The following is a 144179-nucleotide window of genomic DNA, read 5'->3' as shown; positions in this document are numbered from 1 at the left end:
TGAGATGAATATGATTATCCCATGAGTGATTGTGGGTGTTACGAATATTAGTGGGTGTCAAATTGAGGCCTTTCTGGTTTCTCGACAGTGTGACATTATATGAATTACAGCAGCAGATGAAACAGAACTTGTCAAAAGTGGTTGTTTTAAGGGTTTTCCTTCACCGAATATTTCTCAGCGAAACGTGCCGCTGTCGGGCTACATGGTCTAATAATATTTTTCTTACTAAAGCTGCAAACATTAGCTGAGCTATTACAGGGAATATTATCGCAGTCATTTCATCTCTCTGTATGTGGCGGCTCAGGTAGTAAATGGACTCAGATTTACAGCCAGTGCCCTGCCCAACTCATAAAAGTGGAACATTAATACTGATTTAATAAACTTTACATCACATGCTTCACTTTAGAATGTGTGTGCGCGTGCTGGTGTGTTTTTTTCATGCTCTCTGTCTCCAGATCTCTCTCGCACACATCACATTCTCTTTGATTCTGCCCTTTATTCTCTGTACCATGGAGCTCTGACAGGTTGTCGGGGTGTCTGTGGATGGCTTCAGATGCGGCTGTGTAAGAGGTCTGGGATGAATCTCTCGGTTTGCCCTCGATTCCTCACCATCTGGCAGACGACCTGTGGAGCCAGTACAGTGCAGGGGCCTAATTTAATCAGACAGTGGTATCATCACCACACGCTCACTGTGGCCCCTGCCCTGAGAGAGCCTTTTAGCCATACAAAGAATTTACCCACATGCCATTTAGTTTACTTTGCAGTTTTCTAGCTGTGTAGCCATCAAACTTTGTCTTTTTTGTTTATTTATTTGTTTGTGATGCCCCACATTGCTGTATAAATCATAACCACTTTATGTGTCTGGTTTCCTGAGTGGAAGCAACTGTAGATGTATTTTTAGCATTTAGCTTTGATTGGTTTAAATCAGACATTCATATTCTGTTAATGGCAGAGCTTAAATGATAAGTAATGGTGAGGTTAGCAGCACTGTTGGACTAGGCAATCTCCCATGATGCTTTGCTCCATCCAAAAATCTGTTTGATGAACATGACTGCTCTAGGTTGACGGTGTCTGAAGATCCTATTACATATTAGAGTACTTAATACTCAGATTTATTTAAAAAAATATATATAATTTTAAATATTTATACATGTACAAAAAATATTTAGACCATTCTAAAGTTTTGTTTTATTGATTAGATTTTCTATTGATTTAATTATTGATTTATTTATTTTTATTCATTGTTTATTTCATTAATACTTTCATTAAGCACTGATACATTAAATTAATCAAAAGTGAAGAAAAAACATTTATAATATTACGAAATAATTAGCAGCATAACTGTATTCAACTTTGCTAATAATAAAATGTTTTATGATCATCAAATCACCATATTAGAATGATTTCTGAAGGATCATGTGACACTGAAGACTGGAGTAATGATGCTGAAAATACAGATTTGACATCACAGGAATAAATTACATTTTAAAGTATATAAAAAGTTATTTTAATGTTACTTTAAATTGTAACAATATTTTACAGTATTGCTGTTTTTACTATATATATATATATGATGAACACGAGTTGCATTGAATAGGCTATAGGCTGCTTTGTTGATTAAAATGGGAAAATTTTGTTGTTTAGTTTGAGTTATTGTTGTTGTACCGAAAAGTTATTCTCCATGGTGCAGTTCTAGATGAGCCTACATAATGTTAGCGGTTCCTAGACCACATGATCAAGAGTGATAAAACAAAGGAAAAATTCAGATAATTATTTTTTAAGAAGACAGTCAAGGTCAACAAATGAAGAAAATGGCTTATCAAATTAGCGTAAAACCACTGGTGAATTTCTGAAGTTGATCCTGGAACCCAAATAACACGAGATCTTAGCTTGTGCATTCTTACTGGCAGCGAGAGCGGGAATCGACAGGGCAGGGATGTCTCCCATTTCGGATAAAAGCTCTCACGCTCCTGGCACTGAGCCAGAGAGCTTCAGCACACAGAAAGGAGAACACGAGAGCACTCTTCAGATCATCATTCAAACCTGTCCCACCAACACAAGCGCATGCTGGAGACCCGGTCCCGACGCATGCTCAGTGTTGCACACCTCTCTTGCCGAACTCTCTCTGACCTCTCCGTCAGCTCCACACTCACTCAGTCATTCTGTTCCAGGACAAAGGGGGCCACCTCACCCTCATATTGTGGATAAACTTTTCCTCCGGATTGCACCACAGAGATCCCTGCACGCCTCTGACCTCCACACTTTCCTCTGTTCTCAGTTATTTAAACGTATGCAAAAATGTGCCCTGAAAAAGAACATTCCTCATCAATTGGGTGCATAACGTATAAAATTAAGTTACTCTGAACTGTGGCCAACCTGAAAGAGATTAATCTGAATCAGAAGTTAAATAAACAGCACACAGAAAAGAAGTTTGTCTGGTTTTGTTGTTGGTTGAATGAGCCGTATACTCTTCTAGCCTTTGTCTTCTATATTCGGCTATTCATGTGTTTGTCGATACAAGAACAGTAACCCTAAAATAATAATTCTGTAATTATTAACTTTGCTGTAGTAAAGAGCTGTGTGCAAGTTTTTCAAAAGATTTTTGAAAGACATGAGGGTAAGAAAATATAAATATATCAATCATACAATGTTTTAGGATATATAAAATATATAATGTATAATAAAATGAGAAAATCCTGACAAAAAATGTTGTATACATTAAGATATATACAATATATAATAATGTATATAATGTATAAAATCACCAGTCATGTACAATATATAATCTATAAACATTTATTTATAATATTTTGTCCTTTTCGTATACAATTAAAATATAAAATAAAAAACTAAATTATTTAATATAATTATATTAATAGTAATAATTAAATGTAATATTTAACATTTATGAAATTAAAACATTACATTTTTTATAATTATAATTAAGTTTTTTTTATATATATACGTAATATTAGAGGGGGGGCAAAAGAAAACCAGAATGATCTTCAAATGAAGATCATCTGTTGTCTGTTGTTCTTTTCCCCCTCTAAAAGTAGCATATACTTTTAAGAGTGTGTGTGGTGTCTGTTAGGTCTTTGTAATGGTAAAGGCCTGTTTGTGCTACAACACAGATGCTAGGAAAACAGTCGTAATGTAATCAGCCAAACGCCTTTGGCTATATCAGGAGCACCAAGCCTGGAGTTTATGAGCAGGAGATGAGAGATATACCTGTTAACCCTCACACTTCACACTCACATCTTCTGCACACCAATGAGCATGATCAGTAATACAGTATGCATATAAACCACTTCTGTGTTCTGCACACAGACACAAAAGACTTCCAGTTGTGTGTATGCCGTTGCAGCATTCCACCTTTATTCAATGTTAAATGTAAGATGTGTGACAAATGACATTCTTGCAGCTCATTAGCTATGGTTCCATCCAAATTGCTAATTTAATTTATGCCAAAAATCTCTAATATCACAAAAAAATTTACTTCCTGGGAAACATGCACAAAAGTTGAGTTGTAGCTACTTGTGAAGCTACGTTTTTATTAAATGTAATAAATTATTTGCACACAGACAAGCTGCTCTGAACATGTAATGTAGCAATTGTGAAAGATATCTGGATGGAAATTTCTGATATTAGCCAATCATCTGAGTGAATTATCAGTCACGTGACAATGTTTGCTTCGTAGTCCATATGCATGACCTCTTACCAAATAAAATATGTATCCGCCACTTTTATTATTCATTTTGGAAATTTTATCCCCGTAATATTCTGAAAATTCACGTAAAATACATGGATGGAACAATCATTTTATCACATCTTTTTTTCCAAAAACATAGACTAAAATTTGACAGCATTTTCTATTTCTTAGTTATTCCATTCCATTTCCTTTGAAGCTACTTCTATATTCCCCTCTCTTTCTCTTGCTCGTTTGTTCTCATGTACTCTCATTCCCTCAGATACACAGTTTGTGGTTGATTTGTTTCTGAGGTAATGCTCAGCTGGCTATCAGCACAAGGAAAGATAATACTCTAACACTCTAACATGATTCTAATTTGACAAGTGATGACTGACAACAGAGAGCGACTGAGAAAAGAGCTTAAAAAAGTGGCTAGGAAGCTCTTTGGGTGTGGAGAGACTTTATTCCCCTCCCTTTCTAACTGCAAATATTCACACACTTGGGAACTATTTCCCAGTAGCTAATGCCCTCTCTGCCTTGCCTCAGGGTGACGTCTACTAAATGAGATTTCTCTCATCGCTTGCTTCGTTATTGTGAATGGAGGGAGCAGATGGAACAGAGGGGATGAGGAAAAGGAAATTTTTGTTAGACGTCACGTGACCGTTGCAGTCAGATTCAAGGCTGAGGCGTGATCGAGAGGCAGCCATTTTGAGAGACTGCTTGATTTAGACTAAGCTTGAGAATCATAGTTTTTCACAGTGTAAAACTTGTGAAAATTACTTAAACTTAGCTGGATTATTTATAAACTGAAAAGGTTGGTTTGGACCAGTTTGTATGTGTGTGTGTGTGTGTGTGTGTGTATTGATATTATGCTGCATGTCAGCCATTTTAAGGTCCCCTGATTCAATTCTCACGCTGCCAAATAAATCTGCTAATATACTACTCTCAACTTCCAATCATATGTAAACCTCAGTATCACTGATCCCCTTCAATCTGTAGCATAAATTGCTTTACTTATGATAATACTGCTTAAACAAGGATTAGATCTCTTCTTTATACCAGTATGTAGTTTGTGTGTAAATAAGATAATCGTGACTTCTGATTAAAACTTCATAATCTGGTGTGGGTTGAGATAAGGATGTAAGTCTGGAGATATCTATTGACTAAGTGTATTTACACAGACACACACACAGAGAGAAAAGTGGTGGCAGTAATAACCACACAACAATGAAAGGAAACTCAGTCTTGAAGAACTTTTGAAAGTCTGCTCGGTGTAATTAATGTTGTATGGTCCATATGACCCGATTGAGACAAAGAACTTATACAAACTCTGAAGATGTACAGGTCACCATCCTCCAGCAAAAGAACTAAGAAAATTGCAATGTTCTTACATTTTTTGGGTATAACAGAAAGCCAAAATAGTTCGCCATGCCCAGCGGCCTCATTCAGCACACACCTGTATGCCGGACAGGTGTGCTGGCACCTCAGTGTGTTTGTAAACTGCTAGTCGACAACTATACCTATTGTTAGAACAGGGTGATCCAAGACAATGACCTTTTCTTCCATTTATTAATTGACCAACTTTACAGCTAGATGCTGATCCAGGACCAGTCTGCAGTTGACTTGTCTTGAATTTCAGTTCTCCGCTGTACTTTTCGTCTGCTCTGATAAAGGGCGGTGGCCATGGCAACCGTTTGGGTGGCCCCTACGGGGCCAAGTCAAAGGTGACGGCGATAACCTTTTAACCCTTGCTGCCATCGCCAAGAGTTCGGCTTTGCACCTTGGAGGCAGGGAGCCTCTGAGCTGTCTGAATAGCAAGGAGACTGAGTCTGTATAAGAGAGGGCAAGTGCGAGACAGAATGAATGTGTGTGAGAAACGATGTGTTTATGGGTGTGCGAGCAGAAAAGAGAGTGTATGTGTGTATTTGAGGGAAAAAGAGAGAGAAAGATACAGGGTGAGATATGATATCTATGTGACGAGGGGGCAAGAGAGGCAGTGGTGAGATAACGGAACCACACTTCAACCATTTGGTTCTTTAGAGGCCACTGTGATAAGATATGAGAGGGAATGACGCCTTGAAGCCATTAACACTCAAAACACACACTTATTTTTCATTTATATATATAGAGAGAGGGAGAGAGAGAGATTTTCAGCCATTTTATATATAATATATTATAAAATTCATGTTTATATTAATGCACACAAAAAAACGTTTTGCCCGCCATTGATCTCTATTAAAGAATACTAGAAGAAAACGGATTGTGTGGAATCTGTTTTGAACTTGGAGACAAATCATGGTAGTCCAGCAGCCTCTGCACAGCTGTAAAGTACCTTACCCACTCTCTCCAGGGCTCACATAACAGTGAATCACAGAGATTTCTCCAGCAGGCTTTAGTCATTCACCTCAGTGTCACTAGGGGGCGAGCTGCACTGCCTCAGAGTTTTGCTCAATACACTCTGCCCATTAGCACAGAATTCAGAGGTCTGAGAGAAAGATTTAAAGGGGACTGAACAATAATACAGCCGACACTCTTCCACTTAAACATGTCATTTCTGCGAACTTCGAAGCACTTTTCTTTCTTTCTGAAATGGACAGCTCTGAGTGCTACCGTGTTCAATCTTTAAGACATTTGTTGAGTTCTAATACAAATCATATGCAGTGTATCTTATTACAGTCAATGTATGATATTCATGTTCTTTGGTTTCCACACACGCTCACTTTCTAACAGTCGGGAGCATTAAAAAAAATATGTGTTTTCAGTGTAAGGTGATTGAAAGGAAGTCTCAGCCTTGTCTGCATATTCAAATACTGACTAGCACTGGCTGAAGTTGTCAGCTATAATCTGATTGCCTTGCTTTGAGTAGTCTCACCTTGCCAGACTTTTGACTGAAAAGCAATAGATCTGATGCACATTGCAGCTTCTTCTGGCTGCTCCTTCTGACTGACTGAAATGTTGTTTTGTTTTTGTGTGCCATAAGTGGTGGGTTTATCTGTCTCTTTTGATTCATCTTGTCTAATCTAGAGTTAAGCCATAACCTTAAACGTAAACTTGCTTTTGAATAGACCCAAACTAAAAACTACCAATGTTGTTAAAACTAGTCAAACAAAATGAAATCTCTGGTTTAAAAGTTTGTCATGGTTTACTCTCTCCTAAAAATATACATAAATGTAGTCCATTCAAGTCTTCTGAATGATAAGCATAGGATGTATGTCATTATTCACTGATAATCTTCACTTCCTCCTAAGCTCTGAAATCTAATTTGTGTCTGGGTTTAAATTCAGAATTGGTGTGTTGACGTGACATGCCAAGATTGATATCATTGACACCAAAAGCCATTGGTTCTCTTATGTGTCCTAACCAAATAGCAAGCACCAGTTTGAATATGTGCCATCTGCAATGATATATTCTATCAAGAGGCTATTTAAAATCCTTCTCTTAAAATTCCATTTTAATCGTTTAAATGTAACTTAATTGTTCTTAGCAAAATTGAGAAATCAAACATAAAAAGTACCCTTATTGCATTTTTTTTAAATATTACTGCAATAGCTGTTTGTGAATGTAAAAGGTCTGCAAAGTTTTAAAGATCAAAGTACACGACAGATTCTGAACTACCAAAACGAGTCATCAGCAATTTCAGCCTTACTTCCCATTACATACCTACATAGAATTGTAAAGCATTTGCATAATTCCAGCCAGCCTATAGTCTTCATTGGCTGCCCGAGAACACCGTCTACTTTGACCTGCCCTCAAGCACTGTAGTTGTAGCTGAGTTTGCTTTGCACTGTCGACATTTCCAAAAGAAGCTTTTTTTCTGCGCTACCAAAGCAAATCGACTCTGTATGCAATTCATAAGGATGAGACTGAAATCCGGAGCTGAAATTCAGATATGATAATGGCCATTTTGTTTCCAACACATGCTGTAAGCAGTAGACCAATCACAACAGACTGGGCCATCCAATCAGAGCAGAGTAGGCTCTTGGAAAAGCGGGGTTTAGAGAGACTGAATCCTTTATCGAACCGTTTCAGACACTGTGAGAAAAGAAGTGATACTGTAATGTATATTATGAGAAAATTAAAATGTTATTTGACCTTGGATGTATGTAAACCTTTTGTAGGAGACTTCCAAAACAGGAACCGTTAATATAGCATAATAGAGGAACTTTAAGGCAGCTCTGGGATTCAAATTCCACCAGATTTCAGGTCATAAAACCATTCCTCAACTCAAACCATGCAGCAAACCATCTCCGACTCTCCCGAGACTTCGATTAGACACATGCTAAACCTAAGTACAAGGACCTAGCCGAGTGTTAAATTCATTCCTGCACAGTGAGGCAGTTAGCTGTGACATGCTCTCTCCGTCCAGTGGCTGGGCCATTAAAACAGCGGACCCGTGGTGTCTGCTGGGAGAATGGAATAGAGATCACACGTAATGGCCCTGCTCAGACGTGATGCCTCCCTCATTAGAATTCCCCCTTCGTAGACCCTCTCTTTCCCCTCGCTCTCCTTCTTTTTTCGCCACAATCTTAAAAGAAAATTAAGACTTAAGTGGTTGCCTGTCAATTAACGCTCCCTGTGCGACAGAGCGGCAAGAATTCGATTGCCAGGAGACGCGAGCCATTACAGCCGAGTCGCTCTCCTCTCTTCTCTCTCCTTCTCTTTTTCTTTTGTCTTCCCTGTGTGTCTCCTTGGCCTTGTTTCCATCTGTCTTTACCTCCACTGAGCGCTCAGTCTCTCATTACACTCTGTTCTCTTTCATCCTGTATGTTCTTTCCCTCAAATATCTGTCAGGCTCTCTCGCTCACTCATCTTTTTTTCTTTGTTTGTGTAGCCTTACCCATCTGTATGTCTGTGATACAGAGGAATTCATGATTTAATTGCTTAGTGAAATAACTATGTAAATGTAGTACTGTATGATATGGTAAATTAAAAAGACCCTGGTCACCGGTATAATGGGTGTAGTGTAATGAAGTACAGCAATGATTGTTCCTAGATCTGCTGCCATCTGAAGCGCTGAGACTGACAGGGACATTTAGTGATCTGCCTGGACACCACCGCACCTGTCATGGTGGTCTCTCTCTCTCTCTTTCACCCTTTTCAGCCTCAGTTCATCCGTCACTTTCTGTAACACCACGAGGGACATGAGCTCGGTAACAGAATGGAGAGAGAGAAACCAAGATGGTCAGATTTGCTAAATATAAAGGTTGAGTCCTAATAAAGGTATATTCAGAAAGTTGGGATGGATGGATGGATGGACAGACGGAAATATAGATGGATGGATAGATAGATGCAATCAAAGATGAATGGTTAGATGGATAGACAAATAGATGCACAGGTGGACACAGATTCATAGAAGGATGGATAGACAATGATGGATGGATGGATGGATGGATGGATGGGTGGATGGATGGATGGATGGATGGATGGATGGATGGATGGATGGATGGATGGATGGATGGACAGATGGACGGATAGATGGAATCAAAGGTGGACGGATGGATGGATAGATAGATAGATAGATAGATAGATAGATAGATAGATAGATAGATAGATAGATAGATAGATAGATAGATAGATAGATAGATAGATAGATAGATAGATAGATAGATAGATAGATAGATAGATAGATAGATAGATAGATAGATAGAGAGATAGATGAGATAGATGTTTTTATTGAATGGTAAAAGGATAAATGGATTGACATAGGTGGATATATGGGATGGATGGATGGATGGATGGATGGATGGAAGTATAGGATAATGAGAAGAAGGGAAGTCAAGAGAAAAGCATTTAGAAACAAATCCCTCTGCACATTACAGGTTTCCATGGCAACGGATGTAGCAGGTTCTGACCTGGACAGGCTTTCAATTGTGTGTGTGTGTGTGTGTGTGTGTGTGTGTGTGTGTGTGTGTGTGTGTGTGTGTGTGTGTGTGTGTGTGTGTGTGTGTGTGTGTGTGTGTGTGTGTGTGTGTGTGTGTGTGTGTGTGTGTGTGTGTGTGTGTGTGTGTGTGTGTGTGTGTGTGTGTGTGAGTGAGTGAGAGACACACAGAGATATGTATGAAAAATATTTTTACAAACATCTCATCCCATTCCAGATTCCAGACATTGCAGCTGCTTGTGAACATGATCTCTGCTTACAATCCTTAAAGCAAGCACCATTCACCAGAGCCAGCACACATGCACTCAGCCTATAGTTCCTTTAAGCATTGATTCAGCTGTGAATTGATTGGCTTGGTGGTGAGTCAAAGCCACCTCTGCAAAGACGGATGACTCGTGTGAATCTGAATCACAAGCCTTAATTGACTCTTCCAATCCAGGCTTGAATCAATACAGAACAAAATAGGGCTTAGCACCCCAGATCTCTTACTAATCAGGGTAGATTCAGGATTTTTATGCTAGACAAGTCTCGAGTTGGGTTGTAAATCTGGTGTTCCCTCGGTGTGTGTGATCAGGGTTTGTTTTTCTGTGGAGCTCGCAGCATTAGACACAGCCAACAAAGCATTGACTCCCTGGATGGATGGTTGAGCTATTGAGTCCCATATGAAATAAATGGACCTTCACTCTGGTGCTTAGTGAACAGGTGTTCAATGGGCTGAACGCTTGGGCCATGTGTCTCCAATAGAAATGCATCCTTTACGTTTGGGCGCTGATCTGCAGAGAGACTCTGATGGAAAATTGGATACGAAGAGCTGAAATCAATTTGTCAACGCAGACATGTTTCTGGAAAGATTTTTTCAAGCTCACCTGCACACACATAACTTTTAATTGGGGTAAAAATCCCAGTAGGATACACTGTTATTGTGTTCTGAAAGATGTGTACTAATGAGATGAACCCATGTGACTTTGTACTGATTGGATGGTTGTGCAAAATTCAGAGGAATTGGTGCTTTTTTTTTTTATTCATGAGATGGAATTTGAATGAATTGGACACGCCCAACACAGTGATTAATTGAAATTTGAACGGGAAGAAGAAAATTATTTTACCAAATTGTATTCAAGTTAGGTAATGCATTATACACATTATTAAATATATAAAACTAAATACAAATAAGTAGAATTTAACAACCATCCGTCTGTTTATCCGTCTGTCTATCTATCTATAGTTCTTTCTATTGTTCCATCAACTTCAAAAACTTCAAAGTTTTATAAATTTATTTCAAAACTTTAAATCAAGTCTATGTCAAACTAACATTCAAGTTTTTGTCTTGACAAACTTAAAAAGCATTAAAAGACATTCTCAATTTCTTTCTGAATGATGTACAATCCTGACTGATTGCTAAAAGGTGTCTCATAATGCTTTAAGCAAGGGTTAAACTTAAGTTGGGTCAACTGTCTGCACAATAAAACCTATGCTGAAATTCATGTGCGATTTCCACAATGCATGCACCAATTAATACTCAAGCAATCTAATTGTCTTTAATTCCAGTTTAACAATTAATTGCATTTCTATTCCAATGTAATGTAAAGAACATCAGTGTCATTGAGTTCATTGGGTTTTGATGTAGCATTTACGCGCTAAATTCGACAGGTACGGACGTGATTTTCAAAACATGATTACATAAACAGTCATCCTGGCCATTGCAGTGGGAGTGTTTGCTGTAATTGGGTGCCATTCTGAGGTTCCTCTCAACATTGATCCAGCCCCAAAACAATCACCCAGCGGCCATCGCACAATTAGCATGCAAATTAAGGGCCATTCGTTGCCACGTCGACACCAATCGGCTCTCATTTTCCGAGGCGTCACTCCACTGAGCCGATTGTGCAGGATAAAATACAGAGAGAGAGAGAGGGAGCAATCATCCACACCACTCGTAAAGCATGTGTCTGTTCAATGACAAGTGAAAATTTCACTCAGATCAAATCTGGTCTCCTTTCCCCACGACACTTTGATCCACTGTCTGCTGTCTTTTCACCAATGCAAACCTTTTCCACCAGTATATAGTGCACTCAAAATATATATAAAAAAATATATTTTGAAAACATTTATTTTGTCAGTGCAATGAAAGTAAATGGGTATTAGTGTTTTTGTTAGTGCATCTTTTATTAAATGGACAAAACCAGTTGAAACATTCTAAAAAAAAAAATGAATTAATAATAATAATAATCATGCAGATTTGGAATCCCATGAGGGTGAGTAAATTCTCATTTATATGTGACCTGTCCCTGTAAGACAATTGGTCGTATTCACATTTTCTTTAACTAATAACTATCCATGAGGCCCAATAAACCTTTAAACTTCCAGAACTTAAAAACAAAGCCTTGTCAAGCTAACATTCATGATGACAAACTTAAAAGGCAAATAAAGGCAATCTCAAGATTCTGAATTATGAAGAATCTTGACTGATTGTCTAATTTTGACAAATTTATTTTTTCAATCCAATGACAGTAAATTGGGTCCAATGTTGTTGTTTTTTGGGACTCCACTGACTTTCATTAAATAGACCAAAAAAAAAAACATTCTTTATCAAAAAGGTTTGGAACAAATGTCAATGACGACCAAATCCTTTTAAGACAGTAAAACTTGTCCACATGTTTTTTGACAAATTACAATCCTAGACTCATTCTGATACAGCAGTAAAAGGCTTATGAGGACAGTCCGTGTTGTGTGTGTGTTCCTCTCACACAGACACTCGTTTAAGCCTTTCTGCTGTTGTATTTTTTCCGGCTCTCTCTCCTGAGCATCACAGACCAGCGCAGCTTCTCCAATTGGTCTCTGCGGAGCCCTGTCATGAGATAAGGTCCGCCTCTCCGCTGTCAGGGCAACGGTGCCGGCACGGTTCCTGTTGGCAGGGCGAGCAAGCGAGTGAGAGCGACAAAGACTGTCACCAGCGAAAATGAACTGTCACCTCACATTTTTCAGCACTGCACAGACGCTGTATTGCAGCCCTGAACCCTCATGACCCAGCTCTGATTGAGTTCCGCTGTCTCTTCTCTCTCCCCGTCTCTCTCTCTCTCTCTCTCTCTCTCTCTCTCTCTTTCTCTCTCTCTCTCTTTCTCTCTCTCTCTCTCTCTCTCTCTCTCTCTCTCTCTCTCTCTCTCTCTCTCTCTCTCTCTATTTTTGTCTCGCTTTTTCTCTCTCCCTGTTATATTCACAACCTCTCTTTCTGGGAAATTTATCTAAACCTAGGTGTCTTATGACGGTAAAACTTTCTGGGTCAATTTAGCCTTGAATATGAAGAGCGGATTTGTGTGATGTTTATCCACGGGCGTGTGTGGGAGTATGTGAATATTCACCGACGTGTTCAGTGCTTGTAACATATTGCATTGCATAAATCACAATGGACAAATCAATGTGGCCATTTATGCACGCAGTTCCACTAAATCTCCTCTGCGTCATTTAATAAGACTGATCACTTATGCGTGTGCATTTCTATCAAAGCGCTGTTTGTTTCTCCTTTCTGTGTTGTGGATCCAGGAGCGAGGGAACCGAGCATGGCCGCCGTTCCATCCCAGTGCTGCTCGCTGTGAAGGCCAGCGAGTCAGTTATTCAGCTTCAGGGAAATGAATGTCAATGCCTCTGTGACCCATAACACAGAACTGTGTTTGTTATCATAGTGCTGGACCGTTAGCGTGCTAGCTGTAGCTTAGCTGTGATTTATCACCTCCAGTCAGTATATTAAAGCTCAGAGCAGCCGGCTCACAGCTTCAAATCAATTTGCATGTCTTTTTGTGCGGAGGATCCCGGTTAAAAACAGCACTTTTGTCAGGGGGTAGGCACAGAAAATCCTATAATCGCTAACCCATAGTGTCAAAAGCTACTAAACACAAAGAACATGACCACAAAACACTTGTCATTTGGCTATTATCCAGTGCGCTCTTGTTACCTCGTCACCCTGAGCAAGATTACAGGTCTGATGAATGTGGGCTGATGAATATGTTTTGTTGATTCTGCTGTAAGTGGTTTTACTTGGCAAAGCACAGAGACAGTTAATGTGGTGTGCGCACCTTTGACTGCATAAATAACGCTGGTACAGTGGTTAGTTCTGTTTGGGGTTGCACATTATTAAAGTTTAAAAACACATTGTTAATTGGCCAGTAAATAAATGATGTTCCTAACATTTATCGAAAGCCAAGCACTGAACTGAAGCAGGGTATTTATATTTGGGCAATAAATGTGGGCAGTAATCTCAGGAGTTTTAAAAACTTTTTGATGCAAAGGACCTCCAATGTGATCCAAGTTCCCAAACCCAATGGTGTCTAAAATTGAATAGCTGGCTTTAATATTGTTTACAAATGATTTGAATATTATATAGAAAATATTTACTTGTATTAAGTTGAATGAATACTTGTACAAATTTTATATTTTTACAATTTATTAATGTTATTTATATTAAATGTTGCCTGGAAAACAATTTTACTTTGTATTAAGTTGACACTGTTTCTTTTTCTTCCCCTTTTCAATTCAAATGTATTTGTATAGCACTTCCCACTCTAAATATTGCTTCAAAACAGTTTTAACTTTGACAGCCCTAAAATAAATTTTGTCATTTTTTCCCCTCTTGTATTCTCGACAGACCCATTGAACCCTCTTACAGTCCATAATCCCAGTTTGAAAACCCCTGGTCTGGCCTAACAAAGAGCCAGACTTCAGGGTTGTGAAATTTCTATTATTTAATTACAAATAATAATGAGTATTATTATTTTTAGTATTATTATTATACAATTTCACTAGTCTTACTCTGAATGTGCCTCTTTTGAAAAGTACTTTTATCACTGTATCAAACAAATGCTACATTTCTTATTGCATTTTTAGCGTTCCCTGGTGTGAATTGCAGATGCAGAAAGTTATCTTTGACTTTCTACAATATTACTGCTAGAGCCAGATGATGACCATATTAGATGCAAGAAGAGAAGACATGCGTAACTGTATCCTTTTCCTTATATTAAATGGTCACTTTTCCTTGTTCCCGAACTTGGCTATTAATAGTGATAAATGAGCATGTGAATTGCACCAGCCTACTTGCAGAACGTAAGCACAACGTGACCCTGAGGAGCCATACTGGGGGCTCAACTGAATTTTTAGCACCCTCTGAAGATCTCATTATAATACACGTTAAATGAGTGAGTGTGTTAGATCCAGGACGCAAAAAATCGCACTGTCTACTCCATTAATGCAGTTAAGGCACAGTGGTTTAATATTACTGAACAGAAAGGTCTAAAGGTCTAGCTCTATGTCCTAACAGAAGAATCTGTGGGCCAAGAGGAGGGAGTTTGATATGGGCCACCCGGCATGTTCTTCCTCCTCTTGGGGCCTCCACACGTTCCTCTGAAGCAGTAGGACACTGTTTAAAATGTGTGTGTGTTGTGCCTAAACATATTAACTTTGTGGTGTAATCCTAATAAATGAGGGCCTTTGGATCAGGCGTTTCTGTGTAAATGTAGGTTTTACTACTCTGGGTTCCTCCTGTGAGATTCTTTCACAGCGCTACTGTGTTACCACTCTTTGAGCATCAGGGTCTCAGAGGAACAATCATCTCCACACAGCGCAACCTTGTAAAAAGTGAAACGCTCACAGGCTAAGAAAACTCAGTCTCACGCCCGTCAAAACCCTTGTAAAAACGTCAGCCGCTGACTTAGAAGAGCATACTGCTGAAAGGAGACCACAAATAAGATTTATCCTCTTTCTCGGTCGATCTTCCTTCCACAACGAGAGCCGGCATTATAAAAAGTACAGGGATAAATACGACACACACAGGAGTACCGCACTGCTCCAAAAATCCCAGTGCAGAGCTCGTAAAATAAAGATTTGTGAGACGGTTTTGAAATCAACGCCGCGTTTAATCTCCCTGGCTCATCTGGCTTCTGCTCAATAAAACATTGCCATTGTCTCTTTCACATACAGTAGCATTCGGCTTGAATTAATGGGTCTGTAAATTGAGTATTTTCCCAAAGCTTTCCATTGCCAGGATTCAGTGTTGGGGAAGCTACTTTGAATTTGTGGCTTGCCAGATTTAGTAACTACAATCAACCTACTTTTTAAAGATAGTAGCTGCACTATGTGTTTTCAAATTAGGGTCCAGGGAACACTCCAGTGTGCTCAGTAGTCTGCAAAAAAGAGAGAAAAAAGATAAATTATAAATGTGGATAAATGTTTTATTAAAATGCTATATTAGGGCTTTCAACGTTAATGTTCATCAAATAAATAAATGTTCAAACACATATTTTTTTATAATATTTTAATTATTAATATTTAAGAGTATTTTTAAAGTATTGCTTTGAAATTATATTTATTGAGAAAAAATCAATAAATCTATAAATTGAATTAGAAATGTTTCTCTTATGCTAAGTATATATATTTATACATACTAATATTTCTCTAATAGTCATTACTTACAAAGTACATATACATATATACAAAGTAAATATTTCTAAATAATATTTTAATTATTTGCATTGGCTTACATCAAATGACAACATAAAGCCATTTAATTTAAGAAAAATCATTTTTTCTTTATAATGTCAAACTGTTTTTTTCACACGGTAAAAAATTCTTCTTACATAAAAAATATATAGTTGCCTTTATATTTTAGGCGACTATATATAGCTCTACATATTTTCCTTGCAATGAGATTACCATATTTTGGGAAAATTTGCATCAAAAAGCTTGGAATCTGATCAGCTATAGTCAGGGGCGGACTAGCCATCTGGAGCACCGGGACTTTTCCCGGTGGGCCGCTGGCCAATGTGGGCCGGTCCACCCGGTACACAAATAGATATTTTTTTTTAAAATGACGGAAATCATAATATTACATCTCTACGCAAATGGATGAGTGAGTCGATTGCGCGGGCGCAGCCGAGGGCGACAAGGAGTGTGTTTTGTGTGCATGTGAGAGTATTGCCCTCCCTCCCTGTTAATTAGTTTGGCCTACTTCATCAAGTATAGGTCTCTGCAGGACAGTAATAGGAGTTACCAGATCAGTGGGTGAGGCCATAAACAGAGGGGCATTTTTGACCGTGTTCTCTGATTTGCCCACGTCACAGTGTGGGTAGGGTTTAGGGATTGGGTTGGGTTGGGTTGGGTTGGGTGAAGGCCATCATTTTCATTGCATGATTTATATACACCCACCAGTTTGAAAACACCCACTTTTGTTCCACAGAGACCCCATACTCTACTCCACTGCGTATCTTGAAATACGCCCCCTTTCACGTCTCATTTACAGAGAGAGAGAGATTGATCCGTTACAGCGAATTTCTCTGAGCAGACAATTACAAATAATTGTCCATGGATGAAAAGGTGGAAGAAAAGAAAAGGTGGAGCTGAAAAGTTACGCGTAAAAAAAAAAGCATCAGTTTAATGTCACATGATAGCCTAATAGTATGCCATGAGGATTCGTGTTAATGCAAAATAGTTTCAATCTTGATTCAGGAGTTGTACAGCTGAGTAGTATATCTTACACTGCACCAAGATGACACCCCCTCACTAGATGATTTGCTGTCTTGATAGTTTTATATTAATAATGTTGTATGTCTTAATGTTTTTCTGTCTGTTTCCCTTTGTTTTACAAATATGACCTAATATATGTTGTGTTACTTAAATGTTTAAATAGCATTTATTTTTGTATTGTGTTATATAAGTGGTGTTAAATATTATTCTGCACATTAATGAGCCAATGTGTTATGATGTGGGATGTGGTGGGCTGCTGTGGGCCAGAAAGTCCAGGGCCACTTTTTGGTCCCAGTCCGCCCCTGGCTACAGTGTACTAGCTTACTTATACTTTACTTATACACTGAAGCTAAATAAGGGAACAAAAAGTGCATACCTATCTGATTATACTATAAATAATAAAATAAATTGATAAACGCTTAAATTAAATTAATGCAAAACAAATAGTAAAATAAACAGCAGGGAAATTAGACCAATGGAAAGTACTACATACTATAATTACTAATGTACACAGCTTTAATGATCCTGCATTTTTACTGCCTTACAAGTAGTGAGTTCATAAAAACACTGTGTAACAGAGCCCCTTGGCCTGAGATCATAAATACTATGCTATTACAGCCAGTTTCTCAGTCAGTGAGCAAGCTCAGACTTGTCTGTACCTTCTGCCGGCTGCCTCTTAAAATAATCTCCTCGCTTTACGATTATAGCCCTCTCCACTCAAAACAGACATGAATCACTCCAGCACTCTATTCAATGCTTGAATCAAGAGGGATTTCCTAACAATATTTGGATCATTCGAGATCACAGTACATGATCTGACATTTATATCCTCATTGAAGTATGACCGGGGGCCCAAAAGGCTTCTCAGAGGAAGAGTGCAGGTCTGAAATAAACTCTCCGTATTGAATATAAATTAGATTCATATATTACGACAGCTGAAAACATGTCTGTGGTCTCGTGAATTAAGGTTTTAGTGTGCATTTCAGTAGTTGCTTCCTTTGAGTAACCATACTTTTATGATTTCATGCCTTGATGACACTCTCAATCTGGCTGCAGCAATCACCAATTTTCAGAGCAAGAAAGTCAGTAGCTGTCGGTTCGTGCTAAAAAAGAATTGGCAGGCTTTGGTTTCAGTATAAATGAGGTAATGCAGCTATGATTCATGTAATGAAAAAAATGAGCTTCCACATGGTACAGATTTAAATTTATTTATTAATGGTAATAAAAAAAAGGTGTCCTTCAGTTCTGCACACCTAGCCTATGATGTTTTTTTTTTTTTTTTTTTTTTTCTTTACATTATTAATAGTTTAGTCTTATATTTTTTTGTACTGCTAGCACTGTTTTGTATTGCCAGGCAACAAGTTTAAAATCCTTCTAATCTCTTCTACTGTACGTTGTTGTGACGTATAGTTGTATTGACAGCCGCTGTTGCGATTCAGTATTCTTTCTTTTGTTTGTAACACCTGCAGAGTCAGGCAAAATAAATATTTTTTTAAGCATCATGTGAAGAAGAAAGGACACCCTTTTGAATTCTATGGTTTTACGGATCAGGACATAAAAAAAAAATTATTTAACAAAAATAAAGCCAAAATGGAGAAGCCATGTGTGACAAACTAAGTACACCCTATGATTTGGTTGCTTGCAGCAATAACTAGAAGTAATAATTTTTTGTATGCCTTTATCAGTCTCTCGCATCGTTGTGGAGGAATTTTGGCCCGCTCTTCTTTACAATGTTGCTTCAGTTGGCAGACGGACAGATGGCCTCACATTTGACTCTAGAATACTTTGGTATACAGAGGAGGTCATGGTCTACTCAAAGACTGCAAGGTGCCCAGCAGGTCCTGTGGCTGAAAAACCAGCCCAAATCATCACCCCTCCACCAGCACGATGGACCGTTAGTATGAGGTGTTTGCGCTGATATTCTGTGTTTAATTTTCACCTAACGTGGTGCTGTCCATTAAATGGCCAAACATCTCCACTTTGGTCTTGTCTGTGCAGAGGACGTCTTGTGGTTTGTTCAGATGCAACTTTGCAATAAGCTGTGCTGCCAATGTTCTTTTTAGAGAGAAGAAGCTTTCTCGGGGCAACTCTTCCAAACATGCCATACTTGTTCAGTCTTTTTATAATTCAACTGCCTTGAACTTTAATATGTAACATGTTAACTGAGGCCTGTTAGAGTCTGAGGTGTATTTCTTGGGTTTGTACGGAGCATCGTATGGTCTTAGGGTGAATTTGCTGGGACGTCCACTCCTGGGAAGATTGGCAACTCTCTTAAATGTTTTGCACTTGTGAATAATCTTTCTCACTGTAGAAGGATGGACTTCAAATTGTTTGGAAATTGTAACCCTTCCCAGATTGATGTCAGCAACAATTGCTTCTCTAAGATGATTGCTGATGTCTTTCCTCCTTGGAATTGTGTTTTAACACACACCTGAACACTCCAGACCAGCTAACTTTTTTTTCTTTTCTTTAATGGTTATTGCATCATGTCTTCAAGCAATGTTAATAGGGAAACATGGCTTGTATCCAGATTAAGAATAATCAATCAATCAATCTGGTCAATTTGGCATGGAAGCAGCTCAGCGAACATGGTATGTATGGTAAGAAAGGACTGTCTTCACGTTGCGATCTCAAAATTCCGGCCAGTTGATAATACCTAGCATATCAAAATCGACTGCTGGCGGTAGATCCTTTTCCTATTTATCACCAAAACTTTGGAACAGTCTTCCTAACATTGTCCGGGAAGCAGACGCACTCTGTCAGTTCAAATCTAGACTAAAAACACATCTCTTTGGCCTAGAATACACATAACACATTATAGACTTCTATAATTCAATGTTAGGCTGCATAGTTTAGGTCAGCCAGAACCGGGAACACTTCCCATAAATCCTGATGTTCTTGTTACATCATAAGACGGATGGCGTCTACGTTAATATTAGTCTCTCTGTTTAACCCGAGGTTTACCGCAGTCCGCCAGATCCAGGCTGTATCCAGATCTGATGAAGGACCTGCGCCTGGACACGACGACAATGCAGTCCTGAAGTATCAACTAGGCTCTCCCCTGTGAAGGCCTCCTTCCCTTTACCTCTGCACAGATAAAACGTTGTCATTTATCTGTACAGAGTCCCCACGTATTTATAAATAATTCTGTATTATAAATTTTTAACGCCAGACAAGTAGTGTTTTGAGGGTTGATTTGTAAAAAAGGACTACACGCTTGCGCACATATATATTCAAACGCGCATACCTATGGACTGAACACGTGATGCGTATGTGCGTGACGTCTGTGTTTGCGCAGAGGTTGCGTAGGTTTGCACAGGGATAACTGATAATCGTTTGCACCTTGGAACATATTTCAGGAAGTGCGTTCTCGAACCACTAGGCACTGTTTTGTGCGGATGGGTGGCCGGAGTGCGTTGAGGGTTTTTTCTGTTAGAACGGTGTCGTGTTAACGGCCCCTAAGTTAATAACTAATGATCTTCGCAACGGAAGTGAATCAATCAATCAAAACTAACTTTAGCCGGACAATAACTTTATCCTAGAGCTGCTGTAAAGTCAAAACAATCTCTGTTACTGTAATTTCCTATTATCCTGTAATTTCCTATTATCACTGTAAAGCTGCTTTGAAACAATTCATATTGTTAAAAGCGCGATATATAAATGAAGGTGACTTGACTATTTTTTTTTTTGTCCTCACTCACTGTTTATTGGAACAAGAGCTGCGGTTTTGAGATTAGTGTGTGATATCAACAATATCAGGTGCATTAGCAATGTGTGAACAGAGCGTAGATCATCTCTGAGATTGTGTAAATGATGATTTGTTGCCACTAGGACAGTGAATGTTTTAATGCTTTTAAAATGATTGTTTTTCTATGAGATACTGATCAAAAACAAGCAATAGATGCCACTCAGATTTGATATCAGGTTTCGTAAGCAGCAGCAAACAAATGACTATGATCTTGAGGGTTTGTTTTATTGGTGTGGCATATGCTGATGAATCACTGAGGAATGCACTGCGGTGGAATGAGGCGTGCTGCCAGACTCTCTCCACAGGCAAGAAAAGAGCTAACGTTCAGCACCAGTGAAATATTCTGTGATTGGGTATTATAGAAGGCACTCTGAAAACCACAGGATGTGTGGGCTCTTTTACTGAGATGTGGGCATCTGCTCTGTTCTTGTCAAATATCTCCATTTTTCAAAAACGAAATGTTCATTTGTGACCGTTTTACAGTGTAGATGAATATTCCAGGTTCAATACAAGTTAAAGTCGGCATGAAATCAAAATTGACCCTGTTTACTTTGTTAGTGCGCATTACTAGTCTTGTGGTGAACAATTCATCCATGCAAGTTGATTCACGGCTTGGGAAGAACTTCCCCTCCAACTGTCAGTCTGCTGCAAGCTTTGACAGCAAGCTGAATGAAACGTCCCAGTTTTATAGATCCAGTCGATTCCCAGTGGGAAAACACAAGCCATGCCCTTATTTTTCTCATTCAATATTCCTTTTCACTTGGAAAATATGTCACAATAAACCCTATGTAGCCACGCCCCTTTTCAGTTCTACGCTTCTTGTGTTCTGTCTTCCAGGTTTGTATTTCCACAGCATGAAGGTAAGATCTTACGGATTTATGAATGAACCGTTTTATAATCTTCCCCTTCTACTGACATTTATAACATCTGCTTCAAACATTATACAATGCTCATGATAACTTTCGTTAACTCTACAATAAGTAAATCCACTTCACCTGCTAATTACTCTAAGTCGGTTGCAACTTCCGGTTCACGGTGACTTTGAGCTCAATCAACAGCACTTGCTGCATAATGTGATAACAACACAAATTTTCCGACTTGTCCTTCCACCTTTCAACTTTACAGCTCAAATAATGCACGTTTTAACAGAATAATTCATGTAAGTGCGTTTATAAAATTATAAGCTTCACATTTCTGCTTTTAAATTCTCGAAACATTGGCCCCTTTCATTTCCATTATATGTGGCTTATTTTTAAAGAAAACTTGGAACGAGTAGGATTTTACTCGAGAAAAGTAGTTTAAAGAGAAATGTATAGATCCATGGCATCATTTCTTGGTTGTCAAGGTAACGTCAATGAGAGTCTGATTGGTAAAACAGCCCACCTGGACCTGCTGTTGCTCACAAGCACCTCTGGAGGGAACGAGAGATGCAAAGGAAGAGGGGAAGGAAGTGAGGGAGGGAAATAAAATGAGAGACAGAGTGGAAACGGCAGCCAGGAGCACGTGCCAACAAACCCTGGAGACAGAACTCCGTCGCCAGATGTTACGTCGTTTGGCCTCGCGTCGCCCGGCAAAGAGAACCAAGCTGACGAACCATTTTTCACTGTCACGCTGTGAACAACGAACGAGAGCGCACAGGGAAATTAAGATACTCCACAATGCTTCCACACAGCAGATAGAAAACCGGGGGGGGTCTTGAGTCTGTATCTGCGACAGCGACATCTACAGATCTTGGAAAACGAGAAAGAGACGCCACCTGGTCGCTGACAGCTCTGTCAGATCGCATCAGGACTCCCACTGTGGGGCCGGGAGGTTTCCGGTCCAACACGTGGTCTCACCGGCGACAGCGAGGGATGGGATGGAAGGATCTACCTGCCAGCCAACAGAAGTGTGACCTGCCTGTTTAACTGTTGTGCTGAGAGAGCAGAACCTTGTTAAAAAAAAAAAAGAGAGATCCAAGCTATTTTTTAACTGGGTGAAACACTTACTGTAAGCAGAAAGTCTACTGTTTCGTCAGAGTTAGTGATAGTAATCATCATGAAGTAGAAATGTAGCATGTTATTGTGATAACTTTTTCTAACTGAAAGATTTAGTTAAAGGATTAGTTCACCCCAAAATGAAAATTTACTCACCCCAATGCCATCCAAGATATCCATGTCTGTCTTTCCTCAGTGGGAGAGAAATGATGTTTTTTGAGGAAAACATTTCTGGATTTTTCTTCTAACAATGGACTTGGACTAACAATGGACCATCGTTTTTAAGTCCAAATCAATGCAGTTTCAAAAGTCTTTGAAGTGTTTAAACGGGCTGTACGCGATCACAGCTGAAGAAGAGGTTGTTATCTAGCGAAACGATAGGTCATTTTCAAAAAAAAAATTATCATTTATAGACTTTTTACCTTCAATAGTTCAGATTGAGCTGATCAACAAACGGACAGGGAACTACGTCATCACGTAACCAATGAAGTCCATTGTTGATTCTCCACAGCTCAAAAATATTTGTAACTAATTTAGTTTCCTCTTCGGGACATGGGGAAACTATGTAGAATAATTTACTTCTGTATTTAAAACTTATAAATGAGGCACATTCATATGGGTCTTCTTCACTTGCAGGACATAGAAATGGCTGCAATAGGATTTTATGAGATTTTTGCCCTTGACTCTTTATGAAAAGGATCAATATCCAGGATATAAGATTATGAATGCACTGATGTCAGTGATAATATCATTGAAATCTGAAATACTTTTATCGGTTTAAAGTATGGGATACTGTCTGCAGAATTATGAGAGGTGCAGTAAGTGTTTTTATTGTCTTAAAGGTCCAGGTAACAAAAACTTGTGAAGTGATATGTCTGGTGAAGAGAGATGATCACTTTATAATGATGTCCAGTCTTGCTCCTGGAGGGGCACTGTCCTGCAGAGTTCAGCTCCAACCCCAATTAAACACACCTGAAGCAGCTAATCAAGGTCTCACTAGGCATAGTAGAGACTTCCAGACAGGTGTGTTGAGGCAAGTTAGAGCTAAACTCTGCAGGGCAGTGGCCCTCCAGGACCAAGTTTGGACACCCCTGATTTATATGATGAACAGATTAATTGAATCATTTAGGCCTTTATTTACACCTAAACAATGATTGACACAAATAGGGCACATCACATAGGTCTAGATGCGAATAAAAGCCCAAATTAAATCTGGTTTAATTTCATCATATAAAGTGATATTATCTCTTCACCATACATTGATTAATTCACTTGATTCGAATGGATTCGTTTTAAAAAGGCTTTATGACCTTTTTGGATCTTGCTTACCTGAACGCTCAGTGGATGGACAGAAACTTCTCAGGTTTTTATTGAAAATATCTTCATTTGTGTTTCAAAGATTAAACAGATTTTTGAAGTCTCATGGGTTTGGAATGACACGAGGGTGAGTAAATGGTGACACAATTGTAATTTTTATGTGAACTATCCCTTTAAGAGTAAAATTCCCTAACTTATCGACTCCATGCCTGACACAGACAGATAAAGATTCCCATTCTCTGCCCTACACAAAACCATATCACCTTCATTTATTCATGATATACTCTTATCTGCACACCTGCAGGCTGCCAATAAACAAGTCACAACACACCAAACCTACATCATATCCTTTAACACACCTAGTTGCACACATCATACAGTACAGTCTCCCGAACTCACACACAAGGAGCGTATAATACCGAATCGCAATTTCCACACATGCACCATCCGCACTCACTCTATCACGAACAGTTCCCGTCCAGCTGTGTGGTATTCATGACCCCCAATAAGGGAGGGGGATCTCCATTGCCATCCTGTCCCATCAATAACTCACTGCTGACAGGGAGGATAGGGGCCTGAGAGGGGGACAGAGGCAGTCCCTCTGGCCTGGGGCTTGTCCACCATGGAAACACACACTCACAAAGGCCCGAGACCTGTCCACTTCTCCCCCACCCCAACCGCACCCCCTGGACACAACCTGTCCCGTACAGCAGTGTAGTGCCTAAAACCCCCATCTAAAAGGACCTCATCCTATTCACCCTTTGGTCAATCAGTCTTCTCAAAAACTAGCCGCCATTTTCTTGTTTTGTGCCTCCTTTAGATCTGCAATCTGTCAAGGATGAAGCAACAAAAACCAAAGAGACTGTTGACTGTCCCCAAAATGCCTGTTCACACCAAGAACAGTAACTATAAATATAACTTTAACTTTAACGTTCTGTTTATTATAAGCATGTGCTGCAGATTTGTGGTATCATTCATCAGCTGAATTTTTTTTTTTTAAGTGATTCCAACAATAGTGTTCCTCTGTGCCATAATTCTTAGTTGTGGTATGGCCTCTGCTATTCTTTCAAATTTAGAATGGTTTTAATATCCTTCTCAGTATAGTTATCGTTCTTGGCGTGAATGGGCCTTTACACATGCTGTGCGCTTCAAATTTTGGAAGCTTACATCTTCTATGAGACGTCAGCATTTCATATGAATGTCAATAACTGAATGAAATGTGATTTTTATAGTTGGTTTAAAGTCATGAAGTTGCGATAGACTTTTCTTCTCTATTGTGACGTATATCCGAGTGAAACGGATTCTCAAACAAGAAAAAATACAGGGCGGGACTTGATTTTGTCGTTATTTGCTATTGCTGTGATTTCATGTGAGTGGCAGGTTGTCCCGCCCTCGCGCCAGTAAACACATCATCAGAGAAGCAAAGAAATGCCACTTCAAGAGGGAGGGGACGTTATTTTGATTAAACATTACAAGAGCAATTTAAAAATATAGCTGTGTGCATGCAGCAATTATTGGGGTTCAAGTGCTTTAAGGCCTTTAAGTACATTTGTAAAAATGTTTTATTTAGCAAGCATAAAACCACTTAGATCATAGATGGAAAAGACCATTTACAGCCAATACAGGCAATTTATTAAGGACATATAGTAGTTTTAAATTTTTTAACAATTATCAAGGTTAAGCCAAAAACCTAGAACTAGTTTGCTAAAGAAGGTTTTAGAAATAATATCCAATATTTAACGAACGGTTCAATTGACAGCGGTGGTCTTAGGCAAAGTTGCTCAGAATGAGGAGTTCTACCATATGGTGTGAATGTCGTGGGCATGTGCAAAAAATTGCGTTATAGCAATTTATTTAGAATTGTTGATATTCAGACTCCAGAGAAACTTTCTGCACTGCGTTTGTTCCGATCGGGCGAAAAACCTAGGACTAGTTTACAAAAGTAGGTTTTTCAAAAAATCCAAAATACCCGAAAGTTTAGGAGTTTTGAGCCATTATGTACTTTTGATCGCTGCAGCGCCGCCATCAGGCCGATCTGGGCCAGCCTCGACAATGTTGTAGACGGGGTGGGTACTACCATCCCTCAGAGTTTCAAGTCTCACGACTTACAGTTTGGTCTGCCTGATCGGTTTTAGAGGAGAATGCTGATCCTTGGGAATTCTAACAATTACAATAGGGTTTCAGCGCTACACGCTTTAACCCCTAAAAAAAGTGTGCAAGGATAAATAATTTAACAAGCACTGCAATATCTATTAAAAGAATTTTACATTTTGATTTCATGGTGACTACCTTCTGTGGAAAGGTGAGATGGTGCTTGAGTACGAATTTGAAGAAAGAAGTTAAAAGGGAAAAGTTTCTCATTTCTTTTCTTTTGTCATTACTTTATTCTCTCACAGAAGTTTTTCCTAAAATGCATGAATCATTTTGTACAGCAAATTGCAAAACACAAAATTAATAGCTGTTGACGAGTTAGAAAGGTCTGTTTTGCATAATGAATCAACCGTCTTTTGTTGTAGCAAGAGCTTCTTCCATCTCTTTCTCTCTTTTCCTGTCAGCCTTGCTCATTGCTGTCTGTCTGTCTCTCTCTCTCTCTCTCTCTCTCTCTCTCTCTCTCTCTCTCTCTCTCTCTCTCTCTCTCTCTCTCTCTCTCTCTTTCTCTCTCTCTCTCTCTCTCTCTTTGAATATCTGACTTTGATTCCAGCTGGAGATGAGTGTTAGAAAGCTTCACCTCCTGTTGGCAGACGGGCCAGTCTCTCACCAAGCAACATCTGGAAACCAGCCATTGCTCAGAGACATACACTCACACGCATAAATTCACATACAATCAAGAGTATCCATGTTTGACGGCATGTACGTACATTTATAAATTACATTTATGAGGGATCCTTTAAACAAAGCCCTCTGTGGCAAGTGTGGTTAGTTTGTTCGAGTATAACACGCTGTAATTAGTCCATCTGTCTTCGGCTGGGAACACAGCCTAAGTACTTCACACGGACAAGGGCAAACCCAGGTGCTGCCCACTTGTATGAAAGGATGTGTGTAATTGTGCATGAGTGGATACATTTGCTGATTTATTTGTTTATTTGTCTTTGAAAGTGCTATCAAAGTGGTGGGTGTTTATGTGAGCGTGTTTGATTTGCATGTTTTTGATCGGCCCGCTGGATAAATTATTTGGATCACAGATCATTTTGATTAACCCAGCGGCTGCTGCACAGGCCTTAGCCTGCGTGAGGCTGATGATTCTCTCTCTCTCTCTCTCTCTCTCTCTCTCTCTCTCTCTCTCTCTCTCTCTCTCTCTCTCTCTCTCTCTCTCTCTCTCTCTCTCTCTCTCTCTCTCTCTCTCTCTCTGAAAACCATCAGCCAATCATTATGAATCGCTTTATGTCAGAGGACACTGAACACAAAATCGGTCTTTACAGTACTGCATTGTTGTCTCACTGTTTATCTATTAAGATGCACATAAAAAGCTTTCAAGTTATACCAGGTAGAACTGCAATTGTCCAACTATTTGCAATATCTCAGGCAATATCATGATAAAACTTTTAAATGGACTTTTTCATTTCATATGGACACTAATTGTGTCTTGATCAGTCATTCTTGCGAAAACCTGATCCATCCTTTCTATCAAGATTCAATGGTAAATGGTCAACTGTATACTGTTCATATACTTTGTTTGCATATATTACTGGATGACAATTTATTTTAGCTCAAAATAGTCTGTTAGGAATTTAGTATTTAACATTGGTTACATTGGTTACACTTATTTTCTTCAGCATTTTTCTTTATATATATACTGTTTTTCATGGTTAATTTGTTCACAATATAATTTAGACACCATAATTTGTAATTTATACTTGAAATCAATTTAAATATTTAAAATGTTTTAAATTAATATTAATCAAGATTAATAAATGCTTTAAAGCATTTCTCATTGTTAGTTAATTTTACTTAATGCATTAATTAATCAATACCACTTTAAACCTTATTGTAAAGTGTTACTAAAAACATTTAATCTAGCAATGTTTTTATTACAATAATATATGTAATAAACGATACAACAAAAATTGTGATAGTAATATGATTACTGAATACTTTGTCAAGCAGTTTTAGTGCCTGATGTATCCAAGTATACTGCAAACCCTGATTTCAGTTTAATTGAGATGAAAAATGTTTCATTATTTAAAAAAATCCATATCCTAATTCAAAAATATGCTTTCTCTAAATATGAAATTATTCAGGTTAATCAAAATGTTTTTTTTATATTGTGGTTAAGTCATAATGTTGCCACTTATTGTATATGACTAAAAATCTTGTATTGTTAATATTTAAAGGGATAGTTCACTCAAAATAAAAATAAAAACAGACATTTCTTAGAATATGTTAGTTTTTTGTTCTGCAGAAGAAAGTAAGACATACAGGTTTGGAACAACGTGAAGGTGAGTAAATGATAATAAAAGTATCACTTTTGGGTGAACTATCCCTTTAAATATGGCAGTAACTCGAGCTAAAACCGAATTCTTTGTCAAGATGAACATTTGCAATATTTGAGAATCATAATGCAGTGTATAGTCATGTCCAAGGAAATGTGCGAGTAAATCTGTGTGTGTGCGTGTACGTGTCCGATGCATAAAAAAACGTGTCCAAACTATCTTTTATCCCCCAAGAAATTTGATTTTTAAATTCTTCTTCTAATGTTGATTGATGGTCAGCTGGTCTGGTTATCCTAAATTAGATTTATTTGCTTTAAAGTATTGTTTGTATATGCCAAATGTGATTTTTTTTTTTTTTTATGTCTGTGTGAGCTTGCTGCAAACTTATTTGCCTACAGTGATAAATAAACTTACTACTAAACTTACTACTAGAATTATTGGCACCCCTGGTAAATATGAGCAAAGGTGGCTGTGAAAATAAATCTGCATTGTTTACTGCTTTTGATCTTTTTTTATATATATCACAAATTTCTAACCTTTCACTGAAGTTAAACAAATGAAAGGGGGGGAAACTCACATTATGAAATAAATGCTTTTCTCCAATGCATGTTGGCCACAATTATTGGCACCCCTAGAAATTCTTATATAGAAAATGAGTGGGCTGAACTGAAGAGAAGAAGCGCCAACATGGATCTGGGAATCTGAAGGATCTGGAGAGATTCTGTATGGAGGAATGGTCTCTGATCTCTTGTCAGGTGTTCTCCAAACTCATCAGGCATTATAGGAGAAACCTCTTATCTAGCTGTTATCTTGGCAAAAGGACGTTGCAATAATTGGGTGCCAATAATTGTGGCCAATGTGAACTAGAGAAAGGAAGAAAGGACTAGGATAAACAATGTACATTTATTTTCACAGACGCCTTTGCTCATATTTAACAAGGGTGCCAATAATTCTGGAGTTGACTGCATCTCCAGTGTGTGAGTGTGTGTGTGTAGTCTGTGGCTGCCCTGGGCTCTCCTGTTGATAAATGGTGGCATGTGTGTCCCCAAGGCAGAGCTGCACCATGGGGCTCACCTGAGTGAACTGTGTGGGCTGGACACTGCTGAGGCAGGGGATGGTGAAGGCCTCAGGACGGAGCTCTGTGTCAGGGTTCATTAGTGGAGCTGGTAGAGGGCCAAACACAAGAAAAGAAATGGAGCCACATATTTCAGATAAGAGCCATACCACACTATGGTTTAGAAGTCTTGCACAGCCAGACTTCTCCAAGAAGCTTAGTCTGGCCAAGAACCACCCACTTAGACGGGAAGAGACTCTCAGACTGACATGTCTGACCATGTTTGTTTTGCTGTTAAATTTGAACTATATTTTATAAATACATATTGTGAATATGTGTATATATGTGTATGAATTATGTATATGTCTTATGTGAGTGATTTAAGTCTTATACTTACATTTATAAATAATGAACAAACATGAAATAACAGTGAACAATATTAATTATTGTTCTTCATTGTTCTTTCATGATATTTAAAGCATTAATGTTATGAATAACCTTGTGTTATCATATCTACATATCCAAAATATACTGATATGGGGGGAAAACTCTTTAATGCAAAGTCAGTATACTTATACAATACTCTATTTGATTCAAAGATGTCCTGGCAAACTTTGGCAAATCCAATAATTGGTTGTTCTTCAAATGTGCTCATTGCATCAACCCAAGACCTTCTAAAGATGACTTGGTTTTCTATATGGGCTGATTAAAAAAAACTCTGCCCACAGGATGTTGCGTAAAGCCAGCCAATCAGATTAGAGCCTGGCTTTTTGAAATGAACAGACACTGTGTGTTCCCTCAGGCTGATGCTGAGACTGTGTTAGTATCGTTAAAAGCTTGGGTTGCTCTGAAATATATGAGGTCTGTGTATTTGATGCATTTTTGCCCAAATCTTAGTTGATTGTATGAGATATTCTATACTTCTATACAGCGCCAATGTTTCAGACATGACAATTGTGTATTTCAAGCCATGAAAATTATAATGTCTGCACATTATAGCTGGATAATGTCAGTGCTGTGTGTGTGTGTGTGTGTGTGTGTGTGTGTGAGAGAGAGTTCAGTCAGAGGTTAGCTGTCATTGAGATCCAGGCAGTGTGCTGTGGGAGACTAAAGTAAATCTGAGCTCTCAACTGGAACCTCCCTCAGACCATATGAGCCGATCACAGAGTGACATTAACCTGGCTTCACTCTGCTGCTGTGAACCCCAGACACAGCAGGCCGACTGCCAAGAACATCACAGCATGTGAAATCTAAAGCGGCACGTGCATATGTACAAATGAGACTCTGTTTTATAGGATGTAGAAAATATTCCGAATTTTAATCCATCTTTCTCTTTTTCTGCCTTTCTTCATGTAAATTTTTAATGCCCTGATTTTACCAAACTTAATTGGATTTCACCTGATTAGCTCATGAAGAGAAAGAATGAGTATGTGTGGGTAACCCCTCCCTTTCCTAACATCCAGGCAAGAGCTTTTATGGAGAACTACAGTTCATCACACTTCCAGTAGGGTAATACAGGCACGTTCAGGAAGAAGATGAAGGAGGGAGAAAGAGAGAAGTCTAATGAACAGCAGCAAGGCAAACGAAATTAGACATTTTGTGATATAAACATGAATATTCCACAATTGATTGATTAATTATCACCATAGGCAATAATAGAATTAAACTGACGTGCAGTCGCGTGTGCATGTGTATTTGTCTATTAGCTTGTTTTTTTTAATTGCTCTGAAAATGGTTTGTCTAATTCAATATTTTGTGTTTAGAACTTATTTATTTGCTTTGGTACTATTTTTAAATGTTTGTAAGTTGAAAACATTTAGTGCTAATTTCCCATCAGATCATAACTGCATAATGCAGTTTTTCAAACATTTCAGGATATTTTTAATTGACATCAAAAGTAACTTTTTAACCACACCTAAAGAATGTTTAATTTACACACATCTTTTAGCTGAATGCCTTTTCATAATGCACTTACTTTACTTGAAATGTTTCAAATATTTGGAAAAAAAACTTTTATTTTTTTACATTTTGAATCTTTAAAATGTTTGCATTCATTTGAAAGCATCTTATTATCATTTAATCCCACTGATCTTGGTGGTAAATCAATTAATCATTTACTTAAATATACAATTTTTCAAATTATAGTAATTTTCTAAATAACATTTAAAATTGGATGATCAAGCGTAACGGATTTCTAGTTGCAATTTTATCTCCAATGGTAACCTCAGTTGTTTATAATATGTGACCCTGGACCACAAAACCAGTCATATGGGTACATTTTTTGACATTGAGATTTATACATCATCTGAAAACTGAATAAATAAGCTTCCCATTGATGTTTGGTTTGTTAGGATAGGACAATATTAGGCCGAGATAACAACTACTATTTGAAAATCTGAAATCTGATTGTACAAAGAAATTGAAATACTGAGAAAATCGCCTTTAAAGTTGTCCATTTATGTTGGCGATTGTGCTGCATTCACTCACAAAAATACATGTTTTATATATTTACGGTAGGAAATTTACAAAATATCTTCATGGAACATGATCTTTACTTAATATCCTAATGATTTTTGGCATAAAGAAAAATTTATAATTTTGACCCATACAATGTATTGTTGGCTATTGCCACAAATACACCCGTGCAACATTTGAATGGTTTTGTGATCCAGGGTCACATATACGTTTGAAGTGTGTGAGTATTTGCAATTTGTCAATATAGAGCATGATACAATGGTTTCATGTAGAAATGTGAACATGTAACCTTTCCATTGCACATAAGGTTCGTGGATAAAGGTTGTTCAGATTATTAAAATGTTCTTTAAAAAAGTTCTCTGGGGAACCAAAAATGGTTCTTCTATGGCAGGGTGCCTTCTATGGAAAAGCCTCTTTTGGAACCTTTATTTTTAAGAGTGTGGATTGCCGGAAGGAAAACAACAATGACTTAATATACCATAAAAAGTGGAAAATATACCACTTCGAGATTTAATGAACACAAACATCATATTAAATTAGAGCTACATAATAAGCTACAGCTGTTCTTTGGATCAAATTTTTCACACTTCCAGGACCTCGACACTCATATTGAGTCATACACACATATATAACAACTTTTGTCATCAGTGTAACACATATTGCCCTGTTTCAGTGGGGGTAGTGGTGAAACAAGGATGGAGGGAGGGGAAAAACACTTTTGACCTTTGGTGTCACATGGAGTGTCTTGTTGAGCTGACAGTGAGGTGCCAGTAACCTTGAGTCTCTGATTACTTTTAAACACCAAGCTGGTTTTCGATTGGTTGTGCTAAAAACATCAGGGTTTGGATAGTTGTGCGTTCACATGCTCCTGCACTAGCCCTACTGTAGTTCAGCACAATATGCAATTACGTGTGAGTGTATATGTGGTTGGAGGTCAAAGGCTGCTGGTGTGCCCTTGCTATGAACTGCTGTGATGGACAAGTAATGATGTCTACGCGATTTTAAGAAGAGCATATACATGGACTGAAGCCAGGTCCTGTTTGAGATTAGGTTTCCATCCTGTCTTCAGGTCATCACTATCTCATATACAAAAATACACTCCTACATACTGAATGTCAGAGCATCTGAAAACGAGAAGTCCCCCTCACACAAACACTCCTTGGTCATCAGTCTCTGGTTTGGTTTAAATGTTCCACGTGTCTGTCCTGTCCTCACCATCTCATCCAGACCTCTGATCTCTGGACCCACACACACCTGTGCAGACACACACAAAAATAATCTTGAGTCTCCACTGCCTCTTGAACCCCCTGCTCTGGTTTCTGACAGCTCTGAAGAGTTGCACATGTCTCTGATGAAAGGAAGGCCTCGCTGAGTCTTGAATTTGAAATCCTGGAATGCGCGCACATTAAAGTCGGCATGAAACGGAAGTTGCGACAGTCTTTTCTCCACTGTTGTGATGTATATCCAAGTAAAATGGCTTCTCAAACAAGAAAAAATGCAGGACGATGCTTGATTTTGTCTGTCAGGAATTGATTGTATGGTTGTGGTTTGCTATTGCTGTGATGTCATGTGAGTGACAGGTTGCCCCGCCCTCGCGTCAGTAAACACATCATCAGAGAAGAGAAGAGATGAGCTGCAAGAGGGAGGGGAAGTTATTTTGATTAAAGATTATGAAGGTGCATGAATTTTAAACAAATAATGATGTGCACGGATAAACAATTTATAATAACTGCAATAATCTATAAAAATAGGAATAATCCATTTTGATTTCATAGTGACTTTAACAGGTTTTTTTTTTTTTTACTAAATCAATAACTCTGAATGCCACTTTTTTGTTCCCGAGCAAGACAGTGTTTTAAGTGGCAAAGCCTGTGACAGGGGTGTCCAATTCTGCTCCTGCAGAGTTCAGCTCCAACCTCAATTAAACATTCCTGAACCAGCCAATCAAGGGAAGTTGGAGCTAAACTCTGCAGGACAGTGGCCTTCCAGGACTGAGTTTGGACACCCCTGGTCCAGAAGGTTCTTCACCATGTCCTCTTTTAGAAATGTCTTTCTGGCCTGTTATACGAGACTAAGCCTTTGTCCATCTTCACGCTGTCATCAGTTTCACACAGGCATCGGTTTCTGACTCATTCAGCATTTGATCACGCTGACACACACAGGCACACGTACTCCTGATCTCAGGTTGTGTTCTGGCTGTTGCAGAAGAGTTTACAGTGATAACAGACACAAGCAGAGGGAAAGAATGACTAAGAGAAATGTGTGTACTATTTTTGGAGAAAAGAAGTGGATGATAGAAAAAACAATCGTCATGGATACCAACAAACCTGTCAGACTTCTGCTCTATATATGGATTCCTCATGTTACTGTTTGACTACACACACATACACTAATGAATAGACAACTAACACATTTTGTATCACAAATGTCCAATTTGTTTGTGAGGAATAACTTAGATCAGCTGTAAATTACAGTAAACTAACCGCTATTCTTGTACAGAGTTGTTGTGCAAATGAAATTGTGTGTGTGTGTGTGAGAGAGAGAGAGAGAGAGAGAGGGGTACTCTAATCTCCATTTGAGATATAAATACCTCGTGACAACATGCTGTGTTTATATGAGGTAAACTGGGCTATTGTGCAGGTCTCATTCAACACTCAGTCTGTGTAAAAGACAAGGGATGTAGGGCTACTCTTATAATCTAACTAGATTTGGACACCGCACGCAAAGGAAACAAGACAGAAAAATGGGGCGGAATCATGCAAAATAACATAACTGACGCAAATTCCTAAAATGGCCTCAGATAGCCTACGCTTATCAACAAACATCTGATTCTTAGATGTTAGTCAAATAAAACGAATCCCGAATTAACTAAACATTCATAAATCTGTTTTATGGTATTTATTGCTGGTTTGCGCACGGTTGACACTGGAATCTAAACAAAGATTCAAAATCTAAACAAAAGCTATAATTTGGCTCGTAATATTAACGTGGTTAAATATATGAAATTATAAATTTATTATAGCCTATAAAGTTCATATTTTATCAAATTCGCAATTTTATAAATACAGCGTCCCTATAGAAGAGTTTGTAAATTTGTTCAGCATTGTGTAACCTGTTAGAAGATTCCTCTGCTTCTGTTTGGTGGCCTGCTGGCCTTTTCTCTGGCCTTCCTCAAGCGTGAGGGAGGAATTTTTCTCGCAGATAACCTTTTGCTCTGAATTCAGCCAAGAATGTGAGAAGAAGCAGAATAGATGTCCTCAATCCTGTTTTCACCAGTTTTGAAACGGGCAGAACCCAATATCGTTAATGTTAAAAATGTGCTTTTACATATTCATGTGATAAAAAAAAACATTCCAGAACGATTATTCGACATGTAGCATATTATTATTATTATTATTATTATTATTATTATTATTATTATTATTATTATTATTATTATTATTTGTTAGATTCTAAAAAGCCGCTAGTTGTGTTTTAACATTTTGCTTTAACACCGGTAAATTGGCGAATTGTTGGCATAAGTGAAGTTGTTAAATCGTATAATATTTTTCCATATTTAGTCTATTAATAATTCCACGTTATACTGAAGAGTTTCGTATTAACGCGTTATTTTTAATCCAGATAAAACTTACGCAACTTTCGTCAGAATCCTAGTTTTCGGGGTGTTCTTGTGCGTCTGGTCAGCGCAGGGTCATGATAAGTTCACCGGCATTTTTTAACACATTCAGTTGCATGAACCCTGACGGCCTGCTGAGTGGGTTGCGCTCCTATCCACTTTTGATGGATTGTGAAGAAAAGCGTGTTTTTTTTTTTTTTTCTTGGTCTTGCACCATATTTAACTACAAGGCAAACTTTCACAAAACTGCGCAGAGTTCAGTGATGCGATGTAATATATATCTTTACGCGATGTTCTAGTGTCAAAACCACATTACATAACATTAATAATTTAATAATTAGGCTATAATAATAAAAACGTGACTGTTAATGATTATATTCTATTCTAATTGTAAACAATTAAAATAATAATAGTAATAATATGCTAATTGATCAAATAAAAATCGATTTTTATTTGGAAATAATTGGTATTGTTCAATTGAGACTGAATGTAAGCTTTAACATGCGGTTTTTTAAAAGTTTAATAAAGTTTTTCCCCATAGCTATTCAGAACAATTGTATTCTTATCACGAACAATTGTAAATAATACTAATAACATCAGTATTAGGCTATAATAATAATCTATTTTTCAAATGCAATTGAAAGTAGCTGAATAAGTTACCTGGATAAGTTATCTGGATAATTTGTTCATTTTTCGTTCATTTACCTGCCATTTAAACACTTTTAGGCTACTTTATAACCGTGTTTGAGTAGCCATTCGGAATCTTATTAGAACAGATTTTAAAAAATATATCCTAATATAGGCTATGTCAATATGTTTTTCGACCTGAAAATAGTTTTCTGTAGCTAATTCACGAAAAATAGCGATTAAGCTACATAAAATGCCAATACTCTAAATTGTTTCTGAATCGAAAGTCCTTCTTGAGGTTTTTTTTTTTTTTTTAAGCATGTATTTACAGTTTAGTGAAAAGATGGGTGAATCAAAGGTGCTGACCGAGGGAGAGGGAAGACACGGGTGAACAGCTAAAAAATTCTAGAGAGACTATAAGTGAAGCCCCAGAACGGTGCTCGCCGCTCAAGACCTGCGCGTGACCCCGGCGAGATGGAAGCCCGTCCGCAGCTCCTGACAAGCTGACCTGCCTATTTCGAGTATTAATTTGGGCCTGAACTCTGGGTGAACCGAGGCCAGGGGAGAACAGGGGATGTTTGAGGCAGGGCCCAGGGCAAACCTGTCCGCCTGAGCAAATATTGGGGTAGTCCGTCAGAGGGTCGTGGATGAAATGGAACTGTCAAGCCCGCGTAAACTTTGGGGAAGAGGTGAGGCCACAAGAGAGAGAGAACAAGGGGGGAAAAGTTAGGCAAACTCGTTTCCTTAAATGTTCGAAAAACGACCCCCAAACCTTTCCGACCCCCCTCCACTAGTTCTCTTCAGCACTTGTCAGCACCCTCCAGCTCAGAGTTCATTCACCCAGTTCTTTCACCGGAGTTTGCCCTCTCTCGCTCACCTGCTTTGCTGTGCTTGTGTTTTTGAGGTGGCACAAAAGTAAACCGAGAGTTCCTCAAGTCTGATGAGTATAATTTGAACGAAAGTCTGGCTATAAAAGACATGATAAAAAGCAGATGGTTATGTGATGCTCAAAGAGAATTTTTTTTTTTTAATTTTTTTTTATATACAATCAGCACTGACTCGAAATTAGGTTATACCCATTAATAAAGAATAATGTCCAGTCTTCGTGACAGTGCTAAACAAATCCTGTGGATACTGTATAATTTGCAAGAGGCAACAAGTCTACACATATCTCAATAGCCTACATATTAAGTAGCCCTATTAATATGAGGGATTAAAAATTATAGTTAGTCTAACAAAAAAACGACTGAAACGAATCGACTGTGTAATTAAAACACTTTGCTTTTGTTCATTTTTTGAGAATGTTATAGGTTACAAGCATTTTGCTTTTCAAATGTTTGTTAATGTATTCTTGCTATGGGACATTGAAGTCATACACTCGTCTATTTGCAGGGTTTTTTTTTTTTTTTTTTTTTTTTTTTGGGTAAAGAGTTCAGGTAAAGTTAACGGTGACCTCTATTTAAACCCCCTACTGTAAGCATTACTTTACGTTTCAATGCAGAGCAGGGAGGTTGACCGCGGGGGTAGCGGCCGGATCAAAGGCCCGTTCAGGGGGCTACAGGACAAACGTCCTGAACAGCGTGAGTGAAATCTGTACCAGCAGATGGTCCAGAGCCAATCTTACAGAGCAATAGCTGTATCGTCTTTATTTCCTCTGTGTTGATATATGTTGAGCCAACTCGTTATGATTGTGTAGGCTATATATTTTGTAGACAAGCTAAACATTAGCTCATAAAATACAAAAAGGAAAAGTGTCTTTATTTCGTAATATTAAGGATATTGTGAATCGTATGTGGCAGAAACTATTCTATTGATATTATATCTAGTAATCAAATATGATTATATGTTTTTTAACATTTCTTTAGCGTTGTTGCAGGAGTCAGTCTGTTGTCTTTCTTGCCACAAACACTCTGCGTTTCATTAACGGAAGCACCCAGTGAGCTGGTGTGCGTGAATGCCACTGCAACCCGGCATTTTCTTCCTCTGAAGTGGACCTAATGCTACCACCTATTGCAAAAAACAAACTTGTCTGTCATCATGGCACAAGTTTAATTCTTACCGATTTTTTTTTTTTTTTTTTTTTTTTTTTAGTGACTTTAATGTCTTAATGTCTTTGTCAATTACAATAATATTTCAGCAACCCATTTGGAGAGCTATAATGTGAATTGTCGAAGTCGATATTTTTTCCCTTTTAAGAATGCTTAATTTGTTGCTAAGCCCTCGTGAATGATAATTAAATGCTTGTAAACGACTATTTTTATGGTTTTGAAAGTGTTCAATGTTTTAGGCAAGTAAGATGTCAATTAATTAAAAAACTCAATAACTAAAATGCGCCACCCACAATTCTGTTCCGTTTCTTGAAAGCATGTCTTTCTTTTAATTTGCTCAGGCCCAGTGCTATTTGTGCCACCCCTAAAGCACTCATGAGCGAGCCTGTTTGTATGTTTAGATATCCCAGAAGCGCAATGAGGTAAAAAGGTCATCGTGAACCACCCTGATTGCTCACCAACATTCCGTTCCGTGCCGTGCTCCGAGCATCCTATAACACTACTGACTGGTGTTCGCTTTCTCACCCTCCAAGTGAGGAGAAGGGCTGTTAAACCCATGTCATCAATTACTCCTACTTTTTTTTTTTCTAGTATGTTAATTTTTATATTTTATTATTTACACACGCATAGGCTACATATGCAATCTAGAGACTGGTTCAGTAAAATATTGTTTTTATTTGAGGTAGATAAAGAACTGACAGAAACATTTGATTGAGACATTTAGATTACGGAATCATGCAGACAGTAACTAATAAAACTCAGCACGTCTGCGCATAAAAAATACTAGGCTAAAAAATCTAATTCTGTAAATGTTTTAATAAAGAAAAGTAACACCCTGCATTGTCCTTTAGTTCTACAAACGGAACGGAACTTTCCCAAGGCGCATGTCACATGTTCAATATCCAAATTTAAGTAGTAAATTAGGCCTGACTGGCAACACAGTATTAATTATTTGTCGTTGTAGTAATGGAATATCACAGTGTACATTGAGAGGGAATCGTTCACGTGTTCCTGTAAATCGTGCTGGTGTTCAGTAAAGGCATACCCTGTAAACGCATAGTGCAAGGAGTCCGAAAACCCTTATAAGCTACAATCCAGAAATGTGTACATCAAATAAATCATCATAAACGCAACAAAAACATCAATACATATTTTGACAACACAGTAAGCTCCCTGTAAAGTCAGTTAGGTTCTTTCAGAGACATGTAAACATCGTGAAAGTGCATTATTTTCATCATCTTTGTAGAAATACCCTGTATAACACACACAAACATTTCCAATGAGTTTTGGAAATTTTGTTCTAGCAAACGGTGTAATATGTCCATTGTTGTTCTAAAAGTCTCTTTGCTTTTCACTTTTTTTTTCAGTTTCCTAAAAACCAATTGTCCTATATACTAAATAACACGAGAAAGTCTTTCTGGCACATTTTGGAATGCTTAAATTAATAGACTTTACGATATATTTCGAATATGTTGTTCAATGCACCCAAAGTTATTGTCCTCGGTTAGGAATCCGGACTTGGAGAAGCTCCAGGAGATGTTGAAGTTGAGTGATCAGAGTGATCCTCGAGGTCTTTAGACGGGGTGGATGAAGCTGGGGCGAGGCCCTCCTTCTCTCGCTTCTTCTGCTTCATTCGGCGGTTCTGAAACCAAATCTTGACCTGTGTCTCGTTCAGCTCGAGCGTGGCAGCGATTTCGACTCGCCGCGCTCGCGTGAGATACTTGCTGAAGTGAAACTCTTTCTCGAGCTCTGTGAGTTGTTTGGTAGTGAAATTCGTCCGAATTGTGTTTTGCGGCCCCAGTCCGTATTCGGCCACTTTAGCTGCGAGGAAAAAGTAAAAGGATGATTACATGACTGTTTGTCAAACAACTGAACACAGATAAATTAATCATGATCATAATTAATTGCTTTATATTTATATTACAAAAAACGCCAACAACAATCAACTGTGCGGGTGCTGGTTGTTATTATCCTTAATTATATGTGACGATTTGAAACTGCAGTTCAACAAGTTATTCGGTATTGCAAACTTTGCTGACCTTACCATAATTCCCCTGTCTGTACTTATCAGTTTTGAAAGAACTCATAACGGAGTCTATGGAATACATGCAATTCAATACTCCCCAAATATGGCTTTATGACCACTCAATTTGTACAGTATGTCAAAATGGTGGCCCCTTTGCGTAAAAGTTGGTGCACTAAATCGTTGTGAGGCAAACACGACTGGGACAGGAGAGGGAAGCTTAAGAACACAATGGAGGCCAACAAAAACGAATGTTGCGCGGCGAGAACCGGGACAAGCTAAAGATAACAGTGCTATTGCATTTCCAATGGCGAACGAAAGCATGTATGTTTGATGCATTAACGCAGGGGGAGACGGGCTGAAACTGAAATGAACAGGCCCGTTTTTAAAATGCATTTCATTTTTAGATATCTTAGGTAAAAAGTATCTAATTTTGTGTATGTTATACTTTGGTTATGTAGATCTGAAAACTTGTTCGCTTTTATGTAAGGCATCATTTCTGTCGGTTTGAGTGTACAGCACTATATATTTGCTTCAAAGAGGCAATTCAATCCACCTGTTTTAGGGGGGTTCCTTTTGACTTTCATCCAATCGAATGTCTTCCCAGGTGGCGACTGATCCGTGTCAGTCTCCCTCTCTTGGGAGGCCGATAAGTCGGCATAGGTGCCTTGTGAGTAGCCTCGCTGGTGGTCCTGGCCCTCGCACCCATGATGCTGATAAGGTGCGGCTGGAACGGCTCCCTGCGCTCCGCAGTAGGCACCAGCCATGGAGCCATAGTGAGGACCGACATTTGAGGTAGAAAACCCCGATGAGTGATAATACATCCCATCCTGCTCGGGGTTTATAAAATACTGATGTTGAGCGTAGTCCGGGTTAGCGCAGGCCTGGGTCCCATAACTAGTCCCCGTGCCACCGTAGGTGACAATGCCACTCTGATGCGTTTGGTGCTGGTGATGCACGTAAACGCCGCTCTGGTGCTGATGTTGTGCTGTTGCTGGCTGGTTGCTCCCCCCTACGTAAAGTCGTCCATCAGCGTTATAGCTGTCACTTGCGTGTCCGGTGAGGAAGGGGCCCGAGAACGCTTGGTCCGTGTGGTGGTATCCAGCCTTGGGCGAGTAGGCGTTCGTCCCACGGTTACAAATTGTGTACTCTAAGAAAGAGTTCATTCTGGAATTGTCCATGCGCTATTAATGGCGGAGGGTCAACCTGAGAGATCGGGAGAGCCTCCTGTCCTGCAAGCTCGTAACAGTATGTCATGCGGAAGGGGGGAAATGCTTACCTCTTGAGTATTTGCTCGTGCTTCCCTATAACACATCTTTACCTCAGCTGCTGGTCACGTGAGACGTCACGGCGCCAATGGTGAAGGGACCTCCAGAAGTTTGTCAGCGCACGGCGACCATCCATCACGCGCTTGACATTTGCATGACAAAGCCACTTCAATCAAACTAGCCCATCAATCTGATAACAGCTAGAATATGTCAAACCCTGCGTGAAAGGCTCTCCGAATGAGAGAAAGAGAAATAAAGAAAGAACGTTTCAGACTTTTGCATTGAGATTTAGGCCTTCATCTCCTCTCATCTCTTTACTTACATCTGCATTTAGTTTCTAGTTTTAATCGCGCGAGTTTAATGAAGAATGCGTTATCTTCCTACAGTAATGTTCTGAAGTAGCCTAGGCCTGTGTGATCTCGATTGTCCTATTTAATAAGAGTAATGCTCACTGTTGCCTTTAAGACTCGCCGAACGCTGAGTTCATTATGTGTGTTTAGAACGGAAATCTGTTTAACACTCGAATTGGAAGTGACGCCACGGTTCGCAGATCAGTGCTGGTTGGCTTTGGATCCATCTAATTAAATCACTGAACTGATCTGTTACCTAAACGAAATTAGGTCGACAGCGAGCCTTCTGTTGAGTCCAAACAAGCAGGAAAGGAACGTCAACGAGTTATATTTTTCTCTCTCTCTGCCTGTGGAAACGAGTGTTGCTGCTTTGCTGGCTGGAATTGTACTCGATTTTTTTTTTTCAACTGCTGGTCAAAGTGTAGAAGATAGTATTTACAGTTTGTAACTTTAGTGTTAAAACTGTAAGATTATAAATCACGCGTTCTAAACCTAATCTCCCAAACTTTAGGGTTATACGTCAAACTAATGAGTTCGTCTGGAACATTGACTGGCGTTGGTGGACAGCAGGAGAAGAAAGAAGCTAATTATTAATTAAGATGACAATGCTGAGCAAGTCCTCCTCTTCATATAAAGCCCACGCTCAATATAGGGGGACTGAAGAAGTTCGAATATATTTGTTCATTAGTACATGGTGGTACAAGAAAGGGTAACAATATAACGCCCACAGCGATTTGTTATCTGTCGATTCACGTGCCAAGTGATTGTCTAGTTACGCAGCCCACGATTCCAAACTACTTTGAGCAGGTTTTTTTTTTTAAGTACTGTTGCTGCTCTGTCCTAAACTCAAGAGTCCTTGAGGCTTCAGGTCCCTTTGTTTTAAACGAATTCATCAGTTGATTGGTTACAGTGTTTTATACAGGCGAGTACCAACGTCATCACTAGGCGAGCAAGGCAAACATAGCCTACCAAAACAAACAGCCGTTTATGTTTCCACTTATCACAAACGAATGATTCAGATTTAACGACTCTTGCTAATGCATTTTGACGCCAAGATTTTGAAATAGATGTGAGATAAAATAATTGTGACATACAAAATATACAAGATAAAAAAACGTATAAAGGAGACTCTGTTAACAGTTGTTAAAATAGAAAAGAGGCATTAAAATGTACCAATTATATAAATAATAATTATTATTACACAGCGAAACATTGTTTAGTCTATGTTGGCAATGTTAATTTAACACTGGCAGTGTTTATTATTAGCCTATTATTACGTATAGAGTTGATACAGTATTAATAAATAAATTGTCATTAATTTAATGTATTTAATATTTAAGCAATTTAGTATTAAATCTGAACTATTATCAACTAGCCTATTTGCAAAAGCTTAAACGTTCTTCTGACGCAAAAAAAGGCGCACCCTTGCGGCTCGCTAGATGTAGGCTATTCCTGCGTAGGCTAAGTGCGTATTAAAACTCTAACCGCTATAAACTTCGCAATGGCTCCATTTGCATATAACATTTCAGTTCTGGATAATAATAAAAAAAAAACTCTGTAACTCAGGAATGTCCTTAATTTCTGTCGTTTAACTTTTATTTAGTTGTAGCATAGCCATGGCTTGGTCGAATGCACATGTCACGTGCTTAATGTGTCTGACCCGTGGAAATTGTTTGACTGAAATCACTACATTAACCAGTGAAACGTATGCAAACGTATGTCATGATACACCACCTTATGTAATGTCATGTAACAGTTGTGAATAATGTTTGTGATCATTGCTATGCTGTTTAATAGCCTACATATTTTTTCTTCCTCAATTTATACACTCTGGCAGATATTTTACTATTTTGCTAGGCAAAACCTAAAATTGCAGCATGAGAGAAATGGACCTCCCATCATAACAACCTTTGAATTTATTTATTTTTTTTTTTTTTTACTTTTTTTTTTTTTTTTTTTGCATGACCAAGTCATTAACTTGCATAATGAATGGCCCTTGAAGCCATTCAAATAGCCTATAGTTTTCTTTCTTCATTCCACACCATGTGCTCAACATTGAGAGCTTGTACATTTAGCTGCACATGTTAACCTTATAACACCACAGATGACATCTTGTTACTATAATTAATTTTACTATTTAACTTACAGTTCCTCAGCCCAGGCCTTTTAATATTCTCAGTTCTGATAGCTGGCTCATTTCCTTCACCCTCCAACCCTTCTTCAGTGTCTTCACTTGAGCAGCTGATGTGCGGTAATGCATTGACACACACTGGCTTATCAACAGCATCATTTATTCATGTAGGTGGAGATTAAGATATTTTCCATTGCACACGTAAAGTGCTTGGGTATTAAGAAAATCGCTATACAAATTAAATGATTTTACTCATGTATCCATCCTTTGAGAGGTGACACCTACCCAAAGTCAGTCATGCCCTCATTTTCATATGCTACTCAGAGGTTAAATGGGTCATCGGCTTTGTCTCCTAAATTACCCAAGTCGTTATTATAATAAACAAACTTAGGACATGCCGATTGTCTGAATTTCACTTCCAAATTATTCCAGATAATTTATCTTAATCCACTGGTGCAAACAACCAAATGGGTGATGGAGCAGTAGAAACAATGGCATCGGTTTGGTTTTTGCCAGTTTACCCGACTTAAGTGTTCAAATGAGATTGCTAGAACTCAAGCACCCTCTCCTCAACATGCATGCTATACTATACTTCTCTCTCTAGTTGTCTCGTCTGACTTACTTTCTTTTCCAATTTTTTCAAACATTCAGTGTAAATATGTGTGCGCACGTAATTTGCTAGTTCAAACATATTACAATAGCATTCAATAAATCAGATTTTTAGCAGATGCAGGCACAATTATTCATCTTAATGTCCTCTTAGACAAACTATGCAAAAGATCTGCTGACATGATTCAGATACCGTGCAATACAGGCGTATCTAGAAAGAAAAATAGGAGTTTGTGTGAATACAAGCTGTTATTCTTTGTCATTCTTTGTTATTCTAAGAAAACAGGGCCATGCAAGGTCTCCACAAAGCACAGTCTATAGGTTGACCTTGTTTAGACTGTCACAATCTGTTGTGTAAGGATATGGCCTCGTTCAGGTTAGTGTCAAATGAATGCTTACAGTCGAGCTTACGCTTACGTCTGTCTATCTATCTATCTATCTATCTATCTATCTATCTATCTATCTATCTATCTATCTATCTATCTATCTATCTATCTTCAAATATTTCTTCAACTAAGCATTTCAAGCTCATTACCACCTTAAAAAAATTCACAACCGTCTTCAATATGTTAGCATTCCATTGTAAACAATAACCCCCCCCCCCCAAAGTTATTTTTGTCTTGCATTCCAGTAAAAAAAAAAAAAAAATCAAATACATATAATTTCACTTGAGGCAGATTGTTTTTATCTTGTTTATACTTAAAACGAGTGGATAAATCTAAATAAAACAAAATACGCTGGTATTGATGAGTAATTCTCAAAAAAGAAGAAAAAAAGGGGTAAAGTTACTTTGCAAGAAACTGAAAAATATATTGTTTTAGAATTTTTAACTGGAAAATAAGTCAAAAATACTTTTTTTGTTGTTGTTGTTGTTGTTGTTGTTGTTGTTGTTGTTGTTGTTGTTTTTGTTGTTGTTGTTGTGAAGCATCCACATTATTTTTACACTTCTATGCTTTACACAACACATCTTTATACATATACTATTTAGTGTTTCTCACCATGCAGCTATGTAAAATTAACCTCTCGCTGTCAAATCTCTCACAGGGCACTCTATCTTTGTCAACTATATGCAAATCAGATGTAAACTTTCTGGCCAGGTGTTGTCATTCCAGGTGGTTGAGTAGCAAAGTGGAGGTTGCCCATGTGTGACTAAATCTTAAGTACTTTTGCTAGATATGTACACACACATTTTCATAAAGTCACTGGTTTAAAGTTTCATGTCATGGGGTCACAGACATATATGAGGTCTCATACGAGTAGCATGCATTAAACGTGCATTATCATGTTAAAGACCTCTATTCTCCTAATCAGTGTGAAGACTTTTTACATTTCTAATCTAACTTTAAATAAAGGCAAAACATTGTTTTTCAAACAATAAATTATTTAATAAATTATAAAATTCAATTTTTAGGCTCTTTAAATAGGCCTACGTTTTACAATGCAAGAAAAGGTTATGGTAGTCATATTAGCATATTAGCTGCTCGGTTATTGAGGGATGTAACATGCACTGTTCCAAAAAAGCTGTATTTGATATTTTGATGTACATGCATTACATGCTTTGATTAAAATTTTGCATCACAGGCCTGGTTTCTTGACAGCTGGGGTTTAAGGGTCAAGTGTGTAGATGGTCTATGCTGGGTCAACTGATTTTGTAGCTCACAGTACCTAAAGCTCAAGTTTGACTGTTAAAGCTATTGATAAGTCATACATGCCTCTCCTTCACAGAGTCACCACTGTTGCCATTACAAGATGAATTGGTATGTGTGGCATCCATTTATGGCTGACACCATACATGATTAATACTTGAAATGAGATAGAATATACCACCACTAAAACTATGCTCGACTGTGAGTGTTTGGCGTGCATTCAGTTACGATTTGCAAGATGTTTATATAAATATTGCACAATGTTCAGCTTCATGGAGTGGCCTAAGGGTAAGGCTGCTTACTCTGCACCTTTTGCTTTATGATGAATTGAATTTTCTATTAAAAAAAAGATCCAAAGCCCTTATCTCTCATTCAGCATGATTGATATATTCTTATCATTGCATCACTAGATTACAAACCGTCATGTTTGTATAATGTCAACAAACATCATTCAAGTCTGTTATTTACTTTGTGTGATTGGGACACTTTCAGTGGCTCATTCAGGCGAAACAAATTATGAATTTTACATGTCGTACGTAGCTAAATATGATAAGTGATGGACACTATGCTCACTGTGGGCTAAAGCACTCTGCTTCCATTCCATTGCTTTCAGGAGGTCACATGACATTCTATATGTTGTTCATTACCTCTTTACCATATTGGTTGGCTGTCTGAGCAGAAAGCCATGGAAATCGATAGGCACTCTCTGAGTGGATATTCCATCTCCCACTTTTTAGAAGAGAGTGACAATTGCATTATTGCAGTGCACTTTTCGATCCCATAGAAAAAAAGAAGCTCAAAAATAGTTTTTGCACAGTCTTTTCCACATACTTTGCAGCAAGGTTGTTATTTGATCAAAAAACAGTAAAAAAAAAAAAAGTAATATTTTGAAATATAATTACAACTTAATTAGCTTTTCTTGCAATTTTAATATTCTTCTAAATGTAATTTATTCTTGTGATAGCATAGCTGAATTTTTTAGCATAATTCCTCCAATCTTTATTGTCACATGATCCTTCAGATATAAAATAAAACATTTCTTATTATTATCAGTGTTGAAAACAACTGTGCTGCTTCATTTTTGTGGAAACCGTGATATACTGCATTCAAAAGTGTAGGGTAAGATTTTTTTTATTGTTTTTTTTTATTGTTTTAAATAAATTAATACTTTTATTCAACAAGGATGCATTAAATTGATCAAAAGTGACAGTAAAGACATTGACTTACAAAAGTTTTTTTTTTTAGATTTATAAGATATAGGCTACTGTATATACTAGTTGTCACACTTTTTACTCATATCTCAGTGAGTGGCGGGGCTTATTGAAAATTTCTTCATCAAGTCTATTTGAAGTCTTGAGTATTTGAGACAACCTGCCCCTATAGTGGAGCATACTGTCAGTCTATATGGGGTAAGTTTTCTCAATGCACCTGCAGTTACAGTTAATTTAGGTCTTTAAAACTTGAAGAAATCATGACATTGCCCCAACCTACCTAACATAGGTGAGTACGTTTATGTGTGTGAAGTTGGGGCAATGTGTTATATACAATTGCTAATTATTTTATAATTATTATGCATGCAGATTTTACGATTTCTATAGTTTTAGGGTACATCAGTGAAAAAAGTGTAAAAACAATATGCTTTCTCAGGAAAACAACATTTGTTTTTAGTATTTATAATTTATCAGTGTATCTACTTTCTAGTTGCAAAGCTTAATCATTAAATAGTTGCTGGAGAAGAAAATATCATCACATGATGCTGGTCACATGGTTTTGGCATAAACCATTTTATAGTTTTCTTGGAGTGTTTGGTTAGTAGTTGACAGAATTTTTGTGGACTAATAAAATGAAATATTTTCTTATTAGAAAGAAAAATCTGTTTAAACTCGATCTATTTTACTAAGGTATTTAGATTGTAGAAATAAATTTCTAGAATAATAAAAAATAATCTAGATAATCTTGACTTTAACATTTTTTATCCATTATTTTCAGCTCAAGACCCTCTCATTTCAAGCAAACATTATAAAAACTAATTTAAGGCAATTTTATCCAAACTTAAAAACAGAGTGCATAAAATATTAGTGTGAGATGTTTTTGTTAGAAAAAAAAAACATAATTATCATCAATGAACAGGAAATGTACCCTAAATAATAACATTTTTCTGCGGTGAAGTAAATTCTACAGAAAAAAACATGTAATTTATACATGAAAAAGTTAGTTCAGACAAGAATTAAAAAAACAAAGTAAATTCTAAATTAGTACTCAATTCAAGCTTGTAGAAATGAAAACGGAAATATCAACGTTATAAAGTTAAGTTAAACCTACTCATCTTTTCTGATGCTGGTGTCCCATCATGCACTGGGGCTTGAATTATTAAAAAGGTTGATTTTATTTTTTCATTGCTTTTGTTGTTACGTTTAGTAACTTACATTTTGTGACATCTGGAGTTCATATTCTACTCAAAATGACACATTCATACTCAAAAATGATCCATAGAATGTTACCGTCATTGTGTATTGTGAGCTACAATGTTATATTGTTTGAGTAAAAAGTATTGGAAAGTAAACTTCAACTAAGTAGAAATTACTCAACCTTTTACTTGCCAAGTTAAAGTCACTTATTTTCTTTTTTTAATTGTACTTAGTTAAAGCTGCAGTCCGTAGTTTTTCCTCTTTGTCGCCATCTCTGTTCGAAATCTGCAATTGCAGTTATTCGCAGAATTATCAACTTTAAGTGGGTTGTGCCTCGGCACGGCACAGTGCGGATGAATCCAATGTTTTGAGGAGAATGTGTGGCTGTCAGTCACCGCACCGGTGTGGATACTGTAATTCGGAATCACAGATTCTACTTTTTGGAAGTATGACTAACATAAGTAACATCCACTTTTGTTCTGACCAAGTAAGGGAAAAAAGCATTGCAGTAAATTGCGCTGATTAAATCTAACGATCGCTTATCATTATCAAACCGTGCAAATTATACTTTGTTCTCAAATTGTTAATTTTAAAAACATCACTATTGCGTGACTACATTTAACGCCCTTCCGATATTTATTTTTGTTTTCGCATGGGCCCGGTTGCAGTCTCTTTTTTTCTGTAGCCACTCCATTTTACAACGGGTGAATCTCCAGTTGTCACTGGTGATTGTCGTTTGAACCTATCTGGATCCTCCATCAAATTGATAAGTTTAATTATATCAAGTGCTGTGAGAAAAGGCTATAAATCTCCACCTCCAACATCCTCACACACATAGCCTAGCCGAGACACCTTCTTTATGTGTACAGATGTGACGTAATGACGCAAAGACATGCTTGAGTTTCCCGCGGAAATCCACCAGTACCACTGGAATTAAAAACATTATTACAAGCTTTTTTAATCGAGCAAGGGAAGCAGAATGTTTTGAACACTAGCTGGTTATGTACTTGCTCAAACATTTATTTTGGATCATTTTTAACCCAAAAAAGTTACGGACTGCAGCTTTAAGTTGAGTTTACTTAATTCCATTTGTGAAATTTGCTATAAAAATATGCATGCAAAAAATTGCCAAAGAAAAATTAAGTAAATTTCACTTATTGTTTTTTTTCAAATGTTGAATAACTTGTTTAAAATGGTGACCAGTTGCATGACCAAAGATGACCCCTTTTCTTTGTCACTGTAAAAAAAAAAATTGTTGATTTAACTTAACCAAGTTACCTGGTTGCCTTACAATTTTGAGTTCATTGAAATAAAAACTTTGAGTTATTACAATGGAGATTGGTTTAATCAACAGAAACTCAAAAGATTGTTATCTGAACCACATTAATTATCAAGTTAAGTTAATTTGATAAAAGAAAAAAAAGTTGTGATAACAAATCATGAAAATATTTGTACAGTGTACATTCATGTAGGCCTACAGTTTAACCTAAAACCTTGATTAAAAAATAATTTGAATAAAAAGTCAATAACCACTGAAAAAGTAGAATTTACTTAATTTTTATTTTGCAAGCCTTTGCACCCATATTTTTTAGTAAATTTCGCATGTTTGGAACTGTGTAAAATCTACTTAACTAAGTTATGTTAAAATTAACAAAGAATGTGTAAATTTAACTTGGCCAGTTTGAGTAATTTCTACTGTGAAGTTTACTTTGCAATACTCTTTTTCAAGAACATTTCCTCAAACAGTGTAGCACTGAGTCAAACTATGTTTTTAAAGTGCATTCTTGTTATCTACACTATATGCAGTACTCAACCGCACAAAGAGACCCTTAATACTTGGTACATAACATACAATAATGGTAACAATCCATGGATAGTTTTTGAGTATGATTGTGTCATTTTGAGTAGAACTCCAGATTAATAAACCTAACAACAAAAGCAATGATAAAACAGTGTAAATTCAACTAGAAAACAGTGAAAAATGCAACCTTATTAATTTTGCATGCCCCGGTGCATGATGGGAACACCAGCATCAGAAAGTTGAGTAAGTTTTACTTAATGTTATAACTTTGATACTTACTCAAAGAATCATTGTAAACATACCAAAATATTCCAAGTAAATAGGCTACAAGTAATATAAGCTGCCTTCAATGGTGTGTCACTGGATACATTACGTTTTTGGCTGACTGCTCTTTTGCTATAGACAAGATGACAGCTTAGAGCATGATTGCTCCGAGGTATTGTCAGCACGTTCTCTTGTTGGCGGGGTTAAGGGTAAAAATGTGTTATTGTTAGATACTGTACAAGTGTAAGTGAATGCCCCCTCACCCTCTGAAAAGATATGGACAGCTGTGAAGGGTCTGCTTCAAGCATACAAAAGCAAATATTCGCCTGTTTCTAATTCTGCTGTAGAAGGTTATTGCCACATGTCATGCCATGCTGCTCTTCAAATGCTTTTGTCATTTTTACACACAAGGGCTTTATTCCTTATTTGAAAATTCAGGTGATCTTTCATGAACATCAGTGGCCAAATCAACACACAAAAATGACAGACTAACAAAGTTGAGAACCCTGCAAGTGCATCAGAGTCAAAAACATGTTTCGATTTAACAGGGTTGTTGTAAAAAGCAGAAATTTGTGCAGAAAGACATGCGAGGTCTTGAGCCAATATGCGTCTCATTCTTTGTGGCATGTGTTCATCACCAGCTGTCGCTGTCTTTTGAAAACATTTTGAAACAAATACCATGCTTTCAGTGAGCTTCCTTGGCCTAGGCCTAATGCTAATGTTAACATATAGGCTACTGTAGGATTACTTTATTTTCGTTGTTTAAACGGTGCCAAAGAATGGCCTACTGCAAGAAATGTTTATTACAGACTATTCTATCTTGGCCTGTAATTAGACTTTGATATTGTGCTGACGATCTCATAAGAAAATGTATCTGATTGTTTATAAATTAGTTATTTCGTATGAATTTATACAACGTGATTCATACGAAAACACTTTTAGCATAAAGGTGAAACCCCGCCCCTAAATTTAAAGGTGCCTTAATAGGCTAATTGCCATTACTATTCTGGGTTGCGTTTCCGTCGTTATCAGCATAGTTAAACGTATCGGTGTTCTCCAAAAACATAGTTCTAGCGAACATTCGCAAACGCATCGCGAATTTGGTTGGAACGACTGTCGGTCAGTGGTGGTTAGACGCATATCTTCTTGTTTGCATGACATGTGGACTTATCTTGAGCCAAATAAGAAAGCTGACATGCAGTAAAATCTATATCATTTATTTAGAATACATACAAATATAATTTACGTCTTTTAATTTGTCAAGACATTTATCGCGTCGTTTTTGAATAGTGCGCATGTGCGTACGTGCTCAAGTAGCCTGCGTAAGAACGAGCCAAGATTGAATCTGGAAATAAAGCAAAATAACTGAGAAAAAATGAGAAATAGTCCTCAGGTGCCATGCCCATGTCTGTATAATTTATAGAAAACATCTAGCATTAATTCGATCTCAAACAGATTCATTAAAAGTTACTCCACTACCAGCGTGACACCATAAACCAACGTGGTTGAACGACCAATTTGCGACAATACGGTTTCGGGAAACAGTCGTGACTAGCTAGTTGTCTTACACGATGCATCGTATAGGCCTACTATGGTAGCCTAGTTAAGCAGCGAGTTACGTCGTTGTACGGAAACGCATCCCTGACTTGTAAAAAGCATTCGCGTGATCGAATAACTAGTAATTACAACTTTAGACTCGTAATTTACTTGTACCATACGACCACTGCAGGTTTATTTTGGAGTTAATAGTGCAAGAGAAACGTAAGTCCGAATCCATTGGCGTTAACAGCTCCAATTACAGTGTCACGTGTTGCCATATCTTATTTACGGTAATGACATGCCGTAAACGCAGCATAAGCGTCAGCAGTAGTGGGGTGTAAACCAACCCGATCTCACGGCAATTCGTACGAATTTTACGAGGTTGCTAACTCATGAATTTATACGACCTCACTCACACTTTTTGCTAAACATAAAGTATTTTTACAAGTTGCCCAATTCGTATGAATTCGTACAAATGACCTGCCCCTGACTCCGCCACTAAATCACTGGGGTTTAGACAAATCGTACGAATTCGTACGAATTAGCCACCTTTTACTCACTCGTACGAATTGGTCGTGAGATCGTGCAAAAAAATTAATAAATAAATAAATAAATAAATAAAATTAAATTCTACGAATTACACCATTTCGGCTAAACATTATATTTTATAGAAAAGATTTTTTGGAGGCTATCAAAATGTATGTCCTTTATTTCTGTGAATATTAAGTGACCAGACTTGATGATCATGTAAAAAAAACTTTGTGTCTTTGGATTAAAATGGATTTTATTGTATTCGCTGACTTGCTATTTGACCATCACTTTATCTACCTGTCATTGTAAGCTTCACACCCATTCTGTTTCCTTTAGAGAAGTTTAGAGAGTGTGTACATTCACAACCTTTGCCACAAAGGCTTTGTTTTCAGTATATTCTCTCTAGTTTGTAAAGTTTCCTTTACAATTTGTCAGCATTTACTTTTCACTCATAGAAGAGATAAAATAGAGAGACCAAGATAAGAGACTCATTATAGCTCTTTATTACGTCATTATCAAACATTATATAATGCTTGTCAATCATCCAGTCTGTATAAATGTATATGTGCAAATATCAACGTTTCAGTTGTATCTGTTTTAGCGGCTATAGGCTTTATATGGAACTGATGTGTCTTGTTTTTCAGTAAAATGAGCTACGGATGCATGCCAAAACATTTATGCGAATTGAACTGCTTAAATGTCACAAGAAAGGTTTCAATTGGCCTCATAATCACTCAAAACTTGTCTTTGTCTTCATATTACTGGTATTGTTGCATTTACATCCTTGGGGTTCATTTTAAATTAACATTTTGAGTATTCATACTGTGATGCTTCATTGATACGCATATGACCATACGCATATGATAGTCCCAGCCTTTTATGAACAAAGTGTGTTTGCCAAACAAATGAAAGCAAGAGTTACTACAAAAGGAGCTGTTTACAGAGCTCATAATCCAATACAATGTATTTACTCTGCTAACCGTAAAGTCTTAAGGCCATTCTGAAATAAGCTAAGATAATGTTTTGCTGTTACCATTGTTATTGATGTTGCTCAATGACAAAGTACTTTGGTTTCCTAACCACTTCAGTGATTAAACTGAGCCTTCATGGTGGTTTGACTGAAATAGGGCAGGAGACATTTCCACTTTAATCTTGGCTAGTCCCACCACTGCTTCAGGCATAGCAGTGCCCAGGATGCACCACTGTAAACACTGGCCCATTTTCTCATGTGAGAAAATCCCTATGCCACCACACCTTTTCTTATTTTAGACTTTGCCGGCCCAAAGTACTGTGCTCTGCAAAATATATAAACAGTTAGAGCCGGTCTGATAAATGCGTAAGAGCTGGCAGGCCACCAACCAAAGCATAGAGTCTGAGATAAAACTCGACCTAGCCACACCTCAAATTATCAGGCTAATGGGGGAAAAATCGCCACCCGAGGGCTAAAAATAAAATAAAAAAATAATAAAATAAATAAACCAACTTGTGTGGCCTCAGGGCAGGGAAGAAGTTGTTTATCTTGTTTGGAGATATGTCGATAAGTCTCTGTCTCACCTGTCCCAGGTGATTTAAACAGAAGTAGGGCAGATGAGTCCTGTATATGGTGGCATCAGGATATTAAGAAATCCCAACCCAGGACCTAAACCAGAAATAACTGTATACTGAAAATCAAACTTGAGACTTGACTCTGAATTTAGATGCCAGCCAGACAAAATCACACAAATTTTTACTGATCAACAGTAGAGACATTTGCCTTTGTATCTATCCATCTGTATCTCATTCTCTCTCTCTTCCACTCTTGACAACCAGCAAACTTTGCTTAAGATTAGATATTAGATATTTTTGATCCCAGCACTATTTAGTCTAAAAGCTGATGAAAGCAACTGAGTTGTTAATTCAGTGTTTGGCTTTTGTACACATGCCTTTAAATTCTTAGCTGCGATATTTCTATACGTGACCAGATCCACCTTGCCAGTAATATGAGCAGATCAACCTGTTCCACACACACAGGGGTCCTGTACTGCTAATGTAAACCCAGCAACAACAACAAAAAGACCTATTCATATACAGAAACCTTGTTTTGCTGCTTTAAATTCATCAATGCTAAATGACAGAGAGATAACAGGAATCTGACCTGGGTGATGCAGACAAATATAATAATAATAATAATAATAATAATAATTGTTGTGATTATTGTTTTTATTAGCCTAGTTTTGTTGTTGGTGGTGGTGTTATTGCAGCTGTTTTACATGAAATAACCACCATGTCATTGTAAGATTATCTCCCCCATAAGGGCTTGGGATAGATCCAGCTGTTACATAAAGTGTTCAATATTTATTACAAGTTATAGAAAATAATAATACAATTATAATATGTGTCTTTAACTGATATATTTCTGGCCTGTGCTTGTCTAAACTGGTGGTTCAGCTGGCAATGAGTCAGCTCGGAGCACCATGCTCGCAGCTGCAGCCCAAACTATCCATAATGGCTGCCGCTTTATTGTTCATATCCTTCATTGTGTTTCGAGCGCCATTTTGCATCAGGGTGCAGCTATGGAAACCCACAGCCCAGTCAACCGCTTGACCCCCCTACAGCTCCTGTGCCCATTTTTTTAAAACATCCATTTAATAGATATCCGTGCTGCTGCTTTTTATAATGTTATCAGCCACAGCCCATTTTGTAAATAAAATACTGTTTTAAATTTTCGGATTAATCACTAGGCTATTCTTATTGCATTCTTTTTTTTTTTTTTTTTTTTTTTTAAGTATCGTCGAAGAATTTTGGGAAAGTGGTATTTTGAAAATAGATTTAGAATTTTACTACAAGTTTTAGTAGCTTAGGCTATTCTTTTTTTTTTTTTTTTTTTTTTCTGAGCATATGCAGTTCCAACCTCTCTCTTGTAATAATACTAATAACACAGAATATCACTCATACAATATAATGATGGTTACAAATTAATAATAATAATAATTGCATAATGTTCTTCAAAAACAAACAAAAAAACATTAATTCAACCTACGGACTGTCTGAATTGTGTAGTTTCATCACAATACATCAATACCAAGGAGAAATAACAAATACTTAAAATGAATGTCTTGATTTGTATTAAAATAAATAAACATTCTTTATAATGAAAAAAAAAAATCGTTAAACCTAAGAGAATCAATCACACTCGCTCCAGCATTTTTTTTATTGTATTTTTATTATTTCAACTATGAAAATAACGTACAATAAATAAATTTTAAATTTACTATTAAAGAATCTCAATAAATAAACTAGTTCTAAAATTATTCAATAGGGACAACGCCCGCCTTGGGAGAATTCCTAAAAGCAGTTCAACTACCCTTATGTCTGACACAATTCCTGAGATTCCAATGATTGAGTTTCACTGAAAATATTCCGCAACCATTCATCTGTTAGTCGAGATAAACTAAAATCCGAGAATCAAAAGGCAATAAAATACCTGAAACTTCGACAGGGGCCATTCCGATGTGTATTCAAAAAAGATTACATCATCGTATTTTCAAAATAATGGACAATTTATTTCCGTGTAGGCTTATTCACGCCTTTTTTTTTTGTTTTACTTTCTTTTAAAAAAAATAGGTAAATGTTTTTTTTCCCACTCTTTTTCTGACATATTATAGGAATGTTGCGGTCGAGAAGCATTCACGACCCTGCAATAAGATGTAGTTCGATTGTTCTTGTATGCGTTTTGATGTCTTTTCTTTTCAGAACTGTAAATGTTGCAAATCTATAGTACAAAGGGTGCTCGTAAACAGGTCAAAATCTTCCTCGGAAAAGTCAACTGGACTGTCCAGTGAGCTCTGCAAACTCGGCGATAAAGCGTCCGAAATCTGTAGGCAGGAGTCCGTCGAAAAGAAATTCAAATCGGGTAGAGAGGTGGCATCCTGCGGCTCTGTGAACGAATGCTCCGGCCCAGCTGCTCGGCCCTCAGTCATTGTAGTGGGGTTATCTGCAGTAGGCGTTGGATACGGGGGGGAGTGAACCGCTGTGTCAGGAACAGATGCAGGCTCCGGCTGGTTCGCCTGGCCATCTTCAGGCGTGGGCTGGCTTTTGTCCGCACTGTTCGTGTAGGAGGCAGTTGTCGGGCACGTCTCACTCTCGGAGACTGCGGCCGAACCAGAGCCAGAACCAGATACTTCCACAGATTGGCTCGAATACGGTGAAGCAGCGTCGGTTCCCTCCAGGAGCTCGAAACCGCTGGGCTCGCCTTCTTGCCCGTCCCGGTGGTGCGTAGTTTGCCGTTTGTGCTTCATGCGTCGATTTTGAAACCACACTTTGACTTGGCGCTCGGTTAGATCCAGAAGTGCTGCTATTTCAACGCGCCGGGGCCGACAGAGGTATTTGTTAAAGTGAAACTCCTTCTCCAATTCAAGTAGCTGCGTGTTGGTGTATGCGGTCCTCAGCCTCCGTGAACCGCTGCCATTATCCAGTCCACCTTGAGCCTCTGCAAGAATCAAAACAGAAATAAGTCCCATACAAAAGGCGAAGTCATCGAACTTTATGTGAGAAATTGTCCAGATGACAGTAAAATCCCAGTGTATAACAGCCCTGCGGTTTGGGCTTGTCATGTAGCAATGACTGCAATGGTTAGGCATGTCTTGTGGTAATAGACCAGCGTGGTGTACATGCGGTATTTCAGTAAGCCCCATATTTTGTAGTGTTCCACAGCTTTCACAATATATATATATACTGATATCCAAAATGGCTCCCCAAGCCATGAAACATGGTTATGAATGAATATCGAGTCGCAGCTGACATCAATTGCGATTAAATCGTTATTATAGATCAAGATCTACTATCTGCAGGATAGTAATCTTTCAGAATGTGCACAGTTTTGTAGCCTATATGCTAAGAAATGGGGGAGGGGTGCCTTTTTATCTTTTTAAGACAGTACAGCAACGGGATTAAAAAAAAATATATATATATATATATATATGCACAACAATCATCCATGATTAATGGTGCTTGAAATTTAGACATCAGATGAAATTACACAATTATTCCTAAATACAGGGAGCTCGTCAGACGTGAAATACTAGCCCATCCAAAGCAGGTTATGCTGTACATCACATATAAATAGGACAAAGAACAACTTCGACTTGGCTCTTTTTTTTTTTAATTGCGTAAATATACAAGCATGTGAAATGTAACTGTAATAATTCTAGGTTATAATAGCAGGCAATAAGCTACATTGACATCTATTCAAGTCACGAATCATTCAGGAAAAAATGTCCAAAATGAAGAAATGCAGAACAAACGCGGTCACTGCTTTGATAAACGTACCTGTCGGGGACTCCAGTCCCGCGGTTGTGTAGCCGGAGGATGCCTGAGAAGGGGAGGCTGCTGCAGCAGCGGTGGCTCCGGGCTTGGAGCACTTCTTCGAGGATTTTTTCTCTTTCATCCATGGGAACTCGTGGGCCAGGGGTGTACCACCCGACAGCGGGGCCGGGCCTTGCTGGTGCTGCGTCGGCGGTGCTGTTTGTGTCCGGAGCTGGAGGCCATTGGAGGCAGTTCGCTTTTGGCTCCTCGGTCGCGCCTGGTTGCCTGTGCAGGGACTCAGACTAGGGATGGTGTGCTCGAAAGGAGGTGGAATTGCTGTCGAGTCCTTGATTGATGAAGTTTGAAATGACTCCAGGACAGCGGGGAAAGACGTCAGGCACTCTGCAAGGGAAGGCTGGCTGTTGATGAACCCAATCTCCCTCTCAAATTCAAAATTCATCGCTTCGCCTGGGCAAAAAGGGCGTCCAGCGACACCAACATACGCAAAAAATAACATCCAAAAAGCTAGGATTTATTTTGCGTTCCTGCTATGACGGCATTTGCGGGCTTTAATAATTGTGTATATTGGTGATATTACTAGCGTATGGGGACCAGGGTCTACTAAACTGAAGACTATGGGCGAAATTGCAGCCAATTCCTGGTCACATGACTCATCTCAGCCAATCGAAATTCGGGGCCTGGTGGCAAAAGAAAGCAATATTTGTCTGAATTGATAAAAAAAATACAACAGGATATTATAATCCAGTTCTTATAGTAACATGGAAGAAATATTAATAAAAAAGGCGCCCACTTGCCATGTGCTCGGACAGCCCTGTTTTGTCGTGAGAGGTAAAGTGAGGGCCTCTTATGCTAGACGACAACAATCCAAATGCAGAACTACCGGTGATGTAATTCACAGGCCTTGTCTGATAAGCACATCCACAATATGGCTTCTTGCGTATTTACTATCAAGGGTCATTAATCTTAAAACTTTTGACAAGAGTAACAGACAAGAGATGTAGCTCTTGAAATATTTCTTTTATCAAACACATAAATACGGATGTACAGGAGTGATGTTGAGATTGTCTGGCACATTTACCGAATAGGAGATTCCCAACCATTGCCACACAAATAAATTATTTTGAGGTTTACCTTTATTTTTATTTTTATTTTATTTTATTTTTTAATGCAGAATCTGAAGAACTGCTGAAACCTGGGACCTTAAAGCGCGTAAGTTTGCACTAAATCCAGGTTAGAGAATTGTCAATTAATGATATATTTCTATTGGCTATTATTATTTTACTTTTTAATAAAAATTAAAAAAAAGTGTAGATAAGACATATAATACCGCACGAAAAGAGTTTTATATGATGTGTTTGTATATGTGAAACATTTGTTGATGTGACAAGCAAAAGTTCATCATGAGGTCGCGTTTACGAATGGAAATTGCGTATATTGACTTGAACGCATTGAACACGTTATATTGCAGATTGGACGAAGAAAGCAACAATATAATGTTACTTGATGAAAAACTAAGCAAAATTGGTTGCGTCAAAGTCTAAAACGAATGGGAAAAGGGGGTAGATATTTTTAGAGCAAGAGTAGAGAGGCTGCGAGGGTGATCAATCTTTTCGCCGGCAAAGCGCTTGACAGCAGCCACCCTCAAGAATTCGCCTTTTTCCTCCAAGATCACAACAAAGAAAACCCCCATTATACCCTGGTAGATTTGTGGATTTTTTTCCAGAATTATCTCTTTTTTTCTGCATTGGAAACATTCTATTGGCGCGTCGCATTGATAGGATTATTGAAACTAAATTGTGTTTCAGCTATAACTGTAATCTGAAATTGACCTCGCAATAGGTCGGATTTGCAACCCGAGCTTCTTTTCGTCGTTTTTCTCGTCTAAAAGAACAGTGGAAACAGATATAAACCTGTGTGGGTGTCTGGGAATTTTAAAGGAAATACAAAGCAAGCTGTAGGCCGTGGGCGCTTCGGAAAGGCTTCAGTCTGAAAGGCCCTCCTTCACTACAGAACGGAGCTGACTGCGATGGACTGGGGACGCACTGATAATCTCTCTTTTTATTTGTCTGTGTTTTATGTTCCTATTTCGGAGAGTACTTACATAAACAATTATCAAGTTAATTTATTTTTCTTTTCTTTTTTCAACTGGATTTTTTTTTCCACTGCAAAATAATGATGTTCTGGGACGAATTCTACAACATTTTGCGTTAAAAGCTTAAAGGAATTTATATCATCCGAGGGACAGCGGTTTTTAATTCATTTCTTAAGATCTATCTGGATTGCACAAATAATTTCAGTATTTTAATATTTGATGCCTTATGTTTGTACACTGTACCTCCAAATGTGACTATTTTCTGTGTAGTTAAAAATACAAGAACTTGTGCACTTTTTTATTCTGATAAACGCGTTGATGTATTTTTATTAGATTTTTAGGCACATTCATTGAGGCATATAAATGTTTGTAACAGTATAAAAAGTGTAATCCATACAACAATCACATGTTGAGAGAATTATCACAAACCGCTAAATGTGTATTTGCGTTTTGCGCATGCCATGGAAATTGTTTAATGTTATTATCACTGTTATTCTAATATAGTTATTTTGTATTCACACGGTTGCAAATTGTTGTGCTCTATTTTTTATACAATAGATTAATTCGTTTAGTTTTATCTAAAGCCTGGGTATGCTCAAATCAAATCTGTGTTAAATGAATGGGCTCATAAAGCAACGCAACCTACAATAATCGGTTGAGATCCAACAACCAGAAATACGTTTAGTCAGCATTTACCTGTATCTGTCTGATTTAAACTTGGGATTATTTGTAATCATTTGTTTTAATTCCATAACCAGTAAAACAAGGGTTCAGCGATTCCATTGGACCCCTTTCACGTGACCATTGCAGGCGCGGCCTCCAGGGCTCTTTCACAGGCCTCGAGGAACCCCCACCCCCACCCCTTTCTGCCTTTGCCTGTATATCTGTTTGGTAAACTCATGAACTTATAGAGTGGAAATGAATAACATAACATTTTATTAAAGAATTGTTCAACAACCAACTCTTAACAAGGAAATAAAAGTAGTTACAAAGGACAAATGAAGTTCTCAAAATGTTTCGCTATATTTCGTCTAATTCTCGACTATGCGGGAACGGTTTGATTCCGTTCTTGCGCCCCCTGTACAAGTCAAGACATTATTTATACAAGGGTAACATAAAGCTACATATCTCTAAAATACAAGAACTAAAAATTAATTTCTTACAATGACAAGAACACAGCGTCTTTTTATAACAGGTAGATACTAAAAAAGTACATTTTATCGATATAAATACATGGGGATAAATAATACAAAAAAGAAAGTATTTAAACTGGCTATAACAAATAAATATATATTTATGAATGTTCACTTGAACACACTTAGCGAAAGACGCTGATTGAAGGTCTTCCGATTCAAAATAAGATTTACTTTTCTTCCTCACCCATTAAATGTAAACTCTAAGTGCAACAATGATGCCCAGACCAGAGCGCATTAGGCGTAAACAGAGACGTCTGCGCTGTAGCTTGGTTTCCCGGACATGCATTTTTGTTCAAATATACCCTGTTTCCACGTTAAGTCAAGATATGAGAAAATGTGGGCCTTTTATATTAGTTTGGACTAATGTAGGCAAACCCAAAGATTGGGAAAGATAGAGAACTGGGGAAGGGAGTATGAGGGAGAGGGGGAGAGGGAGAGGGAGGGGACAGCGAGTTGAGGGAATGGGTTTTAATTTACTAGTATTCTCAACTCTTCTTTTTTTACCCTGTGTCAAAGCCATAACAAAATTATATTTACTTCTCATTAATAGTGATAGGTAGCATAGTGTATAACGGACTTAAAAGAGATGAATATCTTTATCACCGTCTTGCTAAAGACAAGGTGCCACTCTGCTGCAGTTTTGGGAACAAGTTAATAAAAAAATTGACATTTGTGTGACGTTTTAAAAAAAGAGGTATGTGAAATAAGGGTAGTGGACGAAAACAATCCAGTGGTTTTCTTGCACCAGTAAGTTTAAATGTAGGGTATACCGTACCACTCTCCAAAGTGTGAGGAATGCAGTGACAATGCTGAAGAAGTACACAAACATTTAAGATAATGTAATGAGGTCATACAGCTAGACAGTCTATTCCTTGGCATAAACTAGCCACTTTTCACTTTTACACTTTTCAGTGTATCATTTTAAAGGGGTATTTAGACCTATGGATACTAAATTCAGGTATGTTCACGTATGAATGGAAGGACAACATTGACATAAACCGGTGTTCTAGTCATGGCAAGAAACCACTGGATCATCTTTTTCAACCCCATTGCATCGCCCCATGGGTTAGTCTGTTTCGTTTTGTCTTCCTTTCATTTTTTTTTTATTATTATTTGTCCAAACCTGCTACAGATGAGTCAACTTGGGTGCTTCTTGGATTCTACCCTGAGAAGGATGGTGCGCAGACAGATCCGTGTATGTCGGATGTGGGTCACACGGTCCATGGTGCTGGTTCGCCGACATCTGTGTGGCACCGTTGTAGTCCATGCTTGCCGACTGGTGGTGTGGTAGGTGATTGAGGCCATACATAGAAGGCCCAGTGGCAGGCATGGCATCAACATAGCTACCTCCCACATACACGGGGCTACCCTGCATGTTTGGTGTCCCGTAGGTGCCACTGTTACCCTGTAGCCCGTGTGGGTCATAATCCGGTGCAGTGTTTCCATACTTCTGTTGGGGTGGGCAACCTTTCATTGGGTTCTGATAGGCTGTTGACATGGCATATGCATTTTGATGGGGCTTGTTAAAAGATGGTGGGGAGGGAGCGTCATAACTGCCCATTGAGTGCATAGAGTTCATGAAACCAGCCGAGGACTGCATTGGAAGAGGTGGGCTTCCTGTGGGGGATGGCCCCCCTGAGGACGAGCCGATGCCTTTCAACTTTTGATCTTTCTTGTACTTCATCCGCCTGTTCTGGAACCAAATCTTGATCTGCCGCTCGCTGAGGTTGAGCAGATTGGCCATCTCCACGCGCCTCGGCCGGCACAGGTATCGGTTGAAGTGAAACTCCTTCTCAAGCTCCACCAACTGAGCGCTGGTGTAAGCGGTGCGTGCTCTCTTGGAAGCTGCAGAACCCGGAGGGCTTTTCTCACCACCGCTGCTCTCCGCTGGGGTGAGAATGAAATAAAACATAATTACTCCACACGGAAATTGAATGCATCGTTCCCACTAATAAAGCCGGCCATGAAAAACTTATCCCCCTGATATTGGTTGTCAACACTTCATAACTTTGGCATTTATTAAGAGACGCATGCCCTTACATTGACCTTGTGTATGTAAATCACATTACAACTAAAGCCCAGGGCCAGAATCATACGGTGCACTAGGCAACGGTGTGTTTGCTACATGGTTTGTCTTTTAAATGGTTTACAGGGAGGATTAGAAAGATAGAAACCTCTATGTACAAATTCAGAGGCTTGTGGGATAAATCTTCTGTTATCTGGACACAATAATTATGTATGACAAGTGATGTGGCATTACTGCAATCTAAAATCTAAACAATAATCTTTGCGTACTGCCGTTTCATCTTCTGCCACTTTTATAGTCAAAGATATTCAGAGCAAATAACCATATAATCATCACAATTCTTAGACTTTTTTTTAAAGCTGTACTGTAAACCTGGCTGGCCTGTCCCCTTGCTAAACATATTGAAAACTTTGAAACGAGCATGGTCTGATTTAGTCCCACCCCTATTGTATCCCCTTTCAAGCTAATAATGTTGGCCAACATCTGTCTCGGTCAAGAAGGGTGAGAAGAGGAGAGAATAGAACAGAACAGAAGAGAAGAGGGGGTTTGGCAAACACACCGTTAGCTGAGCTTGCACTAGGGGAGCTGTTTTTTTGCTTGGTGTTCTGACGTGACTCCTTCATCCAAGGAAAGATTTGCTTCGTGAGAGTTGGGTTTGGGGCCAGAGAAGACGACTTGGATGACGATTTGGCTGTGCCCCCGCCGCCAGCCCCGCCACCACCGCTACCGCCTGGCTGCTGGGTGGCATTTGAGGCAGCAACGTTTACAGCGTTCTGAGGAGGGGAAACCTGGGGGGGTGGGTGGTGTTCAGGTGGCAGACTGGGCCGCATGCAGCTGCCATTAAGCTCTTTCGTCTTGGCATGCTGAGGCTGTGGGGGTGCGCTGGTGCCGAGCGACTGTAGAGAGCATGCAGACCTTTGGTAGTCACCCTCAAGATGAGCTGAGTTCTGGAAGGCTGGTGCCGGGGCATCATAGCCAAAACCGTTTGCCCCCTGGTACGAGTATCCTCCGAAAAGTGTCGAGTTGTCGTAGTAGGTCGTTTTCTGCATTTCCAAAAATCGAGTTACCGGCTACCAGGGTCCTGACGACCTTCTGGAAGAACATTGGCACTAGATGTCACGTGACGGTCTCTTTCCAATGGCCTCTTGGAAGCTGACCTGAAAGGTTATAAGAGGCACATAATAAGAGGGGCGCGAGGTAAATCCATCTTACTGCACTGAAAGACGCCATGACATGAATAGCATGTTCCCACAACACAGCCTGCAGATGCTCTCTCTCTCTTTCTCTCTCTCTTCACTCCCTCTCAAACTACACATAAGGTTTTGAACTGGCATACTCCATTTTATAAAAATTATTTTTATTTTTGCATTGCATGTTATTTAAATTGTACTTTAAATTACAGATTTATCTTGCCTTTGTTCTCCAAATAAATAAATACAACGTTTTGTGCAGTGGTCATTGTTGCTATTGATATGCAAGTATTTAGGTAGGAAGGAAAATAAATAAATCAATAAATACATGCATACATACATACATACATACATAATCTCTTGTCATAAAAATAAAGATGTTACAATTCACTTGCCAAGATGCATTTAAGGTGGTAATTGTTGACACTGGGCTCCATTCTAAGATCTCTGATATTGTGTAAAAATATTTCATATTTATTTAATTTTTGCAACTGAAACAGAACTTAAAACGCAATAAAAGACAACAAAGCGTTAATCAAAAGATCAAATTAAACTTGGACAAAACAGAAGATCTCTGCGGACATTTGAGAGAGCTCTTGTCTCAAACACAAAGGGAATCTTTGGAGGGCTTTCTCCAGTTACAAACAAACGTATTTGGGCAACGTTAAAACCTGACAAACCGGCACTGTGTTTCTTTAACTTTGTTGCTGGCCTTTATGAACGCAGAGGGAAAGCTTCACCAGAAGGTGTTATTCATAATGGTCGCAGGACCAAAAATAGACAAATCCAGCCCTTTAAAAAGCTCAAGACCTCGCAGCTTTGCTCTGGGGTTGCTGAGAGGACCGGGCGAAAAACGATCACTCAAACACTTACAGGCACCTGGCATTTATTCTCACTCACTCGCCTGGGTAGTAAATGTTATTAAAAAAGACGAAGGGAAGCCAATAAATTGCGTAGGTGTTTTAAGAAAGGACTACTAAGGCTTTTGCTTTATCAGATACTTGCAAGTTCAATTCACAGTGGGCAAAACCATTTTAACTATTTCGAGTCCTTTATTCGTAGATAAAAATTACCTTGGCATTTTTCATTAATTATGTGTATATTTCTATAAATGACACACAAATGTATTTAGATGACTGGAAGACCACATTAGTATTTTAATGCTGTCCTATATTTCGTTTGCTACACATGGCAATTATAATGAAGGCCTGCTTTACATAAACCCTGTTTTGCGTCCTGTGCTTTTTTTTCTATCTTTGTGAAAATCAAATGAAAGAGAAAAAAAAAAAAAAATATATATATATATATATATATATATATATATATATATATATATATATATATATATATATATATATATATATATATATATATATATGTGGAAAGTGAAAGTGTTTTTTTTTTCTTTTTTTTCTGGTTTATATAATTGTAATTGTATTTATCGTATAATAAAAAAAGCATATGTTGTCTAGCTAATATGTGGTCTAGCTAAATGAACCATCCTTATAATTGTCTAGAACCGTATGTACAGCCTGTGTGTGTGTGTGTGTTATTTAACAATATGTTGTTGTTATTGTTGTTTGTGTAAAAGAAAACGAAAACTGGTATAATATTTTGAACCAACATTATACGCTTTAGAGCTCGCAAATACATTATTGCAGAAGCTAACTCAAAGAAAAAAAAATCCTTTGTTAAAATTGACTGGAATAGACAGTGAATTTGTCTTTCTCTGACTGATAATGATTCTTACTGATTGTAAAATGTACTTCCCTGCAATAAATGGATATTTCTAATTCTACGATTAATATTCTGTTATTTAGAAATAAATGTGTAAACATTGAGATGTTTGTGTTTCTGTTGAATAAAGCGTAAATGTGAGCTACAGCTTTTGGACATCAACTCAGTCTCAACACGTCACAAATGTCGGTCATTTATCTTCGAAGAGGACGGCCGGAATCCTAATCATTTACTCTAAGGAATTGTACAGGGGAGAGAAAGGGGAGAGGAAGAGGGGGATATAAAAACAGGCATAATAGATATGAAATCATATCGCTGTTCCATTTAATGGAACACGTAATGTCTTGGCCCTCTTGTTACGGTAACACAATAACCAACTTTTCTGTAGATCCAGCCCTAATACAATTACGGAGTCGAAAGCGGACGTAGTAGGAGCAGGACCAACCCAAACGTCAACAAAAACAACACTGCTTGGGCGCCTCTTTGCTATTCGAAAATAAGTTACCTGATATTTATGTAAATATTAAACGGATAGCTTACATATAACCCCCAAAAATATAGTAAATGGTATGTCGATTAGAGAGACCCACAGTCTTTGCATTCGGAAAGAACAGGCCTTAAACGTGCAAATTCAATATCAAATGAAAACAAACCTTTGTGCCAATCGAAGCATTTTCTGAAATCGTTAAAATCATTTGAATATTGCATGCTGACGTTTAACCACGGCGTTTTATTTGCTCGCGTAAAATCACCACCTTAGTCTTGAACATAAACTCACGCTTTCCTACCAAAGCATTTATGAAAACAAACATCCCCCCAAAATGATCTCCTTTGTTATGTAACAAAGCCAAAATTAGACTAGATAACACAATCTTGGGTGCATTTATTCAGAGGTAGCGAAAGAAAGCTCCAGCTTCAATGGAAGCTTAAAGCATTGTGAACTCTTCTTGAACCGCGTTTGGAGTCATACGGTCATAAATCACTAGGACACACATACCGCCATTCACAAACTGATAGCCTATTTCAGACCAGCTTACCTTAGCCTCTGACGAGAGACGCGCGGGCAGGCATCATATTTTCCACATTCGGCCACGCTGCAATCAATAAAGAAGCCCAAAGCTCATACCAGTTTCGATATTCCAGCCAGACAGCGCGCGTCAAACGCCGGGTATCTCGAGCACGGCTGCCCCGCGCCAGAGTGCGGGCGCTGCTGGACGATTCCCCTCGGCTCGCGAAAGGGGGAGACGGTCTAGCATTAAAGATCTGAGGTATGCGAGGGGGGCTGCAAATGGACAGGCAGCACTGCTCCTGGCCGCCCTGTCGACTGGTACGCCCTGCTCGCAGATAACAATGGCCTCAGATTTCGCCTTCAATCTCCCCTCGCCTTTTCCTCATGGCGCAAAATTGAACATCATAATCCGATGTGGGCTCCCGACTCGCCGAAACATCTCCCCGTCTCATGTCGGGGCCCGGGGTCTGCTGGTATTATTTGCTCGTTTTTGGTAGGTTATTGTATGTAGTCAACACCAGGCCTTTCCAGCTATTGGAAATAACGGAGCAGGCTGGATGTGAGAGGCTCAAGCGTTAATCCCCATCAAACAGCGTCACCAGTGAAAACTTATGCTAATTGCAGGCGCTCGGGACAAGATAAAGGTCTACAACGGAAGCTGAAGAGTTTTTTCTCGAGTCACTTTCACTTGTGTGGTTGAACTATTATCCTCTAGTAACATTGTTTAGCAGGCAACTATAGCAGAGAGGACCCATTTCTCGCTCCCTCTCTTACTCTACCGGTGTATATTAAATTACCAGGAAGTACGTTCTCAGCGCCGGCTTGCCTCTTGCTTGAGGCAGAAACAACATTCTATCTGTATTGTTAATATTTCATCACATCCCTGCCAACACACCCAACTATAATAACTTATGCGCAAAATATATATAGAAAAAAAAACAATGAGGTGGGGGTGTAAGAACAAGAGAACAGACAACAGGCGGACTTGAAACCTGAGGGAGGGGTGTGAAAACAAATCACCAAAAAGAAAAAAAAAAGAAAAAGAAAGATTTTTTTTAATATTAAGAAGCTCTGTCGAGTTCTGGTCACACAAGTCCTGCGAGTATCATGGATGGCGCGTGCACGTTAAAATAGACGAGAGAGTGTCTTCTGTTTTTACTGTAGGCTATACATAAAGAGAAAAATATCAACATATCCTTTAAGGGTGGAGGACAGAAGGGAAAAATACGATACGAGAAAAACACGAAAAGGAAATAAGGACGAAAGCCGGCGCGAGACCAAGATGGAAAAAAGAAAAGAAAAAAAAAACACACCAGGAAAGTATTCAAGAGATATTGCTACTTCTCTCTCCTTAAGCCAAACACTACGTCTCCCTCTCTCTCTTAGTCTCTCTCTCTCTCTCTCTCTCTCTCTCTCTCTCTCTATTTTTATTATTCAGGACACTACCCCCGTCGTTTATGGCTACGTAAGATTTATGACTTCCACCATACACAGGCAGCTGTAAACAGGCAACTTTAAAAAGATGCATTTCTTCTAGGTGCTTGAATAGAGAGCATCACCAACGGTGTGGGAGGAAGGCACAAGGCAAAAATGTAGGTGTCTGCAACTTTTTACTAAACGGCATTGTTCCTTATTTTGCAACCTTGCTAAAAGGATCCAATGGGGAGCCACTTAAAAGGGCACTAATTAACTAATACGTGGGCTGAGGCAACGAAATGCAGAAAACACTATTTCTACTCTTCCATTTTGCCATCTTTCAGCTATGATGTAAACATTAACAAACTGTTACTGTTCAGACAGTGGGTCAAATTTTACAGTTCGGATTATGACGTGCTGGTTTTCATGGACTGGGATTCATGTTGTTAATTTTCATAAAAAGGACAGCATATTGAGCAGCGCGGTGATGGATGTTACATTCCTCGTTCTTTTCCAATGGAATACAAAAAAATACAACCACAGCCTCGGTGCATTATTTCCATGGATGTACATCTCGAGAAACCAGGGGGGGAAACTTCACTTCCGGACATTCTATCCTACCTCACAAGGATCCCTGGATACTCGTTTCGAAATTAAAATCACTGAGTTCGTTTAAATAGATTTTAAATCTACTGTATGTTCGTGTTGGTATATTAAAGAAGTATTGAAATTGTTCAATTATACAAACAACATTTATATGCAGCTGTATGGAGCATTGTATGCTGTTATTTCTACAAAATTCCATTGTTTTTTTTTTTAAAGAGTAATAATGAAAAGTAAAAATTGTTGCAAACCGTTGCTATAAGAAGTTTCATTCAGTATTGTAGGAACAATTTAAAGAGAAAATTGTTTCGTTCATAGGACAGTGGTCTTTAAAAAATAATGGCATTAATGGAAAAAAAATATTTTTTTGTTTCAGAATGCTATGCCCCTGAAATTAATAAATGTCAAACAACAAGACAGCAAAACAGCTCTAGTAGCCTTTTGGCAAAACAATTAATGAGCTGCTGTTAATGTTGTTGTTTGTATGTTTATTTACACTGAAGAAAAAAAACATGTTGTGAGTGTTATTCTAGCGTGGGACTTACTGTGAGTTGCGAGTCTCCGTTTGCTAAGCAATTATTTAAGGCGTCAAACGATTTCTCAAAGACTCATGAGCAGCCTCAAAAATAAAACAGCACATAATCACCATCCCAATCCCTATAGTACTATATCATTGTAAAAGAGATTTCTGTTTCAATCAGACATTAACTGTTTTTTGTTGTTGTTGTTGTTGTTGTTGTTGTTGTTGTTGTTGTTGTTGTTTTTTTCCCAGTCGCAGCATTCTATACATTTTAAAAACAACCTAGATGCAAAACACTCGAAATGCGCATCGATCAATATAGCAAATAGCATAGGGGACTGCAAAAGTTCACGAGATTTGTTCCCCAGTATGCAACGGTATAATTGCCATCCAAATTGGGATCATTATATGCAATCAAACATGCATTTGTATGCTATTGCATTATATGCTATTTCAGCTAGAATCCTGATGTTACATTGTATGAAAAATGCTTTGAAATTAAAACATTTTAATAAAGCATGCGATTTTTCTGATTTGTTTTATTCTTTGAATCAGTAGAAATATAAATTCAGATTTCATAATAATACCAATGTTTAAAACCAATTTTTAAATGCAATGGGAAAAAAATAGTCTCTTTCCCAAACACATAACCAGAGGGTATAAATCACTGTCAAACTTGAAAAAAGATTGAATCACTTACCGAGATATTGTCCTTTATCACTTCTAGATTTTATGCAAGGATACAACTTCTTGATAACGAGAAGGAACTGTAAGTAGAGGGACAGAAAAAAGAGAGATGCAATCAAAACGGGGTCGCCAAAAATCCAATAGAGAACACCAGACCTCATGTAGAGAAATTGACCTCGAAGACAATTTGATGGTTGGCCACTGTTGACCGACATGTTAACCTTAAATTATGTTCCGGAATACAGAGAGAAATTCGAGGCCAACGAAAATATTTACGCTGTATCCCAAAGTCCCTTACTTCTATTGATTTTCAACATGTATTGAATTAAGCATGATATTTCTAATCATTTAAAACAGAACCTTTGGCCCTCCTAACGGATTTACTGACAGCAGAAAAGGGTATGTTGAAAATCAAAACGATTCATTCTCAAAACCATATATGCGCTCTTATTTAAACACTGAAAAACCTCCACAGATGAATAAAAGAATAAAAACGTAATAACACGCATATAACAAGCCTTCCTGGCCTTGTTATAAAGAATGGTCTACTTTTCTGTTCTGCAATATTATGCAATTGTTATTTTATAGTTATATAACATCCCAAGACAATTGACAATACTAATAATGATAATAATAATAATATACTAATAACAATAATATATAGCATTAAAATTACAACCATCATACACAAATTACAAAAAAAGATTTACAATAATTAAATAGAACAAGCGACAACGTTCGGCAACCATTGAGAAAACCATGAAGCGCGAGCCCCACCATTCTGGTATAAAATCCACCCATAAACTTGATAAACACAGCCCTTAATCCAAACGGGTGCCCTGGAGGACCGAAAATGGATATATACAGTAGGCGATGGCCTGAACTGAAATGGAATGAAATGGCCTTGCTGGTCTGCATAGCAGCGCTTATTAAAAGTGGAATATAAACGTTGGACGGTTTCGTTCGCCGGCTCGTGACAGCTACCCCAAACACATAAATCAAAACGAGGATTCCCCCGACCTCCCCGACTCTGCGGCCTACAGCGCTATAAAGTTATTTATTGCATCCCCGCACTTACGCACGCCGTTGGCTCGATTCCATTCCCAGCACCCGGGCCCGTTTCTACCGCTGTCCGGGTATTTTTGGGTCGATTCGTCCCCGGTAACACGCCAGCGACCCGCAGCCTTGCTGGACTAACCTAAAGTTACCTATAAAGTGAAGGGTGCTCGTGCCCCAGCAAGCAGGAACGCTGCTGCTCTCAGAACAAAGGGAGGAGGCAGCTCCCAGCCAGAAGAGCTGATGAGCCAATTTTTAGTGAGGAAAATGGAAGAGAAAGCAACCAGAGAGCAACGGCTTAGCCGAACCAGAACCAGCTTCTCCTCTGCTGCACGGAAAGCTTTCCAATAGTGTATAATTATTGTCCAGGCTATCGAAGGCTCAGAAAGAAAACAACAGCCGGATTCACGTGCGCTCATTACTGCGGACTTTGCAACAAAGGGCTCCTGCATCATTTATATAAATGCATATTAAGTGGATACACGGGCAGTGGGAGACTGTGTTCGGTTTGTCAGACCGTTTAAATATAGTAGGAGCTACTCTCACACTCTGCATAGTTCACACTGTGAACTCATTTGCACCCATGTTTGATCACTTCCAAAACAGTTGTGCTACATTTTTAAATGTATTATCCCTCTCACCCTGGGATATTGCATCATTTCTTTGTATGGCCGTAGCCATCTGTAATATAGTTCTTCGTTTCAAAAACATATGCAACACGTACGTACGTACGAACGTGGGAGAGTAAAACTCGCGAAACTAAAAGAGGCGCGCGGCGTCGCTTTGACAGATTGGCACTGGGTTTGCAGCTTGACCTTTCCGTGGAGGTGCGATAACTCACCAGATTAATGATCAGTCAGAGGTACTTTGGAATCCCCTTGTAATGTCTTATATTTATGCATTAATCTCCCGTCCTGTACGTCCACAGGCTCTTGAGAAGCACGTATGGCACCTTCTGGAAGTCAGCGCAAATCCGACCTCATCCCATTTGTTGTGCAATTTACCAGGCGGTTTTGAACTGGCTATTTAGTAGTGACTGGGCGATACCATAAGGGCCCTCTCTCCAAAATCCAAAATAGTGCCCTGAATCCTTCGCTCACGTGACACGCATGCGTCAGAATGTCTTTTTGAAGTATTTTCCTAGTCTTAATAAATCCAAAAATAGAAAATATGCATTTTCATTCATAATCCATTCAATCGCAATTAATTAACTTCTGCCCCGTTTTCTTGAGTGCCACCCAGCAAAACACACTGATATCACTCCCCCATCACAGAATGTTGAGCTTTCATCAAGTCCGTTTGTTGGAATCCAGTGCTTTGAAAAGTAATGAGCTCGAACGCTTAGCATACCCAAATGCCGAGAGAGGAGGCTGTTTTAAGCTGGGAGCGGCAAGATATGTCTTCTTTTCTCTTGCAGTCTGGCGGATGACATCCAACTTTCAACACCACAAACTTCAGTGTGAGGCCGCTGGATGCGTTAGGCCTTCTGTGGCCAATCTTTGGACGATTAAAGGCGTTTCTGCTCTCGCAGGCTGTGGGAATGGGCAGGGGGCTTGGTTTCTGACACCCACGCATATAGCATCAACTAAAGGTTTCTCGTTCGCCTTACTGACCTGTGCGCAATGCTCACAACAAAGACGCTCACCGGGAAGAACTTTTTCTCATATGCGAATTAATCATTATTTATTGCTCTGGACTGGGGTCAGGTGGTTTTCTTTGTGTACATTTTATGTTTGCGCTACTTAATCATATATTGTTTAATTGACTTGTCCTAAAGCTTAACCTTGATGAAAATATCGTCCAAGTGGACTTACTGGTAAGGCTAACTAAACGAAACTACAAACCTGAAGATTAGGCATTACCGCGCAACGCCCTGTAATCCTCCATACTCTAAAAGCACTCATTCAGATGGTCTTATATAAAAGTCAAACTTTCAGCTATTCTACCACAAAGTTAATTTTTAAGGACCATCTGTGCATAGGGTGGATAATGTTTAACTTTTTTTGAATGAAGACACTGACTGAGGAAGAGACAGGGTCTTTGGGTCAACCAAGGCCCATGCCCCCAGGGTCCCCAAAACTGCCAACTTCACAAATCTGACAAATGAGCAGAGAAAATAAAAATGCACCCTGTTAGAAGTGAAACAGCAGTTGGATCTGATTTTAACTTTAAGAGTAAAAGATAAGTTAAATCAGTCATTGAATGATTTATTTTGTGGTCGCTGTTTAATAGGCGCTTTAGTAAAGCTGCTTAACTCCACACACCACTGCAGCTATTGGTGCCCATGAAAATCACAGACTGTGATAATTATGACAGCAATAAACTATTCTGAGACTGGGGGAAATATATACATATATATATATATATATATACTGTATATAAAAAGCTTTATGACCTAGTTGACAGTCGCACTGTTCTTTAAATTGCTCTCTCTTACTGGTCCTCTCTCTTTACTGTCAGTGATTTATGATAAAATCAATTAAATTATATCCACTTAGAGTTTTGTGGTTTTATTCAGACCTGTATGCTAGTTCGCGGAAACCGCTGGTCACAATTTCTCTTTTGGGCTAACGACCATCAAGACAACAACAAAACCAAAAGTAGTACTTAGAGAAGAGATTTTTCAAAGTGTGTCAGAACGCGCAGATTGACTCAGAGGGCTGATTCCTGAGCTTCTAAAAGCGTTTGATGCACACGTTTACAAGTGACAATGTAGTTTTAGCTTGTTTGATGTCAAACATTTGTGTCAGAACCTTTAAGTGATTTATAGTAAACTTTTGTTAGCATTTAATTACATTATGTCCTCGTCCTATAGGTTATAGCCTATAGCAAATGTCTCCTGTCTTAATTCAAACAAACCATATAATAGACAAACGTGTTACGGTTTACGCAACAGATATTTTAGAAATTAACAATATTTTGTAGTCTCAGTTTCTATCTATCTGTCTATCTATCTATCTATCTATCTATCTATCTATCTATCTATCTATCTATCTATCTATCTATCTATCTATATATCTATATCTATCTATCTATATAGATAGATAGATAGATATAATGTTAACATTGTATCGCTTCGAAATTGATAAGACTCACATTTATTATAACTTCACCGTTTATAAAAATGTAACAAAGATTCGAGAATGAAAATTCGTCGTTGTTTTTTCTTTTAAGAAATCCATGTTTAAAAGACCAAGGAGCAGGGAGCACAGAAGAGACATTATGTTTCAATATAGCCGTCTACCTTGAGGCCACATTTGAATTATTAGCCGCTCTTTTATTACCTTTGACAGCTTGCGCCTACTACAAGTTTTAGGGACGCCACTCGTTTTACAAGCAGCAAAATTGAAAAATAATAACAAGAATAAATGGCTATAAGGCCATTTTGGGATACACATGGCGCGATCAGTGGAAAGCAAAGCAAATGTCGAAATTAGGAGCTGTTAGTAGAATAAGCAGTCCTCTATTTAGGTCATAAATCTGTCTTCTTTTTTCTCTTTCAGACCTCTGCGCGAATCTCCACACTTTTCCAATCAAGTGGAGAATTTGTGAAATTAGTCTAACTGATGAAAAAAAGAACGTTACAGAATCACAAGAGTAATAAAAGAAATGTAAAAAAGAAAGGTATTTGGGGAATGAGCCAACATTTAGCCCTCATCGGTTACCTATTTGAAGGCAAGTGTCTCCGGTTGTTTGAAAACAAAGAAAAAAGTTTTCGAAGTCGGGCACACCCAGGGATGACTCTAGGTCACACAACGGATAATTAATGACTTGTCGGCAGAAGAGCTCGGGACACAAGGAAGAGTCCAGGCATGCGGCATCATTCGAAGCTTGCAAATCTTACCTGACATCCAGCATTCCTCCCGGTATCTCCGCCGAAGATGTGCCTTTGTTTTTGGAATATTTACGCAAAACCGACGGAACAGAATGGCTGCCGTGAAAGGATTGTTTTATAGATTTTAAATAATTGTTGTTCGATGAGAGAAGGTAACGTTTTATAGCTTCCTTGTCGATTTAAACGTTTACATAAAACAATAAAATGAGGCTACTTTGTGGATCACAGCATATATAGGCGCGTTGGGAACTGCTAATGCGCGCACAGCCCCACTCAGGCGTCCACAATCCCAATACTCCGGGAGCTCAGCGTTTTTCCTTCAGCCGAACCCCAGGCTTTGAGTCTTAGCGTGTGACTGCTCTGGAGCACCACTCACCAGCAGGCGAAAGATTCCACCTCTAGCCTCAAGCTGTCTGATTGCCTCTCGCTGCTTGCGCGGAGCAGGGTGGATTGACACGGTGAACTAGTGAACCAGTGGACTGACAGGACACACAGGGTGGAGAAGCCAACGGGGTTCGTTTGTCCAATAGGGTACTGCACGGCTACGGGGCCAACACATGGGCCATATGGTTATTGCAACCTGCAGGCTTCGGCAAGGGCGAACACGGTCAACCTCATTCCGATAATTGTTCCCTTTCCTGTCGACATCCAACACGTTTCTTGTCTCCTTTTTATTTTAAGGGAATTATGCCAAATTCCAATAGATATAAAAGGGTAGGCTACTTGTTATTTTCTTGAGTTCACAAAAAAGGCATCTGGTAGGTCTGGCTTCAGTCGATTTTGTTTTACTATCTTTGCTCGAATGCCTAGTTCCTGCATTCACTAGCCTTATATTTACAACCTCCAAGTTAAGTCACTACACTTGGCTTTCGTTCTTCGAGGCTTTTGTGTGCTAGGTTGTACACTACCCACGCAGAGATAGCAGAAAACAACAGGCGCGTGCGCTCTCTCTCTCTCTCTCTTTCACACACACACACACACACACACACGCACGCAGCAGACATAGACGGAAGTTCAATTATAACTATTTAAAAGTGTGATGATAATATCCATGCTATTCTTAGCCACTGCATAAAAAGGCAGACGGTGGCTCGAACATTTCCGGCTGAATTCTCTTATCGCGCTCCCCCATGCTCCTCAAATGGATGAAAATCCCGCGTGTAGCCTCTGGATAGTGTTTCTCTGCTCATTTTTCATGTGCTTTCAATCGTTGCTCTGTGTAGACCGTTATGAATTAGAGAGAGGTTTGATATTGATTTATTTCCAAATGGGTAATTATTCGTGCATTAGGAGACAGGGGAAACACCTGGAAAACTCACCTAAGCTAAGATAAAATAAATCGTAGCTACGTACAACTGCTACTGCTGGCCTAATAAAATGACGAATCCAATGAAAGACAAAAGGACTAAAAGATTCAGTATGAGACCAAAACATGATTGTATTTAGCCACCATGCTTAGTAATAGTGATTTGTTCAACGATCATAACTGTATACTCGCTTTGATAGTTTAGTAATAGAAAATGCAGAACTATAATCGCTGAACACCCAACTATGATCGTTTAAGTGGTAGCCTACAAATACACGACATTAATTTTATGTATTTTTATTTACTGCATATGTCTAGAATTCCACTGAAAACGGGGTGGTTTATCTAACTTAGCCATGCCGAAGTTCTTTAATAATAATAATTATTATTATTAGGCTATTATTAATATCATCATCATCATTATTATGTCTGCTCTATCAAATGTGGTAATGTTTGTTTTAAATAAGTCAAAATGATATAAGGTTTGAAGATTAAATAGCGAAACAGCAGCTTAGTTTATACATCGCTCCATCTTGTTAGTGTACATTTGGATGCAATAAGAGGACAATATGGCCGACATCCAATCCAAAGACTGAGGAAACTCGCTAGTGATGAACTATCGGAATACTGTCTGATAAACAAGGGGGAAAAAGGCCAACAAGCATTAACACCCCCCTATACACAGGCCAGTATCAGAACGCATAATAAATTGATATACAATTACCTGGATTTGCTTTCTTTATGGGCATTTAAATGGTTTTACTTCATGATTTTAATGCTGCCATTTGCATTACTTGTAATCTTTACGGCTGGCATACTAAGATTTAAAATTTAGCCATTTTTTAGGCTATTAGTGTTAATACAATGTTTTAATTGTTATTACTAAATGTACAGGATATATATTTGATTACAAAAATGCTATTTAATCTATATCACTGACACTTTTGTGATAAACTTAACCGTTTGACTAGACTTGAAAACCTTTTTTGTCTGCAAAGATATGGGGACTCTTAATGTCTATCCAAACTGACTGGCATTTTGAATCATTTATTCAACCTCTGCTGTCACTAAACACGTGAAATCAGATATTAGATCCGCCTGGCGAGTCCCTGCACGAAGAAAATGTCCCATCTTTTCGCTCCCTGCGCATCCTCCAAAATGAGCTCGGATATTGTTTTTGACACAGCGCCGGGCAACAAGGAGCGCTGCTGGAATTATACATTTTGATGGTGCTCGCCATGCCGGTGTGCCCATTAATATTTGATAGAAGCCAAGGAGTTATTCTAATTTTGTTACACAAAGGTTTGTACTACCCAGATGGAGAGGAGGTGAATAAAACAGTTGCAATGCTATAAAGCAAAGGGGCAAATAACTCCATTATTATTATTGTTATTATTATTATTAGCCTATTATTATTTCTGTTGATCTGTTATTGCTGTTAAGAGTAACACTAACAGTTGTCGTTTTTTTTTTTTTTTTTACCTTGAGCTCATAGATTACAGTGTGTGTGTGCTTTTATGTTTGTGTGAATAAAACAATAAAAAACGATAAACCTCTTTGTTTGTGGACGTTTTCTTCAGCGGCGCATGTGCGTTGCACAATTATTGCCATCTCTACGAAATAACATTAACACGTCATAAACAAGATTTACTACAGGTAAAGTCGCTCACTTGACAAGCCTCCTCCTCGTGCACAGATAAGGAGGGGGGAATCCAGTTCAAATAGCATGCCAGCCAATGAGGCAGATTTCTGTGCTATTCTTTCAGTTTTCATCGTATTAAAATCACTTGTAGAAAAAATAGACTTGTAACAAAGTGGCTACTGAAAGCCTTCTGTAACTGAAGCTAATCTGGAAAGACTAATCTTAAATCAGGCAATGTCAGTCTGTTAGGTTTGTCCCACATAAAAGAGAAAATCAGAAGAAGAAGAAAAAAGATCTTTGTGTCAGTGACCCTCTTTTGGCTTAAAGGCAATTCAACCTCTGTCAATGTTCTAGTTAAGAATAAACTAAAGCAGTAGCTGCTCCTTTCTGCTCAGTAAGTACTCCAATTAGGTTTTTACACCATGAAGAAAAACAGCTGCAGTCCAGGTATGAGACCCCTGGCTATGAGTTTCCTGGCGGGCGCGGACACTTTTATGAGATTTACAAGGCGACGAGGCGTTCCCGTTTTGCCAAATTTAAACAAATCTTCCCTTAATTGGTAATTGCATATTCAGTAACTCAAGACCTGCAGCTACTTCATATTAGTCGCTGATCCATTGTCGTAAATCGTTCGCGATAATCAACTCGGGGGGCTTAAAGATGAGGGGAGAGAGGGCTAAGGCGAAGGGTTCGCGGGCCGTTTTCGAATCAGAAGTCGGCGAGCCTAAACGGTAATCCGGGGAATCTCTTCCTCGTTCCCGCATATCGTCGCTCGCCCATCATTTTCAAAGAGAAATGATTTATCGCGCAGACGGCCATAAACAACACAACTCCCTCACAAATACACAATGGCAGCCCCGCTGCCGCTGACACACATATCACTATAAATCAAGCGAAGTAGCTGGCTGAAAAAACGGTACAGAGAGAGAGAGAGAGAGAGAGAGGGACATGCAAAGGAAGGGAGAAAGATGGTTTATGTGGGACGGTGAGGAAAAGAAGAGAAACACGCTGCTTTTCAAAAATATGTAGTAATATGAATGGAGCGCGGTGTAATGCAATGACATGTAGCATCACTCCTGTTGGCAGCTGAATTCAAACGATGGAATGGGTTTGTGAGACATACATGCATGATGACAAGGGATGTCGAGGATGAGTATTTCTGGACGATATTTACCACAACACCACAAAACAGCAAATAAATGCAAGGAGTCGGGTAAGCCTGGAACGGTGGCGGCGGTCGAAGTGGCGTTCCCCGTTTCCTCGTATACTCACAAGCTTCGCACGGTGAGACGCTCCCCCGTCCGAATTTGTTTTATTGCAGCCTCCGTGAGGGTCTCTGCCTGTGCTTTTTTTCGCTCCGCTATAGGGCTTGTTTTTAAAAGGACAGTTGAATTTCACGTCAGACACTAGGAGACCATGTCTGCGATATTCCTGACGAATACATATCTATTCTGCAACCACTGCATTAATTATTTAATGAATCACGTGACCAGGAGGGGGATGGGGGCACCACGGCTTGCACGCTCGCGGGATTACTATGACCCAACTCTCCACAGCTACACTACACGCTGTTCTGTTCTTTTTATTCGTAATATGAAATTCTTCATACTATTCAGGACAAGGTAAATAAATAAAAAGTTTGTTACGGTACGAACGTATGTGTGGTAAACGGTTACCTATGATTGGCTAGACATGGATAATCATAATGGGTGAATTTTGTGGTACAAGTTTTCTGTCTTTTATAACGCCTAGGTATGTTACTACGGACATTTTTCCTTAAAATGTGTGTTTTATTTTCAGATGAGTTCCGTATTTAATTACGCTTATATGAAGCAGCTTACTTTTGTAATCAGTATTATATATTTCATTTAGTTGTTCTTATTGTGCTGGAATTTTCAAGTCCAATTATTGTCTTTAGTGTTAAATTGATGTCTTGTTTTATTTCTTTGTAACACTATGAATATGCATTAAAATAATGATAAATAAGAAAGAGACTCTGAGTGTGTGTGTGTGAAGAAATTCTTACGATAACAAGCACTCTGATGAATGGCTGTTGGCATTACAACTGATATCACATACCCAATTTCCATCACTGATTCTTTGCCAGCTTATTTAACTCTACAACTACGCGTTTGACATTTTATCGAAATTAAGTCAGTTTAACGGTTTAAACATTTTCAATGCAGAGAGAGCACATTTGTAACAAGTTAGTAGATTTATATATATATGATTTAGCTCAAGTTTGCCTACATTTAACTATCAAACTGTTAATTTGTATTTGTATTATTACTATTAATATTCTCTGGAGTTGTTTGGTTGTGCAGAGACAGGTAACATGCGACAGATAAAGGAGGAAAAGTCTCTTGTGGAGACCCTGCCGCGAGCCCTAAGCAACAATGGTAGGGATGCCCTTCTGCACAGCGCTGAGGCAAAACGGAAACAATAGACCTGGGGCTGAGTCAAAAGAAAGGGAGCAGTACAGAGACTTTGAAGGTCAAACAATAGCCTGACTTGATGTGTTCTTCGAAGAACTCTAGCAAATAATCTGCACCTTCTTTTCTATAGCTAATATCAGTCAAAACAGCTCGAAGGAACGAATAAAACGGGCGATTAAAGTGTAGCCAGCAGTGTAGCCATAGTTTTATCAAATGCAATTAGACTCTTTGCCAAAGAAGGTGAATGCAATAAAGATAAGCTTTGTGTGCAAATTAATCTCTGCAATTTTCTACGCCACTGTGCAATTGAATCCACGCATTTTCTCGTAGCCTAAGCAAGATAGCCGTGGTAACAAAAACATAGGATGAACTAGGCAATATGTGAATTACATAAATGGTAACATTAAAGCACCACTGTCTATCAAGATCAAAGCATATGTGCATCTGCGTTTACTGCTTTGAAAGAATGAAAGGAAATTGTGTGATTCAAAAATGGATAACGATTGCACACGTGCAATGCTTTTGAAATATGGGACTTTGTTACATGATTCACGATACATCTTTCAGGTTTATATATAAAAAAAACTATACGGGTAATTTTGTTGGGTCTATATTTCAGTATTTACTTATAAATAAAATTGGGAAATACATGAAGGCTAATTCTCACAACAGAAATAAAAAAATCCCAAATAATAGAAATCATTCTAAAGTACAACTCGATTGTTTTGTTCTCGCGTGTCTTTAAATTTTTCAATGGCAATAATTAGGGTTACATTTTTTAATTAGTGGCCAAATCATCTAAAAAATTAAAACGAAATAACTGTTAAAAAAAGAAACAAAACAATTAAATAGGCTAAATTAAATGTTTAAAAACGGAATTGCAATTACATTCAAATTATAATATAAATACATTATAATTAAAACCTGTATAGCTTTTAACAACTGCAGGTAATACATTCATCTTATTAGATGTAATATTTACTAAACTATATCAGCAAGATAAACAATACTGATAATAAAACAACTGGTTTCATTATTATTATTATTATTATTATTATTATTATTAGCCTATTATTATTATAGAAAGGTTGAGGAGAGAGAGCTCAGATTATAAAAATAAATCAGTCAATGAATATTCCAGATTTTTCAGTCGCTTAAGTAAACAGAGCGTTTGGCTAAAGGCTAGGTTTATACAGAGCGGCGGAGATTGATTTACGGCACTGAGCATACCCTCTTTTATTGGGGACTGTAAATCTGTCAAAAGCGCGTAGAACGCGTAGTGCCTTTAAAAAAATATATATTCTTTGATAGGGAGACTCGCAGGACAGTCGCTTGTTGAGGTCACCATGTGCATTTTCCATGTGTCAGGTTTTTTTTTTTTTTTTTTTTTTCTGCAACCTGGACAAGGCAATTAATTAATTTAGATTAACCCATATAGCGTATTAAATGTAGCGTTATTATTATAATTATTTTCATTAACAATATTTTATAGCCTATGTTTTCACGTGCTATCAGCCAACTTAATTGTTATAACTGTGTGTGGAAGGAATCGCTGCAGCATGTGCGATAGTGTTAGTTGCACATTACATGAGAAGTCACGTTTTCAGAAGCCAAGAGTAACAAATAAAGCACCTGAATATTCCTCTTTAGTGAGCTAACTCATTACTCTTCGCTATCTCAGGAAATAATGGAATCTGAATCGCAGCAACCATTCAGTTAGTTAAATATTAATATCGAATGAAGAGAAGCCCGGTTGGAGAGATACGGAGAGTTAAAGAAATAAATGCACGCGTAATCTGCATTTTTCAAAACAAGAGATTAAACATAGCCTATTTGCTGAATAGTTGTAGTAAACCATGTGTAGATAGAGCTGGGTAATATTACAGTAATATTGATGAAATAGTAGATTAGTAATGCGGTAGAAAAGGGAGGGGTTACGTTTAGCTGGCAGTGTTAACAATGGTGATTTGCCTTACTTAATATGTGTCTCTTTAAAACACACACACAAACGCGCGCGCGCACACACACACACTCACAGGCTCTCAGCCCAGGCCCACAGAGCTGGCGCGCGCGGGCCATATATCTCTGTGACTATGCGGTGCTGACCTCCGCTCCGCGGCTTTTCACAATAATAATTCAGCAGTGCGCGAGGGCTATTTGTTTCGCAATTAGCGGCGTGAGCTAAAACAGGCACCACACCATCACATCAGCGTTACAAGGCCAAGCCGCGAGCTTTCCAACAAACCTTGAAGAAGGGAGTGGAGACGAGAACAAGGAGAGCAAGAAGGAGGGGGCTTACATGATACAATGCGAGGCGTTGTCACACAAAATAGCCATCATATTTCTGAGGCGGAAGGCCCTCTTGGCCTCCCTCACAGTGTTACAGCTACTGAAATATATATAAAGGAAATCGTAAAGTAATCTCGCCGTGTGTATTCTGCAGGTCTTGACACGCATGGTGACTATTCGGGCCTTTCTCAAGCAGTTTGTGAGACGGGAGAGATGTTTAAGGATGGGTCTTTGCAAGGCCACGACTGCTGTTGTTTTAAGGGCCCCCGATAGTTTACTAGACTGTCTGAGGGAAGAGATAGCACGGTGCCCTCGGGTTACAGTGCCCCGGCCGCGCTGTTATGACAAACTCGCCCTAGGGCTTTGTTGACCATGTAACACGTAGCGCTGTCCTGTCCGCGCCGGGTCAAGGGTTTCAGAAGGGTCAGTCTGAGCCTTCGCAACAGACCTAATCGGTCAGAAAAACGTGTCCTCTAGTTGAACCCATTGCTGCCATTCTGCCTGCCTGCTGCAAGAATCGATTTTTTCTGTCATCCCTCAATATCAGTTTCTATATTTTTGTCTTTTTTGCCACGCTTCATGCAACACAGGCCCGCAGAGGGAGGCGAAAGCCGTAAACCAGAACCACTGGCCTTTTCTCGAATGCGCACAAGAGATTGATTTGCAGGGGTTAAATGGCGGTGAGCCAGTATCAGAGCACTCGTGCTCATCTAAGCACACAACATGCAATTGAAGCAATTTGCTACAAGTCGTTTGTTTTAGGCAAATAGTTGCTCTCGAGACATTCTCTTGTGCTTTTCATTCCTGTCTGACCAACAGAGCATCGAACAATTTATTTTCGAGACCGGGCACTTTGCACCTGTGGCCACCCAAGCTCTGTGATGAAATAAAAAGTCGTTTTAAGGTGGGAAAACACATACAAACCAACAATATGATATGCAAAAGAAATAAAGTACCATTAACAGTAGCCATTAGGGCAAAATGTCCTATTCGCAGATGGGGGATGTCTTACATATTGCATATCCAGATATTGCTCACATGTATATATGGCACAATGCAACTCATGCATATTCACAGTGTTGATGAGAGACACATGCGCGTTCACGCGCACATGAACGGTCAAACAGACGCTGACGTGCACATTCGATTTTTTTTTCACTCGATACCACTTCAGGACCAACACCCACAAATATCCCATCTAACATTTCTACAGATGTGTTTCTCAAAAGCGAAAAGGAAAACATAGTTGTGATGGCAGACACCTAGAAGTTATCGCAAACACACGACAGCCGGTTCCCAAATGCTACCCTTACTGTCAAAGCAGCCATAAAATCCATCCGTGGCACAACACGACAAATGCGCTTCTGCTACCCAACTGTGAGAAGGCCATAAAGCAATAAAACTCAAATAAAACAAAAGTACTGTACCTTGAACGCTGCCATCTCTCGTCCTGCGAAGATTCTCACTCGTGCTAACATTTTCAAGAGATTCTTCATGGGACATCCCTCGCCAAAAAAGTTTTCTTGTGGCATGACTTGGTGAATAGAAGATGGTAGAGAAGGGAGGGGGGGGGGTTGTGTCTTCAAGTGCCCTTCAAGATTTCACTCCCCTCCTAGCAGAAGGTCCGAGCAGTTGTGCTGCCGAATGACAATAGGAGAGAAGACTTGTTTAAAGAGAAGCTGTGATTAATGATTTTTCTGTATAATTCTCACATTTTTCTTTAGGCTTCTGTCTGCAAATAATAGCGGTGAACTTTTGAGGCCCTCAAAAGAAATCTGTTCACTCCTATTCAAACCACTGTGGCAGAAAGGTTTTTTTTTTTCTTTTTTTTTTCTCTTTAAAAAAATAAATAAAATATGTGTGACAACAATAGAATTCCAAGGTCTATACAGATGCCACACGCAAATGCCTCCATTTGAAGAGAGACACTTTTAAAAATACATCTCGCTTTGGAAATAAGATTTGGGTCTAAATCACATAATGGTTGTATGTAGATATGCTAGCTATATCAGGTTTATTTAGCTGTGCTAAATATTTATGCCACACTATTAGCTCTCAATAAATTGCAGAAAAGTGTGCACATTTAACAATTTTAACTAGAGAGTGGACCTGATATGGTTTTACTGCTTCACATTTTTACTTTTTGAAGTGTTTGACGTTATGTCCAGACAGCATTTTGCGTTGAAATAAAAGGGAGAAAACAGACAAATGGCTTTAGCGGGCTGTGTGGCGAAAAGGCCTCTCTGATATCAACAAGCAAGTAATAGAAAATCTTCACGGTGCCACGGAATGCTAGCAGACCAATTTAAGGCCATACTTTTGTGTAAAGTTCAACGCCAGCAAACGGAATGTTATTTTCTCCGGCTCTATATTTTCAATACCTGCTCTGAGAAAAGAAAATGAAAATTAATACAAGGGCTGCGCCTTCCAAAAGAAGCCATTTGTCTTCTTGATTATCTATTTGGTTGTCAGGGTTTGAGCTATGGCACCGACCCGCTCCTTTGTAATATAAAAAACACACAGCTTGCGCTGGCAAACAGTCGCGAAACTGTTGTGCAAGAATTACACTCATTAAAGCATTAAAAGCCCACGAGCCGAGAAACTATTTAACTTCTGCTTTTTTTCTAACATGGATCCATATTTTTAGGCGCATTCACGGCGTCGTTGAGCAGAGGGTTTGTGCACCGTTAAATTAAGGAGAGACGAGACAGAAAGGAAGGGTTTTGTGATTTAGAATAAGATTACAAGGCGTAATGTACCAGGATTACTCGCAATGCAGCGATATAAATCACCAGAGAGATATGCAGAGATCTTCAAGACAGGCGAGCGCTACAAGGCTAACAAAAATGCACAATGGCAAGCCAAATACAATTAAATTGTGTTTTTAGCTAAACACAATGGACGATGGTATCCACCTATATAAGAAATATGCATTAAAAATAAGCATATTTGGCTTTAAAATACACAAGAAGACATGACACATGAAGAAAGATTATACTTTTCCGCCATTTATTAAATTTCTAGAGCTATTTACATGTAACAAAGGTAAACAGTGAAAGGTACAAGCAGAAAGAAGACAAAATACAAACATGTAAGAGGGGAAATTTACAATTCATCAGTGAGAAAACTGACCTTTGGAATGTAAAAAAATATATAATAAAATGTAAAATTATAAGAAAGAAAGAAAGAAAGAAAGAAAGAAAGAAAGAAAGAAAGAAAGAAAGAAAGAAAGAAAGAAAGAAAGAAAGAAGGAAAGAAAGAAAGAGTGTGGTATGTGCGCATGTCTACCATAAAACAAAAAGAGGGTGGTATAATGACATAAAAAAGAATAAACGAAAATATAGTGTATTTTCTCATGCAATATACGCACCTTTTATCTATACAACCCTGGCCACACTTAACTTAAATTTCATTTAAACTTACAAACAAATGCTGAGATTAGCTATCGCAGATATTTGCCATTAAGTCAAAAGAACTTAATCTGATCACTTCATAAAACTAGACAAAAAAAATAAAAAAATACAATTGAGGTAATTTAAATAGTACTTAGCAGTGCTCTCATTAAAATGCTTTGCGTTGTACCGGTTTTGGTTATACATATCTATCCATCCAGCTTCATTGAACCTTTATATTATATTTAAAACTACTAACAACTAATTAGTAATTTGTTGTTCTTAAACTGAAAAGCGCTAAACAGGCGATGAAACAAGTCCCTGTATTTGTAATGAGCGACAAATGGACCACACGCACAATAACCCTCAGTCCCATTGGCATTGCATTCGAAATGCAAATAGCAAATGCAAAATAACCTAATTGCTACAAAATACAAAACTTCATATCAGTTGAAAAACACTCGGCTAGTTATTTTTAAGCCAGGGGAATAAAGGGAGTTAGAAAGGGCTTCTTGACAAAACAGAGCGACTCATTTATTAAGCACAACGCTAGACGTCGAGGTAATGGGCAGGCCTACGGTTCATCCTTTGTACCACAGAGTAAACATGACAAATGGGGCCGAGTTTGGCGTGATTAAAGATGAAACACGGATCCATCTTCACCCAATCTGAAAACTATCTGCCGCCTTCTGTGCTTATGGAAGGGGCGAGTGAGCAGGAAAGGCGTGCGGGATAAAAAATGGGAACCAGACTGGGAAGGCAACCCATCTATAGTAGCATTTGTGTTCGAGTCTTCAGTCTCTTCACCCATTTTTAGTGTTTAAAAGATGAACATGTTCTTTGCTCCTTCCCCCCCACATCTTCCTCGTATTTTATCCCTGTAATTAGAGTGCAGGGGAGAGTCAGGAGACACAACGCGGGTAAAATCCACGTTCTACACTCCATAAAATTAGATTTTATAATTGTACGTGTTTTGGGCAACAGTGGAGGGCTATAGACTTGACGGAGGTCCGCTAGCTCGGTTCTGATTGCTGCCCAATGTCGGGCCGCCGCTTGGATTAGTGTTGGCAGAGTTGCTGCGTATTTTGGTGTTGGGAAGCTTATGGTCCTTCTTCCACTTCATGCGCCGGTTCTGAAACCAAATCTTAATCTGTCGTTCGGATAGGCACAATGTATGGGCAATCTCCACCCTCCGTCTGCGGGTCAGATAGCGGTTGTAATGGAACTCTTTCTCCAATTCCAGGACTTGCTGCCGCGTGTACGCTGTGCGTGAGCGCTTTGGTTCACCCCCTGAATAGTTCGGGCTCACTGTTGGGATACAGAGAGCGACACGTTACAAAAAAGTATAACACTCGCGCGCACACAGCCCCATACACATTCACATGTACATAGATATGTACACTCCAAAATCACACGCACACACACACACTACAATGATATAGTGTAGTATATTTTTATAACTTGAAGAAAATCCGCTCGTATTTGCAAGTGTACTATGTGACTGTTAAAAGATCATATTGTGCAAAATGGTAAACAAGAACAAAAAAAGTGGCCATTGTATTGTATTTAGAATAAGCAACTGAATAAGGGACATTACATTCCAGACTTCATGGCTCAAATTAAGTCAATAAAGCAGCACAAAATACAACAATAGGGATACTGCATTTTTGCATCAAAAAATCCTTAACAGAAATACATATTCAGCACTAACACTACAAGGGAACAGCATAGCCTAATCTATAGTTGGCTATGGGCGACTAGTGTTAATCCGTGATTTTGCGTTTGCCCCCTTTTCAGCGCACACCATGGCAGCTCTATGGGTACATACAATAATTATCGCGGAATAATAGTTCATAAAAGAGTTCGACTGTTTGTATTACCATTAATGTTTTATTATCGTCCTCATAACTATGAATATTTTAGCTCTTATAAGTATTTTTATACTAACAATTGTGAAGTGGCAGTGTAAAGTACACATTAATCCGTCCAGTCACTTAAAATCAAATTACTAAAACATAAAACCTAACTTATGGATTACATGAGAACTCATAAACCTCTTCTCGGGAAGAAATTAGAACGAGAAAGTTGCATAGACGCCGAAAGAGCTTAAAGAAGGAGTGCAATAAAAATTTATGGAGGGTGTAATTATATTGCCCTGCAAACAGACGATCGTAAATCTCGACCAAGGGCAACTTCATAAGGGGAGCAATAGATTTAACGCCGGACATTAGGCTTTCTAAAGTGGCTGAGCTGCCTGCGTACGGAAACGCACTAGTAAGAGAAGTTTAGCTGCACTTACCGATGTTTACGTGGACTTTTTTCATCCAGGGGTATACCACGGGATCTTTCCTTGAGGTGACCGTTGAAGTGTTTTGGCTAGTAGGAGTCTGACCGCAGGCAGGCGGAGGGCTTGGAGTTACCGAGTCGCAGTGATGGCTTGGTTCAGAGAGAGGGGTTGAGAGTGCGGTTGTGGGTAGAACGTGACCTCGTGGAGAGATGACCGCGGCAGGCTGCCCCGGACCCTGGCACGATGTGTAGGCTGGGTCGGCGCAGCCCGACCGCTGGTGGTAGATCGGCTCATGCTGGAACGAGGGGTCTTGCCTCTGGGCGCTGTAGTAGTCCGGAGAGTGACTGGGTAGGTAGTCGCTCTGGGAATATTCCTCGCAGGGTGGAAACTTAGGGTCCACATAGTTGGAGTTGATCAAATAGGAACTCATGGCCATTAATTTCTTTGAATTGCACACAAAATATACTAAAATTTATATGTATCCCTTTACTCGTTTTCCTGTTTCGTAGAACCCTCCTACTTTCTGTCAAGTGAACAAAGTTAAGGGTCCATGTGACATCGTCAGCCAATGGCGTGGATCTTCGCGATTCCCGGATAAGGAAATGGGATTAGTCAGTTTGGATGGCGCTCATCAACATATCGGAATAGTCCAAAATTCCATACTTTTTCATACGTTGCCGTGCGCTTGATGAGATAGTGAGTGAATCAAAACAATAACAAGCGAAAGCAGACACAGCGAAAAGGCATGCTCGATTCTAGCAGTCCCACAGAAAGTCACGCCCCCAGTCCCCCTCAGTTCATCTGCACATGGAGAACATGACTACATCTCTATAAAGAACTGTTCAGATTTGGCGCACTGAAATACTGCTAAAATTTGGCTAGTGTTCATGAAACGCGGTACCAAGGGAAAGTGACGCAAGGAAATCGCCATGGCCAAGGTCTTAAATGCACTCGCTAATAACGGTGAGAGAATGGTCGTGGCGTTAGCAGCGTGTCAGAGATGAATCTGGGCTTGTTTAAGATCGATAGAAAATTCATCAACTAATTCAGGTTACAAAGCCTCCTAAATCACAAAGGAGACCTTCTGCATTTAAACGTAGTCTGCAGTCATTCCACTCCAAACAGCGCGTTTATCCTGTTCGCCTAATCTACACACAATGAATAGTAATTTATGTGCTCGATTCACTATTAATACCAGCAGCAAATATTTCTCGTTGTTTACTGATAGTGATGTTAAAACACGACATTCAGATGGTTATAAATCAGTGCATGTTTTTTTTTTTTTTTGCTCTTTTCGATTTCTTTAAAAGTCTCACTAAATATGTGACATCATAAACGCCCTTCAAATCTACACCACAATTTACAGAAAAAATATAGTAGCTAAGAAAAAAAACTTTCGTTCCTGCTACAATATTTCCAGTACCAAACAGTCGTAATATTAATAACAATGTTAAAACAAAAGTTAAAAATGTCATCTTCTTTGCCCGTTGAAGTTGAATGTAGCCTATACATCAACTACATACTCCCCTAGATACGAATTTGTGACTGTGCGTCTGTTTACACAAATCCGGATCTACAGGGTATATATAGATGACAGGTATCTTCTTTGCAGGTATTGAGAGAGCCTGCTCACCTTGACAGCGCCTTCCCAGTGTCAAGTTGTTGCACCTGGAACAGTCTGCCTCCAAGGATATCAGCAATCTGTCTCGCCTCTTAATGGATCGGTGCTTCCTTTATAAACTTTGCTAATGGTTTGTGGTAAACACTGTTTTTTTTTTTTTTTTTTTTTTTTTTTTGTACATTTCTGCCCCAGACAGCAGCTAAACACACAGCTTAAAAGAGTCAAATTTACTTTTTTCCCCCAACTGTGGCCCAGAAACAACATTTCCTACCGTCGAACTCATAGTCTTTGTCTCTTCGATATATACTGAACAGTCGAAGCGCACAACTTTGTCGTCTAATGTGCACATTTTCTGTCAAAACCGTTTAAAAATCTGAAAGAAAAAATAAAAATTAAATGAATGTTTAAATGTATAAAACGTAATAAAACGCCTGGGACTAATACAACAATATAATATCTATTCACGACAGTCTTGGAAAAAAAAAAGGTCATTAGAGTCAATGCGCGTACAGGCCAGAAAGTAAATGCGACCGCGACAGATCTCAATAAAGGTCAAAGAAAGCTGGAGCAGCCACTGGAATAAAACATGTGGGTTTTATGGCAGGTCAGCTCTGTTTGCTACCGACAAACACCAGTCAAACGGCGAATAAATAGAGAGGTGAGAGGGTATAAAACAATAAAATATGCACAGGACAATACCAATAGTTCTTTAACCCCCTGACACCAAACATTTTATGACTCCTTAAACAAGCGTTTCTCTCCTCAAACACTCGGCCCATCATTTCATGAAAAACGCTCTGAAATAAAGAACTTCTAATTCATTCTATGGAGTTTCCTTCTGTTTTGGGGATGCACCGATAATTTCAGGATGTTTTTTTTTTAGCTGTGCAGAAAAGGTAAGATTACCTTATTTAACTCTACCATTAGAACGGAGGATAGTGTGAAAGTGAAAAAAATAAAACGAAAACGGATTAAAATTGAAATATTATATTTTTAATGTAAAATCATTGACATTACCTTATTTATTAGAGCAGCAAGCAGTATCGCAGTCTCGTCAATAAAACATTTCTTTTGCCACATTTCATAGCTTAGCGAAAAGAAAAATCTACTAGAGTATAAACAGCGAAAAATGATTATTGTGGCCGCCGAAATTGTCATTGCTTCACATGCCAAAATATATAAAATTAACTACAACCGAAACACAATTAATCGTAATAATTTTCGTAATTACCAAAATGCTAATTTAAATACATATTTAACATTTTATTTGTCCTTTTAGTTTGTTTAATGATAGCTACAGTTATAATTCAGCAAATATATTTATCTATATTTATACGAAATCTTAATCTACAAATCTTAGAGGGTGTATGGGTATATTGAGTCTTTGTTCAGCTGCGGTTTAAGTGACAAAGGCAAAACATAGTAAATGATTATTAACTTGATTCCAGAGTATGCATGAAATGAATGTTTCAATAATTGTATCAAATAACATCGAATAGTATCGAAATATTCTAGAACGAAGGAAAATCATTTTTCATTCTCTGAGCAGTTATAGAATGTGTATAAAATCTTGTATCATATCAAAGAAATCTGTAGCACCCCTAGCGTTTGGCAGTCAAAGCTCTGGCAATTTTTCAAATGGGCCTCTGCCATTTTCAGCTCTTTTTTCAACTTGCCTGACTCTTTTCTTCTCTCTCAGTTCATTTTGATTGCTGCTTGGTATTAATCGTGCCGAACTTCTTGCACTGAAGCACATTAGCATCCATGTCCAGTAGAAACTATACAAATAATTTTACGCTTAAATGACTTTATTTCGCATGCAAACCATATACATCTTATTTCACATTTTAGCGATTAAAATCTATTGTAACAGCAAAGGAGAAAGTTCAGCCTTGGTGTCCACTCTAACCCTTTCACCCCCTGAAGTCCCCGACCTCGCCTTCACCCCCGTGAGCCATCTCCTTCTAAAAGCCATAGGGACCTCGAGCCATCTGCCTCATTATGGGGTTAATGTGTACACCGACAGGCATTCAAAGCCGCGGCTCAGAGACTATAGCCAAGGTAAATATTCACCATATAAAACCCACACACTCAACAGTGCAACTCCGTGGGGCTCGAATTCAAAGTCATAACTCCGTTATGATAGGAGGGGGGACCCGTACTCTCGCCACAGTGTGCGCGAGCACGTGGTCCGCGTCCGCCCAAGCAAACACCTGCAGAAGAGAGCACGGCGATATGCAAATGAAGCGCCTTTTTCTTTACTTACTTTTTTTACTCTGAGCGTCGCACCTCGCATTTCTGTAGTATCTCGCCCGTATCTCCTCTCCTTTGCGGTAGCCTACGCGCTCTTTGCAGGGGATTGTCGCCACTCCAAACCCTTTCTTTCCGTTTCAACCGTTCCTATGCGAGTCCCTCCGTCTAAACCCCCCCTCACTCCTTTCTCCAAAGCCACAGGTTTAGCCCGTGACCTCGCCGTGATACCTTTGTGTGCTCAACTCCCTCTCATTTCCGTGGGTCCCCTCGAGCTCATCTTTAACATCACGCGACGATAACAGACAGGCAGAAATTAGAACATCCAAGAAGATCCTCAACCGATTCAAGAGCTCAGAAAAGCAAAAATAAGAAAAAACACCGAGCCACCAATTTCGACAACAGGAGTCATCGTGCCGTAACTATTTTCCGTTTTGAGGCTTTATCTTGCTGGCAACAAGAAGGGGCTTTCCCCACACAACGCAGCCATCTCTGTCCTAAAACAACTAAAAATAAAATGCACGTTAGCCTCAAGCCGCTGTGAGCTCTACAATACCATTGGGCGATATAAGGCATTTTGTTGTGGACTCTCAAGTTTTCATATTAATCTCGCACTTTGGCAGTCTTTGTTAAACAGCGAGGCGTGTCACGAGTCCCAGTACATTTTAATATTTGTTAGACGCGCTGACCTCCGGTTCACCCCTTCTCTGGGTCTCTCCCACTCTAAAGTTCTATAGTAATGCATGCATAGTGTGTTCGCTCATATTGAATTGTGCCCAGGTCATTACTTTGAAGAAAAATGGCTCGAGAAAGGGGGGTCATTCAAAAAGGCTTTATAACCCACAAATCAGTTCAACCATAGAGCGATTCTTTATTTTCCTAGTTGTATTCACAAAACTAAAAGAGATGTTCAACGTGAATCTAAGAGTCCAAACTATAAAACGAATTTACAATTTACAAAATATTAAAAGTTCGTTAAGGTTTTTTTATTAGGCTATTATTATTAGTTTTTGTGTGTGTGTGTGTGTGTGTGTGTGTGTGTGTGTGTGTGTGTGTGTTAGGGTAGCCTAATCTATTCGAAGGGTAACGACAAATACCATCCTAACGAAAACACTAATTCTATCATTTTAATTATATAGCCTAAAATAATTGTATTTAAGATATTAAAATGTTTATAATATAGGCTAGGCTATACAATTATAGATACAAATTATAATAATATATAGTTATATTACATATATATATACAATTTTGACACGCAAAATAAAAATGTTAACTGTTGATAACATTTATTTTCTGCGAACAGATGAAAAAAAAAAACTATCCAAAGGCTATATTTTTTCTTTCTAGAAACGCCACGTGAACACAAAATATATATAATGCAGGGTACAACACTGCCCAGCAACGGCACATGTTAGGATGGAATGGAAATTAATTCGGTGAACTCCATCTGAACTCCAAATGGGGCGAGTTTTCTAATATAATTATTCACCACTTACGTAGGTTATTTCTCAGAATATCAAGCCGTTCAGCATCACATCATCCTGACTCACCACCATTAGTCTTAATGTGCGTGCCAATAAATTAATATTCATGACCAAATTATCAGTTGCCCAGTTTCTAACTTAACAAAGCTACTCCAAACACGCCTTTAAAAACAGTATTTTTTTATCACATAAAAATGAAAACCAAACTAGATCTAATCCCAATATCTAAATAAAGATTTAATGTTTTAAACAGTTTTATTGCTATTGTTATCGTGAATATTATTCATTTCGTTAATGTTTTAAGCCTAGCCTATATATATTTTTCATGATGATTGTTTGGATATGACATGATCACACTAAATCTGAGTTCCCTAAGAAAGGGAAATGTGCTTCTTAAGCAAATTTCCTAAGTTTATTCGAGTTGTGGGTATAGGCACAGCAACGTGTCTACAATTTAAACATGTAAACAAAATACCGCAGGTGGTCTTCCGTTTCGAACGCAATTAATGTGATCAGCAAACTAAAATGTGAAATACAATAGGCCGCAAATAATGAGAATGGCGTCGCTTAACTAACTTATTTCTTTCACAATAATTTTAAGAAAATATTTTATTTGCGTACCGTTTAACACGTATCCAGCCTACTCGAAATCCCAGGCTCAAGCAGTAAGTTAGTTCATTTTCTTTATTTTATTTTTTAAATGATAGATATAAATGTATAGGCTATTTATTATTCTGCTGTAATCTCATGAAGATTATTATGAAGTAGATGCTAGTCAGAAACCCTGTAAGCAAGCTTTATTTGTAGTTATCACGTTAGACAAAAAAAAAAGGTTTACACAATTTGCATAAAGCTCTGAATGTATTGAGAAATTATAAAGTTCAAAATAAAAAAATAAAAAAGTATTTTTTGCAGAAAACAAAGAGAACATTTTTTTTCTTAACTTTTTTTAACAGGTAGGCTAACTGTCGAGCTGATTGTCATTTTACTCATTTTTTCAGGAGCCACGTTTCTAAAGTTCACAAAGAAATCAAAGGCTTGGTTAAAGGCCTATTTGCCTTTGACTGGCCTTACTTGTCTAATAACTAAGCCGCCTCGTCACAAAATCCATGGAACGCAATAAATGCATCATTGAATGAGATAAATTATGAAAAGATTCGCAACATCATGCCTTTTCGTTGATGCCCTAAACCTCAAGATTCGATTGTCTTTTTTTTTCTCCCCAACACACCCTTTCGCGGGAACGTGCTTTGTTGCAAAGTCGCTCTCCTCAGTTCTGCTCTTTCTATCATTTTTCTAATCTTTTCAAAAGAGACAGTCTGAAACCCCTCACTCCCCCTCTTTCTCCTTCTCCCACTTTGCCATTGACATCCAGCGATTGGTCAAGCGCAGCGAGTCGACAGCCAACGACCGAGTCACGCACTACGTAAACTTTTGACCCCTGAACTTTTTGACCCCACCAAATCTCGCGCCATTTCTAACGAGACTACGTTCACCTTCACACGCTCTTCTGGAATAAACGTAGACAGAGAGAGAGAAGGGAGAACGAGCCTCTCCTGTGGCTATAGCTTTATGCTTTCTGGTACGACAAAAGCTTTGAACTAGGCTGGCTCACAATGTAAGCTGGCAAAATGCTGAATCCGAAAAGCACTATAAATGGTCACTATTCCGATCACGAAAAATTCAGCGAAACGTTGTCGGTGGAATTTACGTTAGTATTCTATGGTCATGTAAAATGCGTATTACGAGACGTTTCCAAACCCTTTAGTTGTTAGAACAGGGCGACAAGCAGACACCAGCATCCTCAACCATCGTGATCTTGGTCTGAAGCGGGCTCTGCTGGCGACAAAGGAGAGCTACATCTGAGAAAAATCCAACTCAAGCATAACGTCAGGAGGAGAAAATATATGTAGCCTATTTGTATTGATTAAAAAAAATGTGTATAGAATAACTCATAAATAAGACACGTAAATATATATTGGCTATATAATTTGAATAAAATAAATAGTAATATAAAATAAATAATTTTACTTAATTTGCCATAAATGTTGTGTTTTACATTTGTGTTATTTTAGTAATGATAACATTTTAAATCCAAATTCTTTTACGATTTGATGTTTATATTAAGATTAATGTAGGCTATTATAGATTAACACGTATATGCTATATTAACAAGATAGGCTATTTATAAATTTGTTATTCGTTAAGTAATTTTGTTTAATTTATTATGTGAGTTATGTATGAGTTATGTATATGTAAACGTACATGTTCACACATTTGAACAAAATAAGTTTAATTTGTAGTCCTATCTCTTACTCTAAGTCTAATAATTGTTTACGTTGTTTAAATTAACACTTTAGGTCTATATATAGTTATACTAACACTTTATATAGCCTAATATATTATTAAACATTCAAAAATTTGTAGCTATTATTTAATCAGGGTTTTTCTATTATCTAATTCAGGCCATTTTGAATACGTCTTAAACCGGGCCATATATTCAAGCCGTAGTTTAGTGGTTAGTGCGGGCGACGCGAGTTCAAATCCAGCTTGTATCATCCGCCAGTCTTGTTCACCCTTGTTCTTCCTGTTCTCATATCAAAGTGCCAAAGAGCCCAATAACACAGAAAACAGAGACACTTTAAATGTGTTTGTCTGTTGTTTAAATGTTTTGTTTGTTGTATTGGCTTGCTCGTCAGATATTGAGTACAGATGTTAAAATACAATTGCATAAAACATTCTCAATCAAGAACCTCTTTTTTTTTGGACAAGCATCGCATAATTTCGCTTTATGCACTCGTTGCATTGTTTCGCGCTTGCGCCCTCGCAGCAGTGCCCGTCTGCTGACCCCTGGATGATCCCGTCCCTATGCATTATGGATGAGAAATGCTCGCAGATTGCCCCTATCAATATGCAAAACGCATTAGTCTTAAAATTGCTATTTAAACGTTCGAAATTGCTGCGTCTACGTGGTAGAGGGCTTATAGAAATCATAGAAATTAATTTTTAGTACCAGATGCTCAATGGACATAGAACGCTTGGAAACTTGAAATTGAAAGTGACATTTCTTGCTAAATAAGTTCTCTGAGCCTCGTTGCATCAATAAAAATATTGTAATTCCAAATAGTCGTATATGTCTTTGGGCTAACCTTTAAAACTACATTTATAGACTCTAGTCTTTGATCCCCTGAGTTTGTGTCAAAACCTATCACACACACCCTGCAAATATTTCTCTGACGCACAAACACACCTAGAATTAACGCCTAGTCGCCTTAGTGACTCACAGCAATATAAACACTCAAGGGATATTGCTATTCCTCTTTTTGCATTGTCTTATATTTGCATTGTATGCTACAAGTATGGACTTTATGATTGTGGTTGACCTCGACTGTGGTTGTATAGACGCTTGTCTTTTTAAGTGACTTTAGAGGAATGTGCGCATTTTTGCTTGCAGGCCGGAGCCCTCCCCACTCATATCATTAAAAAGGAAGCTAATGAAAAATTAAACGGTAGCCCTCGACTCATGCTCACGACCACAATTTCGCCTTCCTGTTTACGGCCTGAAACTTCCTTACTCCGTTGCTCGGACACACACACACACACACACACACACACACACACACACACGCACACACACACACACACACACACACACACACACACTCCTTTACTCTCTCTTGTGTGTGTGTGCGCGCGCTCTCTCTCTCTCCCTCTCTCCCTCCTTCTCTCTCTTTCTCACATACAGAAATGCCAAATGGAGGGCTATAAAATCTGTAACACTCATTGAAAGTAGGCTGTAAAACACCCTGAAAGCTTAACATTTATTATTTTGGAGGTAATGGTGATGTTTAATGCAGAGGAGCCGGAAAGAAGCAAACACGTATTTGATAAGCAAAATAAGCAAAAGTTTTTGCTTTTTGTATAATTTACCATGTGTTTTCCAGTAAAGGTTAAGATCTGGCAAATCGTCAAAAGCCAGTATGTCCAACATACGGTTTTGCATTTACATAGGATACATATTTTTTCAGTGCCGCTTGTAATGAAATTATATGCAGTTTAAATGTTTATGACTATTTTCGTAGGCTAGTTAAAAATTTGCTAGTGTTATTATCCATTGAATAATTTAGATGATCATTTTTTTAGGTAACTGTTGTCGGAGAATATGTGGAGCTCGTTTTAAAACCATAAAGTGTTAACTACTGAGGTTTTCGTTATCTTTGTAATCGCATAAAGGTTACACGCTCTGTAGTCACGGCAAACTTTGGTAGGATTTACAAGACATAACAATTAATAGCAAAAGTATATTCTTGGTTTCCCTGTTTCTACAGATATAATAAAAAAATAGCAAAAATGCCATTCGCGCTGCCTTGAGTGTAATATAATGATATACAGACTTAAACTGTATACTTGAGTTGAACTCGAGATGACCTGAGGTGACAAAAAAGCTCTAAAAAGAAAAATCTAAAATATTTATTCAAAAAGTATAATTATACTAACCAAATGCTTTGCTCCAGTTATACAACTATGTTCCTTAACACGCTTCCTCCCTGAAAAATACAGGGGCGGGGAAGGAACAAAGCTTTACTTGTAGAACCTTAGGGAGGCATATTGTCATATTGTTGTGTGCGTGTGTGTGTGTGTCAGTAAGAGAGAAAGATCCAGTGAGATGTTTTCACCTATTTCATACATATGATTGTTCCAATGTGCAGTTGCAAACTAAAGAAAATGGTCACAAGTCAAGACTTTACGAAAAAAAAAACATTACAAGGATAAAAGATAATTAAAACGTAACCACTATTTATGTGTAAACATAGTATATTTATTATTTATTTATTATAGTATTTTTAAAAATGACCATTGCAATTACAACCAAGTTAATTATGCTAATTCTATTAGTAATATACTGGTAGCCTATACATGACACCTAACTCATATCACAGATCTCATTTCTTCTTGCCGTCAGAGAAACAACATGATTGACACTTATACTTGAGACATACCCCTCCTTCCCTTCCCTTCCCTTCTCTTCCCTTCCCTTCCCTTCCCTTCCCTTCCCACATCTTCCTAGATCAAATCACCGGCCAATGCAGCCTTAAATTGAACTTACTTTGAATGTGCACGGTCCACTATCCATATTTCCGCCTCCAAATGAGTAAAACCGGAGAGACATTGCACTGACTAGACACTGGTACTGGTAGTGGCCTACTGGTACGCTCTTCCTCTCACAACTGACCCTTTAGAATCCCCTCGAAGCAGTTAAACCGTCACTTGCATTCTAGAATGTGAAATATATAGTACATTGTCAACTCCCCAAAACCATAAAACTAACTTTATGGACCCCACGTGACTTTTGAGAGCCAGTAAGGGGTATCTATCTGTGGCCTGGGCGATTTTTACGATCTAACTTCAAGATAAAACGCTCATCCGTTTGACATGTAAATGTCATAGCTACTTTTTGTATAGTTTGGGCAAAGGGAAAAGCAAAATTACAAAAGGCAAGTGGCCGTTGGTACACTGCGGAGACCTCCAACCGGCTCTCAAAACTTAGAGGTAGAGAAGAGTTTGGCACGCATGGTAAGTTTAAAGGCTCAGTGCTTGTTTACTAGGACACAGAAATATAGGGGTGGGCTAGCGTTTGTAAATTATATAAACATTCTGGAAAATGTGTGATTTAAATGTAGTTGTAGGCTACTATAGAAACGTCTTAACTTATGTATACGCCAGGTTTTGGTGAACATGTCTCCTAATGTCTGTTTTCGCTTAATAGTAAGTGCGGTTTAGCGTTTTGCTATTAGTGTCCAAGTTGTGTGTGAACTGTCAATATACAGTTCACGGATCTGCATTGTGGCGTAGCAAAACGTTTCTCAGTAATTTAAAGGACCGTACAGATATTTGTGTTTTAGATAATATTATGAATGTGTAATCTATACCTGTCAATCATTGCCAAGAATGAGTTGTCTTGGTTGTGCGTAAATTGAAGAACTTTCAAGAAATGTATTAGATTTGAATATGAGGAACTTTATTTTTTTACTCCAAGTTAAACTACAAACAAATACAAAAAGCTTTTTGGCAAAATGCTAACAGGCAGTTCAACATGACATTTTTTTTTTTTTTTTTCGTTTCCACACGTTTGCCGTTATTCTGCCTTCTACAAATAGCCAACTGATCACAATAAAAATGTTCAATATGTACATCCTTTTTGGAACATAAACATGATCCAGTAATATACAATTACATATTTGGAATACAACTATACACACGTATGAACGGGTACAAGAATTTAGTGAGGACTATTTACACATTTCCTTTTTTTCTCTCTCAAAAATAATAGAAGAGTTTGAACACATGACAAACCGAATGTGATTATTTAGACAATTATTAAACAGAGGACCATGAAACATACAGAGGCGTCTGCTAAATTTAATGCAGTCACCACTAAACTAGAGCTTCACTTCATACAAGGGCAGGTTCGTTTCTAAGCTGTAAACTCAAAAGGTATACACGTATAGGTAAATAAGTTATAACATTTAAGAGCTCACATGCTAACTCTCAAGAAAGCATTAACATAGCACTTTACACATAAACAATATTCATAACAAGAACAACAGGCGGTATATTGAGAGCTTCTTTCCCCTTCAGTTTTATTTACTTGCCAAAATGATAGTCACCATAGTATTAAAAAGAACAACATGTGAACACTAATTTTCGCTTCATTATAGCAGTACCACAGTAGAATTTTAAAATGCCTAAAACATCCATAACATGCCAAAAGGTGCCGCGATGTACAGTACTTTGTAAGTAATGTTTTGAGACCTATTTTTCCTCGTAATTTTCTTTTGCACACCACGTAGTAGGACTTGGGATACAACTATGGCTGGAAAGCGCTGCCTGCGGTAGCCAGACTCATGCTCTTCAGTTTATTGTCCTTTTTCCATTTCATCCGCCGGTTTTGGAACCAAATCTTAATTTGACGCTCTGAGAGGCACAGAGCATGGGCTATCTCTATCCTCCTCCTTCGGGTGAGGTATCTATTGAAATGGAACTCTTTTTCCAGCTCTAGCGTCTGATAGCGGGTATATGCAGTTCGGGCCCTTTTGCCGTCTGGTCCAGTCATATCTGAATAATGTGGACAAAACGCAAAGGGGAATAAAGATTAGCGAAAATTGACCTGCACATCATTTCAACAACAGTTTCCAACAACTTTTTGTTATAGATACACATGAGTGACACGATTTACAACTGAATGCGTACAGGGAAATCACCAAATGGGACAGTGCACAGCGCCTCACTTTTGGCTCATGGCGTTTGTTTTTGTTTCGTTTTGCTACTTACAACCTCAATATTTAATACAACCTCAAATATTAGCAGTTATTATATAATCACTTTTTTCCCCGCTGCTTGTTTATCCATCCCACTATCATCGCATTTTCACCCCGTTATTTCTCTCCGTTTTATTAGCGGTTCTCCAACACTAAACTAATCACATTCCCACACACCATAAAGCTGAACTTTTCACAGAAACAACAACTTGTAAACCTTCCTGCCTCGCTGCCCTCTCTTCCACCCCGCTCTCATTCTCTCCTCTACAGTTTGCGAGGCTCCACACTTGATAGATTTATGGCACTTTCACGGAAATCTAAAATCAAGACTGTTATGACGCCACACTGAATTTAAATCAGAACTGAACACAATACGTATTTGCTAACAAACAAAGAGACGTAAACATAATACGTGTGTACCATGGCTAATATGTAGTTTCCTCATCCAAGGGAATATTTGGGGAGCTTGGCCATCGGACGTCGCCGAGGTAGTGGAGGTTGCCGTGCTCTCTTGCTTCTGTTGTGTCCGAGGTGCGGAGTTGTTCGCTCTGTGAGACGCGTCCTCGGTCTCAGAAGAAACGCTGGCTTCGTCGATTTCTGTGAAATGTGTGTTGTTGTTGAGATTATTACCCGCAGTGGTGGTGCTTTGGTCGGAAGGGGGCGAAGAGCATTTGGGTCCAAGGCTTTCGCTGTTGGAACAAGGCAGCGGCTCCGGAGACGCGAGCGAGCAGCTTGACGGCTGCCGGAATCGCGTCTCCGGGGCTGGAGACTGGAAGACCCGGGAGTTGTCCCCAACCGCCCCAAAGTGGCCAGTGCTGGTTGAACGATTGACGCTTAGGTCCATTCCATTGTAGTTGTAGCCGTAAGAGCCTGAATGCATGGTGCCGGAGTCCCTGTACGAGGCGTTCATAGCGCTGCTGCTAGTTCCATAATTTAGTAACTGATAGTCAGGGCCATTTGGGTAGCGCCCTGAGAACGAGTTTACAAAGTAAGAGCTCATTTAGGTTGTTTTAGAGGGCTTGATTTGTAGATCTTGGTCGTTATAACGCTGTGCTTCACGATTTATGATGTATTAATGAATTATAGCAATGCACTGTACTTCGTTTTTGCTATGTATGCGGCCAAATATGGGGGTGGGGGTGCGTTTGAGAATCACGTGCTTTTGTTGACCAGTCGTAAATTCTCACTGATGACTTCAAGAGGTAATTCATGCTCTATGGTTACAAATGATGACGAGACTGGGAGTCGTTAGACTCGAGTCAACGTGTACCTCCCTTTGCAGGGATTTGCTGCATGTGAGCAGACAGCGTCACCTACTGGGAATGAAATTTATTGCACGATTGGAAGATATGTTGAGCGCTCAACGCTACTTATTTCTTTTTTAAATGGCAATAAAACGGATTTCCGTTGTAGTTTATTGTGATATTAATAAACTTTAGTGTAGTTATTGACCCTTTACGCATACAAAAATTGCCCAGAATCTATAATGCGTACTTGAAATGCAAATATTAATATAAAGGTGAACTGTCACATCATTTCGTATAATATATATATATGTATGTATATATATATATATATATATATATATATATATATATATATATATATATATATATACACACACGCACACACATACAAACGTATTATTAAAACATATAATAATGTGTATGTTAATAATTAATAATAACACATTTTAAGAACATAATAAGATTTTAGTTGTATGATGTGAAACCCTACGGCCACTCTAGTAGAACTTTAAAATATTATAATAATGATGAAAAAAATTAAGCACTGGTGGCAACATTATCGAAGCTACATTATGAATACATAATAGGCTATACAATATTAAATATACCCAATTCAAACAAATCGTTAAATTCCGCTAAATTCCAGTGAATCCTATCGTTGGATGCCACAGATGTATTTTGTCCATCCTAAGAAGCGATCTGACTTTTTAGTAGACGTCTTCCAAAGATGAGTTCCTGTTCGCACACTGTATGGACAACATAAGGAATGCGAGATCGTGATTTATGTTCCAAGATGATATATGGTTTGTTGACAAAACGCCAATTGCTGCTTCATGTATGTGCATGATGTAAAACTGTACTAAACTTCTATAGACGTTTGGTTATGTTAAAGCCGGAAAAGGACCGTTGAAATACCTCAGAACAATATTAACTCTTATATTTTAGCAATATTTAATTCCCTGAAAATAGCAGAATTTAACAATAAGTAACAGATTTACAATTTTCTAGCCTGCGAAGAAGCGTGAAGTTCTCCCACTGTGCTCGGTGAACATATTCATGTATAGATAAATGTATATTCTGGTTTGTAGATTTTTTTTTAAAATGTAAATTATGTGTCTGATTTTGGGTTGAATTTTGTTGACACAATTAGGCCCCTCCACTTATTGTCGCTTAGCCCTCCAGGCTGTAGAGTATCTCAGGGTGAGTGACCAGCGCCCACAGGTCAGCTTTCTCTTTTGGTTATCTATTAAAACCTGCTGAACCTTTTCACCTCTCACTTTGTAGGAAGTATTTTGGAACCAAGTGGGCAACGTTCGGCCTTTTAGTTGTACAAAAAGCGAAACCAAATACCTAACTGAAGAGTTTTGGGGCTTTGTACCTGTTTCATGAAGTCAGAAAAACACGCGACCACTGTTTGTCCTAAAATATCATACACACAATAGTAAATGTAGCATATATTTACATATATGCCAGCAGGTACTGAAATTTCATATTATTTACGCAGCAATATGCATGTTTATTGCGTTGCCCTATAGATTTTCGGTTTTAGTGATATTTTTCTTTACATCATCCAATGGGTCAACCGTGAATTAGTTTAAACTAGTTTTCTTGACAAAAATAAAAAAGAATACAGGGAAAACAGGTGTTTCCGCAATGAGGATCCGTCATTTCATATTATCGGCCGTCATCAAATATAGCATGAGCGGCTGGATTTCGTTTGTTTAATTAAAGGCTTGAATAACAAACAAAAAACATGTAAAAATGTTTGACTATTGTAGACCTTTGTGTGTGTTCCTACTATGTTTTTTTCTTGAATCTCTAGCTGCTAGTCCTTTTTCACTCAGACTCAATAAATTATGTCATGTGTCTGAACATTTAACTTACGAATAAATGAAAGATAGCAAAAAAGTTTTCCATACATGGGAATTTATTTTATTTTTACACAGCTTAAATATAAACACGAATATGACACAAATTTCAAATAGCTTCGTTCAACATGGACATTTCAGTCATAAGAGCAAATCTAAATTGAATAAGAGCGCACAAAACCACATGTGTTAAACGTCATGTAAAAAAAGGAAAGAAATCACAAAAGAAATTACATTGAGTTAACAGGAATGCTACAGTTGCTAACATGATGGAAAGTCTTCATTTGTGTTATCATGGTGTCTGGTGCCCTCTATGCCATAGCTTTCTTTTGGTGGGGGAAATTTATCGTTTAAAAATTCATTCTGTCCTCTTCTCCTCCTCCTCTTCGCCACTGGTTTGTGAGCAGTTGATCAATTTGTTCTCTTTTTTCCATTTCATTCGCCGGTTTTGGAACCAAATCTTTATCTGACGTTCTGTCAGGCACAGTGCGTGCGCAATCTCAATGCGGCGTCTTCGGGTCAGATACCTGTTAAAGTGGAACTCTTTCTCCAATTCTAACGTCTGGTAGCGAGTGTACGTCTGACGACCCCTTCGGCCAGCGTTACCGAAGGTCCCTGTCCATGGGATAAAAGAGAAAAGTCAAACATTAACACAAAGAGCGTGTTTTTTACAATGATAAATGCGTCCGGAGAAAACAGCTCGAGGGTGACATAATGACAAGAAACCCTCAAGCTAAAATACAGTCGACTACATATCAAATTTTTGCTGTCCTGCAATTTTAACACATATTTGTTGTGTTGAATTTTTGTTATGTTGTCCTCATTTAAACCTATGTGCAGACAAACTGAGAGGTCTAAAATCTGAGGAAATGTTATTCTCATTTTCTCATTTTTGTGACAGATCTAAACAAAAGATACCGGTCTATTTTTGTGCTTATCTGAACATAGATGCAACGCGTCTAGTAATAGTTTGAGCACATGTCAAAGTTGTGTTTGTGACTGAAACGTGTACAAAGATGTACGTGGATGTTCATGCTGCTGAACTTTAAACATGTAACTACTGTAAACGGACAGGGCTATATGCAGCGAATAAAATCAAGTTACAGAAAATGCACAGAGTGTTCAGCTTCTATTGGTCCTTGTAGTTTATATTGCATAGCCCAATCATAATATCTTTCGTGTTTTTACAGCCTAATACAGCCATGTACTTGTCACTGTATCATAAGGCGGCACAAACAGCAACAGATGTATCAAAAAAACAACAATGATAATTTTGTAATAAGACATACGGTGATTCAGCAGCTCTTCTGTTTATAATTAGACACGCTTCTCTAGTGATTTAAATGATATGAGCCTTGCGGCGAACATATTTCCAAATGTCCTCCCTCAAAAACAAGTACGGTACATTTGAAAGATTTCACAGAACTTTACAGGAGTGGCTTTGCTTTCAGTATGACACTATGGTGGAGACGAGCGTATTTGCACTGTATTGGGCTTCCGGCATTGTACAGTGAAGCTGTAAGTCACGTAGGCTATAGCACGCTCTTGCTCCGTCTTTATTAGCGATGAGAAAAAATGAAGGGCAAAAAAAGACAACATGAACTCACCGTTACACGAGTTCATCCGTTGCATCCAAGGATAAACCGGCGCTGACGGCTTCTGTTCGTCGGCCTCAGGGTAGATGCCTTTCCCCGTCGATCCCGTGCAGTCTGTCTTGCGGTGATCCTGACTGAGCACGAACGAGTGTTCCTCTATGCTGGCGAGGGCGCAGGCAGGGTCCTTTTCCCTGTAGAAGCTTGCTGTCGCATAATCGCAGGGACCGGCGGCGGTCGCCCTGCCGTAGGCACCGTTCGCTTGTTGGTAAAAAGAGGATGGGTACGCCTTCTCTTGGACACTGGAACCTCCATAAGCAGCACCGGGATAGTGTCGTAAAGGGTCTGTGTATCCGGAGGAATATAACGGTATCTGTCCCAAGAACGACTCCTGTCCTCCGGGCAGAGTCACTGGGAAAGTTGAGTTTACAAAATAGGAACTCATTGGGAGGGTACGGCTCTTTTGCGTGGTTTATGATTTGTTGTGTTTTATAGTCCAAGTGGTTTAGCTATTAGTAGTTTATCGGAGATTGGGTTTTAGATGGGGGGGGGGGTGTTCTGGGTGGCTATGTGCCAGTGCGGGACAGAGGGAAACCGTACCATCTGACCAGCCACTGACCAATAGCGAGCGGACGTGCCTGCAAAATAGCACCCTTGAGGGGGGCTGTGATTGCACGCGCCGGGGGACCCCGGAGCAGAGAACTAGCTTTTTTTTTAATCCCTTCTCCCTTTCCTTTCTTCCAATGAGATTTCACAATGCGAATCACATAGGAATTTTAAAACGCTAAATTGAATTCATCGACACTTTGTGCCCCCACATACAGTCGGCTTTGGTCCTATCATACCACTGAAGATTAAAGTGTCAACATACAAGACCCGGAGTAGCCGATTTTCTAAACACACATTATTACGTACAACATTTAATCATTTTCCATCCTTTATATTCCAGATGGGTACTTTACTAGGCCTTATCGCACAAGTAGGTCACAAAAGATAAAATGACATATTGATGATCTCGGCTTCAACGCTTTTTTCATCACTGTAATTTCATAGTGATTTATAAATGGTAAACGACGTGTTAAAGAAAACCATAACCTATATATAAACAGTGCAAAGTAAATGAGCCTGAGCAAAAGTATTTAACGAAATTCAGAAGGTAACAGATATGTTGCCTATATATTAAACTGTTTAGTGATAATTTAAATAATACATATTCATGTTGACACATAATGACAGTACAAACATGTACTGAATGTGTGAATATACGAGACACGTTTACTGTCATCCACAATTTTTTGAAAACAAATATGTGTGTGTGTGTACGTATATATATATATATATATATATATATATATATATATATATATATATATATATATATATATATATATATATATATATATATATATATATAATGTTTTGTCAATTTGTTTTTCATTCAACACAAGTTTTGTTAAATGTATTTTCTATGCGCATGACATTTTTTACAGCATCGCGCACAATTTGTTTCCTCCTTTGCTTAAATTAATTAATGATTTGAGAAGGCCAGCAAATAGTTCAGCAGTGTTTTGGCTTTTTGTCGGTGTTGCGCTGCACTGGTCGAGCGTGCGTGTGTTTTTCATTAACCAAAAGTACAGTTATGGTGGCCGGGTATCCTGTCGCTATACGACCAATAAACCATTTGCGACACAACAAGTGGATATTTTTAAAGGTGGCGCACTGGGGGTTGCGTGCATTTTACTTTCATTTCAGTTTCCTTTGACTAGGATGCTGCGTTTCCTTTCGCATTGCATAGTTTTCTGCGAACGGAAAGCATCTATTGTGTTTCCATTTGTAGAAATGAGCAAGGGGGAACAGGGCCCGGTCAACGTTTGTTAATTATTAATGAGCAATAACTACCATTACACGTTCTATAAATTCTTAACCAAGACATCTAGAGATTGTGCTTGGCATTTAAATAAGTTTGTGCTAGGCATTCTTTCCTCAAAAAGCTCGCGTTTTTTTTTGTTAACTTCATTATTATCTCTCTCTCTCTCTCTCTCTCTCTCTCTCTCTGTCTCTCTCTTTTTACAGGTATTTCTTCCTTGTCTTCGAAGAACCACAGAAGCCAGCGAGACAACTGGATTGCAGTGGACTATTATAGACAGTCAACTTTTCTGCGGAAGTCACTTATTTAGTGATAAGGAGTAAAAGTGAATAATTTCACACCCATTTGGACATGGAGTGACCTGTTATGAACTTTTTGTCAAGAATGCTATAACGTTCTGTATTCCTCCGAGTGTAATACATGTGAGTAGGCGATGTCAAATATTTAAAATGTAAAACATGCTATGTAAAACATGATTTACAAGTCTGTAAAAAGCGCATCTTTATATTAAAATATATGAAAAAGAACTCAGGATGCTGGTGCAGGATGCTTTAATGCTGGTGTCAGACATTTGTTTGTACCCTAAGTTACGAATTCTTAAAACTGAACATTTAAAATGACGTATAGGCCTTGCTTCAAATGCCGTGTTTCCTTCGTGTACAATAGCCTATGTGTTTTTACATAAATAATTAAAGGCGCTTTTAGGCTTCCTTTAAATTTACGGCAAGACTGCGGTTGCCGAATTTATACTATCATATATGCTGTCTTCATACGCTTTAATTTAATATCAGTGCATTATTTTCACGATAATTATGCTCACGGTTGCGCTGTTTATCTTGTCTCCTAAATACCGGAAGCTTAGTTAGAAATAGATTTTATTTATATGTATATTATATTTGTTTGTATTAAGTATATCTGGTAAATATATCTGGTTAAACAAGTTACATTTAACAAATGCGCATGCATTTTACTATCAAAAAGTCAGGGAGGGGGTGATCCGCAAACTCTTGCCTTAAGCCTGCTGTTAATTTATGAATGCTGTTCTACCACATGCTAAACTTTAACATGTGGTCAAAGCAAAGTGCAATAAATGGATGGCATTTAGAGCTAAACGTGCGCGTCTCTATATGTAAAAATCCGTTAAAAAAAAACTACATTTTAGACAACATACAAAACAAATGGAGATGTCAATTATAAATTAGTAAATCAAACACACTTGGCCCAAAGAAAACCGGCCCGTTCTTTATGTATTTGTACGTTCGTATCAGATTTCACTAACATCATAAACCTAAGGGATAAAAGCCTTATTGATTTTCAGAAGCTTTGTCAGCCACCCATAACAAGGGATTTTTGAGTTTGTGGATGGTAATAGTGCCTAATGTTATCTGTTTTCAACAACAATAATACGATTTGTTTTAGGTTGATCAAAGAATAAAACTAAATTTTATTTTATTTTAAGCTACTTTGAACTTATATATTTATACGTTAACAATTCTGTAATTATCTGTGCTTTGAAATGTAAACCACTGAAGTTATAAATGCCACAGCTATGCAAATAAAATGAGAGTGACTGTACTTTTTACATTATGGAAACTCAGTCTTGTGACTGAAATTACTTAGAAATCATATTACTTAGGTGCAAAACAGTAGAGCCCTGAAATAAATACAAAGACTAAGAGACAACCCATATCACACATTCACACTTTATGACATTAAACAGTCATACAATCTCCAAGCATCCCCCCCCCCCCTCTCTCTCTCTCTCTCTCTCTCTCTCTCTCTCTCTCTCTCTCTCTCTCTTTCTCTCTCTCACAAACACACACACACTCTTTCCGGTTACTATGCCCACTACCAGTCCAAATAAACACTTATTGCTTGGAGTATGTACTTCCTAAGAGACAACGCCAAAGAAATAAAAAAAGGTTAGCATGGCTTTAAAAACTGGGGAAGGATGTAGGTTTTGGCGAGGGCACACACAACTCGGCTCGCACTTATAGGCCTCGACGCACTTCATTCCATGTTCAATGGAATAACCTTGGAGTGGTCAAATGCTGATATTCTGGATAGATTACAAGAAGCAAGAAAGCAGAGATGGAGGAATATAAGCCCTTCAGGCCACAGATTTTTTTCAGTGAGTGCATGTGTGCCACAAATCTCCCCCAAACGCAGACACTTCAAAGAGCAGCAAGAACAGCTAGGAGAATTTACAGCCCCTACATTCTTTTACGTTTCACTGCCACCGGGCCGAGAACCCCTCCCTGTCTTTCCTGTTATCTGCGGCTGCAATGTGTGCTCTGCTGCATACAACATTTAAGAGGTTTTATAAATATTTAAAAGCTAAAGCATACATCTGTTGGTGAGTGGCGAATGTTGGTGTGACTTGATAAAAGTGGAAGAAAAGATACTGTGCGCACACAGTCGCACAAGCACTCACACGACAATAAAACGTACTTTAGAAGAACACTATAACACATTCTCACACTGCCATAAAACGACACGTCACGCGCTGGCGTGCGCGCGCGCGCACACACACACACACACACACAATACAGCAAACAAATGCGCACTGTAATAAATTCTCGCTCTCTCTCTCTACACGCTCACACACACATACCCAGTGCAATAAACACACCCTCTAAGTAGCCTGTGTTGGCGAAATACAAGGATGAACACTAGATGGCGCCAGATAGCGGGGAAATGGCTCGTGTGCTTGGATTTGTGTCAGCAGCTCTCAACAACAGGCTTAGCAGATTCATGCACCTCGGAAGATGAAATTAGGAAAATATGGAACAAGTTCATTAAATGCACATATCCGTTTTGATATATAAAAATACTAGATATTTCATTGTTCACTGTCTATTGGATGGATATTCTTTAAGACTGTGAGTATAGGAAACAGAGAGACCCTTCTTAGAGATGTGCTGTTGATTCCAAGCATTTTAGTAATTACGTAGTAGTTATCTAAATAAAAACATCTGTAAATGTGATAGATAGATAGATAGATAGATAGATAGATAGATAGATAGATAGATAGATAGATAGATAGATAGATAGATAGATAGATAGATAGATAGATAGATAGATAGATAGATAGATAGATAGATAGATAGATAGATAGATAGATTGATTCTCAAAAAGCAAGTGTCATTTTTCCTATTTAAGGAATACATGTTTGTATGTTTTGTTTTTGCATAAAGTGGTTCGTCATTCATTTCCAACATTAGCCTATCCTTGTTCCATACAGTAAACGCTATAGCGTGTTAAGAAAAATGAGCATTTAAACAAATGAACACCGAAACTCCAGGAACGTTACAAAATTGCTGGACGGTATGGAATGGATGAGAACCGATGTCAAGTAGAGCCGCGAGGAATCATTACGTCCCACTCACTGCAGCCGGTAGAATAACCTGGAAGGTTTGTTCATCTGATCTGGAAGTGAAAGACGTCCTATTCAGAACATGAGGAGACCCTTGGGTATTTTGAACATATAATAGCCTCTTCAAGTATTATTATTATTATATAAAACTCTTCAAGTAGCCTATTATTACCCTATATTTTACCTTATATTTTTGTCTATCAGTTTGTTTTTGTTTTTTTTGTTTCCCCTGTGTGATTTAGGACGGTATTAAAGTATTTTACCATCTATGTAACTTTTAATGTCGTACTGAATAAAGCATTTACGTAATAAATGACTATAGGTAGCCTATATAAGGTTACGATCAGATTGGCAAGACGACAGCTTCTTCAAACCTCGCCCTCTCGCCGCAGCCATGACTGCGCTCCATATCATTAATACAGTAATGCAGTGGAAAACCCGAAATTAGCACATCTGAAACTCTGTAAATGCACACCATGCATTAGGTCTAAAATATCTTGCCGCTGACCAGAAGAAGAAGAAAAAAATACATGGAAAGGCACCAAAACGCTTATTCCGCTCCACCCAAGATGGAAATGAATAATTGGATTTAGATAAGGTGTTTACTTCTAAGCTGTTGTGCACGCGCGGCTTATTAGTAGAGTACATCCATCAGTGCGCATGATTAGGCTTGGTCGAGTTCTTACCTCAGAGAAACGAAGCGGTTGCGAGACAATGACAGACTTACCTTTGTTGATAATTCGTCACCCAGCACCAGGACAGAGAGGCGCAAACCTCTCGCCGTAGCTCGCGCTCGGTAAGTCCTGTTGCTCTTCTTGGTCCCGCCATTAGAGCGAAGCAGTGAAAATGACAGCGGCACCACAGCTTCCATCCGCTTTAGTCAACAGGAGTCAGACCCCGTATGAAAAATTAGATGAGACCCTACTGCGTGTCCAGATCTCAATAAGACTCCATCGCAGTGGTTATCCCAATCACAGGCGGCCACATTAGCATAGCAGAGAGGAGAGGAGGCTGTTCTCTCCCTGTTCCATTTGAGAACATCAGCCTGAACAATGCTCTCCGACTGTATGGATTTTCAGTGCTAGCAAAAATATACTAAATAAAAAAAGAGCTAGAACCTTTAAGGAGCACAGTGAAGCTACATTAAGTGCCGCGGCCAAAAGAATGCTGCAATATAACCACTTGGGAAATCATAAAAAGTTCATGTTCACGGTTACTCGTCCACATGACCATCCTCGGCCAATCCCAGGACCCAGGCACTCATAAAGTTCTATCACAAAGTTGTAAATTTTCATAAAACAACAAGGAATTTATTGCATTTCTTCATGACTGTTTTAACAGCAGTAGCTCTGCCGTCGCCATCTTTTCCCTATACAATCGCAAGGAAAATCTAATATTTTTCGTGCTTGTTTCCATGCACTGCTTTACTTAAGCTAGCTGAAAAGCTTATTAGTCGAACGTGTGAGATATTAAGCTTGAACATGTGTTATTTGTGTTTTTGAAGCCGAAATATAACACCAATGCGGTTTGACATTTAAGGCAATTTTGCAGGCATGAGCTTTAATATAAAATGAAGCCATCCAAAACTATGTCGCGAATGAAGGTAGATCAAAGTTACAACAGTTCATGTTACGGTGCTATAAACTGGTTAGTGACTAAGACAAATATTATTATTATTATTATAGGATTGTATATAGTGTCTAACTAAAAAGAGGATATTTGCTCTTTATTTGTAATATGCCCCAGCTAAGGATTACGTTCAAAACAGAGCCATAATATCATACAGTAATATGAAATACGAAAAAAAAGATATTAACCGATTAATATAATTATTATTAATACTTATTTATTTGATTAATATTTAAGAAAAAAAAGAAAAAGAAAAGAAAACAGTCTGCGATTCAAACAGAAAGACTTCTCGTTGGCATACCGTAATACGTTTTATTATAATTAAAAATAAAAACATTTCAGAACGAAATATTTAGGACAAAAACATTTGTCGCGTTATGGCAATTGTGCCTGTACTGTACAGCATATAGGCTACACTGCACTAAACTACACAGGCCTTCACGACAGTTTCGCAATGCGACAAAAAGCAGATAGCATCCAAAAGTTAGGGGATTGCTTCAATCAAAATAAGCAAATCAAAATATGGAAAAGGTTTTGTAACGAACCTTAACTGCTGCTACAAGATCTGAAGCCAGAAAAGACCGGCCGCTTTCCCATTCTACTGATTTTTTTGTCCCTTTTATGACGTTTCCGGCTTTTTATTGATGCACTAAACACATTAGTTTACAACCCCATAATATAAACGCCTTCTTTTGGTCTCACACGACACAGAACCTGTCACTTCTCTACAAGAACTCGGCTTGACCTGAGGAAAAAAATTAAGTCACAATAAACAATTGATGTTCACGAGGCAACGACAATGACGAATCAAAATAATATTAGGCCTATAGCCTAGATTAAAACAAACAGTACACTGGTCCTCATTTTTAAACTGCTTTGTGAGATAACTGATCATTACGAAATCTGCAACAATATTGCTCATTTATATTTAAAGATTTAAAACGTAATAAGCTAGAAAATATATTATTTCAATGATTAGTCTATATTTTGTCCACAACAGAACTATTGTAATTCCCAAATAACCCTAAAGGATTAATAAAACCAAAATATTTTAGTAATAGCCTATAATGTAACTGTTAATAAAAAATAAAAAAAACATATCGAAGATGTTTAACCTGGTAGTGAATATAAATTAATAAATAGACAGACTGGTAGGCTGCTTCTAATTCTCCTTCTGAGATTATTATTATTATTATTATTATTATTATTATTATTATACTAGGCTACGGAGCGGCAGATTTCCGCGAGTAGTTTTTAGGAACTATTTTAAAAAGGCAGGGGTCCTAAATATATGCTTGTGGTATTATCACATTCAGGGTTATTTGGCACAACATTATTGTGATTTTACTCCGACTAGAAACGAAAAGCAAGCAAAGAATACAGAAAAGAAAACTGGAAAGAAAACTGGAAAGGAAACGAAAAAAATTAAACATCTTGTGGTCAGCAGTACAGTTTATTTGAACACTTATGAACAGGATAAAATGCGTATACATACAAAAATGTACACATAGATAAGCCTACATAACAGGGGTGTATCAAAATTAGAAAAAAATAAAATAATAGCTTGCTCCCTTCTGTGTTTCACCCTGCTAGGTCGAACTTAATAGGCACAAACTAGGCCTGTATGTCACAAATACATGATAGGCCTATATAGTGTTATTGACATTAATATTAAGCCTATATATAGCCTATATAATGTAGGCTATACAGTATGAGTATACATGTATCATATATCTATATTAGAATGCGTTTTAAAATTACTTGTAATGTATTACTATATTTACGAGTCTAAGACATTAACACATCTAACACGAGTTACTTAAGTAAACGACATTGACATTTTGCCCACAGTATTCTAAGTAGCATTTTTGTTTCAACTCAGTGAATCCTGAATTAAAGCAGGTCGAATCGATAGTATACAGCACAGTCTATTTGTATGCCATATGCGTCGCTACTCATCTTCCTCTTCCTCGTCGCCCCCGATTTGGTCAGCAGCAGGAGAGCTGCGGCCCGTTGATTTGTTCTCTTTCTTCCATTTCATCCTTCTGTTTTGAAACCAGATTTTAATCTGGCGTTCGGTCAAGCACAGGGCGTGTGCAATCTCTATACGCCGCCGCCGTGAGAGGTAACGGTTGAAGTGGAATTCTTTCTCCAGCTCTAATGTTTGATAGCGGGAATATGTCTGACGGCCTCTTTTCCGGTCCGCACCTGTGGGAAACGCGGGAGAAGGGTCAGAAAGCGTAACAAGTATGAAAATATGTTTACCAAAAACACTAGTAAAAAAAGAAAAATCTGTTACAATCAATAAGAAGAGTTCGAATGTTTTTCGATGGTTACAATGAAAACATGTCTACCTTTGTGAATCACCATTGGTCTGAATGAAAACGAAGGATTTCAAGAACTTAAAATTCATTAAAAGCATTAAATATGATAGGCTATAATTATCGAAAAATCACTCACATTTAAGCTAAAAAAAAGTAGGCTACACTTCAGTTTGTGAATGTAAAACAACAGATTCGACATATTTTAGTATTTTCAGTAGGCTAATACACACTGGGGGAAATGAGACTTCAATACGCATGGCTGCTTGATTCTTGTGTAGGTGTGTTACTTACCATAACAAATACATTTTATGCTATTGAGATAAGCGATTGTAAATATTTAGATACGTTTTTTTTTTTTTTTTTTTTGGCACAGTGCATTGGTGAAATCCATTATTAAGGAAAGATTAGTTAGCTATTAATCCTGAAATTAAAACAAAAGCGGTCATCAAACCCAAAACTTGAAGTCTTCTAAATTATATTTTGGATGTGTATTTCTTACACGAGATCACATAAACTATAGCCTAGTAAAAATAGCAAAATGAAACGCACACATCGGCCTATATAATTTAACCGTGCGTCTGAACTGTTACATGCATTACGATTAAGATACAACACAGTCGAATTACAACTTAACTTTGAAGGTTAAAACTGCATCTTAACTATAAAAGTGGAATGTAATTCAAAAGCAAAATGAAAGTATACAAATACCCCTGCTGTAAGTGTATTCTCTGGCTTGCACACTCCCGTGACTCTAATGGTGCCCTGGCGTTCAGACTTCCTTCTAAACATGACCAAAGTCAACAACATGATCTAGTTCCCTTACACATTCGCGCTGAAGTGTTATATCCATCTAGATAAAGAAGCCATCTACGTAAAGTATCCATCTTTTAGCTGCACGTTTAGAGAGAAGAAATCTAACTAGACGTTCACAACCTTGCCCATGCACGGTCAGTAACTTTCTGCTGTCCCTGCGTTTCCGTTTCCAGCAGACTGTCGACAAATGGGTGCTGTTTTGTGCTTTTTGAACTTTTTTATTGCACTCTTCAGTCGTTTGTATCTTACTTCCGTGTTGTCGTCAACGCCGTGACACTTCTTGTTGATACTATACTATCTAGCACAGACTGTGCAAAAACATGAAGAATTTGGGTGAAAAGCAGAAGGCACGAGAGTAATAGAGAGAGAAATAAAAGTATTGTATTTAAATCCAAGCAGATACCGCTATTTCGTTCTTTCAGGGGTATAAATTAAGTGCATTATGTCTGTCCTCGCAGAACGAAACGCTTTTACACGAGTTAAAACAAGGGCGAGCATTGTGTTGGGTCACTGTTCAGGGTCCCCGACGTACACGGTCTCCCCAATGATAGACATGGAAATAGAATTTCATCTGGTCTGTGTGAATGTGTCCGTCTGTGAATAGTGAAAGAGACATAAAGTGAGGGACAGAGACCATCTATGTGAAATATCAAACGAAAGCACGAAATCAACCGAAAAGGCAGCTGGCCCTATAAAGACATAAAACCTTGTGGTTGGGGGTGCAAGGCCCAGCATACATGTCTGATATGTTCAAATGTGTAGGAGCAAAATGATTATTTTTTTGGTATGTGTTTATGTACTCGTGAATGTTTAGGGTTTCTTTTTATGCGACTGTCTACACCAACTTTGGCGTGTCAAAAATTTGGTCTTTACAGCAGACATGGCAGTGGACTAACTTTTTAAAAACAAAAAATAAACGAAAGAATAAAATTTGTATAAGCAGCTTCCCTTTTTTAAAAAGAGGCTTATTCGTGTTTAACATCAACATTTACAAAAGTAAAATAGCTGCCGTCACTATTCAAATTAAAGTAATTTAAAATAATTAAAAGAGCTAAAAATGTATCTGTATTTACAAAGTAATAGGTTAACTATGACACATTCGTTGTTCATAAAATGACAATGGCATTTCACACGTAGAACGAAAATGTAGGCCTATACACCATTGGCTGGCAATGACTATCTGCCAGTAATGTCAACAACTTTGCTAATGAGGTATCTGTTTCAAAACTATTTATGTTGTTGTATTTTTACACTAGGAGCTAACAAGAGAAGAAGCGCCCAGGGTTGACAGTTGACTGATAGGAACGTCTGTGCTCGTGGGGAGTGTCTTGAGAGGCCGCAGAAAATCATTAAAAGAGAACTTGTCGACCTTCTTTTCAAATGCGTCAGCCGGGACGTGTGGTGGCTACACACGTGAAAAGCGCTATTACTACGAAACGCAGACGATTTGTTAAAAACCCTTGTTCAGCGAATAGTTAGTCGGGGAACTTGGACGCATGACAGCATGTTTTGTAAAACTTCCAACACATGCCCACGCACACGCACGCAGACAAGCACATACATGCACAACATACTGCACATAAAACACACACACACACACACACACACACACACACACAGTTAAATTACTGAGAGTAATTTAAAAACAAAGGCCCACCCAGCTGTAACGTACCCTAGAAAAACAAGGCCCCGCCCTCTATATAAAAATATAAGAATATTTAATGTAATTGCTTGAGCATATACTAACTTAACGATGGATTCATCTTCCTAACTAACTTAAAGATGGATTCCATTCCACCATGATAACACACTGTCAGCAGAATACATATTTGTTAAAGCTAAACATAATTCATCCAAACCTCTCATACCGTCCCCTCCCTTTTTCCACAAAACGCGAAATACTACGTACTAGGATGTCTTGAATTATGACGACTAATTAGTCGTAAAAAAAGATCTGAAGAAAAGAACACTTTTTGAAATGACTTGGTCGCTCCCCTTAACCTGTTTCCCTCCCCCTCAGACATACATACGCACACCCCTGTCCTCAAGAAACATTCAGTTTTCACAGACCTGTGCTCCTCATCCACGGATAGATTCGGAGGTTGTTTTCGTTGTTTTGATGGTGGCCCCTCTGCTCTTCCTTACCACTGCTTTGCGCTTTACAGAGATCGCCAGCGCTCACCATGGGTAGATTCGGATGGTCAAACAGAGGGCTGTGCATGTTCAAAGAGACAGCTCCCAGCTCATACGCAGTGGGGTACATGCCTTGGGTCTGGCTGGAAAGACTAGCACCGTTAGTGTACATGCTCGACAGAGAGACAGAAGATGTGGAGGAGACCGGTGCACCGGTAGAAGCCGAGCCGTAGCCGCTGGCCCGTTGCGAACTGCACGAAAAGGCGCAAGAAGTTTGCTCGGGAAACACGCCACTAGAGAAGACAGAACTCGCCACTTGGTATTTGGAAAACAACGCGTTCGCGTAATACAATGAACTCATAATTTGAGAAGTGATTTATATGCTAAGAAGTTTTAGTGTCGGTTTTACGAGGTCCAATGATATATTACAGAATTACAGTCTAGATTTACACCAAAAATCACCCCTTTTTCCTCAGGGGCCACGTGATGGGCAGCACGTGATGACATATCCTCCAATGGGTGTACGGCTTCCCAGAGCCCTGTCTAATGTGGAGAAGGGCTGCGCAGCTGACCATCCACATAAATTTGTTAAATTATTCACTTACAGCCAACGGTACCTACAGTCAACACAAACGCACGGGAGAACACACAAATCGATAGGCTATTGAGAAGGTTTCTGTAATCACCAAATCCGCGTCAAGCAATAAATAATTGTGGGTTGTACAAACTTATAAATGAGTTCAGGTTGTCCAGATTTAGGAACATGCCTCCCGTTTGGAAGGGCACCACACAAATAACAAGAAACCTATTTATTTCTGTATTGATTTTCAACACTATTTCCTCTTGTCACCGGTGCAGTGCCCCAATCTCATCTCTGCATTTTTGCTATGTCTGTACAGTGTCCGTGTCAAGAGTATGATGACTCGGGCCCTTACTAGTTTCTGCTTCAAATCATCCCAATAGCCTAAGCAGTCACCACCAACGTTAGCCATTTCCATGGCGACGGACTGGTTCAGTGCATCCCAAATAGTTTCCCTATACATGTTTTGCTAATGCATGTTCACGCGAAAGTCATGTCGTGAAACTCTCTGGATGTTTGAGAAGCCCACATAGGCCTACTCTTTCGACAGTAATTCACCTGACATGATGTGCTCCCATAACTCAAATGCCCACATATAACAGAGTTCAGCTCGATGAAATTTCGTTTTAAGAGATTTTTGATGTAGATTCACGATAATACATAGTGTGTTTCTGTTTAGTGGCATATTACATCGTGTCGTGTTACGGTGTTGGTCTGACAAAATAGTTTGGTTTTTCAGTTGTGGTTTGCATGCCGCCTTTCTTTTAGTTAAATGATCTTACTATAAATCAAGAATCAGACCACACTACAAGGTATTTTTATGAGATTTGTCATCATTAACAATGTGTACTAATCCATGTTTGTGCTTATAATAATATTCTTATTCCTAGAGGGTTTTTTGACTAAGCGGACCGTGGAACCGCACAGTAACGTGAAATGATGTTGAGGACACATGGTGTCACGGATTCTCGCTTGTAAACTTTATTGTGTCCACTTTCTTCCGGTGCCTCCAGTTTTAGACATTAAAATACAGTTAAGAATGACAACAAAACATATAGTCATCTCATAAACTACTTCACCAGCAAACAATGATTGTAAACAATGGGTCACATGACATCATTTTAAAATTTCTTTTTTATTATGTTTATTCATTTTTATAATCCACTGTGCGCATGCTTAGGCTACCCCAAGAAAGGAAGACAACAAAAAATACCATCGATTTAAGAAGAACCAAAGAAGTGTAAAAAGAGATTCTACGGCATAAATAGGCAGTTTCATGTTGTTGGAAGTCATTAATTCTACATCATCATCATAACATATAAGTGAGAACAGTTAAAAGTGCACCATTTAACTTAAAACTATACAGCTGCCAAGGTAATTGTTAATGACAATATCCTAACAATAGAAACATAAGTTTCACGATAATTATTTCACAAAGAAAGGAGACTAGCTTTAACACTATCATACTCTGAACAACAGGTAAAAAGTAGAAATGCTTCATGTCCTTCGTCTTCCTGAAGTTCTGTGGTCACCATATTAAGTGTATAGTAATTTGTCTGATCCCAGTCATTTTTTCTGTTCCTTCCTCGAGTGAAAGATGTAACAACTCGGCTTGATTAAAATGTCTCTGTGAGACAAACCTCCCATGCAAACACCGTTATTCTCTTCATCATTGTCTGTGTTTTATTTTCCTTATTTATTATTTGCCGTTTCGATTGACTGGCACACGTACGTACGTACGTACACACACACACTCTCTCTCTCTCTCTCTCGCTCTCTCACACACACATACACACTCTCGCATCCGCTCTACATTTGTTTTTCCTTGTCGCAGTCTTCGCCGGCCGACTGTGTCCCGGATGCCTGTTCTTTCTCCCGTTTCTCTTTTTCGATCTGCTCTTGTTCAGACTTGCTGCTTGGAAACTTGTCCTTGTTGTTTTCCTTTTTCCATTTCATGCGACGGTTTTGAAACCAGATTTTGACTTGTCGTTCTGTCAGTCCCAAAGCGTGTGATACCTCAATTCGTCTCTTGCGCGTTAGGTAGGGATTGAAGAGAAACTCTTTCTCGAGTTCGAGCGTCTGATAGCGGCTGTAGGTCTGGCGGCCTCGCCTCCGTCCGGCAGCTACTGGCAATAAAGAAGTTTTTAGATGTTAATCAGAGCTCAAAACACCCACCAAATCGTAATTTTAGAATCAAGTTCAAACATATTTGTGAAGCAACAATCCACAAAGGCAGCTTTCACGCAAAATGAACATCTACTCCAGTACATAATCGCGTTACATTAGTAGTTTGTGAAGGTTTTTAGTGTACCATGGAGATTCCCCACAGTCTAACACAGTAATTAATGTAAAAAGCTCCACCATTAAAAATATAAGGATCCTACCACAACACTTACACACAAATTGACACAAAAATGGGCAACACTAACCCCGTAGTATAGAGTCGTCAAAAGCAGTCTATACTATTTCACATGTTCAAAGGATTAGGAACAGCCATAAATGACATAATCATTGTGAAACGACCACTGTGTAGTGAAATAAACTCGAGGCTCACTGTAAGTCGTTAAAGGCTGCAGTAAAACTTTGACCTGGGTGAGAAGTGAGAGATCAGCTGTGGGGCAAAGTCTCACATATGGAAACAGCAAGAAGAGAAGGGGCTTTTCTCTCGCCCTCTTCTTCCTCTCTCCCACACTCCTGCCTTTCTATGACGGGGTCATTAAACTGTAAAGTGATTCACAAGTTTTGAACACCATAAAACAATAAAACCAGCTATTGTCCCCCCTCTTCTCGTGCACACAGGAAATGCAATTCTAAACCTAAACTGCACTGCTTTTTTTCTTGCTTTTTTGTTCGTGAGGCAAACTCAGGTTTTATGTCACTTCCACAGACACACACACACACACACAACGCGAGCTGACCGGCAGAGGCTCACCTTGAGGTCGCATCCACGGGAACAGCTGTGTGGGCGACGGACTCTGTTCTGCGTTTTCCGTCTCGTCGCCGATGCCCCCCGTGGAGAGTTTGCAATCGCTATACTGAACCAAGTCGGCGTCTTGAGCACTGAAAAGTGTTTGCCTCTGGAGAGCATCGTAACTGTAGAAGTTTCCCGGCTCGCCGTGACAAGTTACCGCACAGGGACTCTGCTGGTAAGGCGCTGCAGAGAGCGTGGACGCGCCGTGGTGGTAAAACTCCTGAATCTGAGGGGCATGCTGGAAAGTGGCCCCGGTGCCTGGACCGTACACGACGGTGGGTCTCGTCCCAAGGTCTTGAGCAAATCCGCACTCGTAGTAGTTCGGCCGTAGAGTGTCTCCACTTTTGTATTTAGTGAAGAGAGAGTTGACGAAATATGAGCTCATGTTTTGATGTTGTTGGTGGTGCTGATTTTGTACAAGAGTTTGCGTTTGAATGTCTTTATATCAGCGCTGTAGCTTCAGAGAGTTGTCAGTTTCACAGTTACTGAGGTAACAAAAAATGCAGCAGCAAAGCGTTGAGTTCCAATATCTGAACGATTTGCGTTCGTATACCTTTGTTAAAACAACTTATCTAAAGCTTCCATAAGCATGTCCCCGCTGTAGAGTTCCAGCATCACAATCCTGGAGAATTCCGGTGCCAGTTCCCAACCAGTTTTCTATGATTTACTCGGCTGCAAACGAGTAGTTTCATATTTTGCGGTGTGTTTTCAGGATCATTTGCATCTTCTATCGGATCCTCGTTCCATTGGCTTATCGCATCCCCACACGGACACCGCTCTGTGCGATTCTGATATGAAGGGAGCGGGAGAATGAAAAAGAGAGAAAAAGAGAAAGCGAGTGAGAGAGAGCTGAGAGGGTTAGAGCGCGAGGTAGCAGGAGAGAGAAGGGGGGCCAAGGGAGAAGAGAGGAGGGGAGAATATGCACATTAATATGTTCAAGCGGGCAAGTTAATGAGAAATCTGCCTCTTTGCATCAGATCAAGTGCATACCCTCTGCCCCTCCCCCACTCAACTTCTCCACTCCAAACCCCTTTGAAAGATTGATTTTTTGCATGTTCATCACAGACAACCTAAAGTGATGCATATTTAGTCGTTAATTTCCAACTCTCTAACGAGGTCGAGTCTCTTTTTTTAAATGTCAGGGTCGAGACGGCCAATTTTAAAAGGTACACCATTTAATTAGTATCAGTTTAAACATATCCTAAAAACCTTATAAGCACGCGTAATTTGCAAAAGCATCCTCTGCAGCGACTGAGGCGCGCGCATCGAAAATAAGCGAGATGGTCATATTTAACATTTTGATCATTTTATTTCCATAAATATATTTACAGAGATATAAGGATGTCGAAATTTAACTGCACGTCAGGTGTAATGGTGGTGTAAATGGTTTAACAAACTATGAAATGCAATAAACGCCCCTACTGTTTGTTGTTGACGTAGTGCATCAAAAAGCTGTTAGGTTTTTATGAGGCTCCGCGACCAGTGCTGTAAATGCTTCACTCCGAATTTTATCCATATAGAAATAGCAAGTCCCTTAATTGTCATTTTCGTTCTGTTTTTTGTTTGCCATTATGTTTAGAACAAGTAAATCTGAATGACATAATCTAGAAAATCCAAGGGGTGAAAAGTAAAAGCAAATAGCTTCACATAAATAAACAAACAAACAATATATTCTTCGTGTTTGTAACAGTTTTAAATGTTTCTGGATTTGTTATGATTTCGGGGGGAATTATAGAATTCGAATTATAGAATTATTATTTATAGAATTGTATATTTATTCATTTTCTAAAAAAAAGTGCAAATATTTAAAAAAGTATTCTTATATACTGAATAATCATGGTCACATATAACGCACAAAAAAAGTTCTCTATTTTTCATATCTATATGACACCAACTAATGCTGCTGCTTCTTGTCATTTTACAACTTAATTTGCAATTTATAAGCAGTTTTGTTAAATGTAATGAATTCTATTTCTACAGAATTATTTAGGCTACATTTCAACACATGGGTTACATACAACGTTAATGTGTCTATATTACGGATTAATCTTACGCACATGTTGTTTTTACAGTTATTAAACGTTTCTTCTCTTAAAAAAAAAAAAAAGACAAAGAGTTCACCAAGCGTGAACCTCCCCGTTTGACTAGCAAAACTCGAGTCGGCTTTACTAAAACCTCCATACAATTTCGCATGCAAAGTTCTGATGTAAAAGTCACAATATATAATGCATCAAAGCATGAGAGACATTCTGTTGGGAACAGTAGGCTAAGTGAAATTAATGGTGTAATTTATTGAACATCACACTATCGTATGTTGTTGTACATTTTCTTGTTTCAATGCAATAGTGTTTTTACTGTCAATAAACCATTTTCTAACCCAAGTTTTGTGTGGTGATATCTTATTTAAATCATATATATTATTATTTTAAAAAAATTACCGAAACATCACATCTCTCAATTTTTGGGGTCATATAAAAATGGAGCAGATAATAAAGTGATTTAATTAATCTCAACATTGCTCCAGTATTTCTCAATAAGCTGCAGCTGAAAACTTTTAATAACTATTTTGTTTGGGTTTTACAGAATAATAATAATAATAAAGTAGCCTAATCTTGATAATTGTAATTAAGTTTGTGTATCCTAAAATGTAAAGATAGGCTACATTTGTTAGTACACAAAGAGAAGGGGAAAAAATTAAAAGAGCTTTATCACATAAATTAAAGAATCCTCTGAAGTTAATGTTCTTCTTTTCTTTCAAAAGCTCCGCTGTAACAGACGGAAATTGTGTGAACCTTACTTTAGTCAAGTGTAATACCGCACATGTCTGCAAATGTTTTTGCCCCAGTGTTTCCGGTTTGGGGGTGGAGGGTGGCCAGCCGGTCTCTTTTTGATGGAACAACATTGCCATCAAGTGGCAATTGTGTGTTACTCCATGAGCAAACTCAGCTGAAATGAGACGGAAGTTCAAAAGCTAATGGTTCTATAAACAACGGACATAAAAACAGAATGAGCGAATTAACAGCTCAGTAAGTGCAAATTCAATGATGTAAAGTACTTATTTTAATTCTCTATAACAAGGAATCCATTTAAAACCGACCCCTAGGATCTAGTCTTGTGTGGTTTTTCAACATATCCAGAAAAGTAATCTACATTGAGTTGAAACACTAATACTAATGTTAAACCATAAAAAAAAGAATGGAAGAAAAGTCTCGCTTCTTTCCTACCAATATTTCACTAATATCTTTAACTATTAGATTTAGGATTTAGAATGAGGCTCAAATGTAGCATTCCATCTGTGTATGATATTTGAGACTTGATCATTTATTTGGGTTGCACTCATCTTATTCATTTTTATGCACCAGTATTAATAGTTCCACCACCAAGCATACTATACTGCTGCTACTATTATCACTACTACCATTACTATTACTTCTACTACTACTAATAATAATAATAATAATATAATAATAATTGTTATAATAATATGTTGATGCTGCTGCTTTTTAGTTTTAATTACATACACATTGACATTGTTAGATATAAATATAATTGAATATTCAGCCCACGATGAAACATTTCCATGCATAAATCCTTACTTTTCTTATTTGGGCTGCGCACTTTGCACTGTACCAGCATCATCACTAAAATACTTCAACTAGCTTATACGACTAGTAATCATCAGCATCACGTTTAATTCCCTTTTTTAGTTGTCAATAATGACTGTTTTTAAGATTCCGACCACAGAGATCAATTGTAGATATTAATGTTGTTAAAAGAAAGAAAAAAATATATATTTAGATTTTTCGAAAGCTTTATTGCATGGTTATTTACATCATTGACAACGCACCCTAACAACAAAACTACACATCATTGCCATTTCCATAATTCTTCACATTTTATTTATGTTTATAATTCAGCAACTACGCCGGTAATAAACACAATAACCTTTATATACATAGCTAGAGAATGTAATGTAAAGGACGGTTCTGTATTAGAGAAATTTAAATATTTGTTCTATAGCAACCGGCCTTTGTTACCAAGACACAATCGGATGTGTGCCTTCAAAATGGCGAAGTCGAGCCCGGTCCCAAAGGTTGTAAACAAATTAACGTTGGTCATCCCAGACGTCTCGCCAGAAATCCTTTTTGTGGCAGTTTATGGCCCGCTATAAGGACTACAGTGAGTTCGGAAATGGAACAAAGGGTGGGCGTCGATTGAATTGGACTCAGGGCTCTCATGTGGAAGTCCAGATCTCACCCATCCCGACCCCCTACTCTGTAAGGAATCTGGACGGCTGAAGAACAAACGCTGTTCACAATAAACGACAAATGCGAGAGAAGAGAAGAAAAAAAACACAGACTCCCCCAACGGGGACACAGTGTTTACGCAAATTATTTTGCCTTACAGTTATTAGAAGCTTGAAACGTTTTTCACATTTTCTTTCTTTTTTCTCGCGTAGTGTTTGCTTTACAGCCATTTAGTTCTTAACCTTCAGAAATTTATACCCTATAAAGTTTTATTACAGTCATATTATTTTATTGCGGCACACCACATTGAATTTCTTTCTCTTTTTTTATGACAGTCGACTTCCCATTTCCTCTGAACATCGAGCGCACATCCTCGCTGCAGTTTGTTTCCTTTCAAAACACCAAAATAAAGGGCGCTAATGGTGTGGCAGGACTCAAAATAACTCCTCACCCCCGTAATCATCAGGACAGACTCATGCTGAATTAATATGTGACGAATAGGCATTCGTGAAAACATCTGTGAGCCAGGACAACTGGCAATGTCTTCAAAAATATTTAATGATTACAATCTGTTGAATGCCGTCTCCTTTTTCATTTTGCAATTGCGTCCCATCCTAAAATCCGTTTATTTTTTATTTCACAACAAATGCTCCAAAATACCGTCAAATAAGACCTCTGCATTTACAATGTTTTTCTTTTGTTGCTAACAGTGGGCCTCGGGTCTTACATTGTTGAGAATCTAGAACTTCAACCCGCATGCCTTATCCTTTTTAGTTTAGGCCTACATAATTTATTATACGTCGCAAAATATCCTTCTTGGTTCTTGATGCATAGCTTGCATCTGGAGGATTCGGTATAGCCAAATATAACACCACTAATATCACAAGGGAATCAAATTATACGTTAAGAAGAGAGCCAAAGCAAAGATGAGTCATGGTTCTTCTCAGTCATTCTTCTTTCCACATATGAGCTGCACGTTTCTTTGACTCAAGATGAATGCTCGAGCTCAGATAGCATATTTACAACATATGACTCGCATTATAAAATGCAGTAAACATTAAAACGGAGCACTAGCATGTCGCTTGCTAGCCTAGCACAAAAGGGCGAGATAGAGTTTGGGGTGGTTTACAATCAAAAGCATTGGAAAGAATACCAAACAGGGTACAATTTGTCACATGCTTTTATAAAAAAGCAGAGAATACTTTAATTTAACCAAAATGTATGCACAGTATATATGTTCATGTGTCGATAACACATATGCGTAGCCACGTTCATTTGTTTTAATTAGGTTAAATGAAGGATTTTTAGGTTTTGAGAGAGTTCTTTTTGCAATGATACAGAAGACAGAATGTGCACTCATTTAGAAAAAAAAACCACATTAAATTATAAATCATATTGTATTTGGGTATCTTTCACCAACGTGCCTATTTGTTGTGTCCATAGAAATGACAATATCTGTGTGTGGTCTATATGTAAACTTTTAATGAGTCCAGCATCAACAGTGCAATAGCACAGATTAACAACAAAACAAGAACACAAAAAGAGACAGAGCAGTCCTGAACAAACAATTTAGACGTTGTGTTGCGGGTAAAATAAGGTATTTGCATGTTCTTCAAAATCTAGCGATGTCTCTATTTGTATTTTAATAAATGCTCAGAAGCCAGAAAACAAGCGTTAGCAAATAGCACAAAAAGCCTGTGTGTGTTCCTGACTAGACGTGCGTCAAAGAAAATGGGAAACAGTTGAGTTAATGGCCACTAACAATTTAAAGAGTTTTTGACATTTGAAGATAGATTCGCTCGATTTCAGTAAAGTCAAATCACACAAAAACATAAAACATTTCTCTAAAGCAATAAAGCAATATGAAGGAGCGACCAAATACAGAAAAAAAACATCACTGACAATGTACAACGGGCATGATTCTGGACATACAAGGAACGTGTAAACAAAATAGAAAAATTAAAAGGTTACGTGTATCAGCTCATTCAAGTATGAATTTTTACAACATATAAAACATTCCATTGAAAAGAAAAAAAACTATTAACCTATTTACAATAAATTAAAATTACAATCCTTAGACTGCACATAAAACAACTTCGAATTAATACTAGCGTTTCCAATAACACGTAGGGCTACATAAGAAAACTACACAATACGAGGCATGCGCAAATTTATGTAAACAACTGCGACCGAATCTGTATTAAAGGTTGTTACACATTTAAGCACGAATTAATTCTATGGTTACTGGCACGCTACAAATACATAGGCTACAGTCGGAACCTGCACTCTAATTCTCAAAAGGATTATTACGGGATATTTGAAAATGATAAGGTAAAACAACTCAATTCAACAACTCAAATGTGTTTAATTCAGTTTGATTCTTCATTTGAACCCCAACCGATACAAACACTGTTTAACGTAGCTAAAGATCTGAGGGCAAATTTGGAAATTATTATTATTATTATCCTTAAATTCGAATCAACCAACAGATTGTATTATGTGCATCTACCATTGATCTTTGCACACACGTAAATGTCAAGAGGAAAGTATTAAGTAAACTTCAAAGGTTTTTAAAACCCCGTTAGCATATGCACGCTTTAATAACTGCTTCACGATATAGACTAAACGAGCAAACGGCTGTTTTATTCTCCTCTTATAATAATAATAATAATAATAATAACAACAACAATAATGTAAAAGAGAGCTCACGTCGATTAACAAACAAGTGAACATGCTTTACTGATAAGCAGACCTTCCCTTGTATTTTGAATGAGGCTTATGTTTTTAAAATACATTATCAGCACACGTCCATGGCAAAAGGAATGATGAAAAATGCAGAATTATAGAGAACAACTTTACAAAAGCACAATTTTTCAGCTGTTCTTGTCCTGTTGAAACCAGTTCCTTATCACCTGTTTATTTCCTGACGAAGTGTTCGTTTCTTTCACACGAGTCATAAAATGCAATAAAAGTAGGGAAAGATGGCACGACGTTTTCCCCCTCCTCTGCATCGTTTCACCTCTTCCTTATACTCTATGCTTAACACTGTCCAGTCATACGGAAAATGGTGTGTGCAGTGCGTTTTCATTTTGATGCAGTAAAACACTCTTGCATCAGCTTCCAGATTTAAAAGACTCTTTGTAGAAGGCCTGAACGCCTGGCACCAGTCTGCGTTATCATTCTTTGGGCTGGTCCTTATTCATTTTCTTCATTTTCATCCTTCTGTTTTGGAACCATATTTTTACTTGTCGCTCAGTCAAGTTCAGCAGGCGAGCTACCTCGTGCCTCCGGTCTCGCGTGAGGTACATATTGAACAGAAATTCCTTCTCTAGCTCCAAGGTCTGATATTTCGTGTATGGACATCGCTTCTTCCGGGATGATCGGGCGTGTAACCAGTTTGCAGATGGGTCGTCTGCAAATGACAGTCAAAAACAAGAAGCATAGATCATAATGTTAGTACAGATTCTAATTTGAAACATGAAACATTTCACAATGCACTCAAACTTCCAGCCTTCACGTAGACGATCAATATTACTAAAATAAAGTGCTCTGGGCGCCATCCCCGATAAATGCATGAAAACCAACACTTTGATTTATGAAAATAATGAGGAAAGCAATGCAGTTTCAAATTATTAACTTGAGATTTTCATCAAATTACTCTAGCCATTACCATAAGCAACAACTTTGTACAAAATACTTTGTACAACTTTGCCATCTAAGTTCACCTGTGAACGTCTATATCATGCATCTCCCTACAATGGAGAATGTCAAAGCGTGACCATGAGTTCATTTGATAAGCAAAGATTTCTTTAATATATATATATATATATATATATATATATATATATATATATATATATATATATATATATATATATATATATATATATATATATATATATATATAAGAAAACGACTCAGAGGAAAAATATTGAATTTTGAACTCTACTGGAGTTTAAGCATACTGGAATGCACAGTAAAATGTGGCCACATGTGACATTAGATTATCTCCTTTTTAGGGAGAAATGTGGGATGAATTATGGAGGAAGAGCATCTCTAACGAGGCGTCTTTTCCCTCAGTGGTTTGCTCGGGAATGCAGATGGGAGGCTAAAAAAATTCCGTTGTGCTGGCTTTTGTCAACATGCACACTTAGAAGCTGAATGATACAGTGACTCGAGATTCGCTATAATGACAAAAATGAACGTGTCACCTTGTGCATGTCTTCAGTACCTGTGGGTTCAGTGACGTCAAGGGAATATTTTCAGAAGCACATCTTCTAAATGCTTGCGCTTCACACAACCGTTGCATAAAAAAACCTTCAACTTTGGCTCATAACTCAATGTTCAGGGCCTCAAACCGTTTTTGAAGGCGAATGCTAGCAGGTTAGAAAAAGCCAAGCATCCCCTTTAAGCACTTGTGGATGTTTCCCATCTTATGCGCGGTAACTCCATCGCTTCTGCCTCAAGACATTCACGTCACATGCAGGCTACATCAACTTTCTAAGATATCCTAAATCTTATGACGCAATTGTATTTTTATAATGATGGAATGACATACACGTTTATAAAACGATTAATGTGTGTGTCATGTCAACTACAGGCCTTGCGGACAGATCTGTGACTTGCGACTTACGAGACAGGTCCGAGACATGATCCCTAACAATGAAACACTAGGGTCAGACTATGATGTGAAGTGACGTGTGTTTCCACTAAGAAAAATGAACCAAAATGCACCAGTTACACAAAGTTTAGAGATTAATTTAATGCCTCATAGGCAATTTGATCAAAAACGTTTTCAAAGACAGTCGACCTCGGGCCTTAGGGCCCTTTTTAATGAATGTTTGGATTGAATCGTATTACGAATTTAACGCAACATTTCCCAAAGAGCTCAGTACGATTGATGGGGATGTTGGCTCCTCTGATAACTTAATAAACTTGAGGGCTATAACTTTTTCTTTCTCATAGGCAGCCATGAGCACAAACGAGAATTGTGACTCCCAACATCATTTTCTTTGCCTACAGTTTACTCTGGAATGCCGCCCGGGGTACATTGGGGATTTCTATTGCGCACAATTCCATTAGTTCACAGCCTTTTTCACGGATTAAAATCAATAGCTTTTTCTAATTAATCCCGACAGAAAACGATCGTTTAACAAATCTCTAAGATTTTAGCTGCATTTCTAAACTTGCTGGAATACTTCAGCAATAAACATGTCTACATGGTCATGAGCGAGAATTATGCTTTGGATTATTCTCTGCACCGGCTCGACCCCACTCTTGAGGGAGCTCAAGAACACGCAAACAAGTCTGGGGGAAACATACAACCCCCCCAGCAGCCAGATATTTATTTAAAAACCAATATTCGTGAATTAGTCCAATTTATTTTGTGATGTTTTAAACCATACCTGGTCTTCAGAGATTATAAACTGTTAATAGTCAATATTCACATAAATAGATTTAGATAGAATTAATTATTTAAGGATTCAGATGAAAAACTAATAAACTTTAAAATAACCTATTCTTGCCAGCCAAGAGAAACTAAACATAAAACAAACATTTGCACTATTTAGTATAACCAAGAGACACTTTGGCGAGTCACTGCAAAAAAAAAGCTATTTACAGCCCGACCTAAAACTGCTTGGTGCACTGAAGTGCACTGACGCGCAAATAAGCGACTCTAACAGAGACAGAACGAGAAGGAATACAAGCATAGGAAATGAATAAGAATGAAATAAGCGCAAATAATATGTTTTTGAAACATGAAAGGTGATTTTATAGTTGTGTGAAATCTCTGCATGACTCTACATGGGCAAAAATCAAAAAAGTCGTCAGCGATGATATAGCATGGCTAAATCAGAGCCATGCTATACAAATCTGGGGAAAACACAGATTCGATTTTAAAAACAGTCCCTATATGCTAGCGAAAACTTGAAAATCCCACATGATCATACTTGGCTGCGTGAGGTGTCTGTTGCTCTCCGTTGCTTTGTTCTAGTTTTATGACAGCATTAAACGCTTTACAGAGTGTTCACTTCCTAGGTTTATAACTTACTCTGATCCGGTCCCTCTTTGTCCTCGCTGCCTTCGCATATGTCCTTATTGTCTTCAAATCCGGCGCTGTGACCAGAATTCATCTCCCGTGCTGTAGAGGACTCCAAGATAAACTCATGCTGCCCAACGAGTTTTGGTGGTTCCCCGAGATGTCCCAGGAGCGGCTCCATCTTGACCTGTCCTTGCCCGGGTAGCGGCTCTGCTCTCGGTGCACAGTCGAGCCATGTGCGGAGGTATCGAGTATCCGTTGAAGGCACTGGCTGCGTCGGTATGTAGGGATGGTAGACCGCGGGTAAGCCATTGGACGCGTGGGAACTGAATGGACTCCATGACGAACTGAACACTGGAGGCTTGGGCTGGAAGCTACAAGAGGGGAACTCGGGATGCTCGCCGGGTCCCGGTTGTCTAGCGCTGGAGTACTGTACATTGGAGAAGCGGGACGCGTTCGGATCTTCTCCCTCATGACTTATGATAGAATCGACATAGTAGTTGCTTAGAGTTCCAGAAATGGACATTCTCGGACATTATATAACGTACTGTTCATTAAAGAAAAAGCATGTAGGCTACAATAGAAATGTGCTTTACTCCCCTCTTTACGGTACTCCTCTCTACTCGCTCGCCAACAAAGTAGAGCCGGGCTGCTATGGTGTGCGCTCCGAGCGAACTGATTGGTCAGACTTTTTTCGCGAGCCTGATAAAGCGTCAATGGGGTGTAAATCAATCCGCCAAGAGGCTGTACGAAGCTCTCCTCCTCTTGAGCTCTCTATATTTCCCATCTAAATAAATTGTCTTGTTTATGCAATATGCAAAATGGGAGTGTGTCCATATATCTCCAGATATCTATAGCAGTCTAGAAAATGTCAGCTTAAATTATGAAACGTTTTTGACGTTATGTATAAAAATGCATATGCGGGGTGCAATGGCCCACAATAATAAGTAAGATAACATTTTTTCCTAATGAATTGATGTGGTATTAAAATGTGATCTACATTATACGAGCTGAATGGAAGCTTTATCATATTTACTTAATAAAAATGTATGACAACAATTATTTCATGACAATTTAAAGATATTGTAACAGGAATTCACAAAAACTCATTTTTCCCCTAAAATATTTTATACCCCCCACGTGTTTAAACTTGTAAACCTCCAAGGAGCAAACCTCTTCCTTCTTGGAGTAATAGGAGTACGTTGAGATAATGAACAGCTTTATTGGGAAATTAACAGTCATTTTTTTTCTTAACGAGGGTATTAAACACCACCGTGCGACAATCCCCTTGTATTTATGGAAGAAACTACTTGAACTTTTTTGGTCGTTTAATACTATAATAAAATACTACATCAGGCAGCTTTGGTTTTTATAGGCCTGATATACTGCCTGTGGCGAGGATCGTGAACAACTCCGCTGCAGTATTCCATCCAGTCGCTCATTTCACACACTCAAAATAAACAGTTTCATTTTCCTATTTGATCACTGTGATGCTTTATTCAAATACACACACGATCATTCTACTCTATCTGCAACATTTTGCGGAAGAAATTCTGAATTACGCTTGTAAAAAAGGTAAAGCGTTTTTGAGAGGATTTCACTGTCTGTTGTGAATGTCTTGGGACCATCAATATAATGCAGTGATTTCAGCACTTGCTATGCATCTTGGTCGTGTCCAATAAACAGTTTTTCCTTTAAAACAAATTAATGATCGAGTCTATATGGTGCTGTTGTGCTTCAGCAAAAGGACCAGTAGCATATTTTGTTTCTGAATTACAGAGCCATTAGACAGAGTTAAGTAAAAAATATATAAATAAATAAATAAATAAAACAAGACAATTAAAGCAACTTACCATCTTATTTCTTTGTGACTTTAGATAGGCTATACTTGGCTTCGTGCTAATTTTATTAACCACTTGCGTAACCATGCGTAAACAAATTGCATAATGAGATTTGTGCAATAAGTTGCGCTATAGAATGACTAAAACCACTAAAGTGGTAATTACATCAGGAAAGGCTATATATACTTAAATCACAACCTAGCCTTTTCAAAAGGCATTTAACAACACCCTGTAAAAAAAAAAAAAAAAAAAAAAAAAAAAAAGGAGAAAAAAAAACCATCAGCGGCGCATAGCCACACGTTATGAATTCAAGAAACTCTGCCTTGTGTTGGAATAACACAGAGGGAAACACAATCTCAAAAATGTATATTGAATGCTACACTTTAATCCTAAATCGATTTAGATCGTATTTCATTACATAATATTTACTGAATCCGGAATAATTAAATACTGTGGAACATACCATATAGGCCTATCAAGCTATTTAAAGTTTGTGAAGTGATGTTCTAACAAAATGAGATGTATAATGTCTAAGTATTTATTTTAGTGCTGAAACTTGTGTTTCAAGTAGGCTGTGTCTTCAAAAAAAAATATTTTTCATTGATTTTATTTAGCTATTTATATTCCACATACTCCTATAAATAAATAAATAAATAAATAAATTAATAAATGAGAGATTATCTATCTATCTATCTATCTATCTATCTATCTATCTATCTATCTATCTATCTATCTATCTATCTATCTATCTATCTATCTATCTATCTATCTATCTGTCTGTCTGTGTGTGTGTGTGTGTGTGTGTGTGTGTGTGTGTGTGTGTGTGTGTGTGTGTGTGTGTGTGTGTGTGTGTGTGTGTGTGTGTGTGTGTGTGTGAATATATAGCAACATTGAGAGGCAAAATACTGAGAGCACGAATACGCAAATATGTAACTTTTAACAAAACTAACATGTAAGTACTAATTTTTGAATATCGTTATAGGGAGGGTTAAGGTATTTTAGTTGTTGTGCAGTATCTTGTCTACAGTCTGGCTATGTTAGATATTTTGTCCTCAGATTTATTCAAGCAGGCCTACTCAACGCATCATCAAAAAAATAGATTAATGTATAGGAACCATTCAAAACCATGCATGCCTTAATATTAACTATGTTGCATAACTGTTTGTAACACCACGTCTCCTCTTTTATTCAATGTGGACCTTAACTGGAAGGTCAAACTGCACGTCTCACCTTTAACTGATGCAGAGCTTTTTGTGTGGGGGGCACCAATTGTAAGCATTCGTATAATACATAATAAAAACAAATTCTATAGTTTTCGCTTGTATATCAATGATTTCAGCAATGATAGCCTATTGACTAATTGTCAGAATATTGTTGCCCGCTATTTTTTTCGCCACCACAAGCAGGCACTCTGCAAACGTTAGCTACTACACACAAACTGAAATCCTTACCCAATGTAAATGTAAGAGGATTTATGTACAAGTTCTTCCAAACTGCTCTAATGAGTTAATCAAAGTTATTATATGATAAAGCCTATATGGCAAATATTCTAGTCATTAATCGCGTATTTCTTAACACAACAACCTCCAAAACGACAAAAATGGTAGGTTCTAAACGTATTTTATTTATAAACTTATATTACTCATTTCTAAATATCTCAGTGTTGAGATTAAAAATAAATAAAAATTAATATATATATGTATGATGTGTGTGTGTGTGTGTGTGTGTGTGTGTGTGTGTGTGTGTGTGTGTGTGTGTGTGTGTGTGTGTGTGTGTGTGTGTGTGTGTGTGTGTGTGTGTGTCAAGATTGTATTGTTTTAGCAAAATGATTGTTCTCTGTATATTAAAATGTACATTTTAAAATTATTTGTATTTTTAACGATCTGTTGAAAATTCAACTGGCAGTCAGTAGGCCTAACGTGTAACAGCCAAAGCTTTATGTGAAAATACACAAACCAGAGAGACAGCAGTCAACAAATCAGATAAGTACAAAAAAATAGGCTATACTCACCTAAACCTACAAACGTAACTATATAACCAAATTTCTACACAGCTCTCTAGAGGTATATATATATAGGCTATATATATATATATATATATATATATATATATATATATATATATATATATATATATATATATATATATATATATATATATATATATATATATAGATCAGGTGTTTGGAAAAAATATTATGTAAATATGTGCGTGTATATTATATTCAGAATTCCACAGGTGACCACAATTAATTAATATTAAATGTTCTAAATATTATACTATAGAATAGTCTAACATATAAATGAGCATTGTATTAGAATTTCTATAACTTAAAATGTGTTGTAAAATTGTACTGGACTCAACTCGCCGCGCGGAGTAAAAACAGACCAGTGTTAAAATGGAAAAACTTTCGAAGAAATGCTGCTGTGGGTGAAATGATTTACAAACTACTGCTTGTTGCCAAGTGTTCATCATTAAAAAATACATATCAGTGATAGTTACACATGAATATTCTGTAAATGCCAGGTATTTAGTTTGGAATCTGTCAAAGAAAGAAACAAAACACGTCTTTGGCAGCAATATTAGCATTAGCATGATCCGTAAGAATCGCTCATTTGCAAGTATTATTAAATCAGTGACGGTGACATTGTATCCTCAGTCCATGTCGAACGGACAATTGTGCGTTTAACTGGAGCAATTCAGGCAGTTTCAGGTTCCTGTGAAATTAAACGTACAGCCCAACAACTTGAAACTACCTAAATCACAGACCAGCTTGGTCTTCTCCGTGTTCAAAGGCAAGACCCTGAAAGGCTTCCAGCAGTCTAGCGTCCAAAAGTACTGAACCAGATGAGCACTCATATTTCAGCGCTATATGTCCTTTCACAGAGCAGCGTTTAACTGAGGAACCGTATTAGAGGGCACTAGAGCTAAAATTTCAAGAAATCAACTGGAACATTCTGACCCACTGCGGAGAAAAGAGATACTGCAATAGTGTGAATTGTTTAAAGACGTTGCTTGAAAATAAAGTAATTTAAGTTCACAAGCATATCCGGTTCTCTCCAGACTGTCGGCAATAAAAAGGTCTATTGCCCCCTATTGTAAAAAGAGGCCCCTGCCTGGCCAATGACGTTGGGGATTGTCCGATCTCAATATGGCGGTTCACCAAAGCAAAGACTTGCTAAGACAAAAGAGGAGGAACTGTATTAAGTCAAGCAATATCAGCATATTTTCAGGATTAGCCTATTTCTTACGCATTTTAAACTCTCGGACAGCATGGAACAAAAGTGTAGTAATAATAATAATAAAAAAATAATTATACATTACATTTTCAATTAATTGAGACCTACAAAAATATAGCACATCTCATAATACAATACAAATTTAATAATACATATAATTCACAGTGCAAATTAACATCCGAAACGTTTCCAGCATCCATACCTATCGCTCACATGCTTTTCCATAATGTCCGGATAAATCTTTTTACACATAGCTCAGAATATTTTTTCGGCCATTCAAATGGAAACCTGAAATATTCGAATCAGTGCAGATGAAAGCAGACGTAAAATGAATCCAGATGCGTAAATATAACTTTAGCTTAATTTTTAAAGTTCAAATGCCTCCATTTGAAATTGATCCCATGCAGAGACAACTTAATTTGCATCTGTGATTCACGTACGTTATATATTATCTTGTTAAAACTTTACCCTAGCTTAATAAAATTAAAATATATATGTAAAACAATATAGTTTTGGAGCCAGTGTTAGGACAACAACTATCAATCAAATTCAATTTCAAAACATTTTGTCTTAATAAAACTCAAATGTCTTCTTGTCTGTTATAATCTATTCATCCTAGATCAATTAGGCCTAGTCAAAATCGTTTTATACGTTTCTTGATAAAATAATAACAATCAGCTCAAAATCGTAATTACAGTTATGAAATTGTTCTTTTTTTTTTTTTTTTTTTTACAATTGCTAAATGCCTTCACATTTAATTGTAAGACTTAAGAAAACGTAATGAAAGGTTGTTCGTCTCTCCAAGCTAGGTTGCCATGAATAATTTCTTGAATTGAATAAAACAATACTGGAAAAATGAGTAGGCCTAATTTAATATTCAAAGCTTGTATTCTATTTGACAACCTTTGAATTTGATCACTACATGTCTACTTTTTTTCACAATTTCCTGTCACATCACTAAATTAAAACATTGCCGATGTAATAATTAGTAATTGGGTCATTTTCAAACTGGCCACGGTCTTATACCGAATAAACGTTGTCACGTAGGGCAATCTTTTATTTAAAATGCACAGCTTTTCAAAACACAGCAATTTTAAGTATCACAGTTTAGGTACATTCAACCATGCTTCAGAAGAATAAGATAATTTGTGCCTTTTCAGTCGAGCCAATCTAACGACTAGACAACAAACAACATTAAAAACAAAACAACAGTAGCTACCTGTGCTTGATGTAACGGCTCCTCTGACAACGGAATCTCTTTTAGAAGTTTTGTTTACTCCGTGTGTGTCTGCAACTATTCTTAGTTACCTATAGGCTTCTGTCTAAAGAAGAAAACAACCGGTGTAACACTCATAACCTGTAATAAAATCAAAATAAAAGATAGCCTATCGAAAATTACTAAATATAAGGTCGTTAAAAAGTAGGCCAGAACGTAAACGACACCAACAAACCAACACGATCTAGGTAAATATGACAAGCTTACACAGAATGGCCAAAGACGTCTTTCCTTATTTCTTTACACGTTTGTTGTTCTTCATGCGAGGTATTAAATTTATCTCCCTTACATTTGCCTCATAGAACACGCATTGTTGTGAAACACCGTAGTAAGTTTTGACTGATCACTTCCTCCCGTTAATCCATCAGAAGTAGCAGTTGCATCATTCCACTTGCAACGAACGATAGCTGCAATGATTTGTGCGCTCTTTTTAACCGTCTTACATAACATATTAGACAGTGAAACTTGTGCCAGGGTCTCTTGTCCGGTGTTCTCGAGTCATTCTTTTCATTTTCATCCTGCGATTCTGAAACCAGATCTTAACCTGGCGGTCAGTGAGGTTTATGCTCCGGCTAATCTCCAGGCGGCGCTCGCGAGTCAGGTACATGTTGAAGAGGAATTCTTTTTCCAGCTCTAAGAGTTGGTATTTGCTGTAAGGACATCGCTTCTTCCTCCCTGCTTTCGCCGACAGCCAGCCATTTGCAGCGTTTTCTAAAGTCACGTCTTCAGATAAAAAGAGAAAGAGAAACAAGACTATTATTCGGTCGCCCTTCACACTGAGCAAATAGCCACTGAGCTTGACGCTCGCGGCCATTACCTGGCTGTGTCCGACATTTTATGACGGGAAATAATGTCAGCACAGACTTCGCACTGTGTCTGTGTTGCTTAGAGAGAGGGGGAGAAAGGGAAAAGTAACACGAGGAGAAAGAGAGAGAAAGATGCACAAGACGAATAAACATTTTGTAGCTCAGTTTTGTTGCAATTATCTCAGATAAAGTGGCTTAAATCATTTATATTTTGAAAAAATAAATAAATGGATGAATCCTAAGAAAAAAGTAAAATAAATTAATTAATTAATTAAAAGTATTGGCCTTCAAATTCCAAAAGCTTTAAAAACAACAACCTTTCACCTTTAAAGTTTGTATATTTATAATGTAACTTTCAATAACTAAGTTCTTTCTTCAACTGTTTTGATAACCCCAGGTTTTTCATAATAAAAAAAAAGAGATAATAAAAAAAAAATACCGCACATTTTGGGCAAAACAAATAAACTGCATGCATAACAACATATTCAAGATGTATATGGGGAAAATAGCAAAGAACTGTCAAACCTAAACCAAACACACACACACACACACACACACGTTGTGTTTTTTAATGTTTTATGGGGACTTTCCATAGACATAAGGATTTGTATACTGTACAAACTGTATATTCTCCCACGAACCCTACCCCTAAAACTACACATCACAGAAAACTTTCAAGATTTTTACATTTTCAAAAAACATCACGTAGAATGATTTATAAGCCGTTTTCCTCATAGGGACCACATTTTTATTTTATTTTTTGTCCCCATGTAGGGTTTGCAAGGACACACACACACACACGCGCGCGCGCGCACACACACACACACACACACACATAATTCTTAGTGTACATTTAGGCCTCTGCCACGTTTTTTAACCCCTTAAACGCAGTAATGACTGTATTGGTCTAAAAATAGCCTATAATAACAAAATATTATTTAAACGCCTGTTCTCAATCTACGTTAGTTTATTTTTAGAGATATCCTTATGCTACACCAATCCCTAATTTTTTAGGCTACTAAACCGCCGGTTCTGAAGCCAGAAGTGCCTCATTTCTTCTTTTCACTTCAATAATAAAAATGTCTTAAAGCAATACCACACCTGGCCCACACTACAGTTTCCAAATTACAATGGATCCTTCCGCTGTTTTGATGTTCTGAGAAACGACGTGCAATTTAGTCTGTCTAGGGTAATTCGGTGCAATAAATTCATTTTCGAGCCCTGGTTCTCTTTGTGTCTCAATGGCTACACCCTTCAATTGCTTTCGGAAAGGAAAAAATAAAACCTTGTTTTGGTCTTTGACGGGATTGCTTTTTCCACCGCTATCTCTTTTAACCTTGTTTACCCACCTTGAGTCTTCTCTTTGTTAGTTTTATCGCGCTCGGTAAAGTCTGTCTGGAGATCATTCGGCTCTATGTCGTCTCTATTTCTCTGACTGATGCGTAGTGTGGTGATGATGCTCCTGCTGGTTCTGCTTTCAGTCCACTGACTTGGGTATTTAGTGCTTTCCATCGCTAAATAATGCGCAGTATCAGGCTTATTGTCAGTTTCTGACCAGGATGGCGCGGAGAAAGACTGACTGGGCAACTGTTGAGAGTCTGAGTGGGAAGACTGCGTCGGGCTCTCTGGATCCATGTCGGTATTAAGTGATAAGAGTTTGTGTCCGGAGTAAAAAGACCCCAGCAAGCAATAGCCGTCTTTTCAACGTCTGGGTTAAATATAGACCCGATATAGTCCGGCTATGTGTAACCCACTTTTAGCCCAAATAACATTTAATCCGGATAAATGTATTTTTTTCCAAAATAACTTGTGAGATGTATGATATTCCATCATGTAAGCAAAGATTACCGTGATTACAAGTTGTTTGGTTTACTTTATTTTACATGTTATATGTGTAGGCTGTGCGTAGCCACGATTTAGCTCGTATTCAGACCCGGCTATGCGTAACCCACTTTTAGCCCAAATAACATTTAATCTGGATAAATGTATTTTTTTTCCAAAATAACTTGTGAGATGTATGATATTCCATCATGTAAGCAAAGTCTACCGTGATTACAAGTTGTTTGGTTTACTTTATTTTACATGTTATATGTGTAGGCTGTGCGTAGCCACGATTTAGCTCGTATTCAGACCCGGCTATGCGTAACCCATTTTTAGCCCAAATAACATTTAATCTGGATAAATGTATTTTTTTCCAAAATAACTTGTGAGATGTATGATATTCCATCATGTAAGCAAAGTCTACCGTGATTACAAGTTGTTTGGCTTCCTTTATTTTAGGCTACATGTTATAGGCTGTGCGGAGCCACGATTTAGCTCGTATTCAGACCCGGCTATGCATAACCCACTTTTAGCCCAAATAACATTTAATCTGGATAAATGTATTTTTTTATCCAAAATAACTTGTGAGATGTATGATATTCCATCATGTAAGCAAAGTCTACCGTGATTACAAGTTGTTTGGTTTACTTTATTTTACATGTTATATGTGTAGGCTGTGCGTAGCCACGATTTAGCTCGTATTCAGACCCGGCTATGCGTAACCCACTTTTAGCCCAAATAACATTTAATCTGGATAAATGTATTTTTTTTCCAAAATAACTTGTGAGATGTATGATATTCCATCATGTAAGCAAAGTCTACTGTGATTACAAGTTGTTTGGTTTACTTTATTTTACATGTTATATGTTTAGGCTGTGCGTAGCCACAATTTAGCTCGTATTCAGACCCGGCTATTGTAGCCCACTTTTAGTCAAAACTGATTAATTGTTGTTTTTTGCCAGGCAGTGCATGAAATGGTTGATATTCCATCATGTTCGCATTGGTATGATATCTACAAGATTCAATATGTAATTTCAAGACATGGTCGATCTGTAGTCACGATTTAGCTCCGAATTGGACGGGCTATATCCCCTGCTTTAGCCCACCTGGCGAAATCAAGGCAATCTGGTCTACGTACGGCTTGGCTATAGCCCAGATTCAGACCAGCGATATAGTATAAGAATATTAGTCTTTGAAATGTTTTCGCTCACACAGCTTAATATGTTTTCTGTCACACATAAACATAACATTCATACACAATCTACGATAAAAAATCTAATCACATGCAATTGCATTTCCCAACCGCTAGATGGCACAATCGAAACACTACTGAGACATGTCTACTGGGACTACTGGCATTGCGCGACTAGATCACTTTAGCCAAATTTCGCGATAAACATTTCCGCCATTTTATTTTACACGAGGCAGCTGTCGGAGAGCAACGGGCGAGCAACAGTCTGAGTGAAAACCTTCACATTTCTACTTCGATCTTGTAAGTATGCGTGTTATTTTTGATATGTTCATTGTTTAAATTAGTTAGCCTAGTTGTTATAATGTGTAGAAACCGTGACATTTTAACATTAACATTGCAGAGTAGTATTTTTCTCCAAAAAGTTAACGTTACCTGCTCGTGTTATTGCAAATGTATCTAAATTCAATGAATGTGGTAAGCATGAAACTATTCATTACTATTTTTTATTATTATAAAGATACCAGTATATTGTTTTTAAATTAGAGTAATAAATACAAGTTTTTGATTTAAAGCAAATTCCTACTTTACATAAAATTTAACAGCAGCATAGTGCAACATGAAAAGAAATTATTTAAAAAAAAAATTCCTTTCCAATTAATAAAAGGTAGTGGCAAACATAAAGTCTTTACACTTGTTTATAAATAATTACAATATGCAGCATACATTCAGTTTTCAGTGAATTTGTTTCAGATATAAAACTGAATGCTGTTCTCCATGTTTTGTTTTGACTTTGGAGATATAAAAGTAGCTGGCTACTGTCCCAGATGACCTGAGAGGTCTGCTCTTCATAGTGCATCAGAAGATTATAAATTTACTTTGGCCTTAAAATGTTAATTTAATAACCAACTGTAGTTTTTTGATATGAATTTTTTGACAGACAGATAGCCAGTGTAAAAACCTCAGAACTGGAGTGATGTAATCCACTTTATTTGATTTAAAGACACTGTTTATTGCAAATTATCCAGCAATCGGTCAACAAAGTACAACAATTGAATATACAGAACACTTGTCAATGACTACCATTAAATGTCTTGTTACCAACATTCATCAAAATATATTTTTTGTGTGTGTTCAACAGAAGAAAGCCATACAGGTTTGGAACCAAGTGAAAGTGAGTAAATGATTACATGTTTTTTTTTTTTTTTTTTTTTTTTTTAAGTGAACTACGCCTATAAGTATCTTTTTATGTTTATTAGAGTTATATGAGTAAGTGATAAAGAATGACTTATAGTGATAGTTCACTTTGAAATAAAATTTTGATATGTTTTAGCTTACCTTATGGGCATCCAAGATGTAGGTGTCTTTGTTTCCGCAGTACTTTAAATTTTTATAATCGAAACATGGATAAAATCGCCTTTAAAGTTGTCCATTTCTATTGGCGATAGTGCTGCATCCATTCACAAAAATAATGTTTTATATATTTAAGGTGGGAAATTTACAATATATCTTCATGGAACATGATCTTTACTTAATATCCTAATGATTTTTGGCATAAAAGAAAAATCTATAATTCTGACCCATACAATGTTTTGTTGGCTATTGCCACAAATATACCCGTGCAACATAAGACTGGTTTTGTGATCCAGGGTCACATATATGAAGAGTTCAGATGCAAAAGCCTCTAA

At 38.1% G+C, this 144179-nt stretch overlaps 10 protein-coding genes across 14 annotated transcripts in view; all 10 read right to left on the bottom strand.

Moving 5' to 3' along the window:
- Window positions 1-39041: 39041 nt before the first annotated feature.
- On the bottom strand, window positions 39042-42216 carry hoxb1a (homeobox B1a). Its single transcript, XM_081384676.1, has 2 exons — window positions 40943-42216; window positions 39042-40184 (listed from the first exon to the last, which is right to left on the bottom strand). Exons 1-2 carry the CDS (start codon window positions 41565-41567, stop codon window positions 39868-39870), a joined length of 942 nt encoding a protein of 313 aa, XP_081240802.1. The 5' UTR covers window positions 41568-42216; the 3' UTR covers window positions 39042-39867.
- hoxb3a (homeobox B3a) lies at window positions 40110-112882 on the bottom strand. Of its 4 annotated transcripts, none has more exons than XM_081384626.1 (6): window positions 112310-112882; window positions 84704-84913; window positions 70727-70793; window positions 64111-64708; window positions 62649-63412; window positions 40110-40184 (listed from the first exon to the last, which is right to left on the bottom strand). In XM_081384626.1, the coding sequence occupies exons 4-5, from the start codon at window positions 64598-64600 to the stop codon at window positions 62652-62654; spliced, it is 1251 nt and encodes a 416-aa protein (XP_081240752.1). In that variant the 5' UTR covers window positions 64601-64708; window positions 70727-70793; window positions 84704-84913; window positions 112310-112882; the 3' UTR covers window positions 40110-40184; window positions 62649-62651. The 4 variants fall into 4 exon arrangements, with proteins under 4 accessions (XP_081240752.1, XP_081240753.1, XP_081240750.1 ...); XM_081384627.1 differs by lacking the exon at window positions 40110-40184 and adding an exon at window positions 58895-58914; XM_081384624.1 differs by lacking the exon at window positions 40110-40184 and having other exon boundaries at window positions 61249-63412.
- On the bottom strand, window positions 55809-58743 carry hoxb2a (homeobox B2a). The gene is given in 3 exon segments (XM_081384664.1): window positions 55809-56787; window positions 56790-57401; window positions 58241-58743. Coding segments are annotated over 3 exon segments (1158 nt in total). The 5' UTR covers window positions 58734-58743; the 3' UTR covers window positions 55809-56734.
- On the bottom strand, window positions 85122-90223 carry hoxb4a (homeobox B4a). The gene is made up of 2 exons (XM_081384701.1): window positions 88968-90223; window positions 85122-87976 (listed from the first exon to the last, which is right to left on the bottom strand). The coding sequence occupies exons 1-2, from the start codon at window positions 89389-89391 to the stop codon at window positions 87660-87662; spliced, it is 741 nt and encodes a 246-aa protein (XP_081240827.1). The 5' UTR covers window positions 89392-90223; the 3' UTR covers window positions 85122-87659.
- On the bottom strand, window positions 100313-102934 carry hoxb5a (homeobox B5a). The gene is made up of 2 exons (XM_081384689.1): window positions 102053-102934; window positions 100313-101429 (listed from the first exon to the last, which is right to left on the bottom strand). The coding sequence occupies exons 1-2, from the start codon at window positions 102630-102632 to the stop codon at window positions 101182-101184; spliced, it is 828 nt and encodes a 275-aa protein (XP_081240815.1). The 5' UTR covers window positions 102633-102934; the 3' UTR covers window positions 100313-101181.
- On the bottom strand, window positions 104716-107590 carry hoxb6a (homeobox B6a). The gene is made up of 2 exons (XM_081384714.1): window positions 106355-107590; window positions 104716-105362 (listed from the first exon to the last, which is right to left on the bottom strand). The coding sequence occupies exons 1-2, from the start codon at window positions 106782-106784 to the stop codon at window positions 105106-105108; spliced, it is 687 nt and encodes a 228-aa protein (XP_081240840.1). The 5' UTR covers window positions 106785-107590; the 3' UTR covers window positions 104716-105105.
- Window positions 112883-114645: 1763 nt separating the features above from the next.
- On the bottom strand, window positions 114646-118961 carry hoxb7a (homeobox B7a). Its single transcript, XM_081379568.1, has 2 exons — window positions 118419-118961; window positions 114646-115419 (listed from the first exon to the last, which is right to left on the bottom strand). The coding sequence occupies exons 1-2, from the start codon at window positions 118840-118842 to the stop codon at window positions 115163-115165; spliced, it is 681 nt and encodes a 226-aa protein (XP_081235694.1). The 5' UTR covers window positions 118843-118961; the 3' UTR covers window positions 114646-115162.
- A 1059-nt stretch (window positions 118962-120020) lies between these two features.
- hoxb8a (homeobox B8a) lies at window positions 120021-122827 on the bottom strand. 2 transcript variants are annotated; one of them, XM_081361556.1, is made up of 2 exons: window positions 121994-122827; window positions 120021-121184 (listed from the first exon to the last, which is right to left on the bottom strand). In XM_081361556.1, exons 1-2 carry the CDS (start codon window positions 122415-122417, stop codon window positions 120871-120873), a joined length of 738 nt encoding a protein of 245 aa, XP_081217682.1. In that variant the 5' UTR covers window positions 122418-122827; the 3' UTR covers window positions 120021-120870. The 2 variants fall into 2 exon arrangements, with proteins under 2 accessions (XP_081217682.1, XP_081217681.1); XM_081361555.1 differs by having other exon boundaries at window positions 120021-121187; window positions 121994-122769.
- Window positions 122828-127739: 4912 nt separating this feature from the next.
- On the bottom strand, window positions 127740-134332 carry hoxb9a (homeobox B9a). The gene is made up of 2 exons (XM_081363577.1): window positions 132332-134332; window positions 127740-129691 (listed from the first exon to the last, which is right to left on the bottom strand). The coding sequence occupies exons 1-2, from the start codon at window positions 132843-132845 to the stop codon at window positions 129456-129458; spliced, it is 750 nt and encodes a 249-aa protein (XP_081219703.1). The 5' UTR covers window positions 132846-134332; the 3' UTR covers window positions 127740-129455.
- A 3191-nt stretch (window positions 134333-137523) lies between these two features.
- hoxb10a (homeobox B10a) overlaps window positions 137524-144179 on the bottom strand; it is an 8241-nt gene continuing 1585 nt past the window's right edge. Inside the window, exons 2-3 of the mRNA XM_081363587.1 lie at window positions 140831-141159; window positions 137524-139398 (exon numbers count right to left, since the gene is read on the bottom strand). Coding sequence (XP_081219713.1) covers window positions 139127-139398; window positions 140831-141159 — 601 coding nt within the window. The 3' untranslated portion in view covers window positions 137524-139126. The remainder of the gene's footprint in view (window positions 139399-140830; window positions 141160-144179) is intronic.

This window comes from Scardinius erythrophthalmus, assembly GCF_964197995.2.
Source record: "Scardinius erythrophthalmus genome assembly, chromosome: 1".
Lineage (NCBI taxonomy): Eukaryota > Metazoa > Chordata > Actinopteri > Cypriniformes > Leuciscidae > Scardinius > Scardinius erythrophthalmus.
The sequence above is the reverse complement of the archived record's forward strand: the minus strand, read 5'-3'. Positions and strand labels throughout refer to the sequence as shown.

Bases quoted from the DNA above. Each gene is read 5' to 3' on its own strand.
- hoxb1a (XM_081384676.1), bottom strand. From the start codon at position 41,567: ATGGACAATTCCAGAATGAACTCTTTCTTAGAGTACACAATTTGTAAC. The intron at 40,185-40,942 runs GTGGATTGAATT...TTTTCCTCGCAG, and splicing joins AAGGAACCCCCCTAAAACAG to CTAAAGTGGCCGAATACGGA.
- hoxb3a (XM_081384626.1), bottom strand. From the start codon at position 64,600: ATGCAGAAAACGACCTACTACGACAACTCGACACTTTTCGGAGGATAC. The intron at 63,413-64,110 runs GTGTGTTTGCCA...TTCTCACCCCAG, and splicing joins TAGTGCAAGCTCAGCTAACG to CGGAGAGCAGCGGTGGTGAG.
- hoxb4a (XM_081384701.1), bottom strand. From the start codon at position 89,391: ATGGCCATGAGTTCCTATTTGATCAACTCCAACTATGTGGACCCTAAG. The intron at 87,977-88,967 runs GTAAGTGCAGCT...GTATCCCAACAG, and splicing joins AAAAGTCCACGTAAACATCG to TGAGCCCGAACTATTCAGGG.
- hoxb5a (XM_081384689.1), bottom strand. From the start codon at position 102,632: ATGAGCTCTTACTTTGTAAACTCGTTCTCAGGGCGCTACCCAAATGGC. The intron at 101,430-102,052 runs GTACACACGTAT...CACATTATTCAG, and splicing joins GAAACTACATATTAGCCATG to ATATGACTGGACCAGACGGC.
- hoxb6a (XM_081384714.1), bottom strand. From the start codon at position 106,784: ATGAGTTCCTATTTTGTAAACTCAACTTTCCCAGTGACTCTGCCCGGA. The intron at 105,363-106,354 runs GTGAGTTCATGT...TCCCATGGACAG, and splicing joins ACGGATGAACTCGTGTAACG to GGACCTTCGGTAACGCTGGC.
- hoxb7a (XM_081379568.1), bottom strand. From the start codon at position 118,842: ATGAGTTCATTGTATTACGCGAACGCGTTGTTTTCCAAATACCAAGTG. The intron at 115,420-118,418 runs GTCTGTGAAAAC...CGTTTCCCACAG, and splicing joins TCCGTGGATGAGGAGCACAG to GTGCGGACCGGAAAAGAGGC.
- hoxb8a (XM_081361555.1), bottom strand. From the start codon at position 122,417: ATGAGCTCATATTTCGTCAACTCTCTCTTCACTAAATACAAAAGTGGA. The intron at 121,188-121,993 runs GTGAGCCTCTGC...CTTTATTGCCAG, and splicing joins CCCGTGGATGCGACCTCAAG to TAGCTGCCGGACGGAGGCGA.
- hoxb9a (XM_081363577.1), bottom strand. From the start codon at position 132,845: ATGTCCATTTCTGGAACTCTAAGCAACTACTATGTCGATTCTATCATA. The intron at 129,692-132,331 runs GTAAGTTATAAA...TGTCATTTGCAG, and splicing joins CAAAGAGGGACCGGATCAGA to ACGACCCATCTGCAAACTGG.